We start from the raw sequence: 121896 nt of genomic DNA, 5'->3' as shown, positions 1-121896 counted from the left end.
AGCAACATTCAAAACACTGAGAAAGAACAACTTTAAGTTTGAAAAAACAGCCTGTATTTTCAAGGATATGGAAAAGGGGGCATTTCTCATAATAAAACCAATAAACTTTTCTCAAAGATAGTTTAGAAAACGTTTGAAAAATATACTTTGCCTTTGACCTGCCAGTTCCCCACTTCTAGAATTTTTAAATCAGCCATCTGCAATAAACTATGAATCCATGATACAGAAAAGTAGAAAATGTATGTGCAGTTATGTTGCAATTAAGAATCTTGTTATAAAAGAATATTTAATAGGACGGAAGAAAATTCACAACATTGTTAAGCGAGAAAGGCAGAATACATCTTTGTAAGGCATTACCCCAACCTCAAACAGCATAGACAAGCCTAGAAAAAATGCCCGATGATACGTTATGTTGTTCAGTCGCTAAGTCCTGTCCTGCTCTTGCATGCCAGGCTTCTCTGTCTTCCACTATTTCCTGGAGTTTGCTCAAATTCCTATCCAAAAGGATTCCTGATGGTGATACATACCAAGGCATTAAATGTAACTGACATTTTACGTTACATTTAATGTAAATGTATGAGGTAAGTATGAGAAATCTGCATATTTTATTTCCTATTAATGCAACAGACTTTGTGTTTTAAACAATAATCATACAGGAGAACGGATACATGCATGCATACGGCTCTCTGCTGTCCACCTGAAACTGTCACACCTTGTTAATCAGCTACACTCCCCAATACAAAATAGTTTTAAAAAAAAATGTACAATTATAAAGTTGCCTGTGTTGAAAAGCATAAGAATACGTGAGACTGTCCAAGTCTAGAAAACCCATTAAGTGTTTCGTTGGGAAAGCCAAGGCCACCTGCTAGACGGTGAGTCAGGGACGCAGACTCGCACCTGCCTCCGCACTCGCCTTTGGGATGCGGTGCGTTTCCAAGCGCAGCGCCCTAGGTGCCAGGACCGCCCGCGCCCCGGGTCCCCCAGGCACGCAAGCCGGGGCGCCTGCGCTCGGCTGATTTCTGGAAGCGAGGGCAGCCCGTTTTCAAAGTTCACCCCATCGGGCCTTTCCTTTTCTCCAGCTCTGAACTACCCAGAAGCCGACTTTCTCGGGTCAGCCGTGCCCCCAGCCCGGGCTCAGCCGCTGCGCTATTCACGTTCTGCGACGCGGCCAAAGGTCCAGGTGGTCGGAGAAGCGGAGGGGGACGACCGGGTGGGTGGGGGTCGAGGAGCGCCCTCGCCAAGGCTCGGGCCAGCGAGGTCGGGTCTCGCCGAGTGACCGCGGTCCGGCCATGCGGTCGCCCAGGGACCCGCGCTCGCCGGGAGGGACAAAGGGTCGGGGAAACCTGAGCCGGGCCAGTCCGGGAAAATTCCGGCCGGTGGTAGCCATAGCAACGGAGTCGGGCCCCCGCGCGGCCCGCGAGGGGGCGCTGGGGGCGGGAGAGGGGCCCCGCGCGGCCGGCCCCGCGGCCCGCCCCGCCCTCCGGCCTCGGCCGCCGGCCCGAGCCCGCGACTGACCCTCGGCAGCTCCTGTAGTCACGTGGCGCTGGGAACCGGCGGGGAGGGCGGGGGTGGGGGGGCTGGGCACGGGCCTGGCGGTGGTGAACCCGAACCTGCTGCTGTCGCCGCGGCGGGGTGGCGAGCGCGGCCGGCGCCGGCTCTCGGGCCTCATGGACGCGCGACGCGCCTCCGCGCTCCCCGGTGGAGAGGTTCGTCCCGGGCAGGGCGCGGGGTTCCACGCGGGCCCGTGGTGGTGGTGGTGGTGGTTCGAGGGGGGGGGGCCCTACCTGCGGGGCGCGTGACCGGGTGCGCGCTGTGTTGGGGGGGGTGCACTGCTGGACCGAGTCGGGGGGCGAGTCCGCGCACCTGCGCGCAGGATCCGCGAGCCGCGCTCTGCGTGGGGACCGGAGGGGGGGGGGCCTTCGGAGAGCGCGGAACCGTGTGTCCGCGAACGTGGACGGAGGGGGTGGAGGGGGGCAAAGCACACGCCTGAATACAAAAAGGGGGAGTGTGGGGGTCTGCACGGCCCTCTGCCACCTGGGACGCGGCAGGGGACTCTGCCCGAGTCCTCGTCACAGGAGCGCGCCTGGCAGCCCCCCTGGGAACCCGGCCTGGAATTCCTGTCGGGAGGAGGGTGGGGGAAGGGGAGCCAGCGGGGATTTCAGAGTTCCTGCACTCGGCCCGGGGGCCTTTGGCCATCAGCATGGACAGTTCGTGCTGTGACCTTACCAGGGGAGGAAGTGAGCCTCCAACGCAGCCCCGGGCTTCCTTGGTGTAGGGGGCACGTTCAGTTTTTAATCCGATGGCCACTGAGGTCACTCTGCCCCGCGGGGTGCCGGGGTGGGGGAGGGGGCCGTGGCTGCCGAGGACACAAAGATGACTTCCCTCGGGGAGCGCTGAGCCTCACGCACGCGTCTTCTCCCCTCCCCGCAGGTAAGGCTGGCCTCTCTGCCACCGGAGGTCTGAGCTCTGCCATGGGGGTAGGGGTGTCTTTACTGCTGCAGTTTTCGCTGACATCCGGGGGCTACCCGAGTGTGGGCCGAAGCAGGCGCTCCAGCCGCAGAAGTATCCCCGGGAACAGCCCCAGGAGGAGCTGGGCCAAGCCTCATCTCCAGCTCCACAGCCTCCAGGGTAGAGTGTGGGCTTCTTTGTTGGATTCTCGAACCATTTCGTGGCCCCAGTGCCCCACTACGGCGGGGGTTGGGGGGGGCGCTGGAGGGAGGAGGGGGGAAGTTTCACGTTCATCACATCCTGGGAGTCTTCCCAGGGCTCAGTCTGGCCGCTGGGAATGAGTCATGTCTATGCTCCTGGAGAGGACTACAGGTTTGGGGGAACTTTGGGGGAACTTGTGAGCAGGCAGTGAAGGTCCCTTAGGAGTCTCATCACCACCCCATCTGGCAGTGGGTGTAGGAGACTCCCCTGCAGGAGTCTGGGTTCTCCCCGCTCTGGAAGAGCTGCCCATGGGGCAGCCCCTGGCGGGGCTGGGGCAGGCCGGGACAAGGGACAGAGATTACAATCTCCTTCCCTTTCTTTGTCCCAGTAATCCCAGTCCCCCGAGGGAAGGCAGCAAGGCAGGCTCACCCCCGAGGGCAGCAAGCTGTGGGCGTTCTTTGGATTCGAGAGCGCTCTCCTTCCTGCAATGTCCTCATCACGTGCGGGGGCGGAGGAGGGCAGGCGGGCAGAATGCGGGCACAGTCTGGGCAGGCAGTGGCCTGGCATCGCGCTGGGCTGGCAGTAGCATCCGGAGCTCTCTCCTGCTCCCGAGAAGGGGCCGTTCTCACTGGCTTTCCTGGCCGTGGGAGGCTGAGGCTCGGGAGGTCAAAGTGCCTTCCCTAAGACGGGGTTAGATTGGAGCCCTCGTCCGGGTTCTGCTGTAGGTTTACTCTGTGGCCCCTGGGGCAAGTCCCCTCACCCTGTCGTTCCTGACAGTGGCTTCATCCATCAGACCGGGAGTTCGTATCTCTTGCCCAGCGTCACTGAGTTGCTGCGGAGCTCGGATGTGACAAGAGCAAATAGAAACAAGGAGAGGGAAGCACTCGGGAAAGCATATAAAGCGCTGAAGGGGGAGGTGACTGCGTGTTTTGGTGAGTCCCAAGGCAGCAATCTTTGTGCAGCCAGCCCTGGCGTGTTTACTCCATGCCGGAGGGGGATTCCAAGAAGGGTCAGGGTTCTCCTTCTAGTCGTTTCCAGGGCCAATAAAGACAACAGCAGATCCACTTGAAATGCTTTCTAGAAACCCAAGATGGAAATAACATAATAGGAGGAAGCAGAAGAGTAGTCTAGTGGTCCTAATTCCAGGGCTGGAGGAGTGGAGGGGGCAGGTTCCTCTTGGGTCCGGTGGGAGGGGCTGAGGGGGTGCAGGTTGTGTGGTTCCCCAGCGTGACTGTGCCTTTCCACCCTTAGCAGAGGAAGAACCGATGCTGGAACGTCGCTGCAGGGGCCCCGTGGCCATGGGCCCGGTCCAGCCCCGACTCCTTTCCGGGCCCTCCCAGGAGTCGCCCCAGACCCTGGAGAAGGAGCCCCAAGGGCTGAGGTCGCGAAGCACCGCCGCGGCCCAGTCGGGCGGCCAGCCCCTAGGTCGGGCTCATCGCTGTGCCCACTGTCGGAGGCACTTCCCCGGCTGGGTGGCCCTTTGGCTTCATGCCCGGCGCTGCCAGGCCCGCCTGCCCCGGCCCTGTCCCGAGTGCGGCCGCCGCTTCCGTCACGCCCCTTTCTTGGCATTGCACTGCCAGGTCCATGCCGCCGCCACCCCAGACCTGGGCTTTGCCTGCCACCTGTGCGGGCACAGCTTCCGAGGCTGGGTGGCCCTGGTTCTGCACCTGCGGGCCCACTCGGCGGCGAAGCGGCCCATCGCCTGTCCCGCCTGTGAGAGACGCTTCTGGCGGAGAAAGCAGCTGCGGGCCCATTTGCGGCGCTGCCACCCCCCGGCCCCTGAGGCCCGGCCCTTCATCTGCGGCAACTGTGGCCGCAGCTTCGCCCAGTGGGACCAGCTGGTGACGCACAAGCGGGTCCACGTGGCCGAGGCGCTGGAGGAGACGGCGGCCAAGGCCCTGGGGCCGCGGCCCCGGGGGCGCCCGGCAGTGACCGCGCCCCGGCCGGGCGGGGACGCCGTTGACCGCCCCTTCCAGTGTGCCTGCTGTGGCAAGCGCTTCCGCCACAAGCCCAACCTGATCGCCCACCGCCGCGTGCATACGGGCGAGCGCCCGCACCAGTGCCCCGAGTGCGGGAAGCGCTTCACCAATAAGCCCTACCTGACCTCGCACCGGCGCATCCACACGGGCGAGAAGCCGTACCCGTGCACCGAGTGTGGCCGCCGCTTCCGCCACAAGCCCAACCTACTGTCGCACAGCAAGATCCACAAGCGCTCCGAGGGGTCCGCGCAGGGCGGGCCCCAGCCGCCCGCCAGCGCCCCGGAGCGCCCCCAGGAGCCCCCTCCGGAGCCTGCCCCAGAGCCCGCCGAAGTCCCGGCTGGGCCCGGGCCGCCAGGCGCCGCGGCAGAGGCCCCGCCCTCCCTCCACACCTGCGCCGACTGTGGGCGGGGCTTCCGGCTGGAGCGCTTCCTGCGCGCGCACCAGCGGCAGCACGGCGGCGAGCGCCCCTTCGCGTGCGCCGAGTGCGGCAAGCACTTCGGCAAGAAGACGCACCTAGTGGCGCACTCCCGGGTGCACTCGGGCGAGCGGCCTTTCGCGTGCGAGGAGTGCGGGCGCCGCTTCTCCCAGGGGAGCCACCTGGCCGCCCACCGGCGCGACCACGCGCCCGAGAGGCCCTTCGTGTGCCCGGACTGCGGAAAGGCCTTCCGCCACAAGCCCTATCTGGCCGCGCACCGGCGCATCCACACCGGCGAGAAGCCGTACGTCTGCCCCGAGTGCGGCAAGGCGTTCAGCCAGAAGTCCAACCTGGTGTCCCACCGGCGCATCCACACGGGCGAGCGCCCCTACGCCTGCCCCGACTGCGACCGCAGCTTTAGCCAGAAGTCCAACCTCATCACCCACCGCAAGAGCCACATCCGGGACGGCGCCTTCTGCTGCGCCATCTGTGGCCAGACCTTTGACGACGAGGGGAAGCTCCTGGCCCACCAGAAGAAGCACGACGTCTGAGCGGGCCGGGGCGGCGGAGGCCGAGGGAGGGCGGGCCGGGGCGTCGTTCACACTGTGCCCTCTGCTGCTGCTGTCGGCGCAGGGGCTGGCGAGGTGGGGTGAGCCGGCCCCGTTAGGGAGGGAGGTCCCCCGCTGTAATCAGGGAGTCCACTTGCAGAGCAGGGACCCCGGCCTCCCGCTCGTGTTTGCTAAGGTTCGGTCCGACTATCCTGTGCCCTGGAAAAGTAGCAATAGCAGCTCCACCCACCACTTAGAGCCCTCCGGCCGGAGGGGCCACCAGTGGACAGGAGGACCCCTCTCCTCTGGTGTTAACGCCTTAACGTCCCGTCTCTTAATTATGAGTTCCTTCGGCTCGTTTTTTTTTTTTTTTTTGCAAGTAGGTGTGGTTCAGCCTTTAGTGAATGAATGCCCGGGAAGATCAATGGACCAGCTGGGCACACCTGGGAGAACCTGCCGGCCTTGTTGGGCAGCACCTGGGCCTTTTCCAGTCCTGGGAGGCAAAGCCGAGCTCCTCCATCCTACCCCAGCCCGGCCCCTCGCTCCTGCCCCTGCACAGGCACCCAGATTTGGAGAGACCCATCTCCTGTTAGTGCCCTGGCTCCTCTTCCTCTACCGAAAGATCAGTTCCGGCCCACCCCCCCCACCCCACCCAAGAGCATCTTCCCACGCTGCGACTGCCTTCATCCAACCACCTTCCCAGCACTTAGAGCAATCCCATGGCTGTCCGCCGCCCTGTGTCAGGGCTTTTGTCCGAATACCCCAGCCTGCCTTCACTCCCTTCAGAGCTCAGCACATTGTGGGGAGGACTGCTCCATTGCTAACAGAAGGCCAGCTGATGGGAAGTGGGAGTGAGTTTCCCTTCCAGCATTCTAGCGAGTGGATCCCCAACCTCTGCTTGAACACTTCGGTGACAGGGAATCTCCTGAGGCCCTGGTTCTGTTGTAGAATAATTCTAATTGTTAGAAATTCTTCCTTATAATGAATGAAGTCCGCTTCCCTGTAATTTCTACTGTTGGGCCTTGTTCTCTGGAACTAAACACAACCACTTAACCCTCCTTTTCCAACTAGAGAATAAAGATCTGGTTTTAGAGCTGGTGGCTGTAAGTGTTCCTTTGTCCTGGGGAGGGAGGGGCGGCTGTTCCACACCACCGGGGGCTGGGATGGGTGAAGGCTGGATTCAAGCTTCTCTACTACCCCTGGCTGTAACCCCCGCCCCAATTTAGGGTCAGGCACCCTCAGCAAGTGAGGTTTCTTCTCTAGGAGTCCAGCCTTGTGTGGGTTCAGGTCAGCCCCGCTCAGTGTCAGTCCTCTGGGAGAGAAGGTCTGACTTGCTGCTGTCCTGCTGGGCCTCCCTGGCTCGCCTGCCGCAGTGCTCATGTCTGTTACAGTGTATGCTTCGCTGCACTGGTTGTTTCACATGCATTTGAGTGCCTGTTTTTGACAGGCTCTTCTGACTGTCTTACTAGTTTCTATATAGACTTCCAGCACCTCGCACAGAGTCTGGTGCAACCACCATTTGTCTATATGACTGGCACCTTGCAAAGTTTACCTAAATGATCTAACAACTTAGGAGTTCAATAGGTACTCGTTTTGTCTTTTTTTTTTCTTTCCAGATGAAAACATTTGCTCAAGGTCATATAACCATTAATCACCAGAAGCAGTTCAAACCCGGGTCTGTTCAACCCGAAAACCATGCTGTTGACCACCACTGCATGTTTATTAGACAAATGCAGCGCTGCTGCTTTTGGTGTAGACAAGTGTTAAATGTCTATGGTGTGCTTGATGCAGTGGAAACTGGGAGTTTGCAAAAATAAGACCCAATCTTACCCCCTAAGAGGCCTAAGTCTGGGAGGACCTATTCCTATCCCCAGATTGTGAATAGAGAGAGATGGATGTGGGGTGGGGTGGGTTCTAAATGTGTAGGATGGAAGCAGACAGCTTCAAAGTTTTTTTAGAGGTTTATGGGGTGATGGGGCCACTTCAAAACCTGTGTCACTGAGGGCAAATGATCTCTCAGAGCCTAGGAACATGGTCTCAAGAAAGCCCCACCTAAATATGTCTTTTTAAGGGAGCTCAGGGCTTCCCAGGTGATACCAGAGGTAAAGAATCTACCTGCCAATGCAGAAGGTGCAAGAGATGCACATTCCATCCCCGAGTCAGGAAGATCCCCTGGAGAAGGAAATGGCAACCCACTCCAGTATTTCTTCCCTGGAGAATTCCATGGACAGAGGAGCCTGGTGGGCTACAGTCCCTGGGGTTTCAAAGAGCTGGGCTCGATGGAGCGCTCTCGTGACTGAACAGGCACATGACTGAGAACGCACATGCCATGCCAGGGCAGTGCAGAGTTTCTAGGGAAGGGAGCTTTTTTTCAAGTGATCAGGAGAGTAGTTAGATGTCTGAGGATGATGGCAGGAAACAGTCTTCAGGCATCAAGGATTGGGAGGGGGTGACTGGGGAAAAGGATGAAGGAGAGGGAATGTGATCAGGGTTCCTGACTTCCTGAGAAGTCATTACTTGTATAGGAAATGCCTGGAGGTCCCCTAGAAACATGCCTGCCCACTGCTTTGGGGCAGAGGGTGAGGAGAGGACCAAAGTTCAGGGAAAGTCACGGAAGTGACCTTACGGGGGCAAGGACAGAGTGAACTTGCCCGTGGCTCCTTCCTGAGTCCCTCAGGGGGCCTGGTGGGAGCTGAGTCCTTGCTCAGCAGGGCATGTGAGGGATGGCCCCATTGGAGGGGTCAACACGCTAAGAGGACGTCCCCTTCTAAAGAGTCCAGGTTTGTTTTTTTTCCCCTCCTTCTACAATTGCAAAGTATTAAATTATCAAATTTAACAATGAAGAGATATTTAGGTTTTTTAAGGTGAAAGTTATCCTTTACTTTCCCCCACTCCAGCCCCCCTCCCCTTTCCCCCCACTTTGTGGCTTTTCTCTCTGCATGCAGTAAAGTGTGTGGGGGTGGCCTTCCTGACATTTTCTCTGTGCCTTCACAAACACGCATGTGCAGCCTCCCTCTTGTTTTCCATCAAGGGAAATAGGATCCCAGATGTGCTTCATTGTTTTCCACCCTTGAAGCAGCCTTGGTCATGAAATGTCCATCTGGAGGAAGTCTTTCACTCTGTTGAAAGAGGGAGCAGGCCAGAGAGTGGAGATGACTTTCCCACTCACAGCCAGTGGCAGAGCGGAACTATAACACAGGAATTCCGTAAGTCTTGGTTGAACTTCCCCCTAGGTACTCTAGAAAATAAGATGACGGAGACTCTTTAAAGGATTGATAACCTAGTGATGGATAGGGAGGCCTGGCATGCTGCAGTCCATGGGTTCGCAAAGAGTTGGACATGACTGAGCGACTGAACTGAACTGAACCTAGGGATGTCTGGCCACTGGGTAGGGTTTTACACTTTACAAATGCTTCTGTAGACCGTAGAACCAATTAGGGTCCTACAAAAACCCAGAGTCTCTCAGGATCCTCAGGGGATTATTTCCAGGACTCCTCTGGATAGCAAAATCTTTGGATGCTGGAGTCCCTTCTTTAAATGGCATTGCATTTTCATATAACCTTACGCACTCATGTCCTCTTGTATACTTTAAATTACCTCTAGATTATTTATAATACTTAATGTAAATGCTATATACAGTTGCCTGCGCCCTGGAAAATTCAAATTTTGCTTTTTTTTGAACTATGTTTTATTTCTGTCTGCATATTTTTATTGGGCTATTGGTTGAATTCATGGATGTGGAATTGGCAGATGTGGAAAGCTGACTGTAACTAGGAAATTATTAACTCTTACAGAAGAATAAGTCAAAGTCCAGGGACAGAAAATATCTTTTGTTAAAACAGAACGAAACTGCACTGGAAGACTGTGGCAAAAGATAGAATCTTGGGCTTCCGGTTCCTCTTGTGATATGAGGCTAAACAACAGCTGAGCCCCGGGGCAAACGCTTAGTAGACTGTTGCTGACTGATTAGAGCAAGATCCAACGGCTTAACAGTAAGGTTTGTAGGAAGTCTCAGAGTGAGGCCGGTTTTTCTCCGTATCAACCTCATGTCCCAAAGGCAGTTTCTAAGCAGTTCCGGAGAGAGTGTGCCCGTGGGAGTTGCCCTAGGTGGCCGGCCCGCTTTGAGCTGGCAGTGAGGAATTTTATTGACTTTATAAAAGAGCATTGCCTTCCGATCAGGGTGGGTAGATGAGAAAATCCTCTCTTGTGAAGGACTAAGACCCTACTTGGCCATCTGAAAGCAGTCGCACTCCACCCAGGAACGTTAAGTCAGTGTTTCCTCAACTGCAGGGCGAGGGGTTGGATTTAATGAAGTCTAAGTCTCTCCTGGAAACCCCGGGGCCATTTATCACGCGCCTACGACGTGTCTAGGGCCGCGAGGGTGCGGAGGGCGATATCTCTGGTCACACGAGACGCGAACATCTCACTCTAACACCTGGTGTGCTGTCGTGCAAAGTGCCACCACCATGATACATGCACACTCGAGTGTGAGCGTCGGAGCAGGCTCCGTGTGTCTTTTTTTTTTTCCCTCCAGATCCCGGCACCTAGGGCGGTGCGGGAGCGCAGCTGCCGTCGGACCGAGAGTGGCCCAGCGACTGGATCGGTTTCAGAGCGCGCGTCTGCGGGGCAAGGACCTGGAGGGGAGAGCTCGGCGGATGGGAGGAGCGGGTGCTGCGGCACCGTCAGGTCACCAGTCACCCGGCGTCGTCCCCATCTCTCCTCCCCCACCGGGAGACCAGAGCCCCGCGCCCGCCCGCCGTCCCGCACTTTAAAGTCCGGCTGGGCCCGAGCTGGTTTCACTGGAGGCGGGGTCAGCCGGCCCGCCCCAGCCATTGGCTCTGGAGAACAAAGGGGCCGCCCCGCAGGCTGCTCCGATAGGGCTAAACTGGTCATCTGAGAGGCTCAGCCAATCAGATGGCGGAGCAGTCCCCGAGAAGACCGGGCCCGCCAGCCAATCAGGGGCGCGGGCCCGCCCCGCCCGCCCCGGGACTGGCGGGGCCCGGGGAGCGCAGTGCCCAAGTCGCCCCGGGGTGGCAGTTCCCGTTAACCTTAGCCACAAAGTCAAAGGTATTTATTCCCGTCCCCTCCCTCCGAGTCCCTCTGAATCCGGGCGGGGAGGGGCGTGCGGAGGGACGGGCCGTGTCGCGAGCCAGCGCCCGGCTCCCCCCGCGCCGTTTCCCCTCAGCCTCGGGCTGGGGGCGGCCTCCGGGGTCCCCCGAGCCCCCCGCCCCTCGCGCTCTCAGTCCCTAACTTTCCCCACCCCCGCACAGCTCCCCGGGAAAAAGGGGCTCGGGTCGTGCGTGGGGAGGGGCTGCAGGCCGGGGCAGAGCTGGAAGGGGGAGCGTGAGAGCTGGAGAGGCGGGGAGGTGAGCTTGGGGTAGGGGGGACTGCCCCTCCGCCTCGCCCGCCCGGCTCTGGGCGCGCTCTGCCAGAGGGGGTCCCGATGTTTGGGAGTGATGCCAGCCTCCCCCAGAGACCGAGTTCCTGCAGGGGCGGGAATCCCAGTGCTCGCCGCAGAGTGACACATAGTAGGTGCTTAATAAATGATTAAATGAGTGGGCCTGAGCTTGGGGGCGAGAACAATGAGAAGGAAGCACCACGGAAATCGGAGAGGGGTGTGTGTGTGTGTGTGTGTGTGTGTGTGTGTGTGTGTGTGTGTGTGTGTGTATGTGTGTGTGTGTGTAGGGGTCTCCCCGAAACCTCCATTCCAGGAAGACGGGCACAAGAAGCCAAGATCTTACGGGGGATGGGGGTCGGCGCTGGGGGTTTCTTCCCTCCTGAAGGTGGAGTATATGGAGATGCGGTCTCGCTCCAGCCCTTTGGGAGGATGGAGCCTGGTGCGTGCTTGGTCCTCCCGACCTGGGATGGGGTGTGGCCAAAGCCCCGAGGCCAGACTCCACTATTAGGTATCCATTTTGGGTCCCAGGGTTCATCTGTAAAATGAAGAGGTGAGAGGGTATTAGTCTCCTTTCGGCTCTAAGGTTCCCTGATTCTGTGCTTCTAATCTGTTTTGGACTTACGTTTCTTTTATTTAAATATTCCTTTGTTAACATTTTTATTAATGGTTTACAGCATGCTGGATCTTGTGCTGGGTGTTGGGGAGAGAAAGGCTCCCTGTGTTAAGATGTTTACAGTCATGCTGTTGAGACAGATTATATTATTGTACCGTGTGGATGGTACTGGGTTGGGTGGGTGCACAGGTTAAATGGAGAAGGTACTTGCTCTGAGCCTGGTGAATCCACACGGACTTCCTGGTGAAAGTGATCCCTGGTTTGGTCTGGGCAGAGAAGAGTTGGGAAGGGGTATTCCAAGACTGATGACAGGTGTTCCAGACACAGCAAGGTCAGGGATCTCCTTCTGGGGACAATGGGGTAGGTTGATGGTGCAGTGAGAGGTGCTCAGAGGCCAGATTTTAAATGGTCTTGCCAAAAAATTTGTAGAATAACCTGAAAGTACTGGGGACTCCCTGAAGTTTTTAAGCAAAGGAGTATCATGTTTAAATTGTAATTTTAGGAAATTTGCTATGAGTCTGGATGGCGGATGGATTGGAGAGCAAGGTGAGCTGTAATATGGGTGCTGCTTCCAGGTGAGCTGAAGCTTGTAGCCGCTGCAGGTGTTGGAGGTATTAAAACAGCACTAGTACGATTTAGTAGCCTGTGAACTGTGAGGGCTGCACTCTGCAGTATTGAAAGGTGGTTAGAGTTTTGAGAGGCCTGCAGAGTCCCCACTGGAGGGGCAAGGGATGCCTAGAGCAAAGTGTAGAGCTGGTCTATGCACCCCTTGGTGCAAGCTTACCCGTTGGTGAGGGGTAAGCTGTGGAATCTCAGGTTTCCTAGGATGGGGGTGGCCTGCAGGGAAGTAGCAGACAAGCTGTGCAGGAGACCTGAGCTCTAACTCATCCAAAAAGGGGGAAACTCTCCTTATCCTTGTCATGCTCCTGTGAATACAGTGAGGGATGGAAAAGTGTTTATGAATTAAAATGTGATAACTGTTCAGAGTGCTGTTAGCAGCTGGTTTTATCCCTTGTCTTCGGTCAGGTAACTGGGGTCCCCAAACCCTGGCAGGTGCTTGAGTCTTGGACTGGGGGCAGAAGAATATGGTGCTCCTCTGTCTTCTGAAGGGAGATGGGTGAGCAAAGACTGGCGATGTGGATGCCATGGGTGGGGGCAGGCCTGGGGCGGGGAGGCGGGGGGGTGGGACAGTCCCAGCAAAGGTGTGCATGTTGGGCAGGGCTGGGGGGAGGGGGCAGGAGTCCCGGAAGGTGGTCCCTTGGGGACTAGTGTGGGACCTGGGACCTCTGGGAAGTGGGCGGGCGTAATGGGATAGGGGAGCTGCCCTGGCCGGCCGTGGACCTGGTTCCCAGGGAATGTTGAGACTGAAGTCCCTAAATTGGGCTGTTCCTGTCAGGGCAGCCGTGGGGTACCATTCTGAGGTCCAGCTGAGGAACAGGGAGGGGGTGATGGCCTTGCAGCGACTTGAAAAGAACTCCTCTTGCACCTCGTGAACCTTTCCCAGAGTCCTTTCAAATGTTTGCGGGCACTGCTTGGTGGAACCATTCTCCACAGAGGACCAAGCCTGATTTCCATTTGCAGGTGGAGACAGTGAGGCCCAGGGAAGGAGACTGGCTGGTCCAGGGCAGAGGCTGGATAAGCCCCTTTCCCCCCAGTAAAGTCGGGGTGTGAGGTCCTGGGGCTCGCCTGAGCTGAGCCGGCTGAGCGTCCAGGGCTCTTTAGTCCAGCCCCCGGGCTGGCGCTCAGGCCCTGCCCCAATCAGGTGGGAGGAGACCATCCTCCGGCTCAGCCTCCATCTCCTGAGAGAGACGGGACCTGGAGCTGCTCTGTGGAGCCTGGCTCTGCAAGCAGTCTAAGCTCTGCTCCCCTGGGAGGCCAGCTCCTGTTGCTGAGCAGAGCGTGGGGTTCCTGTGTGGGCTCCGGGGACCTCTGGAGACTCTGAAGCCGCTTAAAGAGGGCCAGTTTAGAGTGAGCCGGTAGGGAGGGTGTCTGGGGAGAGGGTTCAGAACCTTTGGGCGTGGGTTGTTCTCAGGCCCCAGTGATGGGAGAGAAAAGATGGTTACAGGCTTTTAGGAATTCACATGTTTCCCTACCTGATGTTGGCAGCAAACCTCCAGAGGAGGCGTTTTCCGTCACCTTCACCGCTGAGAACCCAGGCCGAGAGGAGCAGTCATTTGCCCAGGGCAGCGGGGCTAGAACTCAGGGCCCCTGATTCTGGGTCCCGGCGTGTGTGGGCCTGAGTAGGGGGCAGCGCTGGGAGCGGACTGCAAGGGGCAGAGTTGGAGGTTCAGCTTCCCAGGGGAGGGGGGCGCGGCCTGCTGTCGCCTCCTGGCCGGACCCCTCCAGCCTCGCCTTGAGTCTTGGGCTGCCCTGGCCTGCTGGGCACAGCCTCATCTTCTTTCTAGAGCTTTCTGCGCCCTTCCAGCTTCTCCCTGTGCTGACTCATGCCGCCCCTGCCCTCAGCTCACCCCACAGGTGACCCAGCAGGTGACTGTTCCCTATTGCTTCCCAGCTCCCTGTGGCCTCGGTGCCCCCCTAGTTCCATTCCTTGGAGCAGTGGACCTGGAGGGCTGGTCGTAGCTCCCGAGGACACTTGTGTCAGCCGGGAGTCACATTGCTGGAAGGGCAGTGACTTGTGCTCATGTGGTTCACAGTGGCACACTTGTATCTCTGTGGATTTGTAGGGGTGTCCATGGGTTTCTTCCTATTTCAGTTTCTCTGTACTTTGCATGTGCAGTTTTGCAAGCGTTCTTGTACGTGTGAGTATCTTTGCATTTCTGTATCTTTAAACTTGTGTGCGCTCTGTGTTGGATGTGAGATAGTATTATGTCTGGATGTGTTTGTGTGCATTGAGTGTTCAGATCAGTTTCTTCTCATATGCCTATGATTGTATTTTATCAATATCTTTTAAATTGAAGTATAGTTGACTCATAATGATGTAATTTCTGCTGGACAGCAAAGTGATTCAGTTATACATATATAAACATAATAAAGAAGAATGTATATATACATGTATATATATACATTCTTTTTTTCACTATTTCCCTGTGGTTTTACTATTAACCTGTGGTTTATCACAGGTTATTGAATATAGTTTCCGGTGCTCTATAGGAGGACCCTGTTGTTTATCCATCCTCTATATAATAGTTTGCCTCTGCTAATCCCAAACTCCCAATCCATCCCTCCCCCGATGCCCTCCCCCTTGGCAACCACCTGTGACTGTAAACCTTAAATGAAACATCCATTGATGTGAACTGAACTCCGTCTTCCAGGCAGAGGAGATCGTTAGCTCATCCTGAGGTGTCTGTCGTTTGTGATGAAGCCCTGGGGGCAGGGGACCCCCCTCGTCAGTCCTTCCATTTCATGCCCTCATTCAGTATAAACTGAGCGCCTTCTCCATCTCGGGCCTAGGCAGGCGGGACCCCCCCACCCCCACTCCCCGGAGCTTTATATCTCGAGCAGAACTTCATGAACTTGGAAATCTTTTCTTCCGTTGGATGTTATGGTAGCTCTAGCCACATGTGGGCGTTGAGCACTTGAAACATGGCCAGCATGATTGAGAAACTGAGTTTTTAACTTAATTTATAGACACTTAAATAACCACATGTGAGTACAGGGGCCAGACTCCTGAACGAGGTCCTGGTAGCGTAAGGCTTGGTGCATCCCTCACCTTCTCTTAGAGACAGTGTGGTCCAGGAGAAGGCGCTCTGGCTGGGGGCCCACCCACCTGACCCGTCCCAGCTCATTCAGTTCTGGCTGCAGCCTTCCTAGCTGTGTAACCTTGAGCAAATTGCTCAACGTCTCGGAGCTGGAGCTGTGTATCCTTAGGATGAAGCGGCCGATGCTTGCTGAGTGCTTGGTACACAGTCCGTCTCCCACTCCCTGATGAGTCTTGGCTGGCCACCCCCTCTTCCTCCCAGAGCCAGCTCAGTACCGAGGTGTCCACTGAAGCACCCCCTGCCTGCCCCCAACCCCCCCGCCCGCCCCCGCCACCAGTGAATGAGGTAAGGACAGACAGGGTCTGTGTGTCCCCAGAGGACTCTGAGAGCACACTGTCAGGGTGGAGGCTGGCTGGGGCCCACGGGCCTTTGCCCATCCCCTGCTAAACGCTGGCCTGTGCTCCTCCCTGGGGGCCTTGACTGCTAGTATGAAGGCAGAGGGGCAGTCAGCTTGATGGGGAGGGTACCTTGAGAAGACTGCCCCCTGTCCATAGTTTCCCATGGGGAGGGGTCTGGGCAAAGCCAGCAGTGGCTGAGGACAAAGACCTGGATGTGGCCCTGGAGGGGAGCCGGCCTAGGAGCTGGACTTTGGCTGGAGTTTGGGTTTGTGCCACCCTGGAAGCCTCAGTTCCCAGTGGAGGGCACGTGGCCAGTCCCGCTCCACTGATGACAAAGGCCACATGAGGTGCCATCTGCTTCTTCCTCACCTGGGGCCTGAGTCTGTGAGGAGAGCTGTCCTGGGCTGGTGGGAAAGATCCAGGGCCCTGAGATCAGGAGGGCGTGGCAGGGTGGCCTGGACGTGTCCGTGCACTGCCCCTTCCAGCCCATGGGCTTTGTCCAACCCTGGCCACTGAGCACCTCCCCCTCCTCAAATTCCCACTGAGCCCAAAACTCCTCTGTTACCTCCCCTGCCCCCTCAGACTGCAGCCCCTGCCGTGGACCACAGTCCCGCATCATGTGGCCTGGGGGTTGTCATGGCAGCTGCCCGAGAGGCCTTCCCATCCCGGGGCTCTCGTCCCCACGGGGGCCTGACCCGGAGCCGGGGCTGGGCAGGGGGAGGCGACAGGGCCCTGAACCTAGACCTGGCCCTGGTGGGTGTCCTGCCCCCCATGGGACCTGCCGGGCAGGGAGTGGAGTGGTAATCAGAGGCCAGAGTCGGGGTGCTGGTGGATGGGGACTGGTGCCCCCATGGCTGGGGTGTTCTGCTCGCCGGGTCCCTGGGCGTGTCTCCCTCCAGCCAGTGGAGTGATGTGGCTCATGGGTGAGAAGGGACAGCCAGTGCCATGTGGCAGGGCGGGCTGTGCCATTGCCTGGCCATCCTGGAAAGATACCCCTGCACACTGGGTCCTTCCGAGGTCTGGCCATCTCAAGGGTTTGCCTGCAGGACTCCTGTCGGCCTGGGTTCCAGACAAATCCCCCCAAGCACACAGGCGGAGGTGGGCCCCTGAGACACAGCCCCTGTCCCCGCTCCTGTCCCCTGTGCCTCTCCTCCTGTGCCCTGCCCTGTCCTTTCTCCCTTCTTCCCCTCGGCCAATGAGGGTCCCTTCCTTCCATTTCCACTTCTGGTCTTTGTTGGACCATGAGCCGCTTGGTGACTCCCCATGAACTGGTCACCAAGAATCGAAGCCCTTCTGCCATCTGAGACGATTTTGAGTTCCTGGATATCTCCTAAGACAGAACGGATCAACCAGGACAGATTTGATTTGGCTGGAGAGGCCTCAGTTATGTTATGTAGGGGTTTCATGAATGAAGCCAAGACCCACCCACTGTCCTTGTCCTGAATTGTGGCCTGAGCCTCTACCCTCCATCTGAGATTCCCTGCGTTGAGGTGACCTCCCTGTTCACCAGCCCTCTGAGTCTCCTTGGGCAGACGTTGAATCTCCAGTTGGTGAGAAGCTGCCCCACAGTGTGGGATGTAGAGTAACCTGGAGGGAAGAGGTGGTGCTAAGGCAGGTGCACCAGCATCCATCAGGGGCCCTGAGGCCCTCTTTCTTCTGCACCTCAGGCAGGTTTCAGCATCTCTGAGAACCCACAGCAGGAGTATATAACAGAACCATGTGCGAGAAATAGAATTAAAAACAAAATCTCCTTCCTACCCTGGAAAGCTCTGCGCCAAGATAGGAGAGAAATAGTCTTATTACTGGATAGGCATTAAGCCAGCAACATGCACGTCACAGGCGACACACTAAAAGACTGCAAAGACAGAGAGAAATGTCATGATACTTTATAGCCCAGCAGATGCGACCCCACTACGCACGTGCTCTTGAGGGAAAGCATAACCGGTTCTGGGTGAAGGGACCTGATAGCACCATTCGTCACACAGAGTTCGCCCTACATTCACCTGGAGTTGGCGGCCACCTGGGAGAGCTAACTGCCTTCATGCAAAGGAAGGATCTTGGTGACGATGGGAGGAGGTTTGCATCTTGGAGCCAGGCCCTGCTGAGTTAGGCTCCCACCTTCCACAGGAGGGGACACTGGCTGCTGATCCCTTGATATTTGCGCTTCGAAGAGATGGCTCCAGGTCCTCGAGAAAGGGTCCTGGCAAGAGACTGAGTGAACTTTTCAAAAGATTTACATTTACATTGAAGGGGGAGAGAAAGGGCTTCCAGTTAGAAGATTTCTAAAGAAAAGGAAAGAAAGGGGAGGGAGTCTCTTTCCGTTTTCTCAGCAGGGAGACAGACTTTTCTATCAGATTTGTATTTCCCTGACACCCTTGACCCCCCACTCAGATTCCCAGCCTGGGTCCCTGCCCCAGAGTGACTGCTGGGAGGGGAGGGGACTTGGGAGAGGGAAGCGGGGAGGCTGTCTGGGGCCTGAGGTGCAGAGCAAGGGGGGGCTGGGGCCCCTGTGCCTGAGTGGTGGCGGAGCCCAGGTATGTGGGGCAGAGGCTGGGGCCCATTGGGAATGCAGGGGGGCCAAGGGGGGTTCTTGCACGGAAAACGAGATCCGTGTCCTCAGGAGGGGCTGCCCACAGCACCACGGGGCAACTGCTGCACCTCTGAGTGCCCGAAGCTGGCAGCCTGTTGGTGCCACACACAGCTCTCTGGTGCCAGCCCCCGGCATGGACATGTCGGGGATAAGCAGACGAGACCCTGTTGGATGGCGGAAGTGTCAGGGAGGCAATGGGAGGTGGAGTCAGGGTTGTGATTGTACACAGGGTCTTCAGGGCAGACCACTCGGAGCAGGTGACCTTCAGGCCTGGAAGGGGCAGTGGCCACACAGGGACCTGGGAAGGGGGCACCCCAGGCAGAGGTGACAGAGCAGCAGGACCGCTTCCTGACTGTGTTCCAGGCACCAGATGAGCCAGGTGGGAGATGCTCCAAAGACCCAAGCTTAATGCTCACCATGAGCCCAGAGTGGCGGGTGAAGGACCCAGGCTGGCCGTGTGTGTGTTCCCATGCTGGTGGGGGGGATGGCAGGGAGGCCCCGGGAGGGTTTTTCGCTGGGACATGGATGGGGGCTTTGAAGGACAGGGGGCTGGTGATTTTGGAGGGACAGTTCTGCCCCCCTGCCAGGGTGTCCTCATGCCCACGAAGGGGGGTTCTCTAGACTTATTTGAGTTTCCTGGTTCTCACGTGTGGCCTCCTGCATACCTCACCCTGCAGGTATTGAGAGTGTGGGCGTCAGAAGCCCCAGGACCCTGCCCAGCTGTGCCATCCAGCCACCTCCGTGACTGGGCGGATGTCAGGGGGCTCAGTTTTTTCTTTAGAAAGTGGGAATTGTACACATTTTACCTGCTGAGTAGGTATATATGCGCTCTGAAAATTCTTGCACATTTCATCGGAAGCCATAGGTAGAGAGACGTGAAAGAGAGGGACTGAGGGCTTCCCTGGTGGTCCAGTGGCTAAGGCTCCATGCTTCCACTGCAGGGAGCACAGGTTCCATCCCTGGTTGGGGAATTAAGATCCCACATGCTGTGCGATGTGGCCAAATTAAAAAAATAAAAGGGACCGCCCTGTGTGAGGTCCATCTGTCCATTTGTCTCAGGCCAACCCTCTTCTGCTTCCACCCCATCCACAGACGGCCAGGTGGGGAGCCAGGCTGATGCAGACGGGCCTCCGGGGATGGAGAAGGGCCTGGCTGGCAGCACAGGTAAGAGCAGGTGGGCAGGTGGGAGCCCCCCGCCGCCTCCTCCCCAGCCCCATCTCTCTGCAGCTGAGCAGGGCTTGCTGATGGCCAGTAGACCCACAGTCTGGGGAAGGATGGAGCAAACACAGAATAGGGGCTAAGAGCTGGACAAGCCCAGCCCCTGCTTGTCAGGCAGGGGCGCACACACACACCCATACACACCCCCCCCACATACACATCCCTCCCCACATACACACATACCCCACATACACACACACCCCACATACACACACACCCCACATACATACACATACCACACATACCCCACATACACACACCCTCCACATACACACCCCCCCACATACACACCCCCCCTACATACACACACACCCTACATATACACACACCCACCCCACCCCACCCCACACACACACACCATTAGTGCTAGATCAGGGAGTACACCGTGTTCTTCCTGGTCATGTACTGAAAGCCAGAGCTCTGGGGAGGACACGTGGTTGGAACAAGCAAGCCCTGCTGTCTGTCCATCAGGAGAGCATCTCTAGTTTGGCCCATGAAAGCTTCCTGGGTCTGTCTCAGCTGATGCACTTAGAGCCGGTGGTGGTGGTGGGGAAACACAGCAGTTAGTCCTGGTGTCTCCCGGGCAGGGGGCGGGCGCCACTGAACGTGGGAAGTGCCCTCAGGAGACCCCTCCCCAGCTGCCCGCTTCCTGCTTCCAGGATGGAGCAGTCCCAGGTCTGAGACCCGCTCTCCCAGCCTCTGCAGCAGGCCCTGCAGAGGGTGCGGCCTGGCCGATGGGAGCTCTGAGCCTGAGGGGGCATGGGACCTGGGCGCTCTGCCCTTTGTGGGCACAGTGACCAGATTTCTTTACCTCCTGTTCCCTCCAGGGGAGTTGCCCCGAAGGCCCCAGAGCAGCCCCAGCCCCCAGGACAATTACTACGGTGGACCTAAGGTGAGACAAAAATCAGGCAACAGAGTAAGAAAGAAAGAAAACACTGGCTCAGAGGGCCAGTATGCTCTGTGACACTCTTCTGTTCTGCGACTGAGTCCTGACGCCTGGCAGTGAGCTGAGCCACCCACTTCCCAGTCTCCCCACCCACCCAGGCTGTCACTTTCAATGCTGAGAGCACTTGTGTGTGTGTGTGTGTGTGTGTGTGTGTGTGTGTGTGTGTGTGAGATGCTGACATTATAGTAGTTATAGGAAAACCTAGGGCAGATGGTTCCAAACGTTTTAGCTGAAAGGCTCTCATTTTTCCCCCAAATTTTAATTTTTTAACACCAAAAACATTTTGCATTGGGGTATAGCCAATTAACAATGTTGTGATAGGTTCAGGTGAACAGTGATGAGACTCAGCCATACAGATACATGTATCCATTCTCCTCCAAACCTCCCTCCCATCCGGGCTGGCAAACATGGAGCAGAGTTCCATGTGCTGTCCAGCAGGTCTTAGTTGGTTAGCCATTTTAAATATAGCAGTGTGTCCATGACCTTCCCCAAAGTCCCTAACTGTCCCTGCAGGGCCCTTTTGCCCACATAAACTCATAAGGAGGGTCCTAATTCAGACACGAGCAGTGAGCTCCACCAGGCTTTCTCTGTCCATACAGCAGCTCCTCCACCAGGAAGAGGTGGGAAAACCCTGGGGCCTGGGGACCCCTCAGGCCGCAGCCTTCCAGGCTCCATGCCTGCTGGCTGGGCTGAAGGAATGACTTCTGGACGGCCGAAGGTTTGCACATAATTGAGACTTTACCTCTTTTAAGTACCCTTTACTTTTTTATTTGTATTTGAATGTATTTTTAAAACTGTAGTGAAACATACAAAACAGGAAATCTACCACTTTGCCCACTTTGAAGGGTACAGTTCAGTGGCACGAAGCACATTCACAGAGGCGCAGCATCATCACCATCCATTTCCTGAAGTGACCCGTAATGTCAGAGCCTGTACCTGTGAAGCAACAGCCCTCTGTTCCTCTCTGCTTCTCATGAACCAAGAAGACGTTTAAAAAATGATGCTTCTTTACACTGACTTGAGGAGCAGTATCCTTGGAACCGGCAGGCGGAGGCTTGTTTCCCTCTGTATCAGTGTCTGATCACTAGGGGAAGGTACCCGGGATGACTGAAGTCCCAGAGCACGAAGGTCAAGGGTCCATACTCGCCATTGCGGGCTTCAGGGCCTCCCCATACAGCTCAGCCATGTATACCCTCCGGGGCCCTGGAGCAGTAGATGCAGGTATCCTCTGGGCTTTCAGGCTCCACTATATGTCTGGCTGGGAGGGTGAGCCTTCCGAGGCATCAGCCAGCGTGATAGATGTTAGGCCAGGTTTAATCAGGGAAAGGCAGTGGCTTTTGTGGGGTTCTGGGGGCATTCGTGGGCTTCCCTGGCAGTGTGGTGTGGTAAAGAATCCACCTGCCAAACAGGAGATGGGGGTTTGATCCCTGGGTCAGGAAGATCCCCTGGAGAAGGAAATGGCAACCCACTCCAGTATTCTTGCCCGGGAAATCCGATGGACAGAGGAGCCTGGTGGGCTATAGTCCTCAGGGTTGCAAAGAGCTGGACACAACTTAGCGGCTGAGCATGCACACGTGGGGGCATTCATGGATGCCTCGTCACTTGGGGACAGCAGTGCCCCTCTGACCTGATTGTATTTTGGACTCACTACCCAACCAGCATCTGGACAGCCGGGCCTGTCAAAGACGTCCACTGGCCAACAAGTCAGTGCCTCCAAGGGAATGTTTTTATAATTGATGAAACTCATTACACATGCATTTTTGATTGCTGCCAGTATACAATTTAAATCACCGCTTTCATTTTCAAATTACTACTCCTGATAAAATGATTTCTCACAACCAGCACCTGGGGAGGAGCCATGGCATTGCTTTGCCAGGAGGAGAGCTGGCCCCTTACAGGTGCTTTCTGTAAGGGAACCCCACTTCCCTCCCCCGCCCCACCCCCAGGTCACCACATTGGTTTCTATGCTCTCGTGGGGCCAGTGAGGCTGTGGAGTGGAGCAGAGCTCTTTGGCCTCAGAACTAAAGGCCACTGGATTAAAGGGAAGGTTTTCTCTTTATTTCCTAAGATAGTTGGAAGATTTACAAACTATAATGTTTGAATTTTTATGAGAATATTTGGATAACACATACAACATGCAAGTCCCCTTTGCCTGTCCATCTAGTCCTGCTGTGGTCCATACCGCCTGCCAGGTGACCACCATCTTGGGTTTGGTGTAAACTGGCCCGGATTGAGCATGTGAATATACACAGAGAGGCATGGCTTTGTTTTCCATAGATTGGAGCAGACTTCTCTCTGAACATCTTTTGGAAATCTTCTCACATTGGCACGTGTAGCTCTTTTCAGTCTCTGCACAGTTCCCCCAAATTATCAAGGGAGTGAACATTGGATTAGATTATTATTGATAGGTAATCTGGTTGTTATCCTCCCTTTCGCTTATTACAAATAGCACTTCAGTGAATATGCTTGGACATTCCTCTTTGGACTCACATGTATTTCTTAGGATAAATACCTAGAGTGAAACTGCTGGGCGGAAGAGGTGAAGGCTTGTTGTTCAGTCGCTCGGTCAGTGTATCACTCAGTCATGTCTGATTCTTTGCGACCCCATGGACCGCAGCACGCCAGGCTTCCCTGTCCTTCACCATCTCCTGGAGTTTGCTCACATTCACGTCCATTTAGTCAGTGATGCCATCCAACCATCTCATCTTCTGTCATCCCCTTCTCCTGCCCTCGATTTTTCCCAGCACCAGGGTCTTTTCCAATGAGTCGGCTCTTGGCATCAGGTGGCCAAAGTATTGGAGCTTCAGCACCAGTCCTTCCAATGAAAATTCAGGGTTGATTTTCTTTAGTATTGACGGGTTGGATCTCCTTGCAGTCCAAGGGCTCTCAAGAGTCTTCTCCAACACCACAGTTCAAAAGCATCAATTCTTCAGTGCTCAGCATTCTTTATGGTCCAACTCTCACATCCTTACATGACAGAAAGATAGAACACGTTTATAATTTTAATAAGCACTGTCAAGTTATCCTCAAAGAGTCTGAATTCATTTATGCCCCCAGCATATCCATGTTGTGCTTATCCTCCTGTGTAGTTTCCATGTGTATCATGAAGTCAGGATATTATCAATTTCTTCAGTATTTGCTGGTGTGATGGGTGAAGAGATGCTACACTGTTATTTGGCACTTTGCTAATTACTAGTGATGGTGAGCCTCTTTTCATCTGTCTATAGAGGTCCTTTATATAAGTGAAAGTCGCTCAGCTGTGTCCAACACTTTGCGACCCCATGGACTATACAGTCTATGGAATTTTTCAGGCCAGAATACTAGAGTGGGTAGCCTAGTCCTTCTCCAGGGGATCTTCCCAAGCCAGTAATCAAACTGGGGTCTCTTGCATTGCAGGCACATTCTTTACCAACTGAGCTATCAGGGAAACCCCTTTGGTCTATTAATATTAATCCTTTGTCTATTATATATCTATATATGTGTTCTCCTAGACGTGTACTATCCAGTAGGTGGCCAATAGCCACATGTGGTTATTTAAATTTAAGTTAATTTAAATGAAAGAAAATAAGTTCAGGTCCAGGGTTGTACTCACAACATTTCAAGTGCTCTGGAACCATGCGTGGCTAGAGGCCACATGTGTTGGACAGCTTGGATGCAACAAAACATTGTCACTCTTGTGGAAAGCTCTGTTAGGAAAGGCCACCCCAAACAATCATTTCTACTTTACTCATATGTGGGACTTTTGTTATACAGATGTTTTAAATTTAGTTTTTATGGTTTGCATCCTATTTAAGAAGATTTTCAATTACTTCTGGATTCTAAACAAATTCTCCTAATTCTTCTACTACTTATATTTGCCTCTTTTAAACCAGCACTTAAATCCATCTGGAACTGATTTTTATAAACTGTATGAACTAGAAGTCTAACTTGAATATTTCCCCCAAATAATTAGTTAGTCCTAAACTGATGGATAGGCCAGCCTTTCACTGTTGACTTGGAATGCTACCGTGTATAATGCTACCATGTATCACTTATCAAATATTTCTGTTCTCTTGATCTATCTGTTGGTTATGTGCATTCAACACTTATAATTGTTTTTAGCTTTTTTTTTTTTTTTGGTGGGAAAGACCCTCACTCACAGCCTTACCTTACCTGGCTCACTATGGAGCAACCATGTCAATAACAACTGCATCTGTCAAGACTTAAAAAATGGAGTTTATTTTTTAGAGTAATGTTATGTTTATAGGAAAAAATGCAGAAAGTTCAAGGAGTGCCCTATGCCCCCTCTCTCCAGTTTCTCCTATTAAAACAATTTTTAAGATTTTTTTGTTAATGTGGGCCATATTTCAAGTCTTTGTTGAATTTGTTACAGTATTGCTTCTGTTTTCTGTTTTGGTGTTTTGGCTATGAGGCATATGGGATCATAGCTCCCTAGGAATCAAACTTGCACCCCTTGCATTGGAAGGTGAAGTTCTAATCCCTGGACTGCCAGGGAAGTCCCCATTTCCTCCCACTATCAACATTTTGCATTAGGATGGTGCATTTGTTACAACTGATGAACCTTTATTAATACACTTTTATTACATAAAGTCCATACTTTACCTTAGGGTTCACTCTTTACGTTGTGCATTCTGTGGACAAATGCTTAACGTCCTATACCCACCACTATAGTATCATACAGAGCAGTTTCACTGCCCTAAAAATCCTCTGTGCTCTGCCTCCTTCATCCCTTGCCCCTGATCCTTCAGCCCCTGGCAACCACTGATCTTCTTATTACTGTCTTCATAGTTTTGCCCCTTCCGGAATGTCATATAGTTGGAATCACATAGTGTACCTTTTCAGATCGGCTTCTTTCACTTAGTAATATGCATTTACATTTCCTCCGTGTCTTTCCATGGCTGGAGAGCTCATTTCTTTCTATCGCTGAATAATACCCCATTGTATGGTATACCACTGTTTATCCATCCCCCCACTGAAGGACATCTCTTGGATGCTTCCGAGTTTTGACTGTTACAAATAAAGCTGCTGTAAACATCTGTGGGCAGGTTTTTTTGTGTGGACATAAGTTTTCAACTCCTTTGGGTAAATATATAGGAGAATGATTTGCTGGATTGTATTGTAAGGGTATATTTAGGTTTGTAAGAAACTGACAATACTGCCTTCCACAGTGGCTGTACCATTTTGCATTCCTACGAGCAATGAATTAGAGTTCCTGTTGCTTCACAACCTTGTTAGCATTTGGCGTTGTTGGTGTTTTGGATTTTAGCCATTCTAATAGGTGTGAGGTGATAGTATTTTACCTTTTAGTGTTGTATAAGTCAAATCCTTCCTTGATCATTTTTAGAATTTGTCGGTGATTTACTACACAGTAAATTTTATAAATTACTTAATTAAGATTATAGTGAATTTGAATGTTGGTTTGGAGTGAAGAGCTTATCTAGAAATATGATGTACCTGTTCTTTTATTGACATTTTTATTCATTCAATAAATAAGTTTTGTGTTTTGCTTATATATTAGGTATACTTACAGTTATTTTACTGCCATTTTAAAAAGTTATGAATTTTAATTTTTTTAAGCTGGTAGTTTTGTTGAAACTTTTAATTTCTAAAACAAACTTCATCAGTGGATTCTCATGCAGATGATAGTTACAGATTAATAATAATCAGCAAATGACAGTTTTCTCTTAATCTCCAATATTTATATATATCTTTCTTTTTTCTCCTTGTTCCTAACTGGAATAGGCTTCTAATTTTTTGCCTTTGGTTATTACATTTGCTACAGTTTCTAGTGCAGCTCCTTTGTCAACTTCAGGAAATTTCCTTGTTCCTAGCTTGCTAAGAGCCTTCTTCCTTTCTCTTTTCTTCCCCCCCCCCCCCCTCCTAACTTCCTCTCCTCCTCCTTTTCCTCCAGAAATGATGTTGAATTTTATTGTGCACCTTTTCCATCTCTATTGAAATGGTTCAGTTCAGTTCAGTCGCTCAGTCGTGTCCGACTCTGCGACCCCATGAAATGCAGCACGCCAGGCCTCCCTGTCCATCACCAACTCCCGAAGTTCACCCAAACTCTTGTCCATCAAGTCGGTGATGCCATCCAGCCATCTCATCCTCTGTCATCCCCTTCTCCTCCTGCCCCCAATCCCTCCCAGCATCAGGGTCTTTTCCAACGAGTCAACTATTCGCATGAGGTGGCCAAAATATTGGAGTTTCAGCTTCAGCATCAGTCCTTCCAATAAACACCCAGGACTGATCTCCTTTAGGATGGACTGGTTGGATCTCCTTGCAGTCCAAGGGACTCTCAAGAGTCTTCTCCAACACCACAGTTCAAAAGCATCAATTCTTTGGCACTCAGCTTTCTTCACAGTCCAACTCTCACATCTATACATGACCACTGGAAAGACCATAGCCTTGACTAGATGGACCTTTGTTGGCAAAGTAATGTCTCTGCTTTTTAATATGCTATCTAAGTTGGTCATAATTTTCCTTACAAGGAGTAAGCGTCTTTTAATTTCATGGCTGCAGTCACCATTTGCGGTGATTTTGGGGCCCCAAAATATAAAATCTGACATGGTTTCCACTATTTCCCCATCTATTTGCCATGAAGTGATGGGACCAGATGCCATGATCTTAGTTTTCTGAATGTTGAGCTTTAAGCCAACTTTTTCACTCTCCTCTTTCACTTTCATCAAGAGGTGTTTTAGTTCCTCTTCACTTTCTGCCATAAGGGTGGTGCCATCTGCATATCTGAGGTTATTGATATTTCTGGCAATCTTGATTCCAGCCTGTGCTTCCTCCAGCCCCGTGTTTCTCATGATGTACTCTGTGTAGGTGTTTAATATTTGAAAAGTCAGTGTCATGAACTGTGTTGAGTCATCTTTGTTTTCCTGAGGAAGATCCAGCAAAGTCATGATAGGTTGTTCTCTTAACATTGCCAAACTTGCTTCGCCAGTATTTTCGCTTGTTTGTTTTTTTACATCTACTTTCAAAGAATGATAAACCTATAATTTCCTGCCTACCGCACCCTTGCCTTCTTTGGGGTCATGTATCATGTAAGCTTCCCCAGCACATTCCCCACCCCACCCCACTGCCCTGCCTGCCTAGTTATGGTCATGGTCTATGTAAGCTGGGAACAGTCCTTCCCTTGAAGTTTTAGCAGAACTTTTGCACAGTTAAGTGCCCTGTTACTCACTTTTGAGGTCTAACTTTAGCTTTCTTTCAGTCTCTTCTATGTTTATGCAGACATGGTTTCTACCTCGTCTTGAGTCAGTTTTGTTAATTTATTTTCTCACAAAATCATCCATTTTACAAACTGGTTTTCAATTAATATGTCTATTGGTTTTCAATTGATAGGTCTTTCAAATTGATATGTCTAAAAAAACTTGATATGTCTATACATAGGTTTTGGGGATTCATCAGAATCCTTTCTTTATCTTTATGTTCCCTTTATCCTGTAATCTCTGCTTTCGTCTGTATTAATTCTTTCCTCTTACTTCCTTTGGGTTTGCGTCACTGTCTTTTTAATATGGGCACCTGTTGTTTAGGGTTTCTTTCCTTTGTTCACAGTTATTTTTTTTTCAACTTTTTTTTTTGGCTGCACAGCATGTGGAGTCTTAGTTCACTGCCTGGGGATCAAACCCACATCTGCTGCTTTAGCAGCATGGAGTCCTAACTACTGGACTGCCTGGGCAGTCCCTGTTTCATCTATTTTTATAGGCCATAAACTTTTTATTGACATATAACACACAGAAAAGTGCACAGGTTTTGGGCTCTATAAATTCTCAAAGTGAACATGCCTATGTAACCAGCACCCAGATCCACAAGGAGAACATATATATATACACAGAAAACACAGAATATATATGTATATACATATATATGGATATATATATCTCTCTCTATATATATATATGTCTATATATCCACCCCAGAAGTGCCCCAGGCCGCCTTCCAACCACAGCACCCTCTGTCAGGGGCATTACTCTTAACTCTAACTCATCCTTTAGTTGCCAGCTTTTGACCTCTGTATAAATGGAATTCAGATAGCCTGTATATGTGGTGTCTGTAGCAGACCTTTTCCATCATGGCTTATGTCCAGGAACCTGGAAGCAAAGTTCCCAGCAAACCTGAGTCTAGTCTAAAGGGTGGGTTAGCAACAGTGTGCCGCTGGTGTGCAGGCTTCCTTTAGTACAGGACAACGCAACACTTAACCTGTTCTGGGTGCTGAGAGCTTTCTGGCTGGCTTTCTTGTTCTTGGTTTTGTTGAAGGAAGAATTTGCCAAGCGGGTGAGGTGATCATGCACCACAGCTGCTGCCCGGGAGCCACCTGGCATTGATGCCGGGCTTGGTTGCCCAACCTCTGGGGGACTGGGCATGCACTCACCCAGCAAACGCCCAGCACGTCCATCCTCTTAGGACGAGAACCAGATGTTTTGAAACTTGGCCACTCTCTGCGTGCTCCCTGAGTCGGAAGACTCCCCTGGATTGGCTTATCTTCTTTGCCTCTCCTGGGCCTCAGGGTAGAGGAGGCGGGCAGCGATGTGCTTGGCACCTGCGACACTCACCGTTTCTTTCTCTGCCCTCCTGCACACTCCAGCTCCTCTGACTTTATTGTCCTTCCCATCCTCCCTGCTCTCTCCTTTCCCCTATTTCCTCTTCTCCCTCTACTCTATTCCGTCCGCATCCTTTCCTCCTGTCCCATTTTCTACCCTGCCCTACCTTCCTGATGCTCCCTGCCACCCACCCGCCCTTTCCCTCCACCTTAGGAGCACAGCACCCACCGAATGACTCTCCCTGACCTCTCTCCCTTTGCCTCCGGCAGGAGATGGGCTGGTGATGAAGATCAAGCAGGAGAAGCCCGAGTGGCTGCTGCAGACGCAGGCCGTGCTTTCGCAGAAGGATAAGGAGAACATTTTCCGGCCCCGTCGGGTCCCCCCATCATGCCAGACGGCGGTGGGGAAGTCTCGAGCCTGGGGGCGCCCGGACGAGACTGGGGGTCCAAGGTGGGCCCCTCCCTCTGAGCAGGACGTGGGGCCGGCAGACCGGGCTCCAAGGGCGGCCCCCGGCCCCCTGAGCCCGGCTCTTCCTGCTGGCGAGGGTCACTTCGTGTGCCCGGACTGCGGGAAGAGGTTCAGCTGGTGGTCGTCGCTGAAGATCCACCAGCGCACGCACACGGGCGAGAAGCCGTACCCGTGCGGCAAGTGTGGCAAGAGCTTCAGCCAGAAGCCCAACCTGGCGCGCCACCAGAGGCACCACACGGGCGAGCGGCCTTTCTGCTGCCCCGAGTGCGCCCGGTGCTTCAGCCAGAAGCAGCACCTGCTCAAGCACCAGAAGACCCACTCCCGGCCCGCCACCCACCCGTGCCCCGAGTGCGCGCGCTGCTTCCGCCACCAGGTGGGCCTGCGCATTCACCAGCGCGCGCACGCGCGGGACGGCCAGGGCCCCCGCGCCGGGTTGCAGGCGCTGCGGCGGGACACCGCAGCCCCCCGGGCCCGGCGCCCGCGGCCGGGGCCCCAGCGGGGGCGCCCCGAGTGGGCTTGGCTGGGGCTCGGCCAGGGCTGGTGGCGCCCGCCAGGGGCCCGACCCGCCGCCCCCGGAGAGCCACGCCAGTTCATCTGCAACGAGTGCGGCAAGAGCTTCACGTGGTGGTCGTCGCTGAACATCCACCAGCGCATCCACACGGGCGAGCGGCCCTACCCCTGTCCCGAGTGCGGCCGCCGCTTCAGCCAGAAGCCCAACCTGACGCGCCACCTGCGCAACCACACGGGCGAGCGGCCGCACCCCTGCGCGCACTGCGGCCGCCGCTTCCGCCAGAAGCAGCACCTGCTGAAGCACCAGCGCACGCACCAGCCCGGCGCCCGGGCCGCGCCCCGCCCCGGCCGCGCCGCGCTGCGGGCCCACCCTCGCGCGCGCCCCGCCGCCCCCGCCCCGCCGCCCGCCCAAGCCGTCTCTGGCCTGTCGCCGCCGCCCCGGGGCCCCTCGCCCGCTCGGGGACCCGGGGACCTGCCGTGGGGCCGGGCGCGGGCCGGGGCGCCGGGTGAGCCACGCCAGTTCATCTGCAACGAGTGCGGCAAGAGCTTCTCGTGGTGGTCGGCCCTCACCATCCACCAGCGCATCCACACGGGCGAGCGGCCCTACCCCTGTCCCGAGTGCGGCCGCCGCTTCAGCCAGAAGCCCAACCTGACGCGCCACCGGCGCAACCACACGGGCGAGCGGCCCTACCTGTGCGCTTCCTGCGGCCGCGGCTTCAGCCAGAAGCAGCACCTGCTCAAGCACCAGCGCGTTCACCTGGGGGCTCTGGCGCCTACCCTCAGCGCCAAGGGAGACGCGCTCTAGTGAGGCTGGACCAACGCAGGCCCGTGGGCGGGGTGGGAGGAGGCTTGCCTGGTGCTTGTGGGCGAGTGACCAGGAATGGTGACGCTTAGAACCTTAGGGGCTGAGACCCTCTCCAAAGATGCCTTCCTCAAGGCTCCGAGACCTGACAACAAATTCCTGGAGCATCCCAAAAAGGGGATCGGGAAAAGTCCTGGGAAGGGCCGAAGGCAGAAGTAAGATCACATCCCTCACTGTGGAGCCTGGATGTGTCCTTCCTGGGAGGTGGGACCTCAGCTCTCAGGCACTGAGTGAGGGGGCTGTCGGAGGCCCTGGGTGAGGTGGCCCAAGTCTGGACTGGTCAGCTGTGGCCGTCCAGGGTCCATCCCTGGGGAGGAGTCTCAACAAACTGAGCGATACCCAGATGGGAGCTAGAAGCTGCAGCTGGGGAGGGGCAAGCATGTGCCCAGTGTGAAGCCAGCGCCCAGCACTTAATGGCCACTCAGTACATGTGCTAGGAAGGCGTGAATGGCTTGGTGGCCCTCAACCCTGAGTACCCCACTGCCCTGGGTGCTATCGTGGGCGGCCTGAGCCTAGGACTGGATTGTGTGTGTGTGTGTGATGGTCACGGCTGGGACTTGGAGGGTGGTCTCACTGGGGTTTGGTTCCTTGGGGAGGGCCCTGCAGAGGGAGAGCACCCAACGTGCTGCTCCCGCTCAGGGGGCGCTACCTGGGACCCTTATTGATGCTGATGTCGCAGAAGAGAGAAATGAAGGGCTGCCTGCCTCACATGGTCTCCTTGTCCTCTCTAAGCTGCCTTCCTGAACTCCGGGTCCCTGTGTGCTCGGAGGGATCCATTTGTCCCCCACCCCGGCCGGGGGCAGCCAGTCCCAGTGGCCAGTTCTTGCTGGGGGTGGATTCTCTTCCCCCTTTCCCTCTCTCAGACAATTTGATCGCTTCCCACATAACCCCCTCAACCTCTAGACCCCTCGAGGTCACCACTCACACCCTTCCAAAAGCAGAGCCATCTGGGGCCCTAGTGCTAACAGAACCCAGGGCTCCAGCCCAGCTGTGGCCTTGGACCACATATTCCCACGTGGGAGGGGAAGGAATTGCAGAGGGGGTGGGTATGGGGGTACCAGGGTTGGGTAGCTGGAAAGTGGGAGGGAAAAGGGGGACCCCAGGATGATTCTGTAGTAGGAGCTCTGCCTTCCTGCCTCCCAGGGGCCCGCCGGGTTCTCCCTTGAACTAAGACAAGTGTGACCTTCTCTGGGATCTGTGCGGTCACCCTGCTTCCGGCCACCACTCTTTTCAGGTTTTATTTAATCCCTTTCATCTGTCAGGAGCATCACAAAAAGACATGGAGGTGATCCAGCTTCCCTGGGTAACACAATGCTGGGGATGGTTAATGTGCAGCCAGGGCTGCTGACTCGTGGTCCCGGCCTTTGATCGCAAACCATGCTGTGTGAAACCTCATGAATGGGTGAGGTGTGTCCATCCGGAGTTCAGCTCTGAGGACCAGCTGGAGACCAAGTCAGAAGGGTTTTCCTGGGCAGGCTCTCTGGCCCTCCCCAGCCCCAGGGGCTCTGCTGTGTCCCTGTGATGTCCTGCTCTTCTTCAGTGCCTCCCCCAGCCTGCCCTGCTCAGGGAAATTGGGCGCCTGGGATCTCATCAAAACTCACTTTAATGATGAGGAACTCGCTTCCTCAAATCCTGAGGCCAACTCATGCAAGCCCTCCTCCTCCAGGAAGCATCCCAGAGGTACCATGTCTGTGATACTGAAGAGATCAGCTGGGCAGGAGTTTCTGTACAGTGAATGTGTTACCATTCACACATGTCCTGTGTTTGATGATCAGATCAATCAAACAGCTGTATTGGTAGGGTTTGGGGTTAGTGAGGTCTGGTTGCAGCACCCCATCCACTGGATCCTCTCCCCACCCCTGGCCACCAAAGTCATGAGAATGAAAGCCTGTTCACTGACCCCAGGTGACCACCCCCTCACAAATGGGTGCTCTGGGTCACTGGGGACAGGACCAAGTCCATCAGACCAAGAGTAACTGAGGTGCAGGTCCCATTGACCAGGTCACTGATTTCTTAAACAAGCCTCCAGTGTGCCAGGTACTGTACCAGACCTCAGGGACGCTGTGATGAAGAGCCACTGTCTTCGTCAGCTCGGGTTGGCAGAACAGCACCGCAGTCTAGGTGTTTCAATGATGGACATGCGCTTCTCATAGTCTGGGAGGCTGGAAGTCCAAGATGAAGGAGATGGCAGGTTCTTTTCCTGGTGAGGGCCTGCTTCCTGGCTTGCAGACAACCACCTTCTCTTGGTGTCCTCACGTGGTGGGACGGAGGGGGAGAGGGAAAAGTAAAGAGAGGGAGGACCTGGTCTCTCCCTTCCTCTTCTTAGACACTCATCTCTCCAGGCGGACCTCACTCGCACTGTTTGTTGATGTTCAGTCGCTCAGTCATGTCCCACTCTTTGCAACTCCATGGACTGCAGCACGCCAGGCTTCCCTGTCCTTTGCCATCTCCTGGAGCTTGCTCAAATTCATGTCCATTGAGTCAGTGATGCCATCCAACCATTTCATCCTCTGTCGTCCCCTTTTCCTCCTGCCTTCAATCTTTCCCAGCATCAGGGTCTTTTCTAATGAGTCAGCTCTTCGCATCAGGTTGCCTAAGTATTGGAGCAACTTTGTCTAAACCTAATTCCTATTGCCTCCCAAAGGCTCCATCTCCAAATGCCATCATACTGGGGGTCAGGAATTCAATATACAAATTTGGGGAACACAGTTCAGTCTACAGCAGTCACAGTCCCTGCTCTCGAGTTCATTTTGATACATAGCTTGGAACAATATACAGTTAATCAACAACTAATTCCCAGCCCTGGCTCTCCCAACAAGGTTTTCTTATTTGCCATCTCACTGTGAGCTGTGAACTGGGCAGGACAGAGATATGGGGAGGGGGTGGGGATGGTCAGACTAGTTCACCAAGTCCCCTTGCCAGTGGTTGGTAGGTCCTAGACTTCCTGTTAGCCTCAACCTCTCCCACCTTCACAAGGCTCAGGCTTCTCCAAGGGAGGTCTGGCATCATCAGCTTCAATTTTTAATTCCCTTTCATTTAAAAATAAACTAGGTCAGAGAAAATTTAGGAAGAGGCACGCCATAAAATCAAAGACAAGAAGGTCAGACCTGGCCTCGTGTTTTACAGTTCAAAATGTTCCAGAGCATGCTGAGATTAAAGGCTTGTGTGGGGGAACAGAAAACAACCATGAGTAAATAAATCAGGATCTTCAAAGACTTATTTATAGCCTAACCACAGCCAGGTAAGTGCAAGTCTGCAGTGGGGTTACCCCGGGCCAAGCTTCCAACACACCAGATGAGCTTGGTGGGGTGGGGTTCCAGTAACTGCCTACAGCATCCTTGTGTCCTTTGTTAGGAGCAGCCTGGGAGTTATGACAAATGACTTAGGTACTGGGCAAATGCTTGTCCTTGGCAAGCAGCATGAGCTTCGACTCAGCTGGCCAGATGGCAGCCTTCTTGGGAGAGTGTGGTTCCCCACTGCCCAGCCCCAGAGAGCAGTCCTGGGACCAGAGGAGAAAAGAGAACCAGCAGGGACTTGGCAGGGAGTGCATGGCAGGAGCGGAGCCTCTGCTGAGCTTTTTACTTTTCCTTTTTAAAGTAGTCTGGGTTTGCTAAAGAAATAGCCTTGACCTTTTGGCAAGAGGAGTCCTTGGGGCTGAAAACAGTAGGCTTTTACATGATCCCAGCAGACAGGGGGAAATGAATGATCCCAGCATAGGTTGATCTTTGGGTTAAAAAGAGACCAGAGTCTCCCAGATCTGGAGGGAGAGGGGCCCTAGACCAGTGACGTTCAGAAGACGTTTCTGTGATGATGAAATGTTGTACATCATTTGTATAACAATGTTGTGCCACTCAATGCCATGGCTACCAGCCACGTGTGGTTGTGGAGCACTTAGCTGTAGCTGGTGGGGTGGAGGACCTCAGAAAACATGAATTTTCCATTTTATTTGATTTTAGTTAATTTCAATGTAAAGAGCCACATGTGGCTATTGGACAGTACAGCCCTAGGAATAATGCTCCTATTGAGAAGAAGTAGAAATGTTTTCTCTTGCCCCCATCTCTCACCCCAGTCTAAAAAGAGCTTTCTTTTGTTGTTAGGAATAGTGGATAGATTCTGTTCTGGGGCTAAATTCTGGCCTTAACCATGTAAGCTGGGGGACCTTGGGCAAATCACCTAGGTAGAGTATGTAGTGTGGGTTCCTGGTACACAGCACTCAGTCAATAAATGATTGCTGTTGTCACTTAAAAAATGAACCTCCATGTCTGGCTACTTGCATGGCATTTGTGGAAATGGAAGTCGTACCATGGAAAGAGAAGAAAACATTTTCCCCAAACAGAGCTCAGTTGCCATAGAAATTAGCTGTTATCAAGCAGGCTGCAAGCTTAGGGGTCGAATGGATGTCCTAGGTCACATCTTGGGTTTTAATTTCAAGGAAAGAGAACATGGGAGCAGATTAGAACTCGCGCCCAGAGCCCCACAGCACCATCGTCTCACAGCGCCTCCTGGCCTTTGGAGCCGCGGCTGGGGCTGTAACTTGCCTGCAGTCCCTCGCCCCTTACACATCACATCAGCACACCTGCTGGCCGTGGGCCACCCCCTCCCCCAGGTGAAATTGGCAGACATGCATTCATTCATTCAGCAGACACTGACTGAAGATCTATGATATGCTGGGCTCTTGGGATACAGAGATGTTGAGAACACAGTCCCTGCCTTTTGAAGCTCGTGAGCTGGTGGGAAAACCAAAGTGAGCTAAGTCCCCTTGGAGAGGGAGGTTAGGGATCACCGTCCAGTCTGGGGAGATGGGATGAGCTGATGGAGACCGGTGGCATGGTCACCGAACTGAGTGCAGAAGCGCTGGGGCTGCAGCCCAGAGCTGGGGGAGCCCCAGGATGACCAAGCTGACCTCTGCGAGGGAGCACACGTGTCCAGGGGAGTCACGGGGATCTCTGGTCCAGCCAGTGTGCCCTGGAGGTGGGGGAGGGAGGGAATACAGGGCCCTGGGCAGGACTCAGCTGAGCTGGACATGCCTCACCCAGAGGGGGCTCACGGGCCAGCTGTTCTTGGCTGTGAGCAGCCCAGGCCTTTTTTTTAGGATCCAGAGTCCAGATGTCACCTGAGCCTCGTGGAGTGGTGGGGATCTCCATGCCAGCCCCTGGCCCTGCCTGGACGGAGAAGCGTGACTCTGTTTGCAGAATACTTCCTCGCTGTCATTCTATTGTGCTCACGACAGCACGTGCCAATGGCAGCGGGAGATGTGTGCGGGGGCGTATGTGTATGAAACCAGAGAAGTGAAGTGAGTCAGCAGAAATCACACACACAGGCAGGGCCGAGGAAGGAGGCTTCTCAGACCCCTGGGCATTTCACTGAGAGCAACTTGAGTTTTAGGTGGTGGTGTCTGCCTCCCCCCACCCCCGCGGCTGTGTTCCTTCCCTTTCTATGTTGGTGTAGCTTACCCGGAAATATGGCACAGATGCTAAAAATAAGGGTGACGTCCTCAGGTATATTATTTTGCTTTTGAGAAATCTGGTCATTTCCTAAGTGTTCCCATTTCTCCTGTAGCCTGTGGGAGAGATGAAAGCTGGTCGCTCTGGCAGGTGATGTTTGCAACCAAAGAGAGCTGGGTGGTGTGGCTGTTCACGAACCAAGCTCCACGGGCCAGGTGGGGTGTGGGTGTGGGTTATCGTCAGTGGTTAGAGGGTCCTTTGGTCAATACCATGGGAGATCTACACTTGGCCCTGGAGTAAACATCTGCCCTGGTGGCTTCACGTCTTCGGCTTTCCCAGAATTCCTCCCCCACCCCACCACTGAGTGTATTTGAAATAGCAGTCTCCTTGGGATGTCTCCTCTGGGGAGCTCCACAAACCTCAGTGAGGGGCTACTGGAGCAGCGTGGATGGGGTGGGTCCTTCAGAGGCTGAGAGTGACCCAAGGGGGGACCTGCTGGGATGAACTGGTCCGTGGGGTAAGCTGTGAAAGCTGGTGTCGGGAATGAGGGATTGGTTTTACTCCCAGATGGACCCCCACCTGGAATTCATTTCCCAGGCCCTGGAAGGGACCCTGGATGCCTGCAGGGCTGCGGGGGCCACCTCCTGAGGCTGGGGGGCTCGTGCCTCCCAGGAGCCTTCATCAGGGATGTTGCCACCCCAACAGCCATATCCACGGTCTGCTGTAAGGATCCCTGCCTGGACCTTCCAGAATCCTAGCAGTTTTATCCACCCGGCAGCTACAGAGGGCCAGGGTGGAAAGGGCCAACTGATATTCCTCTGCGTGTGCGCATGCATGCATGCTAAGTCGCTTCAGTCTTGTCTGACTCTTTGTGTCCCCCCCCCCCCGCCCCGCCCACACCCTCCATCCCCCCAGCCAGGCTCCTCTGTCCATGGGATTCTCCAGGCAAGAATATACTGGAGTGAGTTGCCTTGTCCTCCTCCAGGGGATCTCCCTGACCCAGGGATTAAACCTGAGTCTTATGTCTCCTGCATTGGCAGATGGGGTTCTTTACTGCTAGTGCCACCTAGGAAGCCCAGAATGTTCCTCTAGCACTTTTAATTTAAAAAATAATTTTCCTTCTCCAGCCTCAGTTACTTCATCTGTAAAATGTAAATTTGGAGGATTTTCCCCTTTGGGATGAGATTATTCCTTCTGATCCTGGTCAGCACGCTGCTTCTGTTTCTCCGCTGAGGGACCAGGGTGATGCCAAGGAGAGGGAGCTGGGCCTGCCTTTCCACCTGGACTCTGCCTTGTGGAGCAGTGGGGAAGGGGGGATGGGGAGAGGCAGGGGTGGAGTGTCGGCAGAGCCTCTCTGTGTTTCAATTTTATTTTATTTTCCCATCTATGAAATGGGATAATAACACTTGTATAGGTCAGCTGGCACTGGTTATTGGAAGGCTCTTGCAAGATAATACATGGGAAAGGGCTTTGTAATGAGAGAAGTAATGTTTAGGTAAGGTGTATTATTAAGTGACATTTGGAAGCTGGAATTCAGCCCAGCTCTGTCCACACCAGCTGCCTCCTGGGGTGTTACAAGTGACTCTTGCATGGGTGGTCTTTAGCTTGACTGTAATGGCCTCCTTTGTGGGAAGGATGGGATAGTAGGGGAATAAGTGTCTCTTCTATTCCACCCAGGCATCCAGTCATCCAGTCATCCTGATGGCACAACCTGATGGTAGACTGGGCTCTGTCTCCCACCCATGAAGCCCTTGCTCAGAAAGGTTCCCCGGGGGTGGGGGTGGGGGTGGGGCAGCTTCCTGAGTACACACCTTTCTCAGTCTTGCAAGGAAAGGCTTTGTGCCTCCATCGCCCCCAGACCCGGCTTCCCAGGCGCTGGGGCCAGTCTGTGGGCCTGACTAGGGTAGCTCGGCTTCCCTGGTGGCTCAGAGTAGAGAATCCACCTGCACTGCGGGAGACCCTGGTTCAATCCCTGGGTAGGGGAAGATCCCCTGGAGAAGGGAATGGCAACCAGTCCAGTATTCTTGCCTGGAGAAGCTCCATGGACGGAGGAGCCTGGCGGGCTACAGTCCATGGATGGGGTAGCAAAGAGTCGGACACGACTGAGCGACCGAGCACACAGCCGTAGGATGAAGGAGGCGAGGCTGCGGCTCTAACTGCTGAATCGGGGGGCCTCGGGGAATCCTGAACCGGGAATGGCTGGGACAAGGGGACCGGGGGCGATCCGCCCGCCTGGGCGTCCTGACAGCCCCCACCCTGGCCCCCAGCCTGGTTCCTTGTCTTGCCCCTGGCGGGAGCCACGCTCGCAGCCCTCCTCGGTGCTCCAGCCAGGCTGTGGGCGAGTTAGACCTCCCAGCCTCACGGGGCTGCTGTGCGGCTGCGGCGACGTTGGCGGCTGCGGCGCTGCGAAGGAGCGGCGGGCTGCGGGGAGGCGGCGCCTCGGGAGTCCCGGGCCGGGTCCGGGGCGGAGGCCGTGGAGGGAGATTACCGTATTTACCCAGGCCGGTGCCGGACCCTTGGGGGCGGGTCACTGCGGGCGCGCTACCGTATTTGCCGGAAGCCGCGCAGACCCTCTCCGGGAGTGGAGAGCGCAGCGACTTACGTATTTATCCGGGGTGGCGTGGTTCCCCCCCCCCCCGCCCCCTCCCCGCCTTACCCCCGGCGTTGCGGGAGCGGGGTGGGTTGCACGAATCCCCTAAGGGAGCCAGGGCTTGCAGCGGAATGGGGTGGGTTGCTGCAGCAGAGTGGGAGGCCTACATATTTTCGTGGGGGTGGGGTTGCGACGCAGAGTTTACCATATTTCTCCAGGATCTCGCTCTGGCCGGAGGAGCTGGCAAGGTTGTGTGCGGGGGTTCGGGTGGGTGGGGTCAGCTCTTCCGATTCACGCCGCGATCTGATAAGAAGAGCGGTGCTGGAGGCTGGCGGTCTTTCTGGGGGTGAGGGAGAAGGGGCCCCCGGAGGCGTTGCGGAGAGTTACCGTATTTGCTTTGAGCAGCGCAGACTCGAGGAAAGAGCCACTGCCGGAGGCCGAAGGACCTGGGGCGCCGCCTGGGCTGTGAGTGCGGGATGGGATGGAGGAACTTGCCGCCGGAAAGACTGGGGACCGTGGCCTGAGACCCTCTCGGCGGGCGGGGCCCTCGACCAGGGGTATAGCTGGGGGAGTGGGGAGGCGGCTCAGAGACAAGGCCAGGCTGAGATTGGCCCAAGGGACAGAGATGATCTGTCTTTGCAAACATCCGTGCAGCTGCCTGGGGAAAGAGTTGGGGGTGGGGTCTGTTGCAAGTAGTCCTTGTCCCCTTCCCCGGGGTGAGTGGTGTTCCACCGGGGGCCTGAGGGTAGGGGGAGACAGAGGGGGTGCCTCTGAGACCCCACTCTGCTGGTAGGTCCACTGAGGCGGTGGTAAGCAGGGAGATCTGCAAGTGTGGAGAAGGCCTGCATGGAGGTCCAGGTGAAGGGCCAGGAGGCTTCCCTGATAGGGGCGGGGAATAGCATGGGGGGAGGTCAGCTCGACCCCTGGAAGCAAGCCTCAGTGCTCTGCAGGAGCTGGAGCCCAGGATTTGGGGAGGCGTGAGGGTGTTGGCCACAGACAGCGCCCCACAGAAGCAGTGGTCCTTTGGGTCCTGATGACCTGTGGGGGCCAGGAGAGTGGTGGTCTTCTCTGTGTGTGTTTTGAGGGGCACTTAGCTGGTGAGCAGCTAGTACCTTGAGAAGAACTTTTGACAATGAGGAAATTTACAGCCTAGTCTCAGTTCACCTTGCTGGGCGACCTTGGGCAAGTAAGTCGACCTCACTGAGCCTCAGTTTCCCCATCTATAAACTGGGGTTCAATAAGCCTGCCCCTTCCTCAGGGCTGTGTGGGCAACAATTTAAGAGGGACACAGTACCCTGGGAAAGAGGATCCTTAGGAGAAGCAGTGTGAGGTGGAACTGAACTTGGGGGTGTTTGTTGAGCTGAGAGTGTTCCTCAGCCTTGGGCCAGGCTTTCCTGGGGGGCTGCCAAGAGGAATCAAGCTGAGACCCGCCCCCTGCGAGCTCACACTGTGGTTCAGTGACTTGCAAACCTTTTACAGGCATGCCTCATTTTGATAAACAAAGAGCTGCTGCCTTTAATGTTTAACTGAGGTTACTTTCAAGTTTACAGGGCTTTTGTTTTGTTTCTTCTTTTAAGCTCTGCGAAAATATCTTTAAACCACTGTCGACCCCACCCTTCCCTCCAGATTGGGGATGTCTGTCCCTCCCCTCCCCAAGACTTTGGTTGGAGGGATAAGGCGCACCCGGGTTCAGGACAACTTATAAGACTGGAAGCCCCTGAGTATTACTCATCAGCATTTATTCCATGCCTTGTGTGGCAGGCACAGCGTTTGATGTGGGTCATAAAAGGAAGCAGGTCTGTCCTTAAGATGCTCACAGATTAGGGAGACAGAGGTGGCATGACCACCCCATGTGCTGTGTGATGCATGAGGGTCACAGGGTTGGGCCACGTGGCTCAAAAGAAGCTGGAAGGGTCAAGGAAGGCTTCTAGCAGGAGGTGTCATCTGAGAAAGGCCTGAAGGAGGGGTAGGATGTGATTAAGGGGTAGAGAAGAAAGAAGGCCATTCCAGCAGGGGGACACTGGCTCGAACAGGACTGGGGAGTGATGGGCACTGAGGCTGGGGGCTGGCCGACCCTCGGGTGCCCTCTGACTCCTCTCTCTGCTTCTGCCTCCTCAGGGGCTGGTGATTGCAGCCGGACGTGCCCATGACCGAGCTGGCATCCTCAGGGGGCGGGTCCCCTGCGGGGGACGGGGAGGAGGGCCTGGGGGACGATCGAGGCCTGGTCATCCACCACCCGGCGGAGGAGCAGCTGCACCGTTGCCCGCTGTGTGGCCAGACCTTCGCTCAGCAGCCCAGCCTGGTGCGGCACCAGAAGGCGCACGCTGGGGCGGGCCGCGCAGCCGCCTTCGTGTGCCCGGAGTGCGGCAAGGCCTTCAGCGTCAAGCACAACCTGGAGGTGCATCAGCGCACCCACACGGGCGAGCGGCCCTTCCCCTGCCCCGAGTGCGGGCGCTGCTTCAGCCTCAAGCAGAACCTGCTCACGCACCAGCGCATCCACAGCGGCGAGAAGCCGCACCAGTGCGCGCAATGCGGCCGCTGCTTCCGCGAGCCGCGCTTCCTGCTCAACCACCAGCGCACCCACGCGCGCATGCCCGCGCCGCACCCGCGCCGCCCCGGCGTCTTCGGGGAGCGCAGGCCCTACTTTTGCGCCCGTTGTGGCAAAAGCTTTGCGCGCGAGGGCTCGCTCAAGACCCACCAGCGCAGCCACGGCCACGGGCCCGAGGGCCAGGCGGCCCATTTAGGCCGCGTGCTCTGATGCGCGCAGAACCTGCTGCCGCCGCCGACTGTTCCCCGCCCCAGAGCCGCATCTGTGACCCCTGGAGATGCCGCTGGGCTGGGGGCCCCTCTCTGGACGGGATCCTGGGAGACCATGAGGGCTGGCTTGGGGGGCGTTTCAAAAGGAGTGGGCCGCTGCCTAGCTTGGGCCGCCTCCTTCCGCTCATCCTCCAGGACCCTCCGGGTGGCTGCACCCGGCTGCTTTGGGCCCCAGTGTTGGTTTTCCTCCACAGGCACACGCAGCTTAGAGCAGGTGAGACTTAGCACTGGCCAGAGCCCTCTCGGTCTTGTTGGGGGTCACGTGGGGAAGGTGGGGCACACAGGGCTTCTAGGCGTAGGACTGTCTTCTTACTAGATCCTCATTCCCTGAATGCCAGCATTGAAAGCCACCTGGAGAGGATACTGTCCACAATCCTCAGGCTTCCCCCAGCCCCAAGGTATTTAGTACCTTTGAGAAGTCATTTCACTTCATGACACAGTTTGCTTATCTATAAGTAGGGGCTAAAGATGAGGAGGGCCTCCTCCTCCCGGGGATGTTCTGAGGACTAAGTTTAGCAGATAAGAGGAGGTGACATCATTAATTGAGTGCCCCAGTGTGCCAAGCTGTCTGCTGAGTGGGGTCCTTGGGAGGAGCACAGCCCTGTCCCTGGGGTGCTCATACAGGGTGATGCCGGCTACCGTAGGGGACAGACTTAAAAGTGTTCTGGGGGATGGGGAGGTGACTGGTGACACCCAAGACAGTCTGATGGTTTGATCTGGGTCCTGGGGACTCATAGGGAACATAGAACCTTCCATAGAGTATGGAAGGTTTCTAAGGTGGGCATCTGAACTTGGAGGCTTATATTTGCTCTACAAAGGATTTGTGGCAGGGAGAGGGGACACCAAAATGTTTAATGGAAAGAGCCCAGTGAGCGCGAGTGTGGTTCAAGGACAACTGGAGGCATGGAGGAGAGATGGAAGTAGGGCCGGGGTCCTGGGGTCGTCTGGGCAAGAGAATTGAGGTTCCCTGAGTGGACTGGCCAAAGTCATGCAGTGAGAAAGGGGTGAGCCATGACCTGTCCCCCAGGCCTCAGATTCCAGGCTGATGCTTGGGCTTCTCCGCCATGTGGTCGACAAGGAAAGTGAGGCTCCCCCAGGCTGGCCCTGAGTCACACACAGGAGTTAGTGGTGCAGCAGTGCAAGCCTGGACCTCATTTTGGATTCTGGACCCCAAGACCCTGTATCTCTCCTGTACCATCATTAAGAGATGCTCCTACAGGTGGGAAAAATGGGGCTTTGAGGATGCGGGACCATGTAGTAGAAGCATGGGCAGGGGCGTTGGTGGGAGATATGGGTGTCTGCAGGGGACGTGGCCTCCTGCGTGGTGGGTTGGGAAGAAGGCAGCTGGGGGCTGGGAGAGGACCTGCCTCCACAGGGCCCTTGCTCTACACCCAGGCTGGTGCTCAGTGCTGGAGACCTGTCTCTGCCCTCCCCCCTTTCCTTAGAGCCGTGTGGCTTCTTGGGGATCAGTTGTCCTCTGCCTGCCGCCCGTAGGTGGCTGTTGCAATGTGGACTAGTGCTTAGTGGTGGAGATTAAGAGATTAAGTCGGGACCTGGGACATCTGGAACCAAGTCACCAAGTACCCTGAACCCACGATGTCTCATTGGTAAATGGGATTATAATCCTGGGGTGCTTGGTAGGGGCTAAGAGGATGCAAAACCCTGAACTGGGTGCAGGGGGCCCATGACTGCTCCCTCCTAGCCCTGGCTGAGCGGGGAGGCTGGGCGGGGCCATGTTCCACCCCAGACCTGACCCTGGTCTCTTTGTCTTTATGCACAGATGTGGAGTGGTCAGGAGCTCTGGGCAGTGTGCAGGGCGCCTCTGACACAGAGACTCGGAATGGGGCCTTGGGCCTGCACCCCAGCATGAGGACACGTCCCCTAAGAAGACCTACCTCGGGAGGTGAAGGCAGAGGGTCCAATGGAGCCTGGAATTGGAAACAGACTTTGTGCCTCGGTGGAAAAACTCCCCAGGCCTGCTGGGAATTACAGCCAGAGGAGAGGTGGTCCTGGCTGCCCGGCCTCTCCTGTGGTAGCAGCGATGGTGCATGTGTGGGGAACCCACTTCTGTGCTCCCGCCTGGCCCACCAGAGACAGGAAGTGAGCTTCTGGGGAGGACACAGCAAGTGGAAGCAGACACCGGCTCCAGAGGCAAGACCATCCCCCCAGGGATGAGCATGCCTGCAGGCTTCCCTCTCCTTTCGGGGCAGTGGTTTCTTCACACTGTTGGGCTCACGAAGCCCTCTGGCAAGATGGCAAAGGTTATGAACCTTCTCCCCAGGAAGATGCACATACTCATGGGGATGCAGAATCTACGAGGGATTCCAGGAGCTCCGGGACTCCAGGCTGAGATCCCTGGGCCCTGGGGCTAGCCCGCTGCTCCTTCCTGAGCTGACACAGAGTCCTGGGTCAGGGTCTTCGTTCGAGTCACATTTCGTTTCCCCCATTCTGTGCCCATCGACCTTCGTTCCCTTTTCAGGAATAAAGAATTCTGAGGAGGGACCCCAAATAGTCATTCTGTCCTCGCACAGCCCACAGTCGGCGCATCAGGAGCCTCAGTTCCCTTCCCCAGCCGTCGTCATCATCCAGAAGCTTGGGGGGCGCTGCTCTGCTCTCCTCTGGTTTGGGGTTGCTTGTTCTGGCTTCCTGAGTGCCGGCTCAGGATGATGTGGAGAGGGTGAGGAGGGAGGCTGGGGAGGAAGCGGCACCTCCCCGCTGGTGCCCGCCAGCTCCGGGCAGGGAGAGAGGCTGGCAGACAAGTTTCCGGGTGTCCACAGGGCACAGAGGAACAAGAGGAGGGCGAGGCTGGGGCCAGCCACAGGGCGAGGGCTCCTCCGGGCTTCACACCTGGCCTGGAGCTCCCTGGCCTCCCAAGAGTGGACCACCCCTCAGAAAAAGGGGGACCGACTATGGCCCGGCTGGGGTTTTGGGGACAACCAGACTTTGTAAGGTGGGTTATGGAGAGTGAAACCCTCGGGGGTGGGAGAGGACTTTAGTTATGACATGCAGGTCAAATCCCAGGGATGTGAGTGCCGGGGTGAGGGGGAATTGTGTTGAGGTGGGGGTGGGGGTTTCCCAGGGCTGAGCTGGGGTTCAGTCAGGGTTGCTGGGGGCCCCCATGGGTCTCTGGTGCAATTTGCACATGGGTTCTTACTGACCGCCTGCCATGCTCCAGCTTCTGGGATAACAGGCCACTCTGCAGAGGTCAGAGAACAAGGCCCCACGCTTCTGGAACTCCCCTCACTTGGGTCCTTGCCTCACCTGGGGGGACCCTCGCAGACACCCCTGCTCTGTTCATCTTCCACCTCCCCTGGTGCCGGTCTGACCTGTGCCCCTCCGCCCACCTCTGCTTCACCCTCCTAAGCCCTCTTCTCCACCAGGCCTGCCTTCTAGAACCACCTAGCACACACCCCTCCCTCCTTGGAACAGTCCCTGTGTTAACACACCATCTCGCCCATGAGAGGTATGTGCAGGCTTATACTCAAGTTTCCTCTGTGTGTGTGACGGGGGCGGTGGGGGGGCCTCCCTGAAGGCGAGGGTCGCGTCCTTCCTTCTTGAACTCTGGCAGGGTTTACAGCAGGGCTGGGCTCATACACCCAGGAATTAGTTGCCCACTGGCTGGTGGGTCCAGGGCAGGAGGCCACGGGGTGGGAGGTTGAGGGGGGAGGTGTGCCCACTGAGTGCATTTTACTGGGCTGTGGGCTGGTCTCCCAGACAATAATGGGAGGTCATGGGAGGCCTCTGGTTCTCCCCTCCTTGGGGCAGTGGGACAGGAGAGACCCCTTCCCCCCGCCCCCGCCTGCCCCCGCCACCCCTCCCCCACCCCGTCTGGCTCCTCAGGAGTGTGGCATTGGACCTTCAGGCTGGATGTCTCCCTAGGTGACCGACGCCTGCCGGAGCTGACTAACAGGAATTGATGTTTTCGTGACACCAGCTCGTGTGAGTGGTCATTTGAGCTCAGCTGGGAGCAGGGAAGCCTTTACCTCAGCCTCCTTCATTTTCGGGGTTACGTGCAAAGTCGCAGAGCCCCAAAGTCACAGCAGTGAGTCAGCTTGGGCTCCCCCAGCTGGCTAATGACTGCTACTGGATTTGGGTAATAGACAGATATCAGGGCGCCTTGGAGTAAGCCCCCGCAGCTTGCCCAGCTTGAGGCCAGGCAGAACTGCAGAGAAACTTCGAGGTGGTTCCCTCTGCCGGTCCCTGGGTCCCTGAGCGCTGGGACACCTGGGCGCCAGCCCATCCCCACCAGGAGGCCCTGGCCGGTCCTGTCCCTCTCCTGACTCTGCTCCTCCTGCGTCACGGGTTCTGAGACTCGAACAAGTACCGCATGCACTGCAGAGACCACGCAGAGGGAGGGCCGTATCCTGCTGCGTCTCCCACCAAAGGCAGGTCCGGCCGCTGACACGCTGCTTCAGCTTCACAGCCCGGGGTCTCCTGGTGCAGGAGGTGCTGGAGCCTGGCGTTGTGCTAGGCCCGCCGCCGGGTTGCCAAGACTTCGATGAGTGATTTCTCCTCCAGTCCCTGGTGAGGGCTGGGCCTGGTCATGGCCCATGGTTATGCGCTCATTCCTGAACCTTCCTTCCGTGCCTCGCTCTTCGACTCACACCTGGGGCTGTGTCAATCGTGTCTATCAGCCGATGGGGGTCTTGAGTCGGGGTAACTCGCAGACAAGGGCCTGGGAGACCAGACTCAGGTCGGGGTGAGTCAAAGCAGGAACCGCATTCAACTCAGATCCACTGACACCTTAAAGGGGAACCACGGGATCTGTAACTGAGAAGGGTGGGGACTTGACCGTGGTGCCGGGACCCAGCCCATCTCCCTCTCTGCTGCCTCCCTGCCTCGCAGGGCAGGAAGGAGCGGGCAGCAGCTCTGCCTTCTGCTTGCCCAGGCTCAGTTCCTTCCCTGAGAGTCAGAACCAGCTGCAGGGCTGACCATCCTCGGCCGGAATCTGTTGATGCTTGTTGCCAGAGCAGTGGCTTCACCAGATCTGGGGAGGGCCACATGTTGGATGGCCTGGCCTGGGCACATGCCACCCCAAGAGGCTCAGCTCCACCTGGAGGCCGTGGTGTGTGTGTTGGGTGGTGGTGGGGGGGGTGCGGGGTGGGAAGAGACGAATCACCAGGGAAAACCAGAGTTGAGAGGGCAGGCGAGTGGACTCCGAGTGGCAGTCCAGCACCCCTGCTATACCCAGCAACCTCGTGGTTTGTTATAACTGCAAAATTGCAGCCCCCTCCCACCTCTAATCAGAAATGGCCCTTTAACAAGAGGTCCAGGCTGTCGTGTGTGCAGGTGGTCTGCCCTACCTCACTTTCCCACCTCTCTCGGGTGGGCCTTTTGACTCCGACATGCCATCAACCCTACTGTGCAAAGAGGCGGGAGACTAAAGCATGTCATTTGTCTTAAGCAGCTTGGGTGTAGAGACAAGACGCTGTCTCCACCTTCTGGAACCTCCAGGGTCCAGGATCCCAGACATAATGCCCCTCCATCCCATGTCCCCAGGGGACAGAGCATTCATCAGCGGTGCCCAGCCTGGCCTGGCCAGCCTGGCTTTATGAGAATTTTCCATCAGCACAGAGCACAGCACAGGAGAGAAAGGTCCAGGAAAGGGCCGATCCTGAGAAAGCAGAGCAGCTCCTCCACCCAGTCTGTGCACCCTCCCCGACTCCCCGCTCCATCCTCCTTCGAAGCATCACTAAGCCTCCCTCTCCTCACCCTAGTAATGCCCAGGTGAGAGGATGTCTACAGTGGAGAATGCCAGGACCCTGTAGATTCCCTTTGCAAGCTGCTTCCAGCGCTGACTGCTCAGCTTCACAGCTGCTTAGCCTGGGGGCTGTTCCCAGACCATGCCCGCCACTTCGAGTGAGCGCTGACCCAGCAGTCACTGTGTCTGGTGTGGGGCCAGATCTGAGGGCAGCCTGCTCTGGGGATCAGGCTACACTGGGCTCCTGCTGAGACCACATCCTTGGCTCCTTCCCCAACCCGAGCCTGTGTCCCACTCCCCTGCTCTTGAGAGCCCCTCCCAACACTTCTTCTTCCCCTTGAACAGAATCTTTGGCTCAGCCTCCACTTCTTAGGACCTCAATCGAAGACAGTGTTGCTGAGACATACACGCTCAATTACACGATCAAAGCATCTCGCACAGATGAGATCGTGACTAGTATCGAGTTCTGCCTGCTGCTGTGGGCTTTCATCAAAGAGTGCTGGTGGACAGATTGGAGGTGGTTGTGTTCTTTGTAAGGTGGTGAAACCCACGTAGAACAGATAACCATTGCTTTTCTCGTGCCAGCCTTAGACTTAGGTAGCATTTCAAACACAGATGCCTCAGACCAGCATATTAGCTTGTTGTGTTTGGGCATGCGTGCTAAGCTGCTTCAGTCGTGTCCGACGCTTTGTGACCCCATGGAGTGTAGCCTGCCAGGCTCCTCTGTCCATGGGATTCTCCAGGCAAGAATACTAGAGTGGGTTGCCATGCCCAACTCCAGGGGATCTTCCCCACCCAGGGATGGAACCCCCATCTCTCACCTCTCCTGCATTGGCAGGTGGGTTCTTTACCACTAGTGCCTCCTGGGAAGCCCTTTGTGTTTAATAAAAATCATTTTTAAAAGGCTGTTGTTAGGCAGAGCACCAGAGGACCAAGGTGGCTTGGAGATGTGGAAAGACCCCAGGGGTTGAGCTGGTCCTTCTCCGCCCCTGGAAACCTGCTAGCAGACAAGCAGCACCCTGGATCAGGGTTCAGGCGCGTGGGTTCTGGAGGCCTGAGTTGATAGGGGCAACGTGAACTGTGTCCAGGTGTGGGGCCTGAGCGATTCGGGAGTGGGGTGGTGTGATGGTGTCTGTGGGTCCTGAGAGGTGGCAGAGACAGTGGCTGGAGGATAGAGGGGACAGGCAGCCTCTGGCGCACGTGAGCACCCCCAGAAATGACTAGGGGTGTGCACTGTGGGCTCCTGGGGAGGAATGACCCCACAGAGTCCTGGGGGCGGGGGAGCGCTTGGTCTGTATGTAACAGCCTGTTTCAGGCTGCTGGAGCAGGACACTGGTCACCGCTTTCTCACCTTGCCTCTGAGCTGGCTCGGGGGGCCTGTTACCATGTTTTCTCTGCCAACGCCCTCGACAGCCCGGCCGCCTGCCCTGTGTGCCCCTCTTTATTCCAGCTGCAGAATCCCAGGGACAGGATTGATGTGACTAGTCACTGTCCCTTGGACAGAGCTCATTCTCCCCGCGCTTCCCATGTGACCTGTGAGCCTGGAGCTGGCATCCCAGGCACAGGCCCAGTGGCCCTGCTGAAAGTTTCAGTCCTGGGAACTCGGAGATGCCTGAGCACGTGTTCCTGGAAGGGAGGGTCAGCTGACAGGCTCCTGGGGTCTGACTTGTCCAGCCTTGGATTCTGGTTTCTCCCTCACTTTTACGTGCAAATCTCTCTGCCCCGGCCCTCCGCCCCTCCCCGGGATAGGTGGAGGGCATGTTAGTTTTGATTGGATTCTAGCTCTGGGTAGGGTGCTGGAGTTGGAACAACAACAACAAAATCCCCATTGGACCTTCTTTCTGTTCCCATGACCTCTGCCTGGCTGGTGTATGATAATATTTGCAGTCCCTTCTCCCTAATGCCTGGAGAGGGTTATATAAAGGGGGACTGTTAGCTTGGCCAGCACTCTGAGTATAGTCAGGAAATCTTGCAATATGAGAAAATCAAGGGACAGAGCCAGTGAATACAACAGTCCCACTTATCAAGTGAAGTGAAGTGAAGTCGCTCAGTCGTGTCTGACTCTTTGTGACCCCATGGACTGTAGCCTACCAGGCTCCTCTGTCCATGGGATTTTCCAGGCAATAGCACTGGAGTGGATTGCCATTTCCTTCTCCAGTCCCACTTATGGGATGATGTTAAAAAAAAAATAGGTATCATTGAGAGGTTGTATTCTGTGAATACAATGAAATTAGAAATACAGGCACACCTGCGAGATATTGTGGGCTTGCTTTCAGACCGCTGCAATAAAGTGAATATTGTAATGAAGCGTCACGTGAATTCTTTGTCTCCTAGTGCATATAAAAATTCTGTTTACGCTATAGTCTGTTTAGTGTGCAGTAGGATTATATCTCAAACAAAACAATGTATGCCAACTTAATTTAAAAATACTATATTACAAAAAAATTCTAACCCTTATCTGAGTCTTCAGTAAGTCCCAGAGTAACATCAAAGATCACTGATCACCGATCACTGTAATGTAATATGTTAACATTATTTCATATCATGATAATGAAAATGTATGCAATATTGTGAGAATTAGAAAAATGTGACACAGACATGATGTGAGCAGATGCTGTAGGAAAAATGACACAGGTAGACTTGTCCAACACAATATTGCCATAAACCTTCAGTTTGTAAAAAAATGCATCATCTGTGAAGTGCAATAAAAAGATGTACGCCTATGATTAACAAAAAGATGACAAAATGAATGAATGACTGTGAAAACACCACCTTACAAACTTTGAGTCATGCAACCATAATTTAACCCTTAAATATGTTCATCAGAAGAGAGGACTTCTTGATTTTGAAAATCAAGAAGTCAAGAGTTTAACTTAAAAAGTTAGGAAAAGAACAACAGAATATGCCCAAAGAAAGAGAAAAAATAATAAGAAAGGTAAATTTTAATTAAAATAGGAGCTCAGATTGCTTTATTTGGGAAGGCTTTCAACCTCTAATGATAATTCTTCATATATAAACAGAGAATAGTGGGGAAAATATCCCCAAATGTTTTAATGAGGCTAGTATAACCTTGAAAATGAAACCAGACAAGGACAGGACAATGAAGGAAAATTTTCAGCCCGTCTCACATATGAGGATCTCCACAAAAATCCAAAATAAAATCTTGGCAAGTCAAATCCAGAAATATATTTAAAAATGTATCATGACCAAAAAGGGTTTATTAAAAAAATATAAAGAGGTTTCAACATAAGGAAAATCTATTAAAAAAATATATCACTGCAACAGATTAATGAAGACAGGGCATGGTCATCTCAGTATATTCAGAAAAAGCAGCCTTCCTCCTCCTCACCTCAGTATGCCTTCCTCCTCCTCATCTCAGTATACCTTCCTCCTCTGCTATTTTTTTAAAAGTGAAAGTATAGTTGATATTAGCATTATGTTACTTTCAGATATATAACATAGAGATTCAAATTGTTTATATATTATACTCTAAAGTTATTATAATAAAATACTGGCTATATTCCCTGTGCTGTACAATGCCTCTTTGTAGCTTATTAATTTTATACCTCTAGTTTGTACCTGCGAGTGGCTCAGATGATAAACAATCTGCCTGCAGTACAGGAGACCTGGGTTTGATTTCTGGGTCAGAAAGATCCCCTGGAGAAGGGAATGGCAGCCCACTCCAATATTCTTGCCAGGAGAATTCCATGGACAGAGGAGCCTGGCGGGCTACTACCCCTATCTTGCCCCTCACTCCTTCCTGCTCCCCACTGGTAACGGTTAGTTTTGTTCTCAATATCTGTGAACTTGTTCGCTTTGTTACATTTCTTCATTTGTTTTATAGTTTAGATTCCACGTATAAGTGATAACATACAGTGTTTGTCTTTCTCTCTCTGATTTATCTCACTAAGCATAATGCCCTTCAGGTCCATCCATCTTGCTGTAAATGGCAAAACTTCATTTTTAACGGTTGCGTAGTATTCCATTGTGTATATATATCTTCTTAATCCATTCATGTGTCAGTGGACATTTAGATTGCTTCCAGATCTTGGCTATTGTAAGTAAAGCTCCTATAAACATTGTGTGTGCGCGCTCAGCCACTCAGTTGTGTCCAATTCTTTGTGACCCCATGGACTGTAGCCCACCAGGCTCCTCCGTCCATGGAATTCTCCAGGCAAGAATACTGAAACAGGTTGCCGTTTCCTTCTCCAGGGGATCTTCCCGACCCAGGGATGGAACCCGCGAGTCTTGCGTCATCTGCGTGGGCAGGGGGATTCTTGGCCACTGCACCACTGCATCGGGTGCATGTATCCTTTCAAATTAGGGTTTTCATTTTCTTCAGATACCTATCCAGGACTGGGACTACTAGATCATACGGTAACTATATTTTTAGTTTTTTGAGGAATCTCCATACTGTTTTCCATATGATGGCACCAATTTGCATTCTCATCGACAGTGTAGGAGGGTTCCCTTTTCTCCACATCCTAATACTTGTTATTTGTGCTCTTCCTACTCTTCTTTATCTTTTAAAAACTCACACTCTCATGGGTAAGACTTTGCCCCTGTTCCCTCTTCCTGGAATATTCTGGAAAATTATGCTCCCAGACATTCCCAGCGCTCTCTTGTCAATGAGATATCTGTATAGCTGTCATCTCATGGAGACATTTTCTAAACGCTTGACTCAACAGCTCCCTATGTGTGCTTTCCCCTATCAACCAGCTTTATTTCCTCTGCCACAGTGATCACAGACATGACCTTGTTTATTTATTTGTTGGTTTGTTCATTATCTCTCTCTTCAAATGTAAGCACCAAGGGTAGTGGGACTCTGTCCATCCACAGCCCAGAACAATGCCTGGTACAGGTTAGGTGCTGTATAAATACTGGTTGTGTCAGCTGACTTGGGTTTCTTGGCCGTTACTGGGGCATACTCAGGAAATTTTACTGTATAGAGAATTAAACTTGTTAATTGTTTTAAGTATAAGGAAGCCTTTTTGAGTCTGCAGTTAACAGCAAAGTTGATATGTCACTCTCACTGACATTCAGTTGAAAGTTTATTGATTTCAATTTTTCAGTTTTCTTTAGGTACTCTGGAATGAAAATAGTCCTTAACATTTTTATAATTTTGCAAAACCGGTAAGCCCCAGGCATTCTACCTGTGATGTCTACTGGAAAATTGGACCTTTTGGGAGGAATTATGTAATTTATATATTTCTCTTTTTGTCCGTGAATCCAGTAAATGGAATTTACTTCGTTTTTAAGGTGCAAGTTGTGTGAGATTATCGGTTGACTCTGTCCTGAGGTGTAGGCTGCACATAGTTAGCCACGCCGCTTGTCAGATGCCAACGGGAAAGACGCGCCCTCTAGGGCACATTTCGAGAACTGATGTGGCGTGAATTGGACTTTGTCCTCTGAGGCCTGCCTGGCCGCGTTTTTATTACAGTGTGCAAATCAGGGACTATGCAGGCCGTTAGTAAATATTTGCTGGATGAATAAATAGAACCATGAGGCTTTCGAGTGCCCTATGGAAGTGAGTGAAAAAAAAAATCAGAGCTGTAAACTGTCCCCTTAGAGATGAAGTGAAGGTTGATGATAACCCAAAGGCTGATGAGAAGAGAAACATGGAGGTAATGAATTTCAACATACATTTCTCGTCTGAGTTTCAAGAGGGGAGAAGAAGAAAACATGGAGTAACGTTCCAAAGGGAATGAGCCAAAAATCTGGCAATGAAAGTTTGCTCATCAAAATTTATTTAAAGGGACTTTTAAAACGGGAATAGGCCCCAAATGGGGTGAGGCACAAACTCTACAGTCTGCCGAGTCGACCACAGGATGAGAGAAAAAGAAGAATGTAGTAAGAGTGGGAAAAACAAAGACCAGCTGAAAACGGTGGGTTGTTTTCACCTGTAAGCAAATCTTTAAAATATAGACGTTACACTTACATGTGGAATCCAAAATATGACACAAATAAACCTGTGTATAGTGGGCTTCCCTGATAGCTCAGTTGGTAAAGAATCTGCCTGCAGTGCAGGAGATCTGGGCTCGATTCCTGGGCCGGGAAGATCCGCTGGAGAAAGGATAGGCTACCCACTCCAGGTGCTGGCTTCCCTTGTAGCTTAGCTGATAAAAAATCTGCCTGTAACGCAGGAGACCTGGGTTCGATCCCTGGGTTTGGAAGATCCTCTGGAGAAGGGAAAGGCTATCCACTCCAGTATTCTGGCCTGGAAAATTCCATGGAGTGTATAGTGCATGGGGTCACAAAGAGTCAGACATGACTGAGGGACTTGCACTTACACTTTCACGCTCATAGGTGGCGCTAGTGATAAAGAACCCACCTACCAAGGCAGGTTAGACGTAAGAGGCGCCAACTGGATCCCTGGGTCAGGAAGATCCCCCTGGAGGAGGGCATGGCAATCCACTCCAGTACTCTTGCCTGGAGAATCCCATGGACAGAGGAGCCTGGCAGGCTACAGTCCATGGGGTCGCACAGAGTTGGACACGACTGAAGCAGCTTAGCATGGCAAACCTATCTATGAAACAGAGACAGAATGGCGGATATAGAGAGCAGATCGGCTATAGGAGCAGACTCCTCCAAAGACTAGGGGATTGAGGACTGAGTGGAGTGGGAGGTTGGGGCTAGCAGATGTAAGCTTTTATATATAGCATGGATAAACAGCAAGGTCCTCCTATATAGTACAGAGAACTATATTCAGTATCCTGTGATAAACCATAATGGAAAAGAATACATTAAAAAAATGTGTATATACATATAACTGAAACACTAATGTACAGCAGAAATTAACACAAAATTGTAAATCATCTATATGTCAATAAAAATATTGATAATATATAGCTATTATTAGGAAAATTTGAATACTTATTGGATATTTGATAATATGGAATTAATAACTAGGTTATTGTGCTTGTACAATGAAAGGACTTTTAGTGTTCCTACGCAGGGAATGCAATGCTCTCTGAAATTTGCTTCAAGACTTTCTGGGGCATGGGTGTGAGAAGGTGCAGCTAGAGATGAGGCACTATTGACTGTGTGTTGATGATTTGAAGCTGGGTAAGAGGGGACTGGGGGTCATTACAGCCTTCTGTCTACCACTGTCATGTATTAGAAGATTTCTGTAATAACAAGGTGAAGTATCTTCGAGCCCAATCCTTCAAGCCCTTAGAATGTTCCCTTCTTAATACTTCTGAAAAAGCAGAAGTATTGGGGCGGGGAGGAAATGATTGAGGCTGATTTAAAGTCTTGGTTTTGAGCCCTTTCCTTTTGTCCAAAAGATGAGGATGGGGAGGAGTCCAGAGGATGCCCTCTTAAGGGGTGATGCTGTATACGTGTCTCTTCAAGATGAGGAAAGACGATCTAATTATTAAATAGGTAATTGGGCCAAATTGCTTCGTGGTCGGATTGACTTAAGGATATATTAACTGGAAAATTTGAAAACTTTCCCAAATGCTACTGAGGAAATAAAATTGCCTTAAAGACAATCAGCTAGTTGAGTATGAATCAATTTTTGACCTCGAGAATGGCAGTTCTAAGCTGGAATGTCTTGAAGGTTTTTGTTGTTGTTGTTGAACTAAATGTGTTTAAAAGGAAAACTGACATAAAGCACTTCTGAGAGAATCCTAGGTCTTTGGCATGATTATGATCACAGAGGAGTCTGATCCCTTGGGGTGGAGGTGGGGTGCAATGCCTCTGAAATATCAAGAGAGCCGGTGGGGGATGCTGAGCCCTTGCCCGGATTTCAGAGGTTGAGGCTCAGCTGTAACAGAGTTCTCTGAGTGAATGGCTGCTCTTTTGAATTTTTGGAAGTCACTTCGGTGTTTGGCTGACCTTAGAAAAATTCTAAGGAACGCTAGGAATGCCTAGGGAGTGTATTGAGAAAGGCAGCCTTAATTCAGCTTCCCGTAGAGACAGGTTCTGGGCTCCACACTCTGGGTCTTCTTTCTGGATGAGGTGGGATGGGCGGTGGGATGCCACGGGACTGCTGTTTGCATTGCTGGTGCTTCCACTGACTTTTCAGTGACCACCGCACAGAAATGGCTGAGGTTGGAAGAGCGTGAGTCTTGGTATTAAAACTGGGTTAGAATCCCAGCTCTGTCACTTCCAGCTGTGATCTTGGGTGAACTGGCTCCTAACAGGAATTTTCTGTTTCTCTGCCCGAAGAAAGGCATGAATGCCTGTTGGGGAGTGTCTTCCTGTTTTTTTTTTTTTTTTTTTTTTTTTTTGTTATTTCCTAACTTTAAAAAACAATTGAGGTATAATTGATTTTTAGTGTTCGTGTCAAGGGTGTAGCACAACAATTCAGTTATATATATATATACATATGTGTGTGTGTGTGTGTGTGTGTGTGTACGCGCGCGCTAGGTCGATGCAGTCATGTCCAACTCTTTGTGACCTCATAGTCTGTAGCCTACCAGGCTCCTCTGTCCATGGGATTCCCCAGGTGAGAATACTGGAGTGGGTTGCCAAGCCCTCTCCCAGGGCATCTTCCCGACCCAGGGATTGAAGCCAAGTCTCTTATGTCTCCTGCACTGGCAGGCGGATTCTTTATCACTAGTGCCACCTGGGAAGCTATATATATATTCCTTTTCAAATTCGTTTCCCTTATGGGTTATTACACAATATTGGGTTGAGTTCCCTGTGCTATACAGTAGGTCCTTGTTGGTTATCTGTTTTTTACATAGTAGTGCGTACATGTTAATCCCCAACTCCTAATTTATCCCTCCCCCCGTTACCCTTTGGTAACCATAAGCTTGTTTTCTATGCTGTGGGTCTGTGTCATTTTGTCAGGCTTCACCCCTAAACGATATCGGGTGGTATTTGCCTTTCCCTGTCTGGCTTACTTCACTTAGTGCGAGGTGTCCCCTTCTTTCCAAAGCACTTCCTTCAGTGTCCATTTCAGGGCTGCACCCCTGAGTCCTCGTCCCAGCACGGGACAGGCGCCACCCCACCCTGGCCGCCTGCACCCCACCTGGAGGGCAGAAGAGATGCATGGAGGGGAGAGTTGGGGGGACCCTTGAGCAGGGAGGGCCATGGCTGGCTCTGGGGAGCTGCACCTGAGTAGGGGTGTGGAAATGCAGTGATCAGCGGGTCGGAATTTCCAGGACTTCCAAAAGGCCCTTGGTAAACCCTCCAGAACTTCCACTCGGGCTGGAAGAATAAAACGAGCAGTTTCTGTTTCTCTAATTTGAGGGGTTTGAGAAATGGAAGCCAGACTTTCTTCATTTCCACCGTGAACAGGATGGAGGCGAGTTTTCCGTGCTTGAAACCTTTCTGCTGGTGCCCCCCTCGCATGGGGTGTGAGTGCTGAGTCTGAAGTGTTCTTGCCTCATCTTTCCCTTCGAGATACTGCAGATCCGGTGAGGCCCGAACCCTCCTTTTCTGTGCAGAATCGCCCTGAGACCAGATGAAATCTGAGGAGGCCTGGAAGCTGTGGTGGGCACAGTGCCATCCAGAAACTGGGGAGCCGAGGGGGACTAATTGGGCTGGAGAGACCCCACTTGGTGGGGGTCTCAGGCCTCACCTGGAACAGGCGCATCTCAGGAGAAGGCAACATACTAAACGTTTGGGGGAGGTGATGGAAGTTCACGGCCCCAAAGTCAGACCATGTGCAGAGCTGCAGGAAGAGGCCAGACACCTGCGCCTATGTTGCCGCCTGGGACCCTGCAGGTTTTTCCTTTACCTCCCCAGGCAGGCTTCCACTTTCTAGAAGCAAGATAATAGAACCTGCTTCCTATTTGTACTGATGCAGAATGTGATTTCTAGGTGGGTTATGTCTAGAAGAGTCACCAACATCTTCTGATGAAAGACTAATTCCAGGTGCTCCGTGGGGCCCTGGAGAAGCCTCTGGAACACTGCATGCCTGGGCTCTCTTATAATTCATTAGGCTTCCGGGACGCATCTCATCAAGGACAGAAGACACTGTAACTGGGAGTCAGGGGACCTGAGTGTCATATCTTTGCGGTGAGCTTTATGTTTTTAAATAGAAGGGTGACTTTTTAGTTTTTAAGTTTTTCCTAGCTTTATTGAACTATTATTGACATATAATATATGTAAGTTTAAGGTGTATGATTGTGCTTTCCAGGTGACTCAGTGGTTAATCTGCCTGCCAGTGGAGGAGACGCAGTTCCACTCCCTGGATCGGGAAGATTACCCTGGAGAAGCGAACGGAAACGCACTCCAGTATTGTTGCCTGGAAAATGCCAGGGACAGAGGAGCCTGTAAACTACAGTCCACAGGGTCACAAAGAGTTGGGCACGACTGAGCGACTGAACACACAACAAAGGTGTACGTTGCGATGATTTGATCTTTGTATATACTGCAGCATGTCTGCCGCAGTGAGGCTAGTTAACACCTCTCCCCCTCACCTTTGTGTGTGTGTGGCAGTAACATTTGTGATCAAATCTCTTAACGACTCCCAAGTATATAATGCGATTAACCTCCTTCTCTGCTTCTCAGAAAGTGCTGACTCAGGCCCGGGCACAAAAGAAGGTCTTGTGGGAATCTCAAGGCCGCCATCGGCAAGCTAGGCTTCTGGGGACATTTTTGTTTAGCTCAGAAGTTCTTAGGAGTGTTGAATTGTTCTTCATTATCTATCCATATTTATCTAAAATGCTGTGGAAGGTGGGCCATGGCTGGGCTGTGGTTTGTCTGAGCCTGGGACCTGGCCCTTAATTCCCCGAAGCCAGAACACCTGAGGCTGAGATGTAAGAAGCAAGTGGCCTCCGAGGTCCCTCCTGGTTTCTTACTCGTGTTCTGGCCTCACTATTGCTCTCGGTGCCCCCGTGTGGCCTTCGTGCTTGTGGTTAGTCGCTCAGTCATGTCTGATTCTCTGACCCCGTGGACTGAAGCCCACCAGACTCCTCTGTCCATGGGGATTCTCCAGGCAAGACCATGGGAGTGGGTTGCCATTTCCTTCTTCAGGGGATCTTCCCAACCCAGGGATCGAACCCAGGTTTCCCTCATGGCAGGCAGATTCTTTACCGACTCAGCCACCAGGGGAGTCCAAGAAGACTGGAGTGGGTAGCCTATCCCTTCTCCAGGGAATCTTCCTGACCCAGGAATTGAACCAAGGTCTCCTGCACTGCAGGCGGATTCTTTATCAGCTGAGCGACCAGGGAAGCATGTGGCCTTAGAGCAGGATTTTTTAATAATTAATAATGTGGCCTTTATCTGCTTATTAAAAATCCTGCTCTTGCCTCCCTGCCAGCCAGCAGCCCGGGCAGAGGGACAGATGTCCTTCTGATTAAATCCTTCGGGTGTGACGATAAAACCTGTGGATGGAGCAGCTGCCTTCGGCATTCGTCATCCCATCTCCTTTCCAGCGAGGGGATTATAGCACCTTGAGACACCCAAGTCTAGACAACTACATCAGTAACACATGCCACAAGAAAGAAAGTGAAGTGAAGTCACTCAGTCGTATCTGACCCTTTGCGACCCCATGGAATGTAGCCCACCAGGCTCCTCTGTCCATGGGATTTTCCAGGCAAGAGTACTGGAGTGGGTTGCCATTTCCTTCTCCAAATACATGCCGCAAGGGGGAGAGAAATTAGATGGTCTCTGGAGGAGAAAGTGGGTTGAGAAAATATTCTTTTTTAAAGATGGGAGAGGAGAAGGTAGGAGGGGGTTGATGGGGGTGGGGGGAATGAATGGACTATGACACAGAGAGATGATGCCCTCTTAGAGTCCGCTGAGAATGGTGATCTGACTGTAAAGACAGGGCAGGTTCTTGTGTCTTTGCTGGGGCTGTTTGCGTTGCTTGATGGAGAGTTGGGAGACTCGGGCCACCTTTGGCCCAGTTTGTTCATGTTCTCCTCCCCCTGACGGCTTCAGACTTGTCTCTTCCTGACTCTTGACCTCCTTTTCCTTGGATCATTTATTTGAGAAAACTTGTAATTCCAAATTCTTTCTCTGCCTCTTTGAGATGTAACTCTTTTTAAAAGCCTCCTGCCAGTTTTACAACCCAGAACTGTCTTTCTCAAGGATGTGGGAGCTGTCTACTCCTTTGAAATGTAGCCACCTATCTCTCTTCTGCCCAGGAGGGTCAAGCCTGGCTTTGGTGGGCTCCAGTGAGCAAACACACACAGCCTCATCACAGTGACAGGCTTCCCCACCGTCCACCAATGCTTTTCTAGTGGCTCACCCCAGCCCTGAACATCCATCCTGGTGTTTGAGTGGGTGAGTTCGGTCTTAGTCCCTGTTTTCAGAGCCTTGAACAGTCTTCCTGGCCTGGTTGCCTTTGTCTGCTGCAGTGGTTGCTATTGTTTTTATTTTTAATTGGAGGATGATTACTTTACAATATTGGGTTGGTTTCTGCCATACATCAACATGAGTCAGCCATAGGTATACAAATGTTCCCTCCCTCTTGAATCTCCTGCCCACCACCCATCCCATCCCACATCTCTAGGTGGTCGCAGAGCAGCGGATTTGAGCTCCCTGCAACATACAGGAGATTCCCACTGGCTATCTATTTTGCATATGGTAATCATGGTTGTTGTCTTTATTTATCTTATTCACTTAGAGTTGATTTACAGTGTGTTAATTTCTGTGTGTGCTAAGTCACGTCAGTCATGTCCAACTCTTTGCGACCCCATGGACTGCAGCTTACCAGGCCCCTCTGTCCTTGGGGATTCTCCAGACAAGAATACTGGAGTGGGTTGCCATGCCTTCCTCCATATATCTATATCTATATATTCTTTTCCAGATGATGGTTTATCACAGGATATTAAATATAGTTCCCTGTGTTATACAGTAGGACCTTGTTGTTTATCTATTTCTATATACAAGAGATTGCATCTGCCAATCCCAAACTCCCAACCCTTCCCTCTCTGCTTGGCAAACATAAGCCTGTTCTTTGTGAGTCTGTTTTATAGATAAACTCATTTGTGTCATATTTTAGGTACCACATATAAGTGATAGCATATTGTATTTGTCGTTCTCATTCTGACCTACTTCATTTAGTATGATAATCTTGAAGTCCATCCATATCGCTGCAGATATCATTATTTCATTCTTTTTTTATGGCTGAGTACTATTCCATTGTATATGCCTATACACCACATCTTAATTCAGTCATCTGATGCTGGACATTGAGATTGCTTCTACATCTTGGCCAGTGTAAATAGGGCTGCTGTGAACACAGGGGTATGGATCTTTTTGAATTACAGTTTTGTCTGGATATATGCCCAGGCATGGGATTGCTGGATCCTATGGCAACTCTAGTTCTAGTTTTTTGAAGATCCTCTATACTGTTTCCACAGTGGCTGCTGCAGTTGGTCTTGATGCCTCCCCCGGGGTTTGGTTTCTGTTGCCCTCTGCTGTGGAGGCTACAAAGACTAGATCCCCATCTTCCGGGCTGGTCTCATGCCCACAGGGAAAAGCATGCCTTGGAGGTCTAGGTTTTTGCTTTGACCTGGTAGTTCCTTATTGCCTTCTTGCTTCTTGGACGTTTTTGAGAAGATTTAAGCATCTTTATCCTGTTTAGTTTTAGTTATTTTCAGTGGGAGGTTGGTGTGAATAATGTGGTAAATAGGGACCAGTAATGACCTTTTGGATTTCTCTGCCTGCCATGACTCTAGAACCTTAAACTCAGTGTCCACAAGCTCATCTCCCTGGAAAACCCCAGCCTCTCATAGCCTGAGCTCCACAAAGGCCACTAGAAAGTGTGTGATCCCAGACATCCCACAGCTGGTCAGCCCGGGGCAACCGCTAGCCTTTATATAAAATGAGAATATACCTCTTCTTCAAGTTAAGTGTTTATAAATAGGCATGTTATTTCCTAATAATAAATATTGTAGGAAACAAGGACTCTGTTTGAGTAAGACATTTAATTTCATCCACAAACTGTCAAAATATACAAATTTAGTTACAAGACACTTTTACTGCCATCTGCCAAAATTGTAGTAAACACACATGTCCTGTTTTTGAAAGAAAACAACATATAATTTTTTTTCTGAAATAAGAAATGTCTATGTTGTGAGTAGCACTCCCTTTGATCTGGCAGCTCGAACACTTGTAACAACCATCCTGAATGAGTCTTTCTTATTCTTGTGCCATTTCTAGCTGCTAAATCAATTCCTTTTTCCATCGTCCGTTTCCCTGTCACTATTTTAGTTCAGGTCTTTATTCCTAGCTTGGACTATTGCAGTAGCCTCTCACTGGTCTTGCAGCCTGACCCTGTTGCCTCCATGGGCTCAAGCTACTCTCCTTACTCTGCCTGCCCGCGGCATTGACCCCTCTCCTGCCTGAAAGTCCTTCTGGGGGAAATTTCCAGATGCCCGTCAAGACTGCGGCTGGGCTGGAGCGCCCCTATGTAGTCTCTTCCTCCTCAATGCGCGCTCTCCTCACTCTAGCACCTGCTGCAGGAAATGGCTGGCTTATGGGTCGGCTGATGAGTTTTTTCCCACTTGTTTTTTTTTCTCCATCTTGCAGGGTTGGCAGGCTTCCTCTTTGCTTCCATGGCCCCCCTGAACACACCTCTATAGCAGCATCTACACGCATTTTGTATCCACCACACATTTAGTCTCTTTTCCCTCATTTGATTGAGCTCCTTGAATCAGAGACGCATCTGGAGAGTCTTTGAACCTCTGTGTCTGACACTGCGCTTGGTCCTGGTAGCTTCTTCCTTTCTCGCGAAACATGTGCCTTGCTGGCTTATCCTGTTTCTGGAAGTCCAGCCCCTCTTCCTCCCGCTGCTGCCTTCGGGAGTCTGGGGAGGGAGGGGAGGAAGGGTGTCTTACCGGTAGAGCCCCTGCAGAACCCCCCTCACTTCAGTTCAGTCACTCAGTCGTGTCCAGCTCTTTGCGACCCTATGGACTGCAGCACGCCAGGCTTCCCTGTCCATCACCAACTTCCGGAGCTTGCTCAAACTCACGTCCATCCAGTCGGTGATGCCACCCAACCGTCTCATCCTCTGTCGTCCCCGTCTCCTCCCGCCTCCTGGGGAGTGGTTTTGCTTCCCTTGTCATTACCCTCAAGGCCACTAGGGGGCAGAAAAGTCCCATCCTTCCCTGGATCAGGGCCCAGTCAGGAACAGCCGCCTTCCCTGAAGAGAGATCCATTCTCCAGGAGCCAATGTGTTGAAGATCATTTTGCAAACTGATCGACTCAGCAAATAACCAAGTTGCTAAATCAAGAATGAGTTATTTGAAGCTTTGATATTACTCAGAGTGCTTACCACAGCTCCTATTTCATCTAAGAAGGAGGGAGTTTTTCTTGATCTCAGTTCATGGTCTTCTCAATTTTGGGGACATGAGATACCATCCGGCCTGTGACCCAGCCATAACCTGACCTCCACTTCCGGCAGTGACACAGCTGGGATGTTGACTGACCCAGTGGCAGGCTGGAGAGAGTCTTCTTGGAGGAGGGTCCTCCTTACTAAGGAGTGGTGTTGGAGAAGATTCTTGAGAGTCCCTTGGCCAGCAAGACCAAACCAGTCAATTCTAAAGGAAATCAACCTTGAATATTCACTGGAAGGACTTATGCTGAAGTTGAAGCTCCAATACTTTGGCCCCCTGATGCGAAGAACTGACTCATTGGAAAAGATTCTGATGCTGGGAAAGATTGAGGGCAGGAGGAGAAGGAGGCGACAGAGGAGGAGACAGTTAAATGGCATCCTCGATTCAATTAAGGATGTGAGTTTGAACAAAATCAGGGAGATGGTGAAGGACAGGGAGGCCTGGTGTGCTGCAGTCCATGGGGTCACAAAGAGTTGGACATGACAGAGTGACTGAACAGCAACAAGTAGGATAGGGGATGGGCGAGCCTTTGTCAGTTTCCCCTCCAAGGTGTGTCCCTCTTGGTGGCAGAATGAACTTGAAGACCAGCCCAGAGGGGAGGGGGACCCCATGGGGACAGAGCAGCCCCTCAAACCCGGTGCAGTTCACACTGCTCCTCCTTCCACAGGTTGGTCCCTGGAGTCTCAACCGACGTCAGACATTTCAAGGCCTGCAGCCTGGTGTAGCAATGTGAGCTTAAGGGCCTCTGCATGGTGACTGAAAGTCCTCTCACTGCAAGGACGTTAAGCTAAGTGGAAAAAGTCAGTCACAGAGGACAAACACCGTCAGATTCCAGTCTCAGGAAGTATACAGAGTTGTCCAAAATCGTAGACGTAGAAAGTAGAAGGTGGTTATCAGGGGCTGGGAAGAGGGGCATTTGCATCGAATGGGCCTGGGGCTTCAGGTTTTTGGATGGAGAGGTTCTGGAACTCTACACAACGTGGAGAAGACACGTGATGCTGCTGAGCTGTACACTTCAAAATGGCCAAGATAGTGGATCCAGTGTTGCACAGTGTGAGGGTTTTTTTTTTTTTTAACCACAATAAAATAAAATAAGGTCTTCCTCTGCGTTCGACCTCCTCCTCTAGAAAATGGCTCAGCGAAAAGGGTTTCGTTTTATGAACTCTAGGAAAGCATCGGAAGTCTAGCATTTCAAACGTTTGACTAGCTCCGGGCAAAGAAATTGACTTCCTCCGGGAAGCAGCGCGGGTCCGAGGCCCCAGTTTCTCCGGGGATGGGATTTAAGGAGAGCCCCCACCTCGGAGGCAGGAGAGCCGCTGTTACAGCAAGCCGGGAGCGCTGCTGCAGGGCGGAAGGAGGGCAGGGACGCGGTGGGGGAAGGAGGTAAGCAGTGTCTGCGGGTTTCCACCCGCAACCAGAGGATGGCTGCGGGCGGGGACCTGCGCGCCCTCCCCACCGCTGGCGCTGCCCCCAGAGGCACCCCGTCCTGGGCCCTGGGCACAGCCAGCCTTCTCCTCCGAAGACCCCTTCGGAAGCTCGGCTGGGGCTCCGCCCCTCGGTCCCGCGGGGGCCTCCGCCCGTGGGCGCGCCGAGCTGGGTGGGCGCTGTCCCTCTTGGACTCCGACCGCCCTGACCCTGACGTTCTCACCCTGCTGATCTGGCGTCGCTTTACTGAACTTCCCCTCCCACCGCCCTCGAAACCTATTTCTAGAAACCTCTTCCTCCTCCGAAGTGCTCCTGACTCTGCCCTGCTCTCCCCACGCGGCTCCTGCATCCCCTGAGCAGACCGAGCGGCCGCCTCACCCAGCGCAGCGGCCGGCGGGACCCGGCGGCGCTGAGGCTGTGAGAGACCAGGGCACCGGACCCAGGTGCGTGTGCGGCGGGGTACCTGGGCACGGGGCGCCGGGCGGGGATGGGGCAGGGGAAGGCGGCCGACCCGCAGGGCCACCTGGAGGGCTTGCTTTCAGGGGCTCTGGGATGTCCCTCCCGCTCCAGCCTGCGGGGCCGGGTTTTTGGGGAGGGGGCACCCAGTGATTCCCGCCGTCCTGGGAGTCATGCCCGAGGGCAGCCTTCCCAGGAAGGGGCAGGTCTGGGAGGGGCTGCTCTCCCCACCTAAGGCTGAGATGAAGGCCCGGAAGAAAAACAAGGGGACCCGCTCTTCGAATTACCTAATTTCACGACTGTGACACAGAGTACCACCCCCCAGCCCCTCCCTCGGGAATTCAGCCATAGCTGCCTGCCTCCTTGAGAAGCAGAGGGCAGGGAACCTGGCCATTTGGACACTGATTTTCCACATTCACTTTCCTGTTATTTCCCAGTTCAGTTCAGTAGCTCAGTCGTCTCCGACTCTTTGCGACCCCATGGACTGCAGCACGCCAAGCCACCCTGTCCATCACCAACTCCCAGAGGCTACTCAGACTCATGTCCCTTGAGTCGGTGATGCCATCCAACCATCTCATATTCTGTTGTCTCCTTTTCCTCTCGCCCTCAATCTTTCTCAGCATCAGGGTCTTTTCCAATGAGTCAGTTCTACGAATCAGGTGGCCAAAGCTCATTTGGAGCTTCAGCTTCAGCATCAGTCCTTCCAGTGAGCATTCAGGACTGATTTCCTTCAGGATGGGCTGGTCGAAGGGATTCTCAAGAGTCTTTTCCAACACCACAGTTCAAAAGCTCAAAAAAAAAAAAAAAAAAAAAATCAAAAGATATTTCCCAGCCCTTGCACAATTAAGATTCCATTAACTGTGCATTGAAAGTGGTCAGTGTTTGGTCAGAAAGCCAAAATACTTTCAGAAGGCAATGGCAACCCACTCCAGTACTCTTGCCTGGAAAATCCCATTGACTGAGGGGCCTGGTGGGCTGCAATCCATGGGGTCGCTAGGAGTCGGACGGGACTGAGTGACTTCACTTTCACTTTTCACTTTCATGCATTGGAGAAGGAAATGGCAACCCACTCCAGTGTTCTTGCTTGGAGAATCCCAGGGATGGAGGAGCCTGGTGGGCTGCCGTCTATGGGGTTGCGCAGAGTTGGACACGACTGAAGTGACTTAGCAGGCTGTCACTTGTGAACTCTTTCTCTTCCTCCTGCTGGGCTGGGACTGAGAGCTCTCCAAGAAGGGCTCCAGAAGCTTCTCTGACCACCTTTTTCAGTGCAAATAGACCGCCCTTGATATGGGAGGAAGCTTTGGTTGGATGGATGCCTGAAGCCATGTTCCCCTTTGGGCTATATCCTGAGAAGAAGGTGGAGGCTGCCTCAGAATGTCAGCAGGAGTTCTGGAGAAAGTCTGTCTGTCTGTCCTTTTCTCTCTGTTGCTCTGTTGGTGTCTGAAGAGTGGTCTGGGAGATGATGAGAAAATGTGAGTTATCAAGGAGAGAGTGGGGGTGGGTTGGTTCCCTTTTGTCCTTAAAAGGATTTTCTGTACCTTTGGAAGAAAATGTACAGATTGGGCAATTGTATATATGTATATATATATGTATATGTATATGTATATGTATACACACACACACAAAGGGAAAGAGAATTAGTTCTGATTGAATATGGCATCATTGGCTGGAAGGGGTCTGATAAACACTCATCCATTTCATCATGATGAGGAACCATATGAAACAATGATGTGTACCTGGGAAATAAATAGGTCTTTGCTTCCTCAAGCTTTTGTACTCACTAATCTTTTAAAAAATTTAATGTTCAAAAATATACCACTTCTTCACTTGATCAGGAAACAATGTAAAGTCACTTTTCTTTTATTATTCAAAGTTATTCAAATTATTACTCTTTTATTATTTATTATTCAAAGGGACATCACTTCAGTCTCTCTCTCCACTTCTAGAAACAATTTTTCTTCCTTTCCTCACATCTGTCACTCTTACCATTTATTTCACACCATTCATTGAGCATATACTATATGCCAGACATAATATTAGGACTCAGGGACATAGAACAAGACAGGCATGGTCTCTGCGCTTATAGAGTTTCATGCTAAGGGCACTAAAGAGAAAATGAAAAAAGTAAACACAATAAATAATGCTAGATAGAAACAGTGTTACAATGGCAATAAGGAGAGTCAGGATATAGGGAATTAGGGTGAAGGTGTCTTTATACAGGGGTGTGTCTGGGTCAGAAGAGGCTCTTAGAAGAGTCCCAACAGTGACTGGGCTTCTCTCCTTGCCACAACCTTGGAGATGCGTGTTTTGAGCTGAGATGGGCTTTGCCTCTTGCATCATGTGGAGATCCAGCAGATGCCTGTAGGGAGGAGCCCAGGCCTCCATCCATGGCCCTGATGAGCTTCTCCTCAGCTCAGCCCTATATTTCCTCTAAGGTGAAGCTTCTTGAGGGCAGGTGTATGTCCTTCCTTTGCTACCTTCTCTGATTCCTTCCTCACAGTCCACCAATACTCTTCTCATAAGAGGCGGGAACTTTCAAAATCGCTGCACAGAATAAGGGCTTTTCTCCTTCACTTTCTTCAGCTGTGGTTCCTTGTCCTTCAAGTCAGTAACCATCTGCTCAGTCATAGCGAGTATTTATTGAATGTCTTCTTGACGTTGTAGATATGCTAGTGAATGAAATAGAACAAGTTCCTTCTAGTAATGGGGAGACAAAACAAGAAAGCGATAAGCAAGTGAATGCACCTTTCATTGAAAGTGGGTGCTGTGGAGAAAAATAAATCAGGGCAGGGGGATGGGGTGTGTTTGTGGCGTGTGGGGGGAGAGTAGCTTTTAAATATAGGATGACTGAAGAAGGCCTCTTGAACCACACAGACAGGTCTGGTGGAGACCTAAAGGAAGTGAACCTGCCTGGCATAAGTGTGGGGGGAGGATGTTCTAGCTCAGGTGAGCCACCAGCATGAAGCCCCAAGGTCACATATTTGAGGACTATCAGGGAGGCAGACAAGCAAGGTGGAAACAGGTGGTGGATGAGGCCAGATCGGGCAGGGTCTTGTTCAGTTCAGTCACTCAGTCGTGTCCGACTCTTTGTGACCCCATGGACTACAGCACGCCAGGCCTCCCTGTCCATCACCAGCTCCCAGAGCTTGCTCAAACTCATGTCCATTGAGTTGGTGATGCCACTGTGAAGGCTTTACCTGTTCTTTGAATGGGTAGGAGGCCACTGGGGGACTTGGGGCTGATGAGTGATACCATCTGTCTCTGAGTGTAGAAGGATGACAGATTCTAGGAGAAGGGTAGAAGCAGGAAGTTAAGTTATTGCGGAAGTCCAGTTCAATCTGGAAAAACCAGGAGGGGCTTGACACGGAGGGGACATGCTGCTGCTGCTGCTGCTGTGTCTCTTCAGTCGTGCCCGACTCTGTGCGACCACATAGACGGCAGCCCACCAGGCTCACCCACCCCTGGGATTCTCCAGGCAAGAACACTGGAGTGGGTTGCCATCTCGTGGTGTAAAATGGAGGGTTTCCAGGCAGACAGGAGGTGGGGGTGCATACTCGGGGACTGGAACTAAGGGAGCAGACGTGAGGTGGGGTCCCTGATTGTGAAAGGCACCTGTGATTACAGGCCACACATTCCTTCCAGGCCCACAGGAGACATTTACAAAAATTTTATTTGGCCAAAATGTAAAACCTCTACCAGTGACAGCTATTTCATACAGATGTTGTTCTCTGACCATAAAGCAATAACATTCAAAAATAAATGAAAAGATAGTCTCCCAATATATTTTTTAATAATCACTTTTTAAAATTTATGGGTTGGAAAGAAATCACAGTTGAAATTAGAACATATTTAAAACTGATCAACAAAAAGCAGCAGCATTGAGATGTCAGTTCTTTTCAACCAAAGCTGTGAATTCAATGCAATAATGTTCAGCATTTCATCAGGAAAGTGACAACTGATTGAAAAGTTCTAGAGAAGATAAAAAAGCTGAGAGTAGCAAGAAAATTTTGAACATGTGCAAGGGGTTGGGACTTGCTCGATCAGAAAAGTAGCTTATTTAATTTTATTTTAAAATTATACTAATGAAGTCATATTGATTTTGGTGATTAAGGCTTTCTGGTTCACAAATAGACCAAATCCAGGGGACACAACAGAGAACCTTGGGGCACACTTGGACAGTAGGGGTCCCTGGTACCTGACAGAATCATCTGGGAAGGATGGACTCCTGGAGAAATGGATGAGGAAGCTTGGCTCTTTCTGTGGATTCTGAGTCAGTTAGGAACTAAAGGTGACTCCCACCCTGGCTTCTCAAACGTGAAGGTTCACGGGAATCACCTGGAATTTGTGAAACTACAGGTACTGATGCAGGGGGCTGGGGTGGGCCCAGGACTCTGCGTTTCTAACAGGGACCCAAATGTTGGCAATATTGCTAGTCTGTGAATCCCATTTTGAGTAGCAGCAGCTTAACTTGTGAGACTATTAATTGTTTATTTAACCAAGGGGTCTCGAGGGTGTTCTGGCAGCTCCATGACATCATTGGGGACCCTCTTTATCTTTCTGCTCTGCCACCTTTAGCTTGGTGATGAATGTTGACTTCTCGTCCCTCTTATTTGTTGCCTCATTGCCCACAATATCTGCTGTGATTCCTGCAATCACATTAAAATTTCATGCAAGAAGAAGGGGCAAGGGGTGACAACAGGAGCTCTCGAGTTGAGTCTGCCCCTACCATCAGGAAAACAATAGCATTTCCAGAAGGCCCAAGCAAGTATTCCCTGAGCTCTCACCAGGGAGAAGGGGGTCCCATGGACACCCTTAGCTGGAAGGGAAGTTGGGAGACAGTGTATTAGTTTTCTACTGATGCTGTTACAAATTGACACAAACTTAATTGCTCAAAACCCAAAGATTTATTATTTGACAGCTCTGGAAGTTGCAAGTCCTAAAATCAAGGTGCTGGGTAGGGCTGTGATCCTGAGAATCTGTTTTCTTGCTTTTTCCAGCTTGGCTCATGACCTCTTCCTCCGTCTTTAAAGTCAACAGAGTAGCATTTTTGAGCCTGTCTGTCTGTGATCTCTGCTTCTGTTCTCCCATCTCTTCTCACTCTAGAACCTCTCATAACGTGATTATATTGGGCCCACCTCAGTGACCCTCTTAGCTAAGTCGGTAAATAGTATGCCTGCAATGCAGGAGACCCAGGTTTGATTCCTGGGTTGGGAAGATCCCCTGGAAAAGGAAATGGCAACCCACTCCAGTATTCTTGGCTGGAGAAACCCATGACAGAGGAGCCTGGCAGGCTACAGTCCATGGGTTTGCCAAGAGTTGGACGCAACCTAGCGACTAAACTATCACCACCACAGTGACCCAAGGATATCTCCCCATCACAAAGTCCTTAGTTACACTGGCTAAGCCCTGTACCAGGTAAAGTAATGCACTTGGTCACAACAGGGATTAATTAGCACACGGCCATCTGTGTCCCCCCTCTCCTTTTTTTAAAAAGGGGACCTTTGTCCTCTGTATCTCAGTGAGTGTGTAGATTTCCTCCAGCATGTAGAGTTGGTGATGTGTATAGAGAAAGGGTTGGTGTTTGTTTAGGCAATCAACAATATTTTGACATTTTTACCAATATGGATTTATTTTTAAGTTTATTTTGTTTTTGCTCTTTTTTTGGTGTTGGGAGTACAGATGAATTTTATTTTCTCCTTCACTATTTTTGAGGTTTTCCCAAATTTTACAACAAACACTTCTAACTTCATAAACCCCACTCTTCCCAGTCTGCTTTTCAAAAAGGACACTGGAGGATGGTGAAATACCCAGCTCTGAGTTGAGGTCTAGCGAGAGCATGGGTTTGTTTTAGAGACAAGAGCACAGAGAAGAATCTGGAAACTGGATTTCTTATCCCCGTCTAGTCTGAGTCTAGGGCTTCCGTTGTCCAAAATGCTCAGAGAAAAGAGTCAGAAAGAGAAGGTACTTTCATGCTGTTCCTCTATTCATTCTGTGAGTTGATTACTGAAAGTGAAAGTGGCTCAGTCGTGTCCGACTCTGCGACCCCAAGGACTGTAGTCCGTGGAATTGTCCAGGCCAGAATACTGGAGTGGGTAGCCTTTCCCTTTTCCAGGGGATCTTCCCAACCCAGGGATCGAACCCAGGTCTCCCGCATTGCAAGCAGATTCTTTACCAGCTGAGCTTTGATTACTGATGTGTTGCTTTTTTGTCCCAGCAGAAGCACTCGAAGCCCAAGCCAGGAGAGCGAGTCAGAGCGGGGCTCCTCCAGGATGGAAGTGAGGCTGCTTCTCTTAGGGAAGCATGGCGCAGGGAAAAGTGCCACAGGAAACAGCATTCTGGGCAAAGCCGAGTTCGAGTCCAGGTTCAGTGAGCAGCCGGTGACTAGAAGCTGCCAGAGAAGGAATGGGTTCACGCATGAGAGGGAGGTTGTGGTCATCGACACCCCCGACATTTTCTCTTCGGATAACATTAAGCGCTGCTTGGAGCTCTCGGCTCCCAGCCTCCACGCCCTACTTCTGGTAATTCCCCTCGGCAACTATACGGTGGAGGACAGACGAACAGCCGAGCACATTCAGAATGTGTTTGATGAGAAAGCCAGGAAGCACACCATTATCATCTTCACTCGGAAGGACGAGGAGGGCTCGCTGGAGGACTACGTTAAAAACAACACATCTATTTGGGACTTGGTTCAGCGCTCTAGTGGTAAATACTGCGCTTTCAACAACAAGGCAAGTAAGGATGAGCAGGATGCCCAGGTGAAGGAGCTCCTCGGCAAGGTCGAGGATTTGGTGGAAAAGGAAGGACTATACGCAGTGAACTTAAGGGATGAAGACAGTAGATTCCAGGTGAGAATTCTTGTTAAGGTCTCCAAGGATCTCTGTTGTTAGAGCTGGTGAGATAAAGGCACAAATAAGTGAAATGTTGCATAGGATTTTGTTTTTTTAAGGACACGGCAACCCACTCCAGTACTCTTGTCTGGGAAATCCCATGGACAGAGGAGTCTGGCAGACTACAGTCCATGGGGTCACGAAAATGTTGGGCACGACTTATCGACTAAACAATGACAGCAACAAGGGGACATTTATCCATAAACTGGAAAGATGAGGCTACTTTACTGGCAAATTAATAGTTACATTTAATAGATACATCTATACATTAATAGATACATTTAAGTCCTTTTCTGACTTTACCCTTCATAGTACTGGACACACAAATGACTCATTAGACCCTCTTCCCTTGGCTTCAGTAAAACCACACTCTCCTTGTTTCCTTCTCCTCTCTTGCTACCGAAGAGGTTGCTAAATCCACCTCTATGACCTCTGCTGCTGCTGCTAAGCCACTTCAGTCGTGTCTGACACTGTGCAACCCCATAGACGGCAGCCCACTAGGCTCCTCTGTCCCTGGGATTCTCCAGGCAAGAACACTGGAGTGGGTTGCCATTTCCTTCTCCAATGCATGAAAATGAAAAGTGAAAGTGAAGTTGCTCAGGCGACCTCTAACAGCTGACATTTTCAGGGCTTGGTTCAAGCCTTTCCTCCATTCTTCACACTTTTTTCTCCCTCAGGTGATTCCACATTTTTACAGCTTTGAGCTTTAGCTATGGCTAAGTTTCCAAGTTAATCCCTTCAGTCTAGGTCCTTCCTCTGAGTTCTGATTCCTTTATCCATCCAATTGCTATTTGACATTGCCCTCTTGACGGATCTCAAAATTAACATGTCCAGACTTTTGTTTTTCCTTCTGAAATCTGTATGACTTCGGTTCTCTTCTCAGTCCTGCCAATGACTATCCTGCTCACCATTCTCTTCAAACCTAAGCTCAGATGTCAGCTTTGATACCACTGCCAGCTGGCATTTGGCTTCCAGGGCGTCATCATCTTGTGTGACTGAGGCACCTGGAAACCACCTGCTTCTCTCTGTCACCATGACTACCATCTAATCCAGGTCAGCCTCTTCTCTTGCCTGTTCAGTTCAGTCGCCCAGTCATGTCGGACTCTTTGTGACCCCATGGACTGCAGCATGCCAGGCTTCCCTGTCCAACACCAACTCTTGAAGTTTACTCAAACTCATGTCCATCGAGTCGGTGATGCCATCCAACCATCTCATCCTCTGTTGTCCCCTTCTCCTCCCACCTTCAATCTTTCCCAGCATCAGGGTCTTTTCAAATGAGTCAGTTCTTCACATTAGGTGGCCAAAGTATTGGAGTTTCAGCTTCAGCATCAGTCCTTCCAATAAATATTCAGGACTGATTTCCTTTAGGATGGACTGGTTGGATCTCCTTGAAGCCCAAGGGACTCTTAAGGAGTCTTGCTTGTACTATTTTACAATTTCTCTACTAACAATTTCCCCCCTCATTCATTCTTGGGCCTTACCCTTCCTGCACCCATCCATTTCACACAAATAGGTGGAGTGCTATTTTAGTTGATTTTAAGACTTCTGATTTCATGCCAATTTAAGAAACATTTTGTTTATTTATTTTTCATTTTTGGCTGTGCTGGGTCTTCATTGTCACCCGTGGGCTTTTTCTAGTTGTGACAAGTGGGGGCTACTCTAGTTGCAGTGCACGGGCATCTCATTTCAGTGGCTTCTCTTTTTGTGGATCACGGATTCTAGAGTATTCGGGCTTCAGTAGCTTTGGGACTTGAACTCTAGAGCACAGGCTTAGTAACTGTGGCACCTGGGCTTAGTTGCCCTGCAGCATATGGAATCTTCCTGAACCAGGGATTAAGCCCATGTCCTTTGCATTTTCAGGCAGATTCTTAACCACTGGACCACTAGGGAAGCCCCATGATTTCATGCCAGTTTAACTGTGGGGAGTGAGGCTTCTCCAAGCAGGTGAAGAGGATGTTAATTGTGTGTTTGGCTGTCCATCTTTCATTGTCTCCAGTTGCCTGTCTGGATGGGGAAGGATCCAAACTGCTGGATTTCACGTTAGAAGTGTCATCTCTCTCTTGGGGGTGCAGTGAAGGAAGAAGACCTTGGGGATAACATGGGAAACTTCATTTCCAATCTCCTCCCTTCCATGTCCTTCAAAGGCACTGCACAGGCCTCACTTGACTAGTTTCTTCTTCTAGGGAGTCCAGAAGCTCTCCTAAGCTTCTGGATTTTCTCCAGGAATAGCAAGAACCCTGGGAGACTTTGGAAAGAATTACCTTACTAGTGGAGTAATAGTATGGGCTTCCCTGATGGCTCACAGTGGGGACTGCGGGGAAGTAAAGTTAGAAAGTGATTTAGGAACAATCCCTGGGTGAGATGGGATTTGTGGGGCTCTTCTGAGCCCCACAAACCCACCTAGACATGGAAGCAATCTAGATGTCCATCAAAAGATGAATGGATAAAGAAGCTGTGGTACATATATACAATGGAATATTACTCAGCCATAGAAAGGAACACCTTTGAGTCAGTTTTATTGAGGTGGATGAACTTAGAATACAGGTAACTGAACCTAGATACAGACTGAAGTAAGTCAGAAAGCAATAAACAAAGAGAAACACAACCTTCTTACTTCTGGGAAGCCTAATGCAGCAGTAGCAACAGTGGGGTCCTAAGATTAGTTTCATCATGAACAAAACTACACAGGCTAGCAGGGACCATGACCGTGACCATGACCATGATTTGATCACATCCTAATTATCAAATTACTCTGAATTATATACTTGTGTCTCCATTCCTTTACTTTGTGAAAAACTGAGATTTTAGATCTGTGTGCCTCATTTCCCCTTTTTGTTCTCTTTCTAGGAATCTGTGAATGAAGACACATTTCAGAGGAAGGACTATCCACATGGTAAGATAATCCTTAAAAACTGTTAAGCTCATATCTGTATTCTTTTGAATGTATCATGCATCAAAATAAAGTGGAAAATTATCTAGATAAGTTAGAACAAAAACCCATCCTATAACAATGAGCAATGTTGAGCATCTTTTCATGTGTCTATTAGCTATCTGTATGTCTTCTTTGGAGAAATGCCAGCTTAGGTCTTCTGTCCACTTTTTGATTGGGTCGTTTGTTTTTCTGGTATTGAGTTGCAGCACTATTTACAATAGCTAGGACATGGAAGCAATCTAGATGTCCATCAACAGATGAATGGATAAAGAAGTTGTGATACATATATATAATGGAATATTACTCAGCCATGGAAAGGAATACATTTGAGTCCGTTTTAATGAGGTGGATGAACCTAGAATACAAAGTGAAGTAAGTCAAAAAGAGAAAAACAATTATTGTGTATTAATGCATATATACAGAATCTAGAAAGATGGTGCTGATGAACCTATTTGCAGGGCAGTAATGGAGATGCAGACACAGAGAATAGACCTGTGAACATGGCGGGGGTGGGGAGGAAAGGGTGGGATGAATGGAGAGATTGTAGCATGGAAACATACATTACCCTAGGTAAGATAGCTAGCTAGTGGGAATTTGCTGTATGACTCAAGGAATTCAAACCAGGGCTCAGCAGCAATCTAGAGGGGTGAGATGGGGTGGGAGGTTCAAGAGGGAAGGGCCATATATATATACCTATGGCTGATTCGTGTTGATGTACGCCAGAAATCAACACAATATTGTAAAGCAACTATCCTCCAAATAAAAATAAATATTTTTTTGGAAAAAGCTGGAAAAAAATAATGCATCCTGGAGCCCTAGCAGAGGCTGGGGCCCACAATTTGTCCCCAAGGGAGTCTCAAACATTTGTGAGTAGCACCAGCACCTACCTACTGGAGGAGGAAATGGCAACCCACTCCAGTGTTCTTGCCTGGAGAATCCCAGGGACGGGGGAGCCTGGTAGGCTGCTGTCTCTGGGGTTGCACAGAGTCGGACACAACCGAAGCGACTTAGCAGCAGCACCAGCAGAGGCTCTGGACATGGCATGGGTGCCCCCAGCCTTCTTGCAAATGTTTCAGAGCTGGGCTTGCCTCTTGCAGCTTCTTTCCTGACTCAGCCTCTTTTCCAGCCTGGGATCCCAATGTTGCACTCCTGCTGGGAAGCAGAAATAACTCCACATGTATGCCTGCTCAGTGGTGCCTGACTCTTTGTGATCCCATGGACTATAGCCCTCCAGGCCCCTGTGTCCATGGGATTCTCCAGGCAAGAAAACTAGAGTGGGTTGCCATGCCCTCCTGCAGGGGATCTTCCCAAACTTGGGTCTCCCACATTGCGGGCAGACTCTTTACTGTCTTGAGTCACCAGGGACTAAACTATTTATTTATGGCTGTTCTGGGTCTTTGTTGCTGCCAAGGCTTTTCTCTAGTTTCAGAGAATGATCGGGGGCTACTCTCTAATTGTGGTGGGCTCAGTAGTTTCGGCTCCTGGGCTCTAGAGCACAAGCACAGTAATCGTGGCATATGAGATCTTCCCAGATCAGGGATCGAACCCGTGTCTCCTGTATTGGCAGGCAGATTCTTTACCACTGAGCCTCTAGGGAAGCCTGCATTTTACTAAACTTATGTGCCTTTCCATGCACTGTACTGTAAGTAAGTAAGTGTTAGTCACTCAGTCATGTCTGACTCTGTGGCCCCATGGACTGTAGCCCACAGGCTCCTCTGTCCATGGGATTCTCCAGGCAAGAATACTGGAGTGGGTTTCTAGTCCCTTCTCCAGGGAATCTTCCTGACCCAGGGATCAAACCTGGGTCTCCTGCATTGCAGGCAGATTCTTTACCATCTGAGCCACCTGGAAGTCCTGACGTGGTCTCTAATTCTCTCCTGACTCTTCTCCCATCCCTTCAACTAGATGGTGAACATCTTGAGGGAAAAAGTTGACCTTTTCCAGTCTCTTGTCTTCCCTGCAGTGTATCTGTTGCCCAGAGCTTAGCACTTAGTGCTGGTGATGAAACAGTAAAGAACCAAGAGAGTGGATAAAGAGGTCAAGGCAGGGGAAAGGTAGAGGCAGAGGGAGGGGAGGAGAGGAGAGGGGAGGAAGAAGAGAAGAGTAGATCAAAGGATCCAGGACTGCCTCCTGGCTCTTTACTCTTCCCTCTGTTGGAGAAGGGGGACCATTTTACTGGACAAGCACAGGGAGCCTGGGTGCTCCTGAGGGTCATACCCCACATGGCCCTACATGGGTTTGATTGACCCAGCCACACTACCCTACCCACAGCTTAAGCAAAAGTCCCCATCTACTCAGTGCTACAAGTTCTATTGACCTGAGCTGAGATTCTTCCAGCCTAGTTCTACTCATCCCATTCTCTTCTGCTTCAAAGATCCTCACTTGAAAAGAACATCAGACCAAAAGGAGCATATCTGTTCGGTGTGCCCTTTCACATTCTTAATGGAGATCCTGAAAGCATAGGCATGTGGGAAACTCAGAGGAGCTGCGTGGAGGAAGCCTGACTTGAAACAGGCTTTGGGAAGTGGATAGAGTTTAGATGACTGAGCAGAAAGCTCCAGAGGGTACACTAGCAACTTGAAGGAAGGATGTAGAACTGAGCATCTACTTGTGAGGGGACCAAGGGGCGTGGTCTTGATGGAGATGAAGGGCTCACACCTCTAGATGTGGAATGGGGAAGTGAGACCAGATTGTAGAGGTAGGTGGTAACCACACTCTCTCAGGGTATGAGAGAGGGACTTAAGATATACATTTTTTTAAAATCCTGTAAGTATAACTATGAGATTGTGGGTTCAGGATAAATCAATAATTTCTCCTGGAGAGAAGAGCATCAGATAGGTTTCTATCTTTGTTTTGAGGTGGATATTAGTAACTTGGTAAAATTCACAATTGAGAACTATGAGGCCTGAATGGAAGACTGAGATCGTGGTACAAGTGTGAAGTCATAAGGAAAACCCCAATAATACGTATTGTAAGAGCTCTGTGCCTCTCTGATCTCATTTATAGGGTAATGTCTCCTGCTTTCCTTTCAACAGAGCCCCTGCGCATTATCCTCGTGGGGAAGAGCGGGACTGGGAAGAGTGCCACTGGGAACACCATCCTCGGGAGCCCGGAGTTCCACTCTCAGCTGAAAGCACAGCCGGTCACCACGAGCTTCCAGGAAGGCTGGAGGACATGGAACGGGCAGGATGTTGTGGTTGTGGACACTCCACCACTCTGTCAGGAGTCCAGAGCTGAAGGGGGCCTATCCCAGCTCGAGAAGGCAGTCAAGGACTGTAGGTCCTACTATAAAGAAGGGAGTACAGTTCTGGTTGTGGTGTTACAGCTGGGACGGATCACTACAGGGGACAAAAAGGCAGTGGTGGACCTAGAGCGCATCTTTGGAGCAGAAGTTATGAAATACACGATCGTGCTGTTCACCTGGAAGGAAGAGCTAGAGACTGGGAACCTTGATGATTATGTTAATAACACAGATAACAAGCATCTTAAGAGCATAATTAAAAAATGTGAGGGGAGATATTGTGCTTTTAATAACAAAGAAACTGGCCAAGCCAGGGAGTACCAGGCAGAAAAGCTTTTGACAATGGCCAGTAAAGTGATAAATTGCGGGGGACAGAATAAAAATTGCCATAAATTGGATGTAAGCAAAAATAAGAAAAATATTCAGGGAAAGTTCTCCAAATTACTGTCATTTAAAGGAAAGTTTCCAAGAAAATGAAATGGGGTCTCTTTAAGTTGAAGATACCCTCAGGCTACAAGCATGGGGGAGGCATGGCAGGGGGATGGGAAGAGGGACCATGACTTTGAGAGCTTGAGAGATGAATGCATCTCAGCTTGTGATGCTTCAGCTCTTTGTAGGTAAATAAGTAGTCAGACGGGGCATATAGTAGGGGATAATGAAGGAGAAAGAAGAAATAAGGTAGGGAAATCTGCTAAAGGGCTTCAGATATTAGGCTGATATTAAGGATCAGAGTCAAGTCACAAGAATCACTTCACCTGTGTAGGTAGACTGGAGTCAGGACAGACACTGGGACTAAGGCCAAGGAGAGCTTGGGGTCAGAATTCAGATAGTCACATGAGAACCAGGGGATTCAGCTACACGAGAGTAAGACAATGTCCTGCTAACTCCTGGGCATGGCAGAACGGAGAAGTTGGACTTCTGTGAGCCTCTCTGTTGCTGGGCACTGCTTGCCAGGTTCTCCCAGCTCCCCATCTCCCCCAGGGGTGCTCTCAGGACCTTCTTTTCCTCATGTGGTTACTTCTTACTTCTTTCCTTGTTCCAAGCTGGAGTGGAAAGTGGTACCCAGTCTACCCTCCTTTGCTCCCCCTGAGGAAATGGACATGAATCTGTGAAGTATCAAAAGACTTTATTGCTAATCATTCATGGTGACACAGACTAGAACAAAAATTAGAAGCATGGTAAAGTTGCTAATTAGATAATCTTGTAAAATTTAAAATTCTAAGTAAAATTCTAGATTTCCTCTAGAATTTTCAGAAAAAGTTACTGAAAACTCCTTTGCATTCCTTTCTCTCTTCGTCTCCCTTTCTCTTTCTCTCCACCCCCATCCCATCCCCTGAGGCTTGTGCATCCATGCTCAGTCATGTCCAACTCTTTATGATCCCACGGACTATAGCCTACTGTGGACAGGCTCCTTTGTTCATGGGATTTTCCAGGCAAGAATACTGGGGTGGGTTGCCATTTCTTCCTGCAAGGGATCTTTCCAACCCAGAGAATGAACCAAAGTCTCCTGTGTCTCCTGCATTGGCAGATGGATTCTTTACCACTGAGCCAACTGAGAATCCCCTCCCCAAGGCTTAGGAACTCAAATAATAATGGCTTAAACAAGTTAAGGGTTTATTGCATGTCTTATGTTAAAAAATCCAGGAGTAGGCAGTTTGGGGCCAGTGTAGCACTGACATTCCAGTGTCTTTCTGCCTTTCTGCCCCTCATTGGCATGGGTGTCTCCATACTTAAGGTTGCTTCTTGGTTCCTATTTACGGCTAGGCAGATTATGTTGAGAGCTACCTAGTGTGGGTGATAAATGAGAACTATGAAATCTGCCAGTTAGGTGTAAGGTCAGATGTTTTCAATACTAACCTCTTTATATATGTTTTGAGGACATGATCTATGTCATCTGCTTTTTTAAAATTTCAAAATTTCAGATTATCTCAAGATTAACCCATTTATAAGAGCATAGACTGTCATCATTAATACTTTTGTACTCTGTATAGCCCTTAATAAATTCTGGAAGGTGTGTGTAAATATATTCAGTTGAGTAAAATAATAAAGATGAAATTTATTATGAATTCATGTCCTCCTCATGATTCTTATTTTTCTGATGTGGGGGAAGATCATGCTTCCATAGAGAGGAAATGATGTTTAGATACTTTGACTCTGATGAAGTTTTTGCATCTTTGATGCATGAAGACCTTTAAACTGGGTGACAGTCACTTTACTAGCCTCTGCCAACTCAAGAATCTTCTACTCTGAGCATTTCACAACAGCAAGGACAAACAAAAATAACTGGTATTAGAGGCAGGTACATAGGAGGAATAAAGTCTAGAAGCCATTATGTTCCTCTTGCCACAGCTTCCCTTTGGCTTAAATGTGGGAACAAATCCCAAGGTGCTACCCATGATTGAGCAGGTGACATTGGGGACCTGCATGAGGTGGGTAATGTGTGGGCTGAGCAACATGATGTACATTGCCAGGGGAGAGGAGAAAGAGGCAGGAAGAATATTTGAAGAAATAATGGCTGCAAGCTTCCAAAATTTGATGAAAAACATTAATCTACACTTTTAAGAAACTCAGTGAACTTGATGTAGGATAAATTCAAAGAAACTCATATCCACTATAATTAAATTACAAAAGACAAAGACAAAGAAAGAATCTTGAAGGCAGCAAGAAAGAATAGACATTGCATTCAAGGAATCCTCAACAAGATTAACAGCTAATTTCTCATCAGAAACCATAGAAGTCAGTGGTCCATAGGATGGCACATTCAAAGTGCTGAAAGAAAAGACTGTCAACCCCACAGTATTTATCCAGCAAAACTGTTCTTTGAAAATTAAGATTTAAAATATCCCCAGATAGAAGTGGAAAGAATTTATTGACTTCAGAACTACCCTACAAGATAAGATCCTGAGAAAAAAGAACAAAGCTGGAAGTATCATGTTCCCTGACTTCAGATTATACTACAAAGCTTTACTAACCAAAACAGTATGGTACTGGCACATGAAAATGAACTCAAAATGGATTAAGCATCTAAATGTAGGACTGGAAACCATAAAAATTTTAGAAGAAAACATAGTTATAACACTCTTTGACATGTCTTGAAGTGAAGTGAAGTGAATGAACTGTTAGTTGTTCAGTCATATCTGACTCTTTGTGACCCCATGGACTGTAGCCCACCAGACTCCTCTGTCCATGGAATTCTCCAGGCAAGAATACTGGAGTGGGTAGCCATTCCTTCTCCAGGGGTTCTTCCTCACCTGAGCCTGGGTCTCCTGCATTGCCAGCAGATTCTTTACCATCTAAGCCACCATTTACCATCTAAGCCACCAGAGAAGCCTAGCCCTAAATATAGGGCTGGAAACCATAAAAATTCTAGAAGAAAACATAGTTAGAACACTCTGACATGTCTTAGTAGTATCTTTTTGGATCTGTCTCCTCAGGCAAGGGTAACAGATGCAAAAATAAACAAATGGGACCTAATTAAGTTTAAAAGCTTTTGCACAGCTAAGGAACAATCAACAAAACAAAAAAGCAACATACTAAATGGGAAAAGATATTTGTAAATGATGTGCTTGATAAGGAGTTATTACCTAAAATATATAAAGAAATAACACAACTTAATATGAAAAAATGCACAACCAAACCATCTGATTAAAAAATGGGTTGAATTCTTACTGACAGGAATATGTGGAAATTAAACAGCGCATTCCTCAATAACCAATGGGCCAAAGAGGAAATCACAAGGAAATTTAGAAAATATTTTGAGATGAATGAAAATGAAGACATACCAAAACTTATGAGATGCAGTTAACACAAGGATGTTTAGAGGGAAATATAAAGTTGTAAATGCCTTTATTAAAAAATTAATAACGTAGTCTTCTACCTTAAGAAATCAGAGAAAGAAGAGCCACTAAACATAAAGCAAGTGGAAGAAAGAAAACAATAAAGCTCAGAGTAGAAATAAATGCAACAGGGAATAGAAAAGCAATAAAGAAAATGAATGAAACTACAACTTGATCCTTTGGAAAAAAAAATCAACAAAAATTTTGTGGCTAGTCTGACCAAGAAATAGAAGGCTAAAATTACTAAAATTAGAAAGGAAAGAGAATACAGTGCCATTGACCTTACAGAAATAAAAAGGATATAAGGAAAAACAAAGACAACTGTATGCTGACATATTAGATAACGGGTGAAATGGACAAATTCCTAGAAAGACACAAGCTACTGAATGTGAGTAAAATTGAAAAAAATCTGAACATATCTATAACCTGCATGTAAGAGATTAAATTAGCAATTAAAATAACTACCCCCAAAGGAAAACCAGATCACTGATGAATTCCACTAAACATTTAAAGGGAGAATTAACACCAATACTTTTTTCCAGTAGTCGTGTATGGATGTAAGAGTTGGACTATAAAGAAAGCTGAGTGGCTAAGAATTGATGCTTTTGAACTGTGGTATTGGAGAAGACTCTTGAGAGTCCCTTGCACTGCAAGAAGATTCAACCAGTCAATCCAAAAGGAAATCAGTTCTGAATATTCATTCGAAGGACTGATGCTGAAGCTGAAACTCCAATACTTTGGCCACCTGATGCAAAGAACTAACTCCTTGGAAAAGACCCTGATGCTGGGAAAGATTGAAGGCAGGAGGAGAAGTGGATGACAGAGGATGAGATGGTTGGATAGCATCACTGACTCGATGGACATGAGTTTGAGCAAGCTTTGGGAGCTGGTGATGGACAGGGAGGCCTGGCGTGCTGCAGTCCATGGGGTGACAAAGAGTCAGACATGAGTGAGTGACTGAACTGAACTAACTGAACACTAATACTTCTCAAACAAAAAGTGAGAGGAGAAAGTACTTCACTACTTTTGTATGAGCTCAGTATTATCCAGACAAAGATATTACAAGAAAAGGAAACTACAGACTAATAACCTTATGAATATAGACATAAAACCCTCAACAAAATACTAATAGAGTACAGCAACTTATAAGAGCAAGTATATTCCTGGATTTACCCCAGGAAAGCCAGATTGATTCAATATATGAATGTCAGTCAGTGTGTTCCACCATATCAGTAGAATGAAGGGCAAAAATCACATGATCATCTCAATAGATACAGAAATAAGTCTGACAAAATCCAAGACCCATTTAATGATAAAAACACTCTATAAACTAGGAAGAAATAGAGTCATGATATCCTTTCACTTATTGTCCTTGTATGCTTCTCAACTGATTTACAAATTCTAGACTCCTTGGTATTTTAAGCAAAGCTCTTCATGGTGGGGCATCCATTCAGATCTCCACTATTCTTATTCCTGCAATCATACCCGAGGCTCCTCCCCTTCTGCCTGCATTGCTTCCTACAGCAGCTCTCACACTTCTCCCAGTCCCCCCACCTTCCCAGACATACACACACATGCTGTGGATGACTACGACCCCAGTTCATCATGGAATATTCATCTTAAATCTCACTTTTTTTTTTTTTTGGTCCTTGCCATGTGTCACATGAGATATTAGTTCCTCTACCAAGGATTGAACCCGTGCTCCCTGCAATGGAAGCATAGAGTCTTAACTCCTGGACCACCAAGGAAGTCCCTTACATCTCGTATTCTAAAGGAAAGTTTTCTGACTCACCCAAGACTGACTGAAGTGCCCCTATTTGATTCTATCATGTTTATTGCACACCCAGATCAGGCTTGCTATGAATACTTCTTATCTGTATCCCCAAGTATATTGTAAAATCCTTGGTGACAGAAGACTCTGTTTTGAATTATATCCTGATATTTAATATGTCCAAGACCCTCAATTTATGATTCGTCACTCAGATGTCACTTGATATCCCCTACTCTTTGATGAATTGGTGAAATTTGGTCTAGGCTGTAATTACCACAAATGTAAGAGTTCAGAGTCCTTCCCACAATTTCTGAGTTCTTTTTACTTCTTCCTCAGCTTTTTCTGTTTCCTCATTCCCATGAAATTATGCATTTTTTCTATTTCAGCCTATGACTCTAACTCAGAGTTTTCACTGTTTTATAAAAAAACCCAGCATCCACACACATTTATTCATATTCAGCGTTTTCTTTCTTTTTTCAGTTTTAGACAATTTACCAGAGACTCTGCAGAGTACAAGAGTCAGCACACAGGATTCCTCTCCCTTTTTGGTCACTCACTTTTCTTTGTTCTCCTCTCTTAAAAAAAAAAAGCAAATAAAGGGACTTCCTTGGTGGTCCAGTGGTTAGGAAACCTCCTTCCAATGCAGGGGATGCGGTTTTGATCCTAGGTCAGGTAACAAAGATCCCATGTTTCCTGAGGCAATTAAGCCCATGAGCCACAGCAAAGATCCTGTGTACCACAGCTAAGACTCAACACAGCTAAATAAGCAAATATTTACAAAATCTTTTTAAGAGGTTTTAACTCATGTATGAGATCCTGTCCCTGAGTAGATAGTAATATCTCTCTTTTAGTTCAACAAGCTTTGGTTGAAAAAACAACAACACATCTTAACCTCATCCTCCCCACATTGGAAAAAAATTAATTGAACAAAAAACCTTTCCTGGGTATTCAGAATATTAAATAAATAGCAGGTGAACAACAAATGTGGGCCAAAGAATATTCAGAACACTCCATCAGATTTAACAAGAAGATATATTTGTACTGATTTCTGGTATGCAACTTGTTTTCTATGAATATTTAAAAGACTCAATTCTAAATCTTTTAGCTCCTGGAGAAGATCTGTCTCTTTTAAATTTTCTCCATTTTTTCCCCCTCCAGCCATTTGCTGCCTGTTATTTCAGGTTGTTTGAGTGCTGAAAGCACTGAAAGTGTCTTCTCTAGGTTCCTGATTTTCCCCTCTATCTCAGGGTCTCTGGCTGTTGACTGATACTTGATTATGCACTTCCTGTTTCACAGATTTTGGCCTCCTTTACCCTTTATTTTGTAGGGGCTGTTTATGATAACGGCTTACTATTTCTTCCTTGTGGTTTCATATTCTGGGGTGGTTTCTAATACATCTTGAGAACAGTACTTGTTTGTTTCTTACTGCTGGATTTCTTAAAGTCTTTCCAATCTTGGCTCCTCACTGGGTACTTCACTTAGAACTGCTTCGTAAATTACTGATTTCACTGGAAATACTATGCCCCAAAATTTCTACTAATACTGTGGCCATATTTCTGTAGTTGATGGCTGAAATTGAAGAAAGTAGGGAAAACCACTAGACCATTCAGGTATGACCTAAATCAAATCTCTTATGATTATACAGTGGAAGTGAGAAATAGATTTAAGGGACTAGATCTGATAGATAGAGTGCCTGATGAACTATGGACGGAGGTTCGTGACATTGTACAGGAGACAGGGATCAAGACCATCCCCATGGAAAAGAAATGCAAAAAAGCAAAATGGCTGTCCGAGGAGGCCTTACAAATAGCTGTGAAAAGAAGAGAAGGGAAAAGCAAAGGAGAAAAGGAAAGATATAAACATCTGAATGCAGAGTCCCAAGAATAGCAAGAAGAGATAAGAATGCCTTCTTTAGCCATCAATGCAAAGAAATAGAGGCAAACAACAGAATGGGAAATACTAGAGATCTCTTCAAGAAAATTAGAGATACCAAGGGAACATTTCATGCAAAGATGGGCTCGATAAAGGATAGAAATGGTATGGACCTAACAGAAGCAGAAGACATTAAGAAGAGGTGGCAGGAATACACAGAAGAACTGTACAAAAAAGATCTTCAAGACCAAGATAATCACGATGGTGTGATCAATCACCTAGAGCCAGACATCCTGGATTGTGATGTCAAGTGGGCCTTAGAAAGCATCACTATGAACAAAGCTAGTGGAGGTAATGGGATTCCACTTGAGCTATTTCAAATCCTGAAACATGATGCTGTGAGAGTGCTGTACTCAATATGCCAGCCAATTTGGAAAACTCAGCAGTGGCCACAGGACTGGAAAAGGTCACTTTTCACTCCAATCCCAAAGAAAGGTAATGCCAAAGAATGCTCAAACTACCACACAATTGCACCCATCTCACACGCTAGTAAAGTAATGCTTAAAATTCTCTAAGCCAGGCTTCAGCAATACATGAACCATGAACTTCCAGATGTTCAAGCTGGTTTTAGAAAAGGCAGAGGAACCAGAGATCAAATTGCCAACATCTGCTGGATCATGGAAAAAGCAAGAGTTCCAGAAAAACATCTACTTCTGATTTATTGACTATGCCAAAGCCTTTGACCGTGTGGATCACAATAAACTGGAAAATTATGAAAGAGATGGGAATACCGACCAACTAACTTGCCTCTTGAGAAATCTGTATGCAGGTCAGGAAGCAACACTTAGAACTGGACATGGAACAACAGACTGGTTTCAAATAGGAAAAGGAGTATGTCAAGGCTGTATATTGTCACCCTGCTTATTTAACTTCTATGCAGAGTACATCATGAGATATGCTGGACTGGAGGAAGCACAAACTGGAATCAAGATTGCTGGGAGAAATATCAATAACCTCAGATATGCAGATGACACCACCCTTATGGCAGAAAGTGAAGAGGAGCTAAAAAACCTCTTGATGAAAGTGAAAGAGGAGACTGAAAAAGTTGGCTTAAAGCTCAACATTCAGAAAACAAAGATCATGGCATCTAGTCCCATCACTTCATGGGAAATAGATGGGGGAACAGTGGAAACAGTGTCAGACTTTATTTTTTTTTGGCTCCAAAATCACTGCAGATGATGATTGCAGCCATGAAATTAAAAGACGCTTACTCCTTGGGAGAAAAGTTATGACCAACGTAGATAGCATATTAAAAAGCAGAGACATTATTTTGCTGACTAAGGTCCGTCTAGTCAAGGCTATGATTTTTCCTGTGGTCATGTATGGATGTGAGAGTTGGACTGTGAAGAAAGCTGAGCGCTGAAGAATTGATGCTTTTGAACTGTGGTGTTGGAGAAGACTCTTGAGAGTCCCTTGGACTGCAAGGAGATCCAACCAGTCCATTCTGAAGGAGGTCAGCCCTGGGATTTCTTTGGAAGGAATGATGCTGAAGCTGAAACTACAGTACTTTGGCCACCTCATGTGAAGAGTTGACTCATTGGAAAAGACTCTGATGCTGGGAGGGATTGGGGGCAGGAGGAAGTGGGTGACAGAGAATGAGATGGCTGGATGGCATCACGGACTCGATAGAGGTGAGTCTGAGTGAACTCCCGGTGTTGTTGATGGACAGAGAGGCCTGACGTGCTGCGATTCATGGGGTCGCAAAGAGTCAGACACGACTGAGCGACTGAACTGAACTGAACTGAACTGTACCTGTGAAGAACAAAGCTGGTAGAATCCAACTGTGTAGTCATCGACACATAACCTGGCAGCACATGTAGCTGTTTACACTGTGCTCCTCAGCATTTGGGTACCAAGCAAAGACTGTATAAGCAGAGGACACTGGTTTGGAAATAGCTGTTGTTAACACTCCTTGCCTCCCTTTGTCTCCTTGACTTCCAAACCCAAACAGTACTAATACGGTGTATGAAAGTTTCAATAGACTGCATTTCAAGAACCAGGTCCAAAGTGAAATTTACAACCAGATAACAAGTGGCAACAAGCAAATTTTTGCTTTGACAAGAGTTTGGCTAGAAGGCCAAGCTCATCATCAATGGTGTCATTTTCTTTCTTTCTTTCTTTTTTTTTTTTATTTTGATGGCAGAGTGTATTTTTTAATTTAGAGAATCTTGGGTATACTGACAAGCTCATGGAGTTTTAACAGCCAGGGCCTATTTCAAAGGTGTAATCTGATAGGAAGGAAGAAGTAGGCAGAGAGTTCTTTGCTTGCCTCCTGAGTTGCTGACAAGTGGCCCCACCAGTGTTGCTCAAAATATTCTGGAACCTGTGCTTCCAGTTTGACCAAGACAGTCCATTTGCCAGGTTTGCTCATGGTTGTGTTGGCAAGTATTGGTCTGAGCAATGAGCTGATGGGGAAGTAGATACAAAGGCTGAGAAAGGAGAAAGAACAAAGGTTGGGACCTCAACGAACCCAGGCACCCCACACTGCACCAAGACAGTCAGACAGTAAGGCCATTGGTGTTTCTTTTCTTTTTTTTGGATTTATTTATTTATTCTACTTTACAATATTGTATTGGTTTTGCCATACATCAACATGATCCACCACAGATGTACATGTGTTCCCCATCCTGAAACCCCCTCCCACCTCCCTCCCCATACCATCCCTCTGGGTCATCCCAGTGCACTAGCCCCAAGCATCCTGTATCCTGCATTGAACCTGGACTGGTGATTCATTTCATATATGATATTATACATGTTTCAATGCCATTCCCCCAAATCATCCCACCCTCTCCCTCTCCCACAGATTCCCAAAGACTGCTCTACACATCTGTGTCTCTTTTGCTGTCTCGCATCCAGGGTTATCATTACCATCTTTCTAAATTCCATATATATGCATTAGTATATTGTATTGGTGTTTTTCTTTCTGGCTTACTTCACTCTGTATAATTGGCTCCAGTTTCATCCATCTCATTAGAACTGATTCAAATGTATTCTTTTTAATGGCTGAGTAATACTCCATTTTGTATATGTACCACAGCTTTCTTATCCATTCATCTGCTGATGGACATCTAGGTAGCTTCCATGTCCTGGCTATTATAAACAGTGCTGCAATGAACATTGGGGTACATGTGTCTCTTTCAATTCTGGTTTCCTCGGTGTGTATGCCCAGCAGTGGGATTGCTGGGTCATGTGGCAGTTCTATTTCCAGTTTTTAAAGGAATCTCCACACTGTTCTCCATAGTGGCTGTACTAGATTGCATTCCCACCACCAGTTTAAGAGGGTTCCCTTTTCTCCACACCCTCTTCAGCATTTATTGCTTGTAGATTTTTGGATGGCAGCCATTCTGACTGGTGTGAAATGGTACCCCTTTGTGGTTTTGATTTGCATTTTCAAAACCACAATGAGGTACCATTTTGTGGTTTTGATTTGCGTTTCTCTGATAATGAGTGATGTAGAGCATCTTTTCATTTGTTTATTAGCCATCTGTATGTCTTCTTAGGAGAAATGCCTATTTAGTTCTTTGGCCCATTTTTTGATTGGGTCGTTTATTTTTCTGGAATTGAGCTGCAGGAGTTGCTTGTATAGTTTTGAGATTAGTTGTTTGTCAGTTGCTTCATTTGCTATTGTTTTCTCCCATTCTGAAGGCTGTCTTTTCACCTTGCTTATATTTTCCTTTGTTGTGCAGAAGCTTTAATTTTAATTAGGTCCCATTTGTTTATTTTTGCATTTATTTCCAGAATTCTGGGAGGTGGGTCATAGAGGATCCTGCTGTGATTTATGTCAGAGAGTGTTTTGCCTATGTTCTCCTCTAGGAGTTTTAAAGTTTCTGGTCTTACATTTAGATCTTTAATCCATTTTGAGTTTGTTTTTGTGTATGATGTTAGAAACTGTTCTAGTTTCATTCTTTTACAAGTGGTTGACCAGTTTTCCCAGCACCACTTGTTAAAGAGATTGTCTTTTCTCCATTGTATATTCTTGCCTCCTTTGTCAAAGATAAGGTGTCCATAGGTGCATGGATTTATCTCTGGGCTCTCTATTTTGTTCCATTGATCTATATTTCTGTCTTTGTGCTAGTATCATACTGTCTTGCTGACTGTGGCTTTGTAGTAAATCCTGAAGTCAGGCAGGTTGATTCCTCCAGTTTCATTCTTCTTTCTCAAGATTGATTTGGCTATTCGAGGATTTTTGTATTTCCATACAAATGGTGAAATTATCTGTTCTAGCTCTGTGAAAAATACTGTTGGTAGCTTGATTTTTCACTATATTGATTCTTCTGATCCATGAACACAGTATATTTCTCCATCTATTAGTGTCCTCTTTGATTTCTTTCACCAGTGTTTTATAGTTTTCTATATATGGGTCTTTAGTTTCTTTAGGTAGATATATTCCTAAGTATTTTATTCTTTTCATTGCAATGGTGAATGGAATTGTTTCCTTAATTTCTCTTTCTATTTTCTCATTTTTAGTGTATAGGAATGCAAGGGATTTCTGTGTGTTGATTTTATATCCTGCTACTTTACTCTATTTATTGATTAGCTCTAGTAGTTTTCTGGTGGAGTCTTTAGGGTTTTCTATGTAGAGGATCATGTCATCTGCAAACAGTCAGAGTTTTACTTCTTCTTGTCCAATTTGGATTCCTTTTATTTCTTTTTCTGCTCTGATTGCTGTGGCCAAAACTTCCAAAACTATGTTGAATAGTAGTGGTGAGAGTGGGCACCCTTGTCTTGTTCCTGACTTTAGGGGAAATGCTTTCAATTTTTCATCATTGAGGATAATGTTCTCTGTGGGTTTGTCATATATAGCTTTTATTATGTTGAGGTATGTTCCTTCTATTCCTGCTTTCTGGAGAGTTTTTATCATAAATGGATGTTGAATTTTGTCAAAGGCTTTCTCTGCATCTATTGAGATGATCATATGGCTTTTATTTTTCAATTTGTTAATTGATTGATTTGTGGATATTGAAGAATCCTTGCATTCCTGGGATAAAGCCCACTTGGTCATTGTGTATGATCTCTTTAATGTGTTTTTGGATTCTGATTGCTAGAATTTTGTTAAGGATTTTTGCATCTATGTTCATCAGTGATATTGGCCTGTAGTTTTCTTCTTTGGTGGCATCTTTGTCAGGTTTTGTATTAAGGTGATGGTGGCCTCATAGAATGATTTTGAAAGTTTACCTTCCTCTGCAATTTTCTGGAAGAGTTTGAGTAGGACAGGTTTTAGCTCATCTCGAAATTTTTGGTAGAATTCAGCTGTGAAGCTGTCTGGACCTGGGCTTTTGTTTGTTGGAAGATTTCTGATTACAGTTTCAATTTCCGTGCTTGTGATGGGTCTGTTAAGATTTTCTATTTCTTCCTGGTTCAGTTTTGGAAAGTTGTACTTTTCTAAGAATGTGTCCATTTCTTCCACGTTGTCCATTTTATTGGCATATAATTGCTGATAGTAGTCTCTTATGATCCTTTGTATTTCTGTGTTGTCTGTTGTGATCTCTCCAATTTCATTTCTAATTTTATTGACTTGATTTTTCTCCCTTTGTTTCTTGATGAGTCTGGCTAATGGTTTGTCAATTTTATTTATCCTTTGAAAGAATCAGCTTTTGGCTTTGTTGATTTTTGCTATGGTCTCTTTTGTTTCTTTTGCACTTATTTCTGCTCCAATTTTTAAGTTTTCTTTCCTTCTACTAACCCTGGGATTCTTCATTTCTTCCCTTTCTATTTGCTTTAGGTGTAGAGTTAGGTTATTTATTTGACTTTTTTCTTGTTTCTTGAGGTAAGCCTGTATTGCTATGAACCTTCCCCTTAGCACTGCTTTTACAGTGTCCCACAGGTTTTGGGTTGTTGTGTTTTCATTTTTATTTGTTTCTATGCATATTTTGATTTCTTTTTTGATTTCTTCTGTGATTTGTTGGTTATTCAGCAGTGTGTTGTTCAGCCTCCATATGTTGGAATTTTTAATAGTTTTTCTCCTGTAATTGAGAGCTAATCTTACTGCATTGTGGTCAGAAAAGATGCTTGGGATGATTTCATTTTTTTTTTTTTTGAATTTACCAAGGCTAGATTTATGGCCCAGGATATGATCTATCCTGGAGAAGGTTCTGCGTGCGCTTGAGAAAAAGATGAAATTCATTATTTTGGAGTGAAATGTTCTGTAGATATCAAGTAGGTCTAGCTGGTCTATTGTGTCATTTAAAGTTTGCAGTTCTTTGTTAATTTTCTGTTGAGTTGATCTATCCATAGATGTGAGTGGGGTATTAAAGTCTCCCACTATTATTGTGTTATTGTTAATTTCCTATTTCATACTTGTTAGCATTTGCCTTACATATTGTGGTGCTCCCAAGTTGGGTGCATATATATTTAAAATTGTTATATCTTCTTCTTGGATTGATCCTTTGATCATTATGTAGTGGCCTTCTTTGTCTCTTTTCACAGCCTTTGTTTTAAAGTCTATTTTATCTGATATGAGTATTGCTATTCCTGCTTTCTTTTGGTCTCCAATTGCGTGGAATATCTTTTCCCAGCCCTTCACTTTCAGTCTGTATGTGTCCGTTGTTTTGTGGTGGGTCTCTTGTAGGCAGCATATATAGGGATCTTGTTTTTGTATCCATTCGGCCAGTCTTTGCCTTTTGGTTGGGGCATTCAACCCATTTACATTTAAGGTAATTATTGATAAGTATGATTCTGTTGCCACTTACTTTATTGTTTTGGGTTTGGGTTTATATGCCCTTTTTGTGTTTCCTGTCTACAGAATATCCTTTAGCATTTGTTGCAGAGCTGGTTTGGTGGTGCTGAATTCTCTCAGCTTTTGCTTGTCTGTAAAGCTTTTGATTTCTCCTTCATATTTCAGTGAGATCCTTGCTGGTACAGTAATCTGGGCTGTAGATTATTTTCTTTCATCACTTTAAGTATGTCTTGCCATTCCCTCCTGGCCTGAAGAGTTTCTATTGAAAGATCAGCTGTTATCCTTATGGGAATCCCTTGTGCGTTATTTGTTGTTTTTCCCTTGCTGCTTTTAATATTTGTTCTTTGTGTTTGATCTTTGTTAATTTGATTAATATGTGTCTTGGGGTGTTTCACCTTGGGTTATTCTGTTTGGGACTCTCTGTGTTTCTTGGACTTGGGTGATTATTTCCTTCCCCATTTTAGGGAAGTTTTCAACTATTATCTCCTCAAGTATTTTCTCATGGTCTTTCTTTTTGTCTTCTTCTTCTGGAACTCCTATGATTCGAATGTTGGGGCATTTAACATTGTCCTGGAGGTCTCTGAGATTGTCCTCATTTCTTTTAATTCGTTTTTCTTTTTTCTTCTCTGATTAATTTCTACCATTCTTTCTTCTACTTCACTAATCCTATTTTCTGCCTCCCTACTATTTGTTCCCTCCAGAGTGTTTTTGATCTCATTTATTACATTATTTATTATATATTGACTTAAAAAATTTCTTCTAGGTCCTTGTTAAACCTTTCTTGTATCTTCTCAATCCTTGTCTCCAGGCTATTTATCTGTGATTCCATTTTGATTTCAAGATTTGGATCATTTTCACTATCATTATTTGGAATTCTTTATCAGGTAGATTCCCTATGTCTTCCTCTTCTGTTTGGTTTGGTGTGCATTTATCCTGTTCCTTTACCTGCTGGGTATCCTCTGTTTCTTCATCTTGTTTATGTTGCTGTGTTTGGGGTGGCCTTTCTGTATTCTGGCTGTTTGTGGAGTTCTCTTTATTGTGCAGTTTCCTCACTGTGGGTCATGTTGTATGGGTGGCTTGTCAAGGTTTCCTGGTTAGGGAAGCTTGTGTTCGTGTTCTGGTGGGTGGAGCTGGATTTCTCTGTGGAGTGCAATGAAGTGTCCAGTAGCGAGTTATGAGATGTCAGTGGGTTTGCAGTGACTTTGGGCAGCCTGTGTATTGAAGCTCAGGGCTGTGTTCCTGGAGAATTTGCATGGTATGTCTTGCTCTGGAACTTGTTGGCCCTTAGGTGGTGCTTGGTTTCAGTGTATGTATGGAGGCGTTTGGTGAGCTCCTGTTGATTAATGTTCCCTGGAGTCAGGAGTTCTCTGGTGTTCTCAGGATTTGGACTTAAGCCTCCTGCTTCTGGTTTTCAGTCTTATTTTTATAGTAGCCTCAAGACTTCTCCATCTATACAGCATCATTGATAAAACATCTAGGTTAAAGATGAAAAGTTTCTCCACAGTGAGGGACATCCAAAGAGGTTCACAGAGTTACATGGAGAAGAGAAGAGGGAGGAGGGAGTTAAAGGTGACCTGAATGAGATAAGGTGAATCAAAAGAGGAGAGAGCAAGCTAGCCAGTAATCACTTCCTTATGTGTGCTCCACAGTCGGGACCACTCAGAGATGTTCACGGAGTTATACAGAGAAGAGAAGAGGGAGGAAGGAGACAGAGGTGTCCATGAGGATAAAGGGGGAATCAAAAGGAGAGAGACAGATCCAGCCAGTAATCAGTTCCCTGTGTTCTCCACTATCTGGATCACACAAAGAGACTCACAGAGTTGGGTAGAGAAGAGAAGGGGGAGGGAGGAGATAGAGGTGACCTGGTGGAGAAAAAGGAGAGTCTAAAGGGGGGAGAGAGCAGTCAAGCCAGTAATCTTGCTCCCAAGTAAAAACGGGTACTGAAGATTAGGTTCTTAAAAGTACAAAATTGATAACAAATACCAAAAAGCAAAGATTAAAAATCTAGAGTAGAGGTTGAATTTTAAAAAATACAATATTAAAGAAAAGAAAGGAAAAAAGTCACAAAAATTATAAAAACATATACATATGAAGTTTGCTTTAAAAAATAGGGTCTCTCTTTTTTTTTTCAAATTAATAGTAGGTTATAAAAATGAAAATTAAAGGAGTAATAGAGGACTTAAAATTAAAAAAAATAAAAAGAAAAGAATGATAGTAAAAATAGTAAAAATATATATAGGACTTTCTCTGGTATTGTTGTGGGCAGTGTGGGGTCAGTTCATTTTCGGATAGTTCCTTGATCCAGATTATATTTCTCAAGATCTATAGGCCCCTTCCTATGTAGTTGGTCCTAACTACAGGGTTTTAATCTATTGCACCTGTTACTTCCAAGGCAGTTCCCTCTGTTTTAGCTTCTTTTGTTTGCTGGTCTCTTCAGTGTCTGATTTCTGCCCTGACACAAAGTGGCGGTGGTGGACACTTTTTAGGCTCACTTGTTCAGTCACACTGAGGGGAAGGAGGGATGCTGCAAACAAATAACACTTGCATGTGATCGCAGTGTCTCAGCCACACTGGGCCTGCCCCCACTCACGGTGTATGTGCCCTCCCTGCCCACACTGCTCAGGCTCTAGGTTGCTCCTCCGGGAACCGTCTGAGCCTGGCCCTGGGCTGCATGCACCTCCCAGGTCTAAGCCGCTCAGGTTCAGGCACTCGGGTAGTCCTCAGAGGCAGAGACTCAGTTGGGCCTATGTTTTGTGCCCTTCCCAGGTCCGAGCAGCTCAGGTGATGTGTTGTTTGGCAAGCGCGGTCTCTGTGACTTATCGCCTCCCCAGTCCCTGCTGCTCAGTTTTCTGGGTGTACAACCGGCGCACCTTCTCAGGCAGATGTTGGCCGTCCAGAACCCCAAGAAGTCTTAGTTAGAGAAAGAAGAAGAAAGAGAAGAAAGAAGAAGAGAAAGAAGAAGACTGCTTGCAGTTTGGTAGATAATGCCTCTCTGGGGCTGCGATTGCCCCCTTCCGGTTCTGGCTGCCTATCACCGGAGGGGTATGGTCTGCAGCCAGCTAGCTCTGCTCAGTCCTTTGTTCTGTGAGTGGGCCTGGTGGTGTCTTCAGTTCACTACAGTTCACTTCAGTTCAGTTGCTCAGTCGTGTCTGACTCTTTGTGACCCCATGAATTGCAGCACACCACCCCTCCCTGTCCATTACCAACTCCCAGAGTTCACTCAAACTCATGTTCAAAGAGTCAGTGATGCCATCCAGCCATCTCATCCTCTGTGGTCCCCTTTCCATCTGCCTCCAATCCCTCCCAGCATCAGAGTCTTTTCCAATGAGTCAACTCTTCGCATGAGGTGGCCAAAGTACTGGAGTTTCAGCTTCAGCATCATTCCTTCCAAAGAACACCCAGGGCTGATCTCCTTCAGAATGGACTGGTTGGATCTCCTTGCAGTCCAAGGGACTCTCAAGAGTCTTCTCCAACACCACAGTTCAAAAGCATCAAATCTTCAGCACTCAGCTTTCTTCACAGTCCAACTCTCACATCCATACATGACTATGGGAAAAACCATAGCCTTGGCTAGACGGACCTTTGCTGGCAAAGTAATGTTTCTGCTTTTGAATATGTTATCTAGGTTGGTCATAACTTTCCTTCCAAGGAGTAAGCGTCTTTTAATTTCATGGCTGTGATCACCACCTGCAGTGATTTTGGAGCCAAAAAAAATAAAGTCTGACACTGTTTCCACTGTTCCCCCATCTGTTTCCCATGAAGTGATGGGACCGGATGCCATGATCTTCGTTTTCTGGATGTTGAGCTTTAGGCCAACTTTTTCAGTCTCCTCTTTCACTTTCATCAAGAGGTTTTTTAGTTCCTCTTCACTTTCTGCCATAGGGTGGTGTCATCTGCATGTCTGAGGTTATTGATATTTCTCCTGACAATCTTGATTGCAGCTTGTGCTTCTTCCAGCCCAGCGTTTCTCATGATGTACTCTGCATAGAAGTTAAAGAAGCAGGGTGACAATATACAGCCTTGACGAAACTCCTTTTCCTATTTGGAACCAGTCTGTTGTTCCATGTCCAGTTCTAACTGTTGCTTCCTGACCTGCATATAGGTTTCTCAAGAGGCAGGTCAGGTGGTCTGGTATTCCCATCTCTTTCAAAATTTTCCACAGTTTATTGTGATCCACACAGTCAAAGGCTTTGGCATAGTCAATAAAGCAGAAATAGATGTTTTTCTGGAACTCTCTTGCTTTTTCCATGATCCAGCAGATGTTGGCAATTTGATCTCTGGTTCCTCTGCCTTTTCTAAAACCAGCTTGAACATCTGGAAGTGCATGGTTCACATATTGCTGAAGCCTGGCTTGGAGAATTTTGAGCATTATTTTACTAGCATGTGAGATGAGTGCAATTGTGCAGTAGTTTGAGCATTCTTTGGCATTGCCTTTCTTTGGGATTGGAATGAAAACTGACCTTTCCCAGTCCTGTGGCGTTGTCTTAGGTTAGGGTTTTTTGCGTGGTAGCTATCCCACAGTCTGGTTTGCTAGTCCAAGTTAGTTCCCTCAGAATGCCCTCGGGGCATTCGGGCCTGATCCTTACTCTAAGCAATGCAGCCCATGCCTGCCTGCCCCGCCTCCGCTTGCTAGCGGTGGGTGCAGGCTTCTGCGTTGCTTCTCCACTGGGGGAGTTACCATTGGGCACGTAATCTGTGGATTTTAATTATTTATTTATTTTTCCTTCCAGTTATGTTGCTCTCTGTGGTTCCAAGGCTCGCCACAGACTCAGCAGTGAGAGTTTTTCCTGGTGTTTGGAAACTTCTCTCTCTCTTTTTTTCTGTGGGATATAATTTTTGTGCCTTTTTACTTTTTTTAAAAAAAATTTTACTTTACAATACTGTATTGGTTTTGCCCTACATCAACAACTTCTCCCTTTTTAAGACTCCCTTCCTGAGATGGAGCTCCATCCCTACCTCTTTTGTCTCTCTTTTTGTCTTTTATATTTTTTCCTACCTCCTTTTGAAGACAATGGGCTACTTTTCTGGGTGCCTGATGTCCTCTGCCAGCATTCAGAAGTTGTTTTGTGGAATTTACTCAGCGTTTAAATGTTCTTTTGATGAATTTGTGGTGGGGAAAGTGGTCTCCCCGTCCTGTTCCTCTGCCATCTTAGGACCGCTAATGGTGTCATTTTGGTAGTTGCCCCAAGGCTCTTTCTTCATTTGTTCCAATGTAGAAGGATGTTTCTTGTCCACAGTTGGAAACTATTGTTTTGCTGACATCTGTACTAGCTATTATCAGCACAGTAGTAGCTTTACATTCTACATGCCTGAATTTTTATTGTCTATAGACAGATTTGTGGCTAAAGTTTCATGATACCTATCACAGTAAGGTACAGATTTACTCTAATAAAATAAGGTGTGCCCTTATCTTTAGGAACATACACATTTGACTGTATGGTTGAGGTCCTGGGGATAACACAAAAGAATTGATCTTTTTTTGCTGTTTAAATTTATGTGTAAAATATAATCTAATATGGCTTCCCAGATAGTGTTAGTGGTGAAGAGTCCTCCTGCCAGTGCAGGAGACCGAAGAGTTGCAGGTTCGATCCCTGGGTTGGGAAGATCCCCTGGAGAAGGAAATGGCAACCCACTCCAGTTTTCTTGCCTGGAAAATTCCATGGACGGAGGAGCCTGGTGGATTCCATGGGTCCACAAAGAGTCAGACATAACTGACCAACTGAAAGTCGGGTCTGACTCTTTGTGACCTTATAGACTGTAGCCTGCCAGGCTCCTCTGTCCATGGGATTTTCCAGGCAAGAATACTGGAGTGGGTTGCCATTTCCTTCTCCAGGCGATCTCTCTACCCCAGGGATCAAACTCCGGTCTCCCACATTATGGGCAGACTCTTTACTGTCTTAGCCCCCAGGGAATCCCTTTCTGTTAAGGGAGGTTTGGAAAATGCCATTTTGACCTTTGATTACTGCTGCATTTCTTCACCCCAGCATTAGGGAGCTCTGTGATTTGGAAGAAAATTTGCAAATTGATGCTTTTTTTAAAATTTAAATTGAAACTTTGTAAATGACCCTGTTCTTTTTTTTCCCCTCTCATCCAAAATGTACTCATTTAAGTTATTCATCACAAGGGCTCAACCAGAGACTAAAACGAAAAAATTGAAACAAAACAAAGATGACACAATTACCAACTCAGGTCCTTGGACAGTTTAATCAATAGAAACTCGTAAGAAGTCAGATGAGAAATTCAGGCACAGATTTACTGGGACCTGTGCTATAGCAGGGGGGAGTGATAAGAGAAAACAGGTGCCCTGGCTCACTCTCTGAGGAGGACAGGCTGGTTCCTAAAAGGAGTGAAGCTGGGGGCAGATCAGCAGGTTGACTGTAGGGACAGCTTAGGTGGTCTGCCCACCTTCTTGGCGGCGCTGGGCACAGTGATCATGAGCAGTACTTTATTCAGAAGTGTATCTTATTTGTTCATAATTGCCCAACTTTGACTGCACATGCATGCAGTTATTTTTATTTTATTTATTTATTTGGCTGCATTGGGTCTTAGTTGCATAATGTAATGTAATATGTTAGTTGCTCAGTTGTGTCCAACTCTTTGCAACCCCATGGACTGTAATCTGCCAGGCTCCTCTGTCCATGGAATTCTCTAGGCAAGAATTTTCAATGGAGTGGGCCATCATTTCCCTCTCCAGGAGATCTTCCTGACCCAGGGATTGAACCCAGGTCTCATGCATTGTAGGCAGATTCTTTACTGTCTGAGCCACCAGGGAAACCCCTAAGTGTGTGGGCTTCTAATTGTGGTGGGTGGGCTTAGTTGCCCTGAGGCATGTGGGATCTTAGTTCCCCAACCAGCAATCGAACCCATGTCCCCTGCATTTCAAGGTAGATTCTTAACCAGTGGACCACCAGGGAAGTCTCTGTCCTTTCATTCATTTTTTTGTTTTTTTGGTTTTCCAAAACAAGTGTTTTATTTGCTCACAATCCTGTGGGTCAGATATTTGAACAGGGCTTGACTGGATGGTTCTTCTGCTTCATGTTGGCATCAGCTGAAGTCTCTCATGAGGTTGAAGTAAGATGGTGACTGAGATTGGAGTATCCCTGATGGCTTCTGTCCTTTCATTCTTGAAGGATGTTTTCTCTGGTTATAGAATTCTGGGTTGATAGTTCTTTTCTTTCAACACTTGGAAAATATTGTGTCACTTCCTTCTGGCCTCCTTGATTTCTGATGAACAGTCTGGAAATGGTTCTGAACCACCATAGAGGCAGAACATGACATGTCTTTCAAGCATCTGCCATTTCTGTCTCCCTGTCTAAAGAACAGCAGGATCCAGGCACTACTCCCCATCCCACTATGTAAGCAGGGTTGGGGGTAAAATTCTGTGTTTCTGAGTTTGGCCTTGCACATTAGCTACTTCATGATCACAGTTTACTTGAATGCCACTCAGCTCTGTAGTGAGTCTCAGCTTGATTTGGTTTTGGTCAGCAGCTGACCTCCAGGATCCATGTCCTCCTTAGGTCATTGTTGCCACTAGCATGCCATTCCCAGAGAAGACTAATGTGGAGGCAGCCTGCATTCCCCTTTAGTACCCTGCTGACCCACACCTATATAAGACCTGCCATTTCATCTCCCTGCACTGCAACAGGGATTTTCTCTAGGGGTAACTAGAGAAAATCACTACAGAGGGACATGTTCATTTCCCAGGGCTGTCATAACAAAGTAGCACAAATGAAGTGGCTTATAATAACAGATAATAAATCATTTTTATAATAATTTATTCTCTCACAAGTCTGGAGGCTGGAATTCCAAAATAAAGGTGTTGGCAGGGCCATGCTCTTTCTGAAGGCTGTCAGGAGGATCCTTCTGAGAGAGTAACAGGCAGGAAGGCTAGGGGTCCTCCCAAGGGGAGAAAATAGACTGCAAGTTTCAGACGTTTTCCCCCTCTCTCTTAAGAGGCAGGAGGAAACAAACCACAAGTGTCAGATTTTTATTCCTCCTCTATTAATTAAACAAAATTAAAAGGAGTTTTCTTTTAAAATTCTGTGTTGCCCTGATGACACCTGGTTCCCCCTGAACTTTTCTTATGCTGTGTTAATGAACTATGTATTTATCTTAGAATCTGCCTTTCTTCAAGATTCATGTCAATTGTTTCATGGCTTGGGATGACTCACCTGGTGCCAATGCTATCTCAAAATGCATGTTATGGGTGAGGGGCCTGGTGCAACTCTCTCAGTTTTGAGGCATTTCCTTTCTCTAATTAGCATCTTGCTAATAGGTATATAACCCCTTACTATAAACTAGCAAGTGGGCACTCTTTCTGCCCCCTTCTGATGTCTATGTCAGAAGCTCTCTCTACCTCTTTTATACCTTAATACCGTTTTATCACACAAAAGCTCTGAGTGACCAAGCCTCGTCACTGGCCCTGGATTGAATTCCTCTCCTCCAGAGGCCAAGAATCCTGGTGTCATTCATGGATCATAATGACAAACTTCCTTGCCTCTTCTAGCTTCTACTGGCCCCAGGCAGCCTTACTTCAACCTCTGCTTCTGCCTTCATATGACTGTCTTCCCAATGCATGTGTCTGTGTCCAATATCTCCCTTCTAATAAGGATACCAATTGTATAGATTAAGGCTCATCTCAGTGACTTTACCTTAACAATCAAATCTGCAGAGACCTTGTTTCCAAGCAAGGTCACATTTGTAGGATTAGAGCTTCAGTATCCTTTGGAGGGGAACACAATTCAAACCATAAGAGAGAAGAAAGGCCTAAAAAGTGAAGCTGAATATAAATGTTAATAGAGTACAAGAAACTAAAAGCTAAAACCTTCCTAAGGACACTCTCATGAGCTCACTCTCATTTCTGGACATTCATGTAAATATAATCATATCTTTATGTATCTTTTCCCTGGTTTCTTTCACTTAGTATAATGCTGTCAAGGTTCACTCACATTGTAGCATGTAGCCAGACTCCACTCCTTTTTATGGTTAAACAATACTCCATTGTATGCATATATCCATTCATCTGTTCATGTGCATTTGGGTTATTTCCACTTGTTTTAGACTATTATGAATAATGCCGCTTAACCATTCTTGTAGAATTTTTGGTATGAACATGTCTTGGCAGTTCTCTTGGATGGACACTTAGGAAGTGGAATTACTACATCATGTGTTAATCTATGTTTTAAGTTTTTCAGGATACACTGAAGTGCTTTCCACAAGCAACTGTGCCATGTTATATCCTCCCCAGCAGGGTATAAAGGTTAAATTTATCCAGATACTTATCAGTATTTGTTATTTTTTCTTTTTGAAAGATTGTAACCCACTGAGTATGAAGTGGTATCTTATTTGGTGTAGATTTGAATTTCCCTAGTGACTGATGATGTTTGTCTTTTTTCATATGTATTAATGCCAGAGTCCGAGTCCCCAAAACTGAGAGAATAAGACGTCCACAGCAATGCAAAAGCATAAAGGGGTTTATTGCTAACTCGAGTTAGGGCCCACATCTCATCCAGCACAGTGGAATCCGACAAGAGCCCCGAGCTCTGAATCACATATACTTTTATACAGACAGTTCTTTGTTTCTGTAACAGCATAGCTGATTGGTTAAACCATACGCGCGCATGGGACTTTTAAACCTCGCATCCCTATCTGGATTGGCTCGGGTCTGGTGCCGGCGGGGGGCTACAGGGATTTCTCTGATTGGTCTAGCTACACTGCCTGCGGGAGGTTCCAGTGCCTCAGCTTTTCCAGAGACTAAACCTCACGCCTAGCCTGCCCCTTAGAGCCTGTCCTGGCTCCAGTTTGGTCCTAACAATATGTTTATTGGCCATTTGTGTATCTTATTTGAAGAAATTCCTATTCAAATCTTTTGCCCATTTAAAAATTAAGCAATTTGTCTTTTTATTGTGGAGTTGTTAGAGTTACGGCTTCCCTGGCTGCTCAGTCGGTAAAGAATCCGCCTGCAATGCAGGAAACGTGGGTTTGATCCCTGGATTGGGAAGATCTCCTGGAGGAGGGCATGGCAGCCCACTCCAGTATTCTTGCCTGGTGAATCCCTGCAGACAGAGGATCTTGGCGGGCTACAGTCCATGGGGTCGCAAAGAGTCAGACATGATTGAGCAACTTAGCACAGCACAAGAGTTTGTTATATATTCTGGATATTAGATCTTTACCAGGTATATGGTTGGCAAATATTTTCTCTCATTCTGCAGGTTGTCTTTTCACTTTTTGGACAGTGCACTTTGATGGGAAAGTGTTTTAAATTTTGATTAAATATAAATTATCTGTTTTTTTTTTTTTTTTTGTGATGTTTTTGGTGTCATATATTAGAGTGGGACACAACTTAGCGACTAAACCACCACCACCATTAGAAACTATGGCTTAATCTTAGTTATCATACATTTAGTCTCTGCAGATCAGAAATGCTACCCCTATTGGTAAGATACTATATTCTCAATGAATAACTGTGGGGAGAGGGAGCCTCGTCTTCTTGGTCACCCCTGCCAAGAATGGAGTTTCTGTCAACTGAAGCTGGGTTGGGGAGGGAGGAAGTAGGTCATGGTTCAAGTATGATGTAGATGCTCACTGTTCTTTCTAAGATTCAGTGTATTTTTTTCTGAAAAAATGTCTCATTTGTTATATGAACATAGGACAATGTTTAGAGACTTTTAAATTTTTTTCTTCAAATAATGTTTGTCAGTTACGGATGTTCATCAGTGACAAGTTTGCAGGGCTCCTCTCAATGTTTTGGAGGAGACCCTGTCAGTAGCTGAAATTAAACATCGGCCACATTGCTAGCTCCCCTCCTCTTCCTTTCTGCAGTGTGCCTAGGCTTTGGACAGTTTAGTTTCCCCTTCTTGCTGTCCTCTATTGTAGTTGAATGAAATAGAGCTAATGGGGACCTAGGTGACACTGTCTTCCAGATTGCTGTCTTATTGGGAATCTTTGAATCTCCACTAAACACAAATATGTTATACTTGCAGAGGATGAGAGAAATGCTAGTGTCACTTTTCATTTCCAAATAGTCATGTGTGACCTCTCAAAGCTTAGTGTCACTTAAGTACCATTCTTGAGGTTTTTTTTTTTTTTTCATAATAAACAACAGTTAAAAGCCACGAGGCTGTTCAGCTATTTATTATCCAGCTGATTTATTTATTTCCCCTGGTGGCTCAGAGGTTAAAGCGTCTGCCTGGAATGTGGGAGACCTGGGTTCGATCCCTGGGTCAGGAAGATCCCCTGAAGAAGGAAATGGCAACCCACACCAGTACTCTTGCCTGGAGAATCCCATAGAGGGAGGAGCCTGGTAGGCTACAGTCCCTGGGGTCGCAAAGAGTGGGACATGACTGAGCGAATTCACTTTCACTTTCATTTTGAGAACTTCCTTGTTAGGATCTTGAAAGATAGCAATATAATATCCACACACTATTCCAGTTTACAACAGAGTTTATTTTGTTTCATTCATGTGGAACTCAGAAGTGCTGCCTGCTGGGTCTGCTCTGAATGAGTCCTGATGTGGTTTGGAGCCTCCCAGGAAAACCCTTTCACTTCATCCTCAGGCCAGGTCTGCCTCAGGGATCTGAAAAGGATTCTAAGGACCGTTCAGTGCAATTTCCATGATGAGATTTCTCCCTGGCCCAGCCTTTCTCTCCTATCCCTTCCTATCCACTTCAGCAGGAATAACCAGGGGGACCCAGGCCTGTAACCTAGGTTTTCAGCCTGTGCTGTGACCTCGTGGTGATGAAGGTGTGCTGTGACCTTCAAGTGTCAAATAAGGGAGAGTAGCTTCTGAGGCACGATGTGTATTTTTCTCTGCACAACTGAATTTACAATAAATCACCCAGTTGCCCATCTGTTGAAAATATAGGGGTTTACAAGAAACAGTGATACACTGTGGTGTACATGGCAGTTGTTCCTTTACTACTTGTTAAAGTTTTACTTATAGCATCCTCTTTACTAAGAAAGCACTGATGAACATTCTCTTCAGGGAAGGATTGAAATGAAGCAAAAAAAAGTTGTCAAATTGGAACCAAAAGGGAGAAATGAAAATAATAGCAGAAATTGTGCAAACGAAATGACAAACCCCAGAAAGAAGGCAAGTTATGGGATGCTGTCTGATGGTTATGGCAGCCTCCACATTCTTTCCTCAATTCCTGTTCTCCAAATCAACCTCTTCCACCATTAGGATCATGGAATGGCTAAGAATTCAGGGGATAGCTAAGCAAACATTGTGGATTTTGGAGGTGTGGGGCTAGGAACCTAGGTAGGCAGGTAAGGAAGGAAACTGGATTTCCTGAAAGAAATAGAAAACTGTGGGAGAAAAACCCATTTCCTTGCTTCTTGCTTTCTTGGCTATTGGAGCCAAGTGGCAAATAAAGCTTATATCTGTAACTGTCTGTAACTATCCATGGCTCTGATGACACTTGGGACTCAGGAACCCTGGGAGGAGTGAGCCTGGACTAACAGAGATTCCTCATGCCAGACTCCTGGAGCCAAGGGCTGCACGAATGGTCCCCTCCATGTAGTCTCCCTTTTAGTACCACTGCTCTCTGTTCCACTGCTGGAGGTTTATAAATATAACCACGTACATCTGCAAATCAGTGTGAGTAAGCACACCAGGTCACAGTTCCTGCCAGTGGGAGTCTGGGGATTTGTTCTTGTTGGGTGAGGCCTAAATATTAGAGTTGATACCATTCCATGGGTTTCCCTGATAGCTCAGTTGGTAAAGAATCTGCCTGCAATGCAAGAGACCCCGGTTTGATCCCTGGGTTGGGAAGATCCCCTGGAGAGGGGGAAAAGCTACCCACTCCAGTATTCCATGGCCTGGAGAATTCCATGGGCTGTATGGACCATGGGGTCACAGAGTCAGACATGACTGAGTGATTTCACTTCACTTTACTATAACCCCATACAGCAAGTAAAATTTTCAAAATTCTTGTGTCATAGCAGGCACATGGAGAAAAAGCTTTCAACTTGGCAAAACTGAAGTGAAGTCGCTCAGTTGTATTCGACTCTTTGCGACCCCATGGACTGTAGCCTACCACGCTCCTCCATCCATGGGATTTTCCAGGCAAGAGTACTGGAGTGGGTTGCCATTTCCTTCTCCAGAGGAGCTTCCGGATGCAGGGATCGAACCCTGGTCTCCCGCATTGTAGGCAGACGCTTCACCGTCTGAGCCACCAGGCAAAACTGAGCCACCCACCAAATGATGGGGCAACATTTCTGTCTTTTCAAAAACAAAACACTGTTTTCACTGGCCCCACCCAATCTGCTTCCTGGCTCCGAGGTCTCAGAGGTGCAGCAGTTAGAGCAAACACAGGAGCTCAAACAGCTTCTCTGGAGGAAACCAGACAACTCATCAAGCCCTTAAATCAGGTGAGCCTGGCTGAGAACAGATCCCAGGGAGACAGAGCTGCAGGGACAGTAGGATAGGGGAGTCTAGGGAGGGCGTTGATTCTGGCCTGAGAAGGGACCAGGTGCTGTGCAAACAAGTCAAGAGGATGCTGCCAGAGAGGGGGAGGTGGCGGTAGGGAGGGGAGTAAGGATGTCTGTTAACATATTGTCCATGCATCTCATTTTAACATGACAACCTTTTGCTGAATACTGCACCTTCCATCCATAGTTGTTGTTTGGATAGACATTGAGTACACTTGATAACCCAGACATTTCTTTTAATAGGAAATGTGTCCCCAAGGTCTTTCGAGTTAGAAGGCAATTTAGAGACCACTCAGTCTAAATCTTTTTTTAAAATTTAATTGTTATCTTATATTGCAGTACAGCTGTTGTTTAGTCACTAAGTTGTGTCTAACTCTTTACGAGGTTATAGTGGACTATAGCCTGCCAGGCTTCTCTGTTCATGGGGTTTCCCAGACAAGAATACTGGAGTGGGTTGCTGTTTGCTCCAGGAGGTCTTCCTGACCCAGGGATCAAACCCCGGTCTCCAACATTGCAGGCAGATTCTTTACTGTCAAGCCACCAAGGAAGCTCACATTGTGGTACGTGTAAATCAACTAATTTTTTGGCAGGAAATGAGCATTTGAAGACTGCAGTCTGGCACTAAGGGTACTCATTTCTACTGGGCTTATCATTGTTTTGTCTTTCCAATGGACTTCAGAACTATACACACATACACATACACATACACATACACATACAAACAATGAAGAATAGGATTCCTGAAAATTTTGGGGCAAGGGTTGGGGGGACTTAAAGTATATCCCACTGGACATGGACAGAGAAATGACTGCGTTATCAAGTCTCTTGGAACAATTTTTTGTGTGGTTCATTCATCACACAAAATACAATTAGGCTTGTTTCATTTGCTTTTGATTTTTACTAGGATTTTAAGTATAATTTTTGCTGTGTGATTATTTAAACTATTTACATGGTTTTAAGATCAAATCAATGAAATATAAGTATATCCAAACAAGTCTGATTCCCAGTTTCTGTCCCCATCCTCTCTTACCTTTTTCCCCCATACCCATATAAGTAACTTTTTTGTTTGTTTAGCTTTCAGATTATTTGGCCATTGTTTTTACAGATGAATGAAAAATATATGTATTATATTTTATATAAGTAGATCACATTCCTCCTTGTTAGAGAAATGCTAGTAAACTATACATTATTTTCTTCTTTGCTTTTTCTGCTTAATGCTATATCCTGGAGATGTCTCCATGCTAGGATATAAAGATATACCTCATTTTTTCTACAGTTGACCAGTGCTTCACTGTGTGAATATACCTTAGTTAATTCAACTCGGTCCCTACCCTAGTGATGGGCATTTAATAGGTTTTTGGTATTCTGAGATTCAAATAGTGGCACAGTTAACAGACTTCTGGGGCTTCCCAGGGGGCTCAATGGTAAAGAATCTGCCTGCCAAAGCAGGAGATGCAGGAGACGTGGGTTCAATCCCTGGGTCATGCAGATCCCTTCGAAATGGCAACCCACTCCAGTATTCTTGCTGGGAAAATCCCAAGGAGAGAGGAGCTGGGGAGGCTATAGTCCATAGGGTTACAAAGAGTTGAACATGACTGAGCACACACACACACGTGCATGTGCACACACACACACAGAGCTTTCTGCATAATTTTCTTCCATATTCTTGTTGGGTACCTTTGGAATAAATCCTAAAATTGAGATTGATAATAAAAGGGTAAGTGCGTATGTAAATGCACATATACAAACCTTGCTAACTTCTCCTCTAGTTGTTTTAGACTGTTCTTTTATTCCCAACAGCCATGCAGGAGAAGATCTGTTTCCCCTATATCTTTTATTTATTTAAAAAATGTATTTATCTATTTGGCTGCACTGCATCTTAGTTGCAGCACGCGGGATCTGCCTTGCCGCATGTGGGATTTTTCACTGTGACACACGAACTCTGCAGTTGTGGAGGGATTGGTTGCTCCATGGTATGTAATATCTTAGTTCCCTGACCAGGGATTGAACCCACATCCCCTGCATTGCAAGGTGGATTCTTAACCACTGGGCCACCAGGGAGTCCCTCCCCTATACCTTTTACCAATAGATTATGCCAACTAATTTCTGGGTGTTTTCAAACCTGTAGGTGAGAAATAGTATCCTAGTGCAATATTAAATAATTAATTTTAGTTTTTCTATGTTTTGATATGTTTTTCTCTATTGTGAGTGAATGTTGGTATCTTTTTATATATTCAAGGGATATTTACATTTTTATTTGAACTGTTTATTCTTATCTCTTACTCCATTTTCTATCAAGTTGTTGGTTTTTTGTTTCTCTACTTTTAGGTATTGTTTGTTTGCTAAAATATTTTTATTGAAGTATAGTTGATTTACTATAATTATAGCCAAGCAATTCAGATTTATACATATGTGTGTTTGTGTGCATGCTCAGTTGCTTCAGTCATATCCAACTCTCTACAACCCCATGAACTGTAACCCTCCAGTCTCCCCTGTCCATGGAATTCTCCAGGCAAGAATACTGGAGTTGGTCATCATGCCTTCCTCAAGGTGATCTTCCTAACCCAGGGATCAAACCTGTGTCTCCTGTGTCCCCTGCATTGCAGGCAGATTCTTTACTGCTGAGTCACTGGTGAAGCCCATATATATGTGTGTGTGTGTGTGTGTATATATATATATATATATATATATATATATATATATATATAATGTATATATATATTCTGATTTTTTTCCTTTATAGGTTAATACAAGAAATTGAATATGGTTCCTTTTTACTATACAGTAAATTCTTGTTGCTTATGTGTGTTATATATAGCAGTATGTACATGTGATGTATATGTATATGTAACATACCACTATATATAGCAAAAGGTCAGCTTTCATTCCAATACCAAATAAGGGTAATGCCAAAGAATGTTCAAATTACTGTACAATTGCATTCATTTCACATACTAGCAAGGCAATGCTCTAAATCCTCCAAGCTAGGCTTCATTAGTATATGAACCAAGAACTTCCAGATGTACAGGCTGAATTTAGAAAAGGCTGAGGAACCAGAGATCAAATTGCCAATATCCATTGGATCAAAGAAAAAGCAAGAGGATTCCAGAAAAACATCTACTTCTGCTTCATTGACTATGCTAAAGCTTTTGATGGTGTGGATCACAACAAACTGGAAAATTCTTCAAGAGATGGAAACACCAGACTAGCTTACTTACCTCCTTAGAAACCTGTATGCAGGTCAAGAAGCAACAGTTAGAACCGGACATGTAAACAGACTGGTTCAAAGTTGAGAAAGGAGTATGTCAAGGCTATATATTGTCACCCTGCTTATTTAACTTATATGCAGAGTACATCACACAAAATGCCAGGCTGGATGAAGCACAAGCTGGAATCAAGATTGCTGGGAGAAATATCAATAACAGATATGCAGATGACACCACCCTTATGGCAGAAAATGAAGAGGAACTATGAGCCTCTTGATGAAGGTGAAAGAGGAGAGTGAAAATGCTGGCTTAAAACTCAGCATTCAAAAAACGAAGATAATGGCATCCAGTCCCATCACTTCATGGCAAATAGATGGGGAAACAATGGAAACAGTGACAGACATTATTTTCTTGGGCTCCAAAATCACTGCAGATGGTGACTGCAGTCATGAAATTAAAAGATGCTTGCTCCTTAGAAGAAAAGCTATGACCAACCTATGCAGCATATTAAAAAGCAGAGACACTACTTTGCCAACAAATGTCCATCTAGTCAAAGCTGTGGTTTTTCCAGTAGTCATGTATGGATGTGAGAATTGGACCATAAAGAAGGGTGAGTGCCAAATAATTGATACTTTTGAACTGTGGTGTTGGAGAAAACTCCTGAGAGTCCCTTGGACTGCAAGGAAGTCAAACCAGTCAATCCCAAAGGAAATCAACCCTGAATATTCACTAGAAGGACTGATGCTGAAGCTGAAGCTCCAATACTTTGGCCATTTGATGGAAGAGCTGACTCATTGGAAAAGACCCTGATGCTGGGAAAGATAGAAGGCAGGAGGAGAAGGGGACAACAGAGGTCGAGATAGTTGAATGACATCATGGACGCCAATGGACATGAGTTTGAGCAAGCTTTGGAGATGGTGAAGGACAGGGAAGTCTGGCATGCTGGGGTCCCTGGGGCCAGAAAGAATCTGACAGGACTGAAGGACTGAACAGCTACTATGTATCCATAAACCGCACACACCTAATTTATCCCTCTTTCCTGATTTTCCCCTTTGGTAATCATAAGTTTGTTTTCTGCGTCAGTTAGTGTGTTTCTGTTTTGTAAGTAAGTTTATTTGATTTATTTTTGATTCTACATACAAATGATACCATGTAATATTTGTTTTTCTCTAACTTCCCTCAATATGATAACACCTCAGTTCATACATGTAGTTGCAAATGGCATTATTTCTCCCACTGGGAGCCTGCTGGTGTCCCTAACGCTTTCCACCGGTGCCGGGTTTCACTGACAGGAGACCCCAGAAGCATGGAACCGGTTCGAGGTCCCACCAGAAATCAGTATCCCTGACTCAACCGCGACCTCCAGAACCCTCCCTCTTTGCCCCGCTCCCAATCCTCCAGGACGCAGGGACCCCCGCAGGGCCCCCTTACCAGGCTCGGCTCTGTGAGCTGGGTGCTGGAGTGTCGGCGGGAGCGCGCGGCTGAAGGCTGCAGGGCACGACTGCAGGGCAAGAAGGAAACCGGGGCTGACCGAGCCCGCGTGCCTCCTGTCCCTGCAGTTGGGGACACCCCTCTGGGCAGGGCAAAACTGCTGCCGCGGAAACCGGAGAGCCGCGAGTTCGCTGCGTGCGCACCCCCAAAAGATGCTTGCCTTCTGAGACGGTGAGCGCCTCGTCCCCTCCCATTTCCTCTTTAAGATGGGTGAAAAGAGACCACTCTGATCCATCTCTTGCCACCTTCTGTCTTCCCATGATTAACTGAAAGAGTCCCAGACACTGTTTGTTCGTTTATTCATTCATCAAACAGGTGTAACTCCCTACAATATGTCTGGCCAAGTCCAAACAGCTGGTGACCCCACTCGTAGTTCCTCCTCTCCCCTGAGCATTGGAATTTAGGGAAGACATTGAGGAGCCTTACTGAGTTGGGATGGTGTTGTGAGAACACCTGGTGAGCTCGACTTTGTCTTCTTAGGATCTCCAAATGCAAAGACCAGAGGGGAGATGATAACATTCCATGCCAATGAGTAAGCTTTTGGTTCAGTTCAGTTGCTCAGTCGTGTTGGACTCTTTGCAAGCCCATGGACTGCAGTGTGCCAGGCCTCCCTGTCCATCACCAACTCCTGGAGCCTACTCCACCTCATGTCCATCACATCGGTGATGCCATCCAACCATCTCCTCTTCTGCTGTCCCCTTTTCCTCCCATCTTCAATCTTTCCCAGCATCAGGGTCTTTTCCAATGAGTCAGCCCTTCACATCAGGTGGCCAAAGTATTGGAGTTTCAGCTTCAACATCAGTCCTTCCAATGAATATTCAAGACTGATTTCCCTTAGGATAGACTGGTTTGATCTCCTTGCAGTCCAAGGGACTCTCAGAGACTTCTCCAACACCTCAATTCAAAAGCATCAATTTGGAGTTCAGCTTTCTTTATAATCCAACTCTCACATCCATACATGACTACTGGAAAAACCATAGCTTTCACTAGATGGACCTTTGTTGGCAAAGTAATGTCTCTGCTTTGTAATGTGCTGTCTAGTTTGGTAGTAGCCTTTCTTCCAAGGAGCAAGGATCCTTAATTTCATGGCTGCAGTCACCATCTGCTGATATCTTTTTTTTTTTTCTAATTTTATTTTTACTTATTTTACTTTACAATACTGTATTGGTTTTGCCATACATTGACATGAATCCACCACGGGTGTATACAAGCTCCCAATCCTGAATCCCCCTCTCACCTCCCACACCATATCATCTCTCTGGATCATCCCCATGCACCAGCCCCAAGCATCCTGTATCCTGTATCGAACATAGACGGGCACTTCGTTTCTTACATGATAGTATACATGTTTCAATGCCATTCTCCCAAATCATCTCACCCTCTCCCTCTCCCTCAGAGCCCCAAAGTCCATTCTATACATCTGTGTCTCTTTTGCTGTCTCGCATCCAGGGTCATCATTACCATCTTTCTAAATTCCGTATATATGTGTCAGTATACTGTATTGGTGGTTTTCTTTCTGGCTTACTTCACTCTGTATAATTGGCTCCAGTTTCATCCATCTCATTAGAACTGATTCAAATGTATTCTTTTTAATGGCTGAGTAATACTCCATTGTGTATATGTACCACAGCTTTCTTATCCACTCATCTGCTGATGGACTTCTAGGTTGTTTCCATGTCCTGGCTATTATAAACAGTGTTGCAATGAACATTGGGGTACATGTATCTCTTTCAATTCTGGTTTCCTTGGTGTGTATGCCCATTAGTGGGATTGCTGGGTCATAAGGCAGCTCTATTTGCAATTTTTTAAGGAATCTCCACACTGTTTTCCATAGTGGCTGTACTAGATTGCATTCCCACCAACAGTGTAAGAGGGTTCCCTTTTCTCCACATCCTCCCCAGCATTTATTGCTTGTAGACTTTTGGATTGCAGCCATTCTGACTGGTGTGAAATGGTACCTCATTGTGGTCTTGATTTGCATTTCTCTGATAATGAGTGATGTTGAGCATCTTTCCATGTGTTTGTTAGCCATCTGTATGTCTTCTTTGGAGAAATGCCTATTTAGTTCTTTGGCCCACTTTTTGATTGGGTCGTTTATTTTTCTGGAGTTGAGCTGCATAAGTTGCTTGTATATTTTTGAGATTAGTTGTTTGTCAGTTGCTTCATTTGCTATTGTTTTCTCCCCTTCGGAAGGCTGTCTTTTCACCTAACTTATAGTTTCCTTTGTTGTGCAGAAGCTTTTAATTTTAATTAGATCCCATTTGTTTATTTTTGCTTTTATTTCCAGTATTCTGGGAGGTGGATCATAGAGGATCCTGCTGTGATTTATGTCAGAGAGTGTTTTGCCTATGTTCACCTCTAGGAGTTTTATAGTTTCTGGTCTTATGTTTAGATCTTTAATCCATTTTGAGTTTATTTTTGTGTGTGGTGTTAGAAAGTGATCTAGTTTCATTCTTTTACAAGTGGCTGACCAGTTTTCCCAGCACCACTTGTTAAAGAGATTGTCTTTACTCCATTGTACATTCTTGCCTCCTTTGTCGAAGATAAGGTGTCCATAGGTGTGTGGATTTATCTTTGGGCTTTCTATTTTGTTCCATTGATCTATATTTCTGTCTTTGTGCTAGTACCATACTGTCTTGATGACTGTGGCTTTGTAGTAGAGCCTGAAGTCAGGCAGGTTGATTCCTCCAGTTCCATTCTTCTTTCTCAAGATTGCTTTGGCTATTCGAGGTTTTTTGTATTTCCATACAAATCTTGAAATTATTTGTTCAAGTTCTGTGAAAAATACCGCTGGTAGCTTGATAGGGATTGCATTGAATCTGTAGATTGCTTTGGGTAGTATACTCATTTTCACTATATTAATTTTTCCAATCCATGAACATGGTCTATTTCTCCACCTATTAGTGTCCTCTTTGATTTCTTTCATCAGTGTTTTGTAGTTTTCGATACATAGGTCTTTAGTTTCTTTAGGTAGGAATATTCCTAAGTATTTTATTCTTTTCGTTGCAATGGTGAATGGAATTGTTTCCTTAATTTCTTTTTCTACTTTCTCATTATTAGTGTATAGGAATGCAACGGATTTCTGAGTGTTGGTTTTATATCCTGCAACTTTACTATATTCATTGATTAGCTCTAGTAATTTTCTGGTGGAGTCTTTAGGATTTTCTATGTAGAGGATCATGTCATCTGCAAACAGTCAGAGTTTTACTTTTTCTTTTTCAATTTGGATTCCTTTTATTTCTTTTTCTGCTCTGATTGCTATGGCCAAAACTTCCAGAACTATGTTGAATAGTAGCAGTGATAGTGGGCACCCTTGTCTTGTTCCTGACTTTAGGGGAAATGCTTTCAATTTTTCACCATTGAGGATAACGTTTGCTGTGGGTTTGTCATATATAGCTTTTATTATGTTGAGGTATGTTCCTTCTATTCCTGCTTTCTGGAGAGTTTTTTATCATAAATGGATGTTGAATTTTGTCAAAGGCTTTCTCTGCATCTATTGAGATAATCATATGGCTTTTATTTTTCAATTTGTTAATGTGGTGAATTACATTGATTGATTTGTGGATATTGAAGAATCCTTGCATCCCTGGGATAAAGCCCACTTGGTCATGGTGTATGATCTTTTTAATGTGTTGTTGGATTCTGATTGCTAGAATTTTGTTGAGGATTTTTTGCATCTATGTTCATCAGTGATATTGGCTTGTAGTTTTCTTTTTGTGTGTGGCATCTTTGTCAGGTTTTGGTATTAGGGTGATGGTGGCCTCATAGAATGAGTTTGGAAGTTGACCTTCCTCTGCAATTTTATGGAAGAGTTTGAGTAGGATAGGTGTTAGCTCTTCTCGAAATTTTTGGTAGAATTCAGCTGTGAAGCCGTCTGGACCTGGGCTTTTGTTTGCTGGAAGATTTCTGATTACAGTTTCAATTTCCGTGCTTGTGATGGGTCTGTTAAGATTTTCTATTTCTTCCTGGTTCAGTTTTGGAAAGTTGTACTTTTCTAAGAATGTGTCCATTTCTTCCACGTTGTCCATTTTATTTGCATATAATTGCTGATAGTAGTCTCTTATGATCCTTTGTATTTCTGTGTTGTGTGTTGTGATCTCTCCATTTTCATTTCTAATTTTATTGATATGATTTTTCTCTCTTTGTTTCTTGGTGAGTCTGGCTAATGGTTTGTCAATTTTATTTATCCTTTCAAAGAACCAGCTTTTGGCTTTGTTGATTTTTGCTGTGGTCTCTTTTGTTTCTTTTGCATTTATTTCTGCCCTAATTTTTAAGATTTCTTTCCTTCTACTAACTCTGGGGTTCTCCAATTCTTCCTTTTCTAGTTGCTTTATGTGTAGAGTTAGGTTATTTATTTGACTTTTTTCTTGTTTCTTGAGGTATGCCTGTATTGCTATGAACTTTCCTCTTAGCACTGCTTTTATAGTGTCCCACAGGTTTTGGGTTGTTGTGTTTTCATTTTCATTCATTTCTATGCATATTTTGATTTCTTTTTTGATTTCTTCTGTGATTTGTTGATTATTCAGAAGTGTGTTGTTCAGCCTCCATATGTTGGAATTTTTAATAGTTTTTCTCCTGTAATTGAGATCTAATCTTAGTGCATTATGGTCAGAAAAAATGCTTGGAATGATTTCGAGTTTTTTGAATTTATCAAGGTTAGATTTATGGCCCAGGATGTGATCTATCCTGGAAAAGGTTCCGTGAGCCCTTGAGAAAAAGGTGAAATTCATTGTTTTGGGGTGAAATGTCCTATAGATATCAATTAGGTCTAACTGATCTAATGTATCATTTAAAGTTTGCGTTTCTTTGTTAATTTTCTGTTTAGTTGATCTGTCCATAGGTGTGAGTGGGGTATTAAAGTCTCCCACTATTATTGTGTTATTGTTAATTTCCTCTTTCATGCTTGTTAGCATTTGTCTTACATATTGCGGTGCTCCTATATTGGGTGCATATATATTTATAATTGTTATATCTTCTTCTTGGATTGATCCTTTGATCATTATGTAGTGGCCTTCTTTGTCTCTTTTCACAGCCTTTGTTTTAAAGTCTATTTTATCAGAGATGAGTATTGCTACTCCTGCTTTCTTTTGGTCTCTATTTGCGTGGAATATCTTTTTCCATCCCTTCACTTTCAGTCTGTATGTGTCCGTTGTTTTGTGGTGGGTCTCTTGTAGGCAGCATATATAGGGATCTTGTTTTTGTATCCATTCGGCCAGTCTTTGCCTTTTGGTTGGGGCATTCAACCCATTTACGTTTAAGGTAATTATTGATAAGTATGATCCTGCTGCCATTTACTTTATTGTTTTGGGTTTGGGTTTATATGCCCTTTTTGTGTTTCCCGTCTACAGAATATCCTTTAGTATTTGTTGGAGAGCTGGTTTGGTGGTGCTGAATTCTCTCAGCTTTTGCTTGTCTGTAAAGCTTTTGATTTCTCCTTCATATTTGAATGAGATCCTTGCTGGGTACAGTAATCTGCGCTGTAGGTTATTTTCTTTCATCACTTTAAGTATGTCTTGCCATTCCCTCCTGGCCTGAAGAGTTTCTATTGAAAGATCTGCAGTTATCCTTATGGGAATCCCCTTATGTGTTATTTGTTGTTTTTCCCTTGCTGCTTTTAATATTTGTTCTTTGTGTTTGATCTTTGTTAATTTGATTAATGTATGTCTTGGGGTGTTTCCCCGTGGGTTTTACCCTGTTTGGAACTCTCTGTGTTTCTTGGACTTGGGTGATTATTTCCTTCCCCATTTTAGGGAAGTTTTCAACTATTATCTCCTCAAGTATTTTCTCATGGTCTTTCTTTTCGTCTTCTTCTTTTGGGACTCCTATAATTCGAATGTTGGAGCGTTTCATATTTTCCTGGAGGTCTCTGAGGTTTTCCTCATTTCTTTTAATTCGTTTTTCTTTTTTCCTCGCTGATTCATTTATTTCTACCATTCTATCTTCTATCTCATCACTTCATGGGAAATAGATGGGGAAACAGTGGAAACAGTGTCAGACTTTATTTTTTGGGGCTCCAAAATCACCGCAGATGGTGACCGCATCCATGAAATTAAAAGATGCTTACTCTTTGGAAGAAAAGTTATGACCAACCTAGATAGCATATTCAAAAGCAGGGACATTACTTTGCCGACTAAGGTCTGTCTAGTCAAGGCTATGGTTTTTCCAATGGTCATGTATGGATGTGAGAGCTGGACTGTGAAGAAGCCTGAGTGCCGAAGAATTGATGCTTTTGAATTGTGGTGTTGGAGAAGACTCTTGAGAGTCCCTTGGACTGCAAGGAGATCCAACCAGTCTATTCTGAAGGAGATCAACCCTGGGATTTCTTTGGAGGGAATGATGCTGAAGCTGAAACTCCAGTACTTTGGCCACCTCATGCAAAGAGTTGACTCATCGGAAAAGACTCTGATGCTGGGAGGGATTGGGGGCAGGAGGAGAAGGGGACAACCAAGGATGAGATGGCTGGATGGCATCACGGAATTGATGGACGTGAGTCTGAGTGAACTCCGGGATTTGGTGATGAACAGGGAGGCCTGACATACTGCGATTCGTGGTGTCTCAAAGAGTCGGACACGACTGAGCGACTGAACTGAACTTATCTTCTATTTCACTAATCCTATCTTCTGCCTCAGTTATTCCACTATTTGTTGCCTCCAGAGTGTTTCTGATCTCATTTATTGCATTATTCATTATATATTGACTCTTTTTTATTTCTTCTAGGTCCTTGTTAAACCTTTCTTGCATCTTCTCAATCCTTGTCTCCAGGCTATTTATCTGTGATTCCATTTTGATTTCAAGATTTTGGATCATTTTCACTATCAATATTTGGACTTCTTTCTCAAGTAGATTCCCTATCTCTTCCTGTTTGGTTTGGTTTTGTGGGCATTTCTCCTGTTCCTTTACCTGCTGGGCATTCCTCTGTCTCTTCATCTTGGTTATATTGCTGCATTTGGGGTGGCCTTTCTATATTCTGGGAATTTGTGGAGTTCTCTTTATTATGTAGTTTCCTCACTGTGGGTGGGGTTGTATCAGCCACTGTGGGTGGCTTGTCAAGGTTTTTTGGTTAGGGAGGCTTGTGTTGGAGTTCCGGTGGGTGGAGCTGGATTTCTTCTCTCTGGAGTGCTATGAAGTGTCCAGTAATGGGTTATGAGATGTCGATGGTTTTCAGTAGTTTTGAGCTGCCTGTATATTGAAGCTCAGGGGTGTGTTCCTTTGTTGCTGGAGAATTTGCGTGGTATGTCTTGCTCTGAAACTTCTTGGCCCTTGGGTGGTGCTTGGTTTCAGTGTAGGTATGGAGGCATTGGATGAGCTCCTATTGATTAATGTTCCCTGGATTCAGGATTTCTCTGATGTTCTCAGGATTTGGACTTAAGCCTCCTGTTTCTGGTTTTCAGTTTTATTTTTACCATAGCCTCAGGACTTCTCCATCTTTACAGCACTGATGATAAAGCATCTAGGTTAAAGATGAAAAGTTTCTCCACATTGTGGGACACCCAGAGAGGTTCACTGAGTTACATGGAGAAGAGAAGAGGGAGGGGGTAGTTAGAGGTGACTGGAATGAGATGAGGTGGGATCAAAAGAGGAGAGAGCAAGCTAGCCAGTAATCACTTCCTTATGTATGCTCCACAGTCTGGACTGCTCAGAGGTGTTCATGGAATTATACAGGGAAGAGGAGAGGGAGGAAGTAGACAGAGGTGGCCAGGAGGATAAAAGAGGGAAATGAAAAGGAGAGAGAGAGATCTGGCCAGTAACCAGTTCCCTGAGTGTTCTCCACCGTCTGGAACACACAGAGATTCACAGGGTTGGGTAGAGAAGAGAAGGAGGAGGGAGGAGACAGAGGCCACCTGGTGGAGAAAAAGGAGAGTCCAAAGGAGGGGAGAATGGGCAAGCCAGTAATCTTGCTCTCAGGTAAAATTGGGTACTGAAGATTCGGTTTTTACGTGTACAAAATTGACAACAACTACCAAAAAGCAAAGATTAAAAATCTGGAGTAGAGATTGGATTTTCAAAAATACAATATTAAAGAAAAGAAGAAGACGAAGAGGAAAAAAAGAAAACAAACAAACAAAACAAAGCCACAAGAATTAGTAAAAAACAACAACATCAACCACAAAAAGACTATAGACAGCATTTGCTTTAAAAATAGAGTCTTTTTTTTTGAAAAGTAATAATAGGTTATAAAAATAATAATTAGAGAAATAGAGTACTTAAAAATTCAAGGAAGTTAAAAAAAAGAAGAAAAAACAATCACGCAACCCCATCAACTCAAAAAAAAAAAAAAAAAAGAATGATTGTAAAAGTAGTATAGGTGTATCTGGCCCTTTCTCTGGTGTTGTGGGTTGTGTGGGGTTACTTCCAAAGTGGTTCCCTCTGTTTAACTTCCTCTGTTTGCTGGTCTCTTCAGTGTCCGATTTCCATCTTGACACAGGGAGGGCGGTGGTGGACACCCTTTTTTTTTTTTCTAGGCTCACTATTCAGCCGTGCTGTGGGGAAGGAGGGACGCTGCAAACAAATATCTCATCCACTCTGGGCTTGCCCCTGCTCGCGGCCCACACCACTCCAGCTCTACGTAGCTCCGCGGGGGAACCGTCTGAGGTCGGCCCTAGGCTTCATGCACCTTCCCGGTCTAAGCCGCTCAGGCTCAGCACTCAGGAAGCCCTCAGAGGTGCAGATTTGGTTGGGTTGGGCCTGCGTTTTGTGCCCTTCCCAGGTCCGAGTAGCTCGGGGAGTTTGGCGAGCGCCGTCGCTGTGACTATGGCCTTTCCGTGCCGCTCAGTTTTCTGGGTGTACCGCTGGCGTTCCTTCTCAGGCGGATGATGACTGTCCAGAACCCCCAGAAGTCTTAGTTAACAAAGAAGCCTGCTTGCATTTTGGTAGGTAATGTCTCTCCAGGGCTGCGATTGCCCCCTTCCAGCCCTTAAGGCTCTGGCTTCCTGTCACCGGAGGGGGATGGTCTGCAGCCGGCTATTACCATTCCATCCTTTGTTCTGTGTTGGTCCTGGCGGTGTCTTATGTTCCAGCGTTTCGCGTGGTAGCTATCCCACAGTCTGGTTTGCTAGCCCAAGTTAGTTCGCTCTGGTCGCGCACGGGGCTTCCTGGCCCGATTCTCAAAAAAGCATGGCAGCCCACGCCTCGCGAGGCCCAATTCTTAAAAAGCACTGCTGCCTGCGCCTCCTGCTCCTCCCTGCCCAGCCCCCACTTGCTAGTGGTGGATGCAGGCGTCTGCACTGCTTTTCCGCTGGGGGAGTTACTGTTGGGCTCGTAATCTGTTGGTTTATTTATTCATTTATTTTCCCTTCCTGTCATGTTGCCCTCTGTGCTTCCAAAGCTTGCCACAGACTCAGCTGCGAGAATGTTTCCTGGTGTTTGGAAACCTCTCTTTTTAAAAAGAGTCTCTTCCCAGGACGGGATTCCCTTCCCGGGACGGAGCTCCCTCCCTACCTCCTTTGTCTCTTTTTTCATCTTTTATATTTTTTCCTACATGTTTTTGAAGCCAATGATCTGCTTTGCTGGGTGCCTGATGTCCTCTGCCAGCATTCAGAAGTTGTTTTGTGGAATTTACTCAGCGTTGAAATGCTTTTTTGATGAATTTTTGAGGGAGAAAGTGGTCTCCCCGTCCTATTCCTCCGCCATCTTAGGACCGCCCTCTGCTGTGATCTTTGGAGTCCCCCAAAATAAAGTCTCTCACTACATCCATTGTTTCCCCATTTATTTGCAATGAAGGGATGGGACCAGATGTCATGGTCTTAGTTTTCTGAATGCTGAGCTTTAAGCCAACTTTTTCACTCTCCTCTTTCACTTTCATCAAAAGACTCTTCAGTTCTTCTTCAATTTTTGCCGTAAAGGTGGTGTCATCTGTGTATCTGAGGTTATTGATATTTCTTCTGGCAATCTTGATTTCACCTTGTGCTTCATCCAGCCTGGCATTTCTCATGATGTACTCTGCATATAAGTTAAATAAGCAAGGTGACAATATAGAGCCTTGACGTACTCCTTTCTCAATTTGGAATTAGTCTGTTGTTCCATGCTAGTTTTAACTGTTGCTTCTTGACCTGCATACAGATTTTCTCAGGAGACATGTCAGGTGGCCTCATATCCACATCTCTTTAAGAATTTTCCACAGTTTGTTGTAAGCTTTAGATATTAGTTTTTCCAGGTGGTTCTGTCAGTGACATAAGCTGTAGAAATAAGTTTTAACCAGGAGATTGAGCAGCTGGATTGGTGGGGGTGCTATGGAAAACCATGAGAAGAAGAAGGTTTGCTCACTGACTTAGAACCTACCTTAGGATTGCTGGCCTGGGAGACAAACAGGAAGAAAATTGGGAAAAAAACATATTTCCTAAACTGATCTCAAGAGCTTCTGCTCTCAGAAATCCACATAGTTTGGCTTATCCTGATATGTCTAAGTATGGGGAGACTGGGATGTTGCCCGCTAGCTCTTTATGTTCTTGCCCTCAAACCTGAGGCTTCTCAAAGTAATGTGATTACACTCAAACATCATTTAATACAATTAAAATTCTGTGATCATTTGCCTGATCTTGTGAGCACCTGCATCCCAGAGCACAGTCTCTCCTCAGCCTACTTCTCCACCCTCATTTCCAGTGAATCCCCTCCCCAGTCAGCCATTCCAGTGGCAGAAGATTTCAGTGCCTTTCCCAACCCACCTCGTGCTTTCCCTCCTAGGACCCTTCATCCCGCCCCACATTTCTGCCAGAGTCCTGTCTGTGCTTTACCGTCCATTTCAAACTCTACCTCTTCATGTCGCCCTCCCCCCCCCCCCCCCCCGCTTCCTATAGGCAATTGTGTTCAGCCTGCATTGGCTCCAACAATGAAGGAAAAGTAAAGGGAGAGGCTAGCTCAATCACCCCTCTCTGGCCAAAGGACTCAGAGGACAGGTTTTTCTAGAACTCAAGCCGAAACTATTCGTGTTTCTGCAGTAACTCTCCTACTGCCCACCCCATCAAAGCTTTCAGTAAAATTTACCCTGGGGCAACTCACATGATATGGGTAGCTATTTTGTGTCTAGACATCAACAAACTTCCATAATTGTCACCAGAGCAGAAATGAAGAAACAGCCACAAGATTCAAACCCAAGAAGAAGGCTAGCTAAAGCAAGAGGTCCTCGTCAAAAATGGAAATGAAAGAGTGCTACAGGTAATCCATAGAACTCTAGAGGAGGTCACTGGAATTTTCATATAGTTTGAAATGCAGGTTAAAATCAACTTAAAATAATTTTTAAGAAGGAGGTAAGCTCCTAGTGAAATCTGGGGTGACAAATTGTTTTTAATTATTGTAAAAAATGTTGGTTCCTGTATTCTGAATACTCTGCAAGTTCAAAGTTCATGTAGCTCAGTGCCCCTCAAATGTGTTATTTTTTAGAATTGCTTGAGTATTCTTTAAAAATGTCAATTCTGGGGGGACCTTGCTCAGAAATTCTGATTTATGAATCCGATGTATCTGATATTATCAGTCCACACATCAGAGTTTGGAAATGAGCCATTTATTAGGACCCCTTCCTTGTACAGATGAGAAAACTGAGGTGTTCCTACAGCAGGGGTAGGAGAGACTTGAATTAGGGAGCCAATGTGTCAGGGCTCATGAGCAGGAGGGGTTGAAGACCTGGTTCTTAACCTCTTTAGTCTCTTGAGGGTCCCCTTACTGTGGACAGAGAGGAGAGGGGGAATCTGGGGCGGGGTTGAATTCTGATGGTTTCCTGACTCAGCACACTGTAACTTGCTCTGAAGTTAGACTGTTTTGGGGCCACAGGAAAGATCATTTGCCTGTGCTGAACGTGCAGTTTGAGCAATGTTGAATGCCTTTTAAAATGCATTTTACTCCTGGACATGGTTCCAGTACAGACTTTTCTTACTGTATTGGGGAAGTGTGGAAGGAGACAGACATGTGGGCCCTCCAGACTGGGGACCATGCTCATAAACCTTTTTTGAACTTCCTCTATTGGAAACTTTGAACATCTTCACAAATCCGGACACCCCATCTTAATGGGTCTGGCTGTTACTGA

At 48.1% G+C, this 121896-nt stretch overlaps 4 protein-coding genes across 18 annotated transcripts; all 4 read left to right on the top strand.

Annotated features, from left to right (window-relative positions):
• REPIN1 (replication initiator 1) lies at positions 1571–6684 on the top strand. 8 transcript variants are annotated; one of them, XM_018046780.1, is made up of 4 exons: positions 1571–1706; positions 2431–2628; positions 3443–3581; positions 3901–6684. In XM_018046780.1, exon 4 carries the CDS (start codon positions 3915–3917, stop codon positions 5592–5594), a length of 1680 nt encoding a protein of 559 aa, XP_017902269.1. In that variant the 5' UTR covers positions 1571–1706; positions 2431–2628; positions 3443–3581; positions 3901–3914; the 3' UTR covers positions 5595–6684. The 8 variants fall into 8 exon arrangements, with proteins under 8 accessions (XP_017902269.1, XP_017902266.1, XP_017902265.1 ...); XM_018046777.1 differs by lacking the exon at positions 3443–3581 and having other exon boundaries at positions 2502–2628; positions 3904–6684; XM_018046776.1 differs by lacking the exon at positions 3443–3581 and having other exon boundaries at positions 2502–2628.
• Positions 9834–31507, top strand: ZNF775 (zinc finger protein 775). 5 transcript variants are annotated; one of them, XM_018046772.1, is made up of 5 exons: positions 9834–10658; positions 12105–12177; positions 12629–12719; positions 19342–19413; positions 29229–31507. In XM_018046772.1, exons 3-5 carry the CDS (start codon positions 12716–12718, stop codon positions 30740–30742), a joined length of 1590 nt encoding a protein of 529 aa, XP_017902261.1. In that variant the 5' UTR covers positions 9834–10658; positions 12105–12177; positions 12629–12715; the 3' UTR covers positions 30743–31507. The 5 variants fall into 5 exon arrangements, with proteins under 5 accessions (XP_017902261.1, XP_017902260.1, XP_017902262.1 ...); XM_018046771.1 differs by having other exon boundaries at positions 12105–12719; XM_018046774.1 differs by lacking the exons at positions 12105–12177; positions 12629–12719 and adding an exon at positions 20295–20359 and having other exon boundaries at positions 9836–10658.
• On the top strand, positions 39139–44154 carry LOC102190581 (oocyte zinc finger protein XlCOF26). Of its 4 annotated transcripts, none has more exons than XM_018046770.1 (4): positions 39139–39298; positions 40952–42869; positions 43145–43257; positions 43431–44154. In XM_018046770.1, the coding sequence occupies exon 2, from the start codon at positions 40980–40982 to the stop codon at positions 41589–41591; it is 612 nt and encodes a 203-aa protein (XP_017902259.1). In that variant the 5' UTR covers positions 39139–39298; positions 40952–40979; the 3' UTR covers positions 41592–42869; positions 43145–43257; positions 43431–44154. The 4 variants fall into 4 exon arrangements, with proteins under 4 accessions (XP_017902259.1, XP_017902258.1, XP_017902256.1 ...); XM_018046769.1 differs by having other exon boundaries at positions 43096–43257; XM_018046767.1 differs by having other exon boundaries at positions 40952–43257.
• On the top strand, positions 64230–110055 carry GIMAP8 (GTPase, IMAP family member 8). Its single transcript, XM_018047475.1, has 5 exons — positions 64230–64464; positions 70695–71322; positions 74212–74257; positions 77332–77802; positions 109949–110055. The coding sequence occupies exons 2-5, from the start codon at positions 70747–70749 to the stop codon at positions 110053–110055; spliced, it is 1200 nt and encodes a 399-aa protein (XP_017902964.1). The 5' UTR covers positions 64230–64464; positions 70695–70746.

Source organism: Capra hircus, chromosome 4, assembly GCF_001704415.2.
Source record: "Capra hircus breed San Clemente chromosome 4, ASM170441v1, whole genome shotgun sequence".
Lineage (NCBI taxonomy): Eukaryota > Metazoa > Chordata > Mammalia > Artiodactyla > Bovidae > Capra > Capra hircus.
The sequence above is the reverse complement of the archived record's forward strand: the minus strand, read 5'-3'. Positions and strand labels throughout refer to the sequence as shown.

Coding starts and splice junctions, on each gene's coding strand:
- ZNF775 (XM_018046772.1), top strand. Junction 19,414..29,228: donor GGGCCTGGCTGGCAGCACAG/GTAAGAGCAGGT, acceptor TGCCTCCGGCAG/GAGATGGGCTGGTGATGAAG.
- REPIN1 (XM_018046776.1), top strand. CDS start 1,668: ATGGACGCGCGACGCGCCTCCGCGCTCCCCGGTGGAGAG. Junction 1,707..2,501: donor CCGCGCTCCCCGGTGGAGAG/GTTCGTCCCGGG, acceptor TTACTGCTGCAG/TTTTCGCTGACATCCGGGGG. Junction 2,629..3,900: donor CCAGCTCCACAGCCTCCAGG/GTAGAGTGTGGG, acceptor TTCCACCCTTAG/CAGAGGAAGAACCGATGCTG.
- LOC102190581 (XM_018046770.1), top strand. CDS start 40,980: ATGACCGAGCTGGCATCCTCAGGGGGCGGGTCCCCTGCGGGGGACGGG.
- GIMAP8 (XM_018047475.1), top strand. CDS start 70,747: ATGGAAGTGAGGCTGCTTCTCTTAGGGAAGCATGGCGCAGGGAAAAGT. Junction 71,323..74,211: donor ATGAAGACAGTAGATTCCAG/GTGAGAATTCTT, acceptor TTCTCTTTCTAG/GAATCTGTGAATGAAGACAC. Junction 77,803..109,948: donor TAAGAGCATAATTAAAAAAT/GTGAGGGGAGAT, acceptor CTGTCCCTGCAG/TTGGGGACACCCCTCTGGGC.